Source organism: Pongo pygmaeus, chromosome 11 (assembly GCF_028885625.2).
Source record: "Pongo pygmaeus isolate AG05252 chromosome 11, NHGRI_mPonPyg2-v2.0_pri, whole genome shotgun sequence".
Taxonomy (NCBI): Eukaryota; Metazoa; Chordata; class Mammalia; order Primates; family Hominidae; genus Pongo; species Pongo pygmaeus.
In genome coordinates, this window is record NC_072384.2 from 97,579,709 (window position 1) to 97,723,887 (window position 144,179).

At 41.0% G+C, this 144,179-nt stretch overlaps 2 protein-coding genes across 3 annotated transcripts; one reads left to right on the forward strand and one right to left on the reverse strand.

Moving 5' to 3' along the window:
- Positions 1–16,996: 16,996 nt before the first annotated feature.
- On the reverse strand, positions 16,997–114,565 carry RFTN2 (raftlin family member 2). 2 transcript variants are annotated; one of them, XM_054478379.2, is made up of 10 exons: positions 113,717–114,535; positions 84,785–84,968; positions 82,884–83,024; positions 82,467–82,581; positions 78,109–78,388; positions 75,395–75,604; positions 63,935–64,056; positions 62,060–62,163; positions 43,178–43,256; positions 16,997–21,065 (listed from the first exon to the last, which is right to left on the reverse strand). In XM_054478379.2, the coding sequence occupies exons 1-10, from the start codon at positions 113,853–113,855 to the stop codon at positions 20,793–20,795; spliced, it is 1,647 nt and encodes a 548-aa protein (XP_054334354.1). In that variant the 5' UTR covers positions 113,856–114,535; the 3' UTR covers positions 16,997–20,792. The 2 variants fall into 2 exon arrangements, with proteins under 2 accessions (XP_054334354.1, XP_054334357.1); XM_054478382.2 differs by lacking the exon at positions 82,884–83,024 and having other exon boundaries at positions 113,717–114,565.
- Positions 114,566–133,855: 19,290 nt separating this feature from the next.
- MARS2 (methionyl-tRNA synthetase 2, mitochondrial) lies at positions 133,856–141,611 on the forward strand. Its single transcript, XM_054478376.2, has one exon. It carries the CDS (start codon positions 138,561–138,563, stop codon positions 140,400–140,402), a length of 1,842 nt encoding a protein of 613 aa, XP_054334351.1. The 5' UTR covers positions 133,856–138,560; the 3' UTR covers positions 140,403–141,611.
- Positions 141,612–144,179: the final 2,568 nt, after the last annotated feature.

Here is a 144,179-nt window from a genome sequence, read left to right on the forward strand (position 1 = left end):
AGGGAGGATTCCCTCTTTTTCTATTGATTGGAATAGTTTCAGAAGGAATAGTACCAGCTCCCCTTTGTACCTCTGGAAGAATTTGGCTGTGAATTGTCTGGTCCTGGACTTTTTTTGGTTGGTAGGCTATTAATTATTGCCTCAATTTCTGAGCCTGTTATTGGTCTATTCATGGATTCAACTTCTTCCTGGTTTAGTCTTGGGAGGGTGTATGTGTCCAGGAATTTATCCATTTCTTCTAGATTTTCTAGTTTATTTGCATGGAGGTGTTTATAGTATTCTCTGATGGTAGTTTGTATTTCTGTGGGATTGTTGGAGATATCTCCTTTATCATTTTTTATTGTGTCTATTTGATTCTTCTCTCTTTTCTTCTTTATTAGTCTTGCTAGCAGTCTATCTATTTTGTTGATCTTTTCAAAAAACCTGCTCCTGGATTCATTGATTTTTTGAAGGGTTTTTCGTGTCACTATCTCCTTCAGTTCTGCTCTAATCTTAGTTATTTCTTGCCTTCTGCTAGCTTTTGAATTTGTTTGATCTTGCTTCTTTAGTTCTTTTAATTATGATGTTAGGGTGTCAATTTTAGATCTTTCCTGCTTTCTCTTGTGGGCATTTAGTGCTATAAATTTCCCTCTACACAATGCTTTAAATGTGTCGCAGAGATTCTTGTATGTTGTGTCTTTGTTCTCATTGGTTTCAAAGAACATCTTTATTTCTGCCTTCATTTTGTTGTTTACCCAGTAGTGATTCAGGAGCAGGTTGTTCAGTTTCCATATAGTTGTGTGGTTTTGAGTGAGTTTCTTAATCCTGAGTTCTAATTTTATTGCACTGTGGTCTGAGAGACAGTTTGTTGTGATTTCTGTTCTTTTACATTTGCTGAGGAGTGCTTTACTTCCAACTATGTGGTCAATTTTGGAATAAGTGTGATGTGGTGCTGAGAAGAATGTATATTCTGTTGATTTGGGGTGGAGAGTTCTGTAGATGTCTATTAGGTCTGCTTGGTGCAGAGCTGAGTTTAAGTCCTGGATATTCTTGTTAACATTCTGTCGTTGATCTGTCTAATATTGACAGTGGGGTGTTAAAGTCTCCCATTATTATTGTGTGGGAGTCTAAGTCTCTTTGTAGGTCTCTAAGGATTTGCTTTACGAATCTGGGTGCTCCTGTTTTGGGTGCCTGTGTATTTAGGATAGTTAGCTCTTCTTGTTGCATTGATCCCTTTACCATTATGTAATTTCCTTCTTCGTCTTTTTTGATCTTTGTTGGTTTAAAGTCTGTTTTATCAGAGACTAGGATTGCAATCCCTGCTTTTTTTTGTTTCCCATTTGCTTGGTAGATCTTCCTCCATCCCTTTATTTTGAGTCTATGTGTGTCTCTGCACGTGAGATGGGTCTCCTGAATACAGCACACTGATGGGTCTTAACTGTTTATCCAATTTGCCAGTCTGTGTCTTTTAATTGGGGCATTTAGCCCATTTACATTTAAGGTTAATATTGTTATGAGTGAATTTGACCTTTTTTTTTTTTGAGGTGGATTCTCACTGTGTTGCCAGGCTGGAGTGCAGTGGCACAATCTCGGCTCACTGCAACCTCCGCCTCCCAGGTTCAAGCAATTCTCCTGCCTCAGCCTCCAGAGTAGCTGGGACTACAGGCACATGCCACCATGCCCAGCTAATTTTTGTATTTTTTAGTAGGGATGGGGTTTCACCATGTTGGCCAGGATGGTCTTGATCTCTTGACTTTGTGATTCACCCTCGTTGGCCTCCCAAAGTGCTGGGATTACAGGCGTGAGCCACCATGCCTGGTAGAATTTGATCTTGTCATTATGATGTTAGCTGGTTATAAACTGACTGAGACCTGGCCGGGCGTGGTGGCTCACACCTGTGATCCTAGCACGGAAATAAAAAATTGTGTACCCCAAATATCTGAAACAGGTCTCAGTCAATTTATTTATTTATTTATTTATTTTTGAGATGGAGTCTCGCTCTGTAGTGCAGGCTGGAGTGCAATGGTGTGATCTCGGCTCATTGCAACATCTGCCTCCTTAGTTCAAGTGATTCTAGTACCTCAGCTTCTCTAGTAGCTGGGATTAAAGGCATGCACAACCATGCCTGGCTAATTTTTGTATTTTTAATAGAGACACGGTTTCACCATGTTGGCCAGGCTGGTCTTGAACTCCTGACCTCAAGGGATCCACCTGCCTCGGCCTCCCAAAGTGCTAGGATTACAGGTGTGAGTCACTGCGCCCAGCCAGGTCTCAGTCAATTTATAAAGTGTATTTTGCCAAGGTTAAAGACTTGCCCGTGACCCAGTCTCAGAAGGTCCTAACGACATGTGCCCAAGGTGGTGGGGGCACTGCTTGGTTTTAAACATTTTAGGGAGACATATCAATCAATATATGTAAGATGTACATTGTTTCAGTCTGGAAAGGTGGGGCAGGGGAGAGGGCTTCCAGGTCATAGGTGGATAAGAGGCAAACAGTTGCATTGTTTTTTGTTTGTTTGTTTTTTGTTTGCTTTTTTGTTTTGAGATGTAGTCTTGCACTGTTGCCTAGGCTGGAGTGCAGTGGCGTGATTTCAGCTCACTGCAACCTCTGCCTCCTGGGCTCAAGTGATTCTCCTGCCTCAGCTTCCCGAGCAGCTGGGACTACAGGCGCGTGCCACCACGCCTGGCTAATTTTTTGTATTTTTAGTAGAGATGGGGTTCCACCGTGTTGGTCAGGATGGTCTCGATCTCCTGACCTCGTGATCCACCTGCCTTGGCCTCCCAAAGTGCTGGGATTACAGGCGTGAGCCACCACTCCTGGCCTAATTTTTGTATTTTTAGTAGAGACGGGGTTTCACCATATTGGTCAGGCTGGTCTGGAACTCCTGACCTCAGGGGATCCACCCACCTTGGCCTCCCAAAGTGCTGGGATTACAGGTCTGAGCCACCGCGCCTGGCCTAACAGTTACATTATTTTGAGTTTTTGATTAGCCTTTCACTGAATGCATGATTTATAGGAATAGTCACTAATGCCTTAGTCTGGCTTAGTGAAATAAGGCAAAGGAAGCAATCAGATATGCATTTGTCTCACAGGAGCAGAGGGATGACTTCGAATTCAGCCTGTCCTTTGTCCACAGTGAATTTCCTTGTGGGCAAATCATGAGGGAGGTATGTAGCTTTTAAAGATCTTTGTGGCTAACTTATTTAGGAATAGAACGGGATGCAGGTTTGCCCCAGGCAGTTCCCAGCTTGACTTTTCCCTTTGGCTTAGTGATTTGGGGGAGATTTATTTTCCTTTCGCAAAATCATTACTCAGGTACAATTAGAATGGAGCGTGAAAAAAGGCAAAGATGAGTGGTTTAGAAATGTAGTAGTGGTGGTGAAAGGCAGGCCAAGTAGAGGAAAACTGTTATAGATTTCTCTTTTTTTCTCTAACATCCCCATGGACACCAGGGAAGGAATAGATTTCTTTTAATGCAAATGTTCTGTGGCCTGCAGAAGAATTTTTCATCCTTGTGAGTTCTCTATTGCTAGCCCCCTCCCAATGCCTGTGACACCTTCTATCTACCAACAAGAAGCCCTCTGTGCTCCCTGATCTCAGTCCTGACACAGCTATCTGCTGTTCTGCACACTCAGATCCTCTGCCCTGAACTTACCCACTTCTTAAAATCGGACAATTTTAAGACGATTAAGACACACAGCCAGGCAACATGGCTCACTCCTGTAATCCTAGCACTTTGGGAGGCCAAGGCGGGAGGATCACTTGAGCTCAGGAGTTCAAGACCAGCCTGGGCAACATGGCAAAACCCTGTCTCTACCAAAAATACAAAAATTAGCTGGGCGTGGTGGCGCATGCCTGTAATCCCAGGTACTCAGGAGGGTGAAGCAGGAGAATTACTTGACGGGAGGTTGCAGTGAGCTGAGATCGTGCCATTGCACTCTAGCCTGGGTGACAAGAGCAAGACTCTGTCTCAAAGCAAAACAAAACAAAACAAAGAATTGAGCTCTTGTTGGTCACTTGGTTTATAATTGGCCATGGTGTCTCATCAATACAAGCTGAGGATCCCTTATCTGAAATGCTTGGGACCAGGAGTATTTTGGATTTTAGATTTTTTTAAAATTTGGAATGTTTGCATATAGATAATGAGATCATCTTGGGGGTGGGACCCAGGTCTACATACAAAATTAATTTATGTTTCATATACACCTTATATAGATAGCCTGAAGATAATTTTATAAAATATTTAAAGAATTTTGTGCATGAAACAAAGTTTGTGTTAAGCACTTATATGCGGAATTTTCCACTTGTGACACCATGTTGCTCAAAAAGTTTTGGAGGGAGCATTGTGGATTTTGGATTAGGGATGCTCTCAACCTTTATCACATAGTCTCTGGAATTCCTTTGAATTGAGAAAAGTTAAATCTACAAATTGTTTTCTAAATTAACGGCATTATTGTGACTGTGACCAGGAATACTGTTGGTGTATGTTATTCTATATAGCCATGTAATTTAAAATTTTCGTTTTACAGTTTTCATATTTTAGAGCCAATGTATATATTTTTTACAACTCTCAATTTTTTTGGGGGCCCCTAAAAATTCATAGGTCTTCATGTGTAAAAATGATTAGTTCATAATTTTACAACACTGTTGGGGCTCAGAAAATGATACCTCAAAGTCTGGGGCCTTGGCATGCTGAGTATTTTTTTTTTTTTTTTTAGACAGAGTCTCACTCTGTTGCCCAGGCTGGTATGGAGAAGCGTGTTCTTGGCTCACTGCAGCCTCTGCCTCCTGGGTTCAAATGAAAAATATCATTTACTCAGGGAAACCTTCCCTGACTTTGAGTATAGTAGGTTCTTCTATATGTGCACTTGGCAAAATTTGCTTCCCTATACGAGTATTTCCATCAATGACATATGACATAATTATTTGTATAATCATTCACTTACTATTTTTCTCCTCTGGTAGCCTATTGATTCCATAAGGGCAAGACTGTTTCTGGCAGAGCATCTGACTGAGAGCCAATAAACATTTGTTACATAAGTGAATGGATGAGAAAGTAAACCTGAATCCTATCACAGGGATTCTATTTCAGGATGAGGCCTTTATTCAGACCCTGAACACTGAAAACTAAAAAGCATTCTTTTTTTTTTTTTCCTCACTCTGTTGCCCAGGCTGGAGTGCAGTGGTGTAATCTTGGCTCACTGCACCCACCACCTTCTGGACTCAAGCTATTCTCCTGCATCAGCCTTCCGGAGTAGCTGGGATTACAGCTGCCTGCCATTACGTCCAGCTAATTTTTGTATTTTCAGTAGAGACGGGGTTTCACCATGTTGGCCAGGCTTGTCTCAAACTCCTGACCTCAAGTGATCTGCCCACCTCAGCCTCCCAAAGTGCTGGGATTACAGGCGTGAGCCACCACATCCGGCCAAAAGCATTCTTAAGATATCTCTTCCTCCTCTGTCTTTTATTGAAGACATGTGCTGTTTGTGGCATTTGTGCCTGTAGTGATAGCAGCATGGTCTTCTGCAGATACTTTCACAGCACGGTTTGTTCTTGGCTGCTTAGCATCCAGTCTTGGCCCTTTGGAGACCCTGTGAACTACCTAATATACCTGGCAAAGTAGCGATGAGTCTTTTCACTAACCACATGGAAATAAATGTCTGTGGATATTATATTCTAATTTTAAAGATGTCTTGTATTTATTCTATTGTTTCCCCAAACATAATCTTGTTCTCTCTATGAAAAAGAACTTCTTTGCAAACTTAAAACCAGACCTTAAAAAAAAATAGTTTCAATTCATTGAGCCCCTAACCAGATGTCAGGAACTGTGTTAAACACATTCCCACATTATGTCATTTTATCCCCAAACAGTAACATTTGTTATCATCCCCAATTCATATACAAGTAAGTCAAGCTTCCAAGTAGCTGTGCAGTGTCCATAGGATTAAGTAGCAGGGTCAGGATGAGAACTGAGTCCTGGCTCCAAAGCTCAGCTTCCTCTTTCTGCTATGCTGCCTCTTACGGTCCTGAGCACTGCTGCTACCCATCTTTGGAAACCTCCCTTCTTTTTAATTTTATTTATTTATTTATTTATTTATTTATTTATTTATTTTTAAGAGATGAGGGTCTTACTGTGTTGCCCTGTTGCTACCCATCTCTGGAAACCTCCCTTCTTTTTAATATTTATTTATAAATAATATTTATAAATTTATAAATAATATTATTTATTTATTTATTTTTAAGAGATAAGGGTCTTACTATGCTGCCCAGGTTGGCCTTGAACTCCTGGGCTTAAGCAATCCTTCTGCCTCTGCCTCAGCCTCTTGAGTAGCTAGGACTACAGGCATGTGCCACCACACCCAGTTAATTTTTAAAAATTGTTTTGTAGAGGTGGAGTCTCACTAGGTTGCCCAAGCTGGACTCGAACTCCTGGCCCCGAGTGATCCTTCTGCCTTGGCCTCCCGAAGTGTTGGGATTACCCCACTGTTGCTAATAGGATCTTTTGCTGCAGAGAAGTTTTAAATGTTTTTGTAGTCTTAGTATTTACACAGTCTTTTCCTTTATGGCTTCTGGGTTTTGAATTATGCTCTAAATATTTACTCATATATTATTTCGGTTTAAAATCTTTTTATTTTTATTTATTTATTTATTTAGAGATGGAGTCTCGCTCTGTCACCCAGGCTGGAGTACAGTGGCTCAATCACGGCTCACTGCAACCTCCGACTCCCTTGTTCAAGCGATTCTCCTGCCTCAGCCTCCTGACTAGCTGGGATTACAGGCATGTGCCACCATGCCCACCTAATTTTTGTAATTTTAGTAGAGACGGGGTTTCACCATGTTGGCCAGGATGGTCTTGATCTCCTGACCTCGTGATTCGCCCGCCTCAGCCTCCCAAAGTGCTGGGATTACAGGCATAAGCCACTGCGCCCGGCTCAGTTTAAAAAAAAATTTTTTTTTTTGAGACAGAGTCTTGCTCTGTTGCCCTTTTTTTTTTTTTTTTTTAAAAAAAAAAAAAGCCTTTTCTATTGCTGCTGCACAAATTAAAAACATTCTTTTTAATTTAAAAATTTTTTTAGAGTTGGTGTCTCACCCTGTTGCCCAGGCTGGAGTGCAGTGATGTGATCACAGCTCACTGAAGCCTTGAACTCTTGGGCTCAAGCGATCCTTCCACCTAAGCCTCTCAAGTAGCTGAGACTCTCAAGTAGCTGAGCAGCTACATGCCACCATACATGGCTAAATTTTTTTTTTTTGAGACGGAGTTTTGCTCTTGTCACCCAGTCTGGAATGTAATGGAGTGATCTCGGCTCCCTGCAACCTCTGCCTCCTGGGTTCAGGCGATTCTCCTGTCTCAGCCTCCTGAGTAGCTGAGGCACGCGCCACCATGCCTGGCTAAGTTTTGTATTTTTAGTAGAGACGGGGTTTCACCATGTTGGCCAGGCTGGTCTCGATTTCCTGACCTCAGGTGATCTGCCTGCCTTGGCCTCCTAAAGTGCTGGGATTACAGGCGTGAGCCACTGTGCCTGGGCTTTATACTGGGCTAATTTTTAAATTTTTTGTAGAGACTGGGTCTTGCCATATTGCCTAGACTGGTCTCGAACGCCTGACCTCAAGTGATACCCCTGTCTCGGCCTCCTGAGTTGCTTGGATTACAGGTGTGAACCGTCATGTCCAGCTATTTCGTATTTTTATAGCTTTTTTTTTTCACTTAAATCTTTAATTCATTTGGAGGATATTTTGGAACAAGGAGTGACCCTCATTCATTTTAACTTGGGTTCATGGAAGTAGCTCTTCACGTGAAGACGTGACGAGAAAGAGGGAAACATACATAAGAGTGTCAGGCTGCAGCTCTATGGTAAAGCTGGAAATTTTGAAAAATGGAATCCTAACTAATTAGGATTTAAAGGGCCTTAAAAAAGGAAGAAAAATCTTGAGACATATGGTTTCCTAGAAGAACAAATTCAAAAGGATGGCATGTGGTTAAGGAACTAATGGTTACAGAAAAAATATGAAATGTTAAAACCCACTTTTTGTATGTGTGGATGAAATTACAGTTCTGACCTGGGAAAGAAACAGGAAATGTAAATAAAAAGCCCAGATCTGGTGTGTTTCAATTTTATGTTAATTACTGAAATTAAAAAACATACTCTGCTTTGAGACATAAAAATCATTTTACCATATCTCTTACAATGATGTGAGTGGTTCTCTTTTTGAAACTTTAACATGTTGAAAATAACTTTTCCTGTGGATTTAGTATGTCTGTTAAGGCATAAAGAAAATTATAAGTCTGGTGTTTTGTAGGTTTTTGCATATCCAACAAAATAAATTCTTCCATTAGAAAGCCAGGAGGCCAGGCGCAGTGGCTCACGCCTGTAATCCTAACAATTTAGGAGCCCAAGGCGGAAGGATTGCTTGAGCCCAGGAGCTGGAGACCAACCTGGGCAACATAGCAGGACCCCATCTCTACAAAAAATAAGAAAATTGGCCAAGCACTGTGGCGTGCACCTGTGGTCCCAGGTACTTGGGAGGCTGATGTGGGAGGATCACTTGAATCCAGGGTGTTAAGGCTGCAGTGAACCATGACTGTGCAATTGCACTCCAACTTGGGTGCTGGGTGACAGAGGAAGACCTTGTCTAAAAAAAAAAATAGCAAGCCAGGACCCGACCCAGATGCCCATTTAGGTGGTTCTTGGCCAGCCCAAGCCAGGGACCAGGCCTCCTCATGACTCACGGACAACAATTATTAGAGGGAGGACATGACGAACCCTTGACTGAAACTTGTATAATTGATTGAAACTTTCTTCCATGCAGGCAAGTCTTCTTATTCCCCTAGCTGTTTTATTTAGTGATTCCATTTTTGATGAGAAAATAAGAATAACTCGATTTCCATTTTGTATTGGTTTTTTTCATTGATATTTTTCGCCTTAGTGCACCCTTTGGAACTTCTTTTGCAGCAATTGAGATAATGTTTTGCAGGGAAATGACTCAATAGGTAAAAGAAGTGTCAACCTAAAAATAATCAGAAGGGTCAGAAGCTAGTTGAAAGAGAGTTTATGCAAGTGCAAAGTTTGAGGATGGCTGCCCAGGAAGCACAGGTTCCAAAGAATGGAAGTCAGTGTTCCGAAGTGTAGAAGTTTGGGATTGTTTATACAGGCAAAGTTTCGGGAAGCTTAACAGAATTTCAGCATCTTTTTATATAAGGCTTGATGCATAGTTACAAGTTACAATGATCTGATTAGTTGAGGTAGTCTTTTTCTTTCAGGAGACACTGAGGATGTAATATTCCCACTGAAGCTGTAAAAGTCACAGGGTCTTTTGTGCATTCTGGTCTGAGACAGATACAGGACAATGTAGGAGGCAGTTAATGTATAACAAATATCAGTGATTGGAAGCGAAGGATGTCTGGTCTCTGCTCTCTCTTAGTCACTCACTTAATAGAACAAGAACTATTTAAGAGAGTAAATCTACAATCTAAGCAGCAGAAGTTGCAAACATGCTATGTGACTCAGTCTCCAAGGCTTACTTGGAGACTTTATTTATTTATTATCCCCTTGGCATAATAAATTTAGGGGTCTTGAAAATTTATTTTTTTTTTCAGAAGTGAAAAAAAAAGCATTCTTGACCTTGCATGGTGGCTCATACCTGCAATCTCAGTACTTTGGGACGCGAGATGGGTGGATCACTTGAGCCCAGGAGTTTGAGGCCAGCCTTGGCAACATGGTGAAACCCTGTCTCTACTAAAAATACAAAAATTAGCCGGGCGCGGTGGCACATGCCTGTAGTCCCATAGTCCCAGCTACTTGAGGGGCTGAGGTGGGAGGATCACTTCAGGCTGGGAGGTCGAGGCTGTGAGCCATGTTCACACCACTGCACTCTGGCCTTTAAAAAAAAAAAAGGCATTCTTATATTACTAGAACTGATTTTCCTTTGAAGTGGCTGTCTAGATATAGCAACAATAACAACTAAAGTGACAGATGCTGCATTTGTGCAATTATGAAATAGATACGCTACCATCCCTATTTTACAGATAAAGTAAATCTCAAAGAAAGAGGTTAAGCAACTTGTCCAAGATCTCACATCAAAGACAAGGACAGCTGGTCTACCATCACTTCGGAAGGATGTTCTTAGATGATGATCTCCTTTTTCATTTGTTCCTATGTCTCTTTTTCCTATTTCCCAAATGTGAGCTTTCCTTCACTCTTTTTCTTTTACTGTTACAGAATGACCAATCACATTATCCTTGAATTTCTCCCTAATCAATCAACCGTATTGGCAGTCTCACTCTGTGGCCTGATGATTTGTGAGGGAACTGGAAGTAGACATGAAAAGGGTGTTGATATATAGACAGTTTTAGCATTGATATATAGAGTTTGGTAGCAGTCAGGTAGCTTAATCAGTACTTTGCATTATCTATTGGATTCTCTCTCTAGCTTGAATGATTCCTAATTAAATGCTTGGAACAGAGAAGAACAAAGGAGAGATACTCTGTTGAGTTGGAGCATCTAAGTACTTCTCAATAATCAGGGGACTTGGAATCAAGCCACATTCTGAGTTCTAGTTTCCCCACTTCAAATCTATGCATCATTAGTGATGTACTTAAACTTTCTGGGTCTGTTTCCTCATCTGTGAACTGGGATAAAGTCAACCTTAGCTGACTGTTTCGAGGATGTAACAGCATGTGCAAAAGCTCATGACCTCGTGTCTGGTAAATAGTAGACACTCAATAGTTTGTCTCCTTCCTTCCTTTAGGACTTGACTTTTTTTTTTTGAGGTGGAGTCTTGCTCTGTTGCCAGGCTGGAGTGCAGTGGCATGATCTTGGCTCACTGCAACCTCCGCCTCCTGGGTTCAAACGATTCTCCTGCCTCAGCCTCCTGACTAGCTGGGACTACAGGCGTGTGCCACCACGTCCAGCTAATTTTTGTATTTTTAGTAGAGATGGGGTTTCACCATGTTGGCCAGGATGGTCTTGATTTCTTGACCTCATGATCTGCCTGCCTCGTCCTCCCAAAGTGCTGGGATTACAGGCGTGAGCCACTGCGCTGGGCCTTGACATCTTTTTATTCTGCAAATTTTACAGGATTTAGTACAAATATTTTATAACATATTTATTTATTTATTATTTTTTTGAGATGGAGTCTGTCTCTGTGGCCCAGGCTGGAGTGCGGTGGTGTGATCTCGGCTCACTGCAACCTCCACCTCCCAGTTTCAAGCGATTCCCCTGCCTCAGCCTCCTGAGTAGCTAGGACTGCAGGCGCATGCCACCACACCCGGCTAATTTTTTGTATTTTTAGTAGAGACGGAGTTTCACCTTGCTAGCCAGGATGGTCTCGATCTCTTGATTTCGTGATCCTCCCACCTCGGCCTCCCAAAGTGCTGGGATTATAGGCATGAGCCACCACACCTGGCCTATTTATTTTTTATTTTACTTTACGTTACATGTGCAGAACGTGCAGGTTTGTTACATAGGCATACATGTGCCATGGTGGGTTTGCTGCACTTATCAATCAACCCATCATCTAGGTTTTAAGTCCCACATGTATTAGGTATTTGTCCTAATGCTTTCCCTCCTCCTGCCCCCACCCCCTGACAGGATCTAGTGTGTGATGTTCCCCTCCCTGTGTCCATGTGTTCTCATTGTTCAACTCCCACTTATGAGTGAGAATATGGCGGTGTTTGGTTTTCTGTTCCTGTGTTAGTTTGTTGAGGATGATGATTTCCAGCTTCATCCTTTTTCCTGCAAAGGACATGAACTCATTCTTTTTTTATGGCTGCAAGCATTTTTAACATCCTTAACGGTCCTTCTAACATGGTGTAATAAACAGCATCCTTAACCAAATTGGTGAAGATAAGCCTTATCTAGCTATGATACCATGTGTCTGTCCCTAAATGAGACCCAGGACCAAGACCTTCTAGGTCATGAGTTTGCTTTTTCTTGAAAACAAATCTGATTGAAGGTCATTATTTGTAGTAAATATGTTGATATGGTTTGCATCTGTGTCTCTGCCCAAATCTCATGTTGAATTGTAATTCCCAATGTTGGAGGTGGGGCCGGGTGGGAGGTAATTGATCACGGGGGAGGTTTCTAACGGTTTGGCATCATCCCTTGGTGCTGTTTTCATGACAGTGAGTGAGTGAATTAGCATGAGATGTGGTTGGTTTTTTTTTTTTTTTTTGAGACAGAGTCTCACTCTGTCGCCTGGGCTGGAGCACAGTGGTGCGATCTTGGCTCACTGCAACCTCCGGCTCCTGGGTTCAAGCGATTCTCCTGCCTCAGCCTTCCGAGTAGCTGGGACTACAGGCGCCCACCATGCCTAGCTAATTTTTGTATTTTTAGTAGGGATAGGGTTTCACCATATTGGCCAGGCTGGTCTCGAACTCCTGACCTTGTGATCCGCCTGCCTCAGCCTCCCAAAGTGTTGGGATTACAGGTGTGAGCCAGCGCACCTGGCCGAGGTGTGGTTGTTTTGAAAGTGTGTAGCACCACCCCACCTGCTCCTGCTCCAGCCATGTAAGAGGTGCCTACTTCCCCTTTGCCATCTGCCATAATTGAAAGTTTCCTGACACTTCTCCAGAAGCTAAGCAGATGCCAGCCCATACTTCTTGTATAGCCTGCAGAACCATGAGCTAATTAAGCCCCCTTTCTTTATGAATTACCTAGTCTCAGGTATTTCTTTATACCAATGCAAAAACAGACGAATACACATGTGTCACGTTTTCTGGCTGACTGGTGACTTTTAAATATGTGTGCCATGTTTGGGGAATCTTGAGCCTGATGAGTTCTGCTTACCCAGAACTCAAAATACTCATTCTGCATATTCTGCATTCTGCAGGACGAGAATACTCCCAAGCTAGAGCTCGGGCTCCCTCATGCAATACTCAGGTCCACAAGTGAGGCATGAGAGGAAGAAAGCTGCACGAAGGACAGCCATTTTGCTGGCCAGGATGGCAGCAGAAACATTTGAGTTTTGAGTGTTGGGAGTGTGTGGTCCTGCAAAGGAGCTGCAGTTTTAGACTGAACAGCTGGATTCCTGGTAGCTGTGCTTGGTGCAACCAACAAGCTTGTTCTCTTGCGTAGGTGTGCACATTGTTCCTGGAAGCTTAGCACTGAGCTTGGTTATCTAGCTCTTCCAACAATTCTGTGAATTCCTCAATAAATATTTTTTAAATTAAGGTATAATTTACGTATAGCAAAATATACCTATCTTAAGTGTACAGAGTTCAATGAGTTTTGGCAATTGTATATACCAGTGTTCACTTTCAACCAAATAGATAGGACATTTCTATCACCCCAGAAAGTTCCCCTGAGTGCCTTTGCAGTCAACCAGCTCCCACCCCCAACCCCCACACCCACAAGCAGTCACTATTCTGATTTCCATCACTATTGTTTTACTTTCCCAAATCTGTAAATTTATGTCCCTTATCAAATTTGGGAAGTTTTTAGCCATTAGTTCTTCAAGTGCTTTCTCCAGTCCTTCCACCATAACTCTGACGGTATGAATATTAGATCTTCTTTTGTTAACTTCTAATAGTGCAAGGTCCTGAGGGTCTGTTGGGTTTTATTTATTTATTTATTTATTTATTTTTTGAGACAGAGTTTCGCTCTTGTTGCCCAGGCTGGAGTGCAGTGGCACAATCTTGGCTAACTGCAACGTCCGCCTCCTGGGTTCAAGCGATTCTCCTGCCTCAGCCTCCCAAGTAGCTGGGATTACAGGCATGCGCCACTACGCCTGGCTAATTTTGTATTTTTAGTAGAGAAGGGGTTTCTCCATGTTGGTCAGGCTGGTCTCAAACTCCTGACCTCAGGTGATCCGCCCACCTTGACCTCCCAAAGTGCCGGGATAACAAGCATGAGCCACCACGCCTGGCCCAGTTGGTTGGTTTTTTGGAAGCAGCCTATTTGTTCTTTGTTGTACAGATTGGGTGATTTCTATATTGTTCTATCTTCTAGTTCATAGATTTCTTTTGTCCCTTCCATTCTGCTGTTGAACTCATCCACTGAGATTTTTATTTTGGTTACTGTATTTTTCAGTTCTAAAATTTCCACTTGGTTCTTCTATTTATCTGCTGAGGTTTTCTATCTTTTAATTTGTTTCATAATTATTTATTGAAGCATTTTTATCATAGGTGCTTTAAAATTTTTTAAAGATAATTCTAACATCTCTGCCATCTCAGTCGGTGTTGGCATCTCTTTATTGTCTTTATTCATTTAGTTTGGCATCTTCCTGGTTCTTGGCATGAGTAATTTTCTATTGAAACCTGGGCATTTTCATATTACTTATGAGACTCTGGGTCTTATTTATGCCTTCTGTGTTACTTGGCTTTTTCTGACTCCACTACAGCAGGGGAATGGGGCCTACTGCCTAGTTACTACCAAGTGGGGGTGGAAGACCCATCTTCTCACTCAACGTCTGCTGACAGTCTTCCCACTCAACATCTCCCTTAGGGAAAAGGAGGAAGATTCCTCCCTACTATAGGCAGAAGTGGGCATGCTAGCTCTCTATCGTCTCCATTGACACCTCAGTGGTAGTGGCAATAGTGAAAGTCCTGACTCTCCATTAAGCCTCCTCTGACATCACCCCTGTGGAGAGAAGAGGGGTACTTCATTACTCGGGTGGGGGTGAAAGTTCAACCTCCCTGCATGATCTCCACTGACATTGTGGCATGAGGGTTAGGGGCTTGCTACTGTCTAGCAAGAATGAAAGTCCCAGCTCCTTACTCATCCCTCTCTGTTACCATCTTGGTGGGGTGTTAGGGCCCCTTGTTATAGTCTCCTGAGGGTGGAACACTAGGCTCCCCACTTGGCTTTTGCTGGTATAGGTGGGGATCGGCCACAGGTTCTTCTGTGGTATTTGGCTGGAGTAGAGTGTTTATTGTCTAAATATTTGCTCTTACTAGGCTTTTGCTGGAGATTTTTGGTCTGGAACATTGGTATTTCCAAGTTGCTGGCTTCTTCATCTCCAAGTCTGAGATAAATGAGGCAAAAATAACACCAAGGAACTGACCACTGGTCTTCTTATGTTTGTTTTACATACAATGTTCAGGGTTTTTAGTTATAGATCACGGGAGGAATCTATTCCATCTTTCTAGAAGCAGAGGTCTGTATATTTTCTTATGTGAAGTGTCTATTTAAGCCTTTTGCCAATTTATAATTAGGCGCCATGTCTCTTTATGATTTTATAGGAGTCGTTTCTATATTTGTGATATGAATCCTCTGTCATATATGCTTTGCAAATATAGTCTCCCAGTCTGTGGCCTGCTGTTTCTTAAATTAGGAGTGTTGATTAACAGAAATTTAATTTTTTTTTTTTTGAGACAGAGTCTCGCTCTGTCGCCCAGGCTGGAGTGCAGTGGGGGCAATCTCAGCTCACTGCAACCTCTGTCTCCCGGATTCAAGCAATTCTCTCACCTCAGCCTCCTGAGTAGCTGAGACTACAGGCTCATGCCACCATGTCCGGCTAATTTTTGCATTTTTAATAGAGATGGGGCTGGGCGCAGTGGCTCACGCCTGTAATCCCAGCATTTTGGGAGGCCGAGGCGGGCGGATCATGAAGTCAGGAGATTGAGAACATCCTGGCTGACACGGTGAAACCCCGTCTCTACCGAAAATACAAAAAAAATTAGCCAGGCGTGGTGGCGCATGCCTGTAGTCTCAGCTACTTGGGAGGCTGAGGCAGGAGAATGGCCTGAACCCGGGAGGCAGAGGTTGCAGTGAGCCGAGATTGCACCACTGCACTCCAGCCTGGGAGACAGAGTGCAACTCCATCTCAAAAAAAAAAAAAAAAAAAAAAAAATGCAGATGGGGTTTTGCAATATTGGCCACACTGGTCTCGAACTCCTGGCCTCAAGTGATCCACCCGCCTTGGCCTCCCAAAGTGCTGGGATTACAGGCATGAGCCACTGTGCCTGGCCAGAAATTTAAAATTTTGATGAAGTCCGGTTCCGGATATTTTTTTGGAGGTGGGTGTGTGGTAGGACAGGGTCTCACTGTGTTGCCCAGGCTGGAGTGCAGTGGTGCAGTCTTGGCTCCCTGCAACTTCCACCTCCTGGGCTCAAGTGATTCTCCCACCTCAGCCTCCTGAGTAGCTGGGATCATAGGCACCAGCCACCATGCCCAGCTAATTTTTGTATTCTTTGTAGAACAAAAGTCTGGAACTCCTGGCCTCAAGTGATCCGTCCTCCTCAGCCTTCCTTCAGCTGAGATTACAGGTGTGAGTGACTGTGCCTGGCCGCCAGATATCTTTTGAAATAAACTCCTTTATTGGGCTGGGTTCCGTGGTTCATACCTGTAATCCCAGCACTTTGGGAGGCCAAGGCGGGAGGGAATGCTTGAGCCCAGGAGTTCAAGACCAGCCTGGGCAACATGGTGAAACCCTGTCTCTATAAAAAACGCAAAAATTACCCGGGTGTGGTGGCACCTGTAGTCCCAGCTACTTGGGAGGCTGAGGTAGGAGGACTGCTTGAGCTCAGGATGATTGAGGCTGCAATGAGCTATGATAACACCACTGCACTCCAACCTGGATGACAGAGTGAGACTGTTTCAAAAAACAAAAAATAACAAAAACCAAAAACCCACAAAAAACCAAAACAACAAAAAACTCCTTTATTGCTAAATAAGCCAAGTTAAGTTCTGTTGCTTACAGGTAACAATGTGGCTTACATAAGCCTTCAAAAACTCACCTTGGCTGGGCGTGGTGGCCCACGCTTGTAATCCCAGCACTTTGGGAGGTCGAGGTGGGTGGATCACTTGAGGCCAGGAGTTCAAGACCAGCCTGGCCAACATGGTGAAACCTTACTTGACTAAAAATAGAAAAATTAGCTGGGTGTGGTGGTGTGCACCTGTAGTCCCAGCTACTCGGGAGGCTGAGGTGGGAGAATTTCGCTTGAACCCAGGAGGCAGAGGCTGCAGTGAGCCGAGATCACGCCACTGCACTCCAGCCTGGGCAACAGAGTGTGACTCTGTCTCAAACAAACAAACAAAAACAAACAAACAAACAAAAAACTCACCTTGATACTTATACATTTATCTTACACATAAATGTTCCATTTATTCCCTCTATTGATTTAATTACTTGGTACTTTTACATACAATAATTTGAACGCTCAAAACATGTTTAGAACCCATTTCTTTTGCAGTCGTCTTCACCAAAACTTTATGAACCTCACCAAAACTGAGGCTCATCATTTTACAGTTTTGCCTAATTTTCTGCCTCAAACACCATCTCAGAACTTAAACATCTGACAGACCTGGTTCTGCAAACTTTGCACTATTGCACAAATAAAATTCATTCTCAAGGGATGATAGATTACCAGCAAATGTTATTTAAATTGATGTGTTACAAGTTCTGATGAGTAACATTTAGCTAGTTTTTCTATGTATCCACTAGTACATTTTTATATAATGTGTGCTTAGTTATATACTATCCCCACTGTTGGCAATTTCCCTTCATTTGATTCTCTATCTGAATTTACACTTTCCATACAGTACTACTCTGGGGCTCTGAAGAGTTAAGAGAAAGAAATCCTCTTTAGCCATATGGGGACGGAAAGGGCCACAGTCCTTCCGGCAAAGAAGGAATGGTGGTGAGGAATCAATAACAGGCAAGGGTGGGAAAACGGGCCAGCTCCTCCCGCACTCCAGAATGAAAGAAATGAAAATGCATCTGTTACATTTATATTCAAATATATAAACACCTGCACCTGATAACACCAATGATTTGGAGATAGTTGTGATTTGAATAGACTGTAGCTCTGTCTCCTGCTTCTCCTCATCCTAAAAGCCCTAGAATCTCTCAAAGAGGGTGACCTTTCCTTTTCTCTTTTACTGAAATGAATTGTAGTGACACTGATAGAGCTGATTTCCCTGGTGATTAGGTAGGTGTTAAATGTGTCCATGAAAGATAACAAGGTGATATACAATCCAAAGGGGATGGAATTAACACTTGGTTATTGAAAACAAAGATGAAAATGCCATAGATACTACACCAAGGGGAATGGCAGATCTTCACCCGACATCTGGGATCTTGATACCTTTCATTATAACTTACAGGTTTTAAAAATTCACATGCCAGAGCCCCTAAGGAAATCCGTAGTGTTATAAAAAGAACTGAATATACAACTGGCAGATAATAAAATTAGACATATTTAACTCCTTAGGCATAGAGAGCTCAGGTTTTGTTCCTTTTTTTAAAAAGAATAGGCTCAGAGCTATTTACACATATTTAAAATGCTCTAGAACAACTTGGCCATAAATTATTCACTATCATACAAATTCATCACATAACTTAAGGGTAATTGTTGGAGCAAATGCTTCTAAAACAAGTTTTGAGGATATGACAGACTAGTAAGTTTATTTTAATAAAAGTTATTTTAATAAGAAGAAATAACTCAGATTAAAAATAAAGTGAGAGGGGAGGGGAAAAAAATAAACTGAGAAAGTATGCTTACACAAATTTTTTAAAAAAGCGATTGCTTGGCTGGGTACAGTGGCTCACACCTGTAATCCCAGCACATTGGAAGGCCAAGCTGGGTAGATTGCTTGAGGCCAGGAGTTCGAGACCAGCCTGGCCAACATGGTGAAACCCCATATCTACTAAAATTACAAAAATTAGCCAGGCATGGTGGTGCAGGCCTGTAATCCCTGCTACTCAGGAGGCTGAGGCAGGAGAGTCACTTGAACCTGGGAGGCGGAGGTTGCAGTGAGCTGAGATTGCAGCCTGGGCAATAGAGTGAGACTCTGTCTCAAAAAAAAAAAAAAAAAGTTATTGCTATATTTCTGAGCTTTTTCTTAGTCAAATATAAATTTCTATTTCTGTTTTTAATTTACTACTTCCAATCCCCTATATATATGGACTGAATGATAAAGAAGTCTCTACCTCTTGTAGACCCTGGCATTGGGAAAAATGGATCTTTCTGATTTGTTCTTTGTGCTTCCTAACTTCATTACATTTTGTGGACTCCGGAAGGAGTGATTGTTTCTACCAAAAATCCACTAACTCTTGATTATGGAACTCAAGTCCAACTAAAAGTCAAAACAAAAACCATTTCTGCAAATATTGTTGACAGCTATTGCTATAGAATAAGACTGAGCAGAACATTCTTAAATTCCTTTATACTGTACTTCTGGATGATAAAAGTGGAATAATTCCTGTTAATTTTATCAGCAATTAATGGAGATTGACTTAGTTTAGATACACTATATAACTGATAACATGTAATACATACCTGTTATATGTATAAAACACACTATATGAGGGCCAGGCATGGTGGCTCACGCCTGTAATCCCAGCACTTTGGGAGGATGAGGCAGGCAGATCACGAGGTCAAGAGATTCAGACCATCCTGGCCAACGTGGTGAAACCCCATCTCTACTAAAAATACAAAAATTAGCTGGGCGTGGTGGCTTACACTGCCTGTAGTTCCAGCTAATCTGGAGGCTGAGGCAGGAGAATCACTTGAACCCAGGAGGTGGAGGTTGCAGTGAGCTGAGACTGTGTCACTGCATTCCAGCCTGGGTGACAGAGTGAGACTCCGTCTCAAAAAAAGCCACAAAAAACCCCAAAACCAAACATATTATATGAATATTTGTGTTCAATAAAATAATAACCCAATAAAAATGATGTTTTATTATTAAAATGATCTTACAATGTCAACATCAATGTTAATAAAAATATATAATAGGCTGAATTCATCAATGATAGAGTAAGTTGTAATTCACTTGAAGGTTCCATCTTTCAAAGTAAGCCTTTCATAGATAAACGAAAATCCTCTATTTTGTAGAATTTTAAAGATTGTTAAAGACTGGGTCAAGGCAAAGCCACCTCTATTAGAAGGGGAAAGAAAAGCAAGATGAAACAAAATAGGTTATCATACATATCGCCTGTGCTATGAGCATCTTTCTACTCCTGCTGGATTGAAAATTCTAGATTTCAACACTCTTCAGGATTTAACAAGTCAAAATAAAAGCAGAATTCAAATCTAGACAGATGTAAAAGACTTCAGTTTCAACTTGAAGTTGATGTTTTTCCTCTTCATAGTATTTGGACTTTAAAATAAAAAAAATTAAATCTTACTCTCTACTAAGGTATTTATGTATTGAGATTATGGGTTCTTTTCATATTGAATTTTAAGAGATGCTGCTTTGCTGTCTGCATTTTTAGGCTTTTAGGAGCAACAACATATATGGGCAATTAATCAGTACAGGGTTGGTGACATGACCCTTTAAAAGCAAAGACATATAAAAAAGATTTTTTCAAAAAATATTTTAACACATAGAGGCTTGCTTTGTATATACATGCTATAGTTAAAGACAAAATGTGGATTAATTGTTATATTTGGGAAATAGATATTTATTTTCACTAATTAGCTGTGTGTGTGTATGAGAGAGAGAGAAAAAAAAGAAAGAGAGAGAGAGAGGTTATTTTTCAGCTTAAATAAGACCGTAACTTCCTGAGAACTCTCTCTAATTAGGTAAAATACTGATTGAGATATTCAGTCTCCTTACCAGGAATTGTAAGAAAGTCTACTTTGTACATTCATGAGAAGCTGAAATAGATTATTGTGTAATAACCGAATGGAACATCTGTTTAACCAGATGTTTTAGTTGAGAGAAGTGTAAACATGATTCTAAATGTATAAATATGTTGGTTATTCTTCCTTGTCTGGGAGGTTGTGCCAAAGTTTACATAGATTAGAGGAAAGGCTGAGTCTGGAAAAATTCAAAAATATTACATAAATGCAGCGAAAGTAATACAATAAAGTCAGTTGGCAATGATTTTAACAATTATTTACAGGGCCTTCCTTTGCTTCACCTCATGGCTCACATACAAGTGACCTGAGTCACGCCATCTTCCTGATCAAACTGTCCGTCGTCTAATTCCCGGAGGACGCTGTCACTGCTGCTGAACCCAGAGAAGCTGTTGTGCTGTGCCAGCCTTCCCTCTTTTGTCCAGCATTCCCGGGAGGGAGAAAGGCGGCACTCCTCAGGCGGGTGTCTGCTCTCTGCAGGTTGTGGCGCGGTTGTGTCTAATCCGATGCTCCTACTAGTGGCTTTGTTCTTGTCTTCACCTTTTATGCGGCGGCTGGCTTTCTTCTGAAACACAAGACATTGGCGACCAGGAGAGTTAAAAAGATGGGTGTTTCCTGTCCCTCTGGTCTAGCACATGCTGCCTTTCTGCCTCCAGGAATGTCTTTTTCCCCAGCTCTTCAAAATCCTGCTCATCTTCAACCACCAGCTCAGAGCCACCTCCACATTCCCCTCTCCACCCAAATACAAATGAACTCCCTTCTCCCTGTTTTGTAACTTTTTGTAGGTTCCTGGCACATCATTCTTATTGGTGGGTATGTTATGTACACATCTCGGCCCTCAATGACATCTCTAAGGAAGGAAATTTGTTGAAATCATACTTTGGGAGAACAAAGCAAGGTATAAATACTAATATATTTTTCTTCTTAGTGTTAGTTGGGATCTATAGAGCAGAAAAGGTGCTTTGATGGCCACCTTACACCCATGTCATGTAGGCACAGGCTGCACAGAAGAGTCACAGTGATATGGTTTGGCTGTGTCCCCGCCTAAATCTCATCTTGAATTGTAACTCCCATATTTCCCATGTGTTGTGGGAGGGGCCCGGTGGGAGGTAGTCAAATCATGGGGGTGGGTCTTATCCTATGAATAAGTATCATGAGATCTGATGGTTTTATAAAGGGGAGTTCCCTTGCACATGGTCTCTCTTGCCTGCCAGCATGTGAGACATGACTTTGCTCCTCATTTGCCTTCTGCCATGATTGTGAGGCCTCTTCACGTGGAACTGTGAGTCAATTAAACCTCTTTCCTTTGTAAACTACACAGTCTTGGGTATGTCTTTATTAGCAGGATGAGAACAGACTAATACAGTAAATTGGTACTAGTAGAGTGGTGGGGGGTGCTATAAAAATACCCAAAAATGTAGAAGCGACTTTGTAACTGGGTAACATGCAGAGGTTGGAACAGTTTGAAGCACTCAGAAGAGGACAGGAAAATGTGGGAAAGTTTGGGACTTCCTAGAGACTTGTTGAATGGCTTTGACCAAAATGCTTATAGTGATATGGACAATGAAGTCCAGGTTGAGATGATTTCAGATGGAGATGAGGAAATTGTTGGGAACTGGAGCAAAGGTGTCTCTTGCTATGTTTTAGCAAAGAGACTGGTGGCATTTTGCCCTTGCCCTCAAGATTTGTGGAACTTTGAACTTGAGAGAGATGATTTAGGGCACCTGGCAGAAAACATTTCTAAGCAGCAAAGCATTAAATAGGTGATTTGCATACTGTTAAAAACATTCAGTTTTATGTATTCACAAAGATATGGTTCGGAATTGGAACTTATGTTTAAATTTGCAGACTGATGATACCATAGAAAAGAAAAACCAATTTTCTGAGAAGAAATTTAAGGGGGCTGCAGAAATTTGCATAAATAACAAGGAGCCAAATGTTAATTGCCAAGACAATGGAGAAAATGTCTCCAGGGCATTTCACGGCAGCCCCTCCCATCACAAGCCTGGAGGCCTAGGAGGAAAAAATGTTTTTGTGGGCCAGACCTAGGGCCTTGCTGCTTTGTGCAATCTCGGGACTTGGTGCCCTGTGTCCCAGCCATGGCTATATGGGGCCAATGTAGAGCTCAGGCTGTTTATTCAGAGGGTGCAAGCCCCAAGCCTTGGTGGCTCACATGTTATTTTGGGCCTGTGGGTACACAGAAGTCAGGAAATGGGGTTTGGGAACCTCTGCTTAGATTTCAGAGGATGTATGGAAACACCTGGATGTCCAGGTAGAGGTGTGCTGCAGGGATGGAGCCCTAATGGAGAACCTTGCTAGGGCAGTGTGGAAGGGAATTGTGGGGTGGAAACTCCCACATGGAGTCCCCACTGGGACACTGCCTAGAGGAGCTGTGAGAAGAGGGCCACCGTCTTCCAGACCCCAGAATGGTAGAGCCACTGACAGCTTGCACTGTGCACCTGGAAAAGCTGCAGACACTCAATGCCAGCCTATGAAAGCAGCCAGGAGGGGGGCTGTACCCTGCAAAGCCACAGGGGCAGAGCTACCCAAGGCCATGGGAACCCATCTCTTGCATCAGTGTGACCTGGATGTTAGACAGGGAGTCAAAGGAGATAATTTTAGAGCTTTAAGATTTGATTGCCCCGCTTGATTTTGGACTTGCATGGGGCAAGTCCAAAACCCATCATTTTGGCCAATTTCTCCCATTTGGAATGGATGTATTTACCCAATGCCTGTACCCTCATTGTATCTAGGAAGTAACTAACCTGCTTTTGATTTTACAGGGTCATAGGCAGAAGGGTCTTGCCTTGTCTCAGATGAGATGTTGGACTGCGGACTTTTGAATTAATGCTGAAATTAGTTAAGACTTTTGGCCAGGTGCAGTGGGTTACACCTGTAATCCCAGCACTTTGGGAGGCTGAGATGGGAGGAACACTTGAGGTCAGGAGTTTGAGACCAGCCTGACCAACATGGTGAAACCTCGTCTCTACTAAAAATATGAAAATTAGCTGAGTGTGGTGGCACACGCCTGTAATCCCAGCTACTTGGGAGGCTGAAGCAGGAGAATCACTTGAATCTGGGAGGTGGAGGTTGAAGTGAGCCAGGATCACACCATTGCACTCTAGCCTGGGCAACAAGAGAAAGACTCCATCTCAAAAACAAACAAGCAAACAAACAAACAAAAAACAACTTTGGGGAACTGTTGGGTAAGCATGATTGGTTTTGAAATGTGAGGACATGAGATTTGGGAGGAGCTGGGGCGGAATGATATGGTTTGGCTGTGTCCTCACCCAAATCTCATCTTGAATTGTAGCTCCCATAATTCCCAAGTGTTGTTGGAGGGACTCAGTGGGAGGTAATTGAATCATGGGGGTGGGTCTTTCCCATGCTGTTCTTGTAATAGTGAATAAGTCTTATTAGATCTGATGGTTTTATAAAGGGGTGTTCCCCTGCACATGCTGTCTTGCCTGCTGCCATGTAAAACGTGACTTTACTCCTCATTCACCTTCCACCATGGTTATGAGGCCTCCCTAACCATGTGGAACTGTGAGTCAATTAAACATCTTTCCTTTAAAAATTACCCAGTCTTGGGTATCTCTTTATTAGCAGTGTGAGAACAGACTAATATACACGGATAATTCAGACTGAGTTTATTTTGAGCAAGTGTCTAGAATGTCTTCAAGGGTGAAGTGGACCCTTTCCTTGTCCTGCTGCAAACTGCTTCTGCCTGACACAGTATAAATGCTCAACAATTCAATCCAGCTCATTCAGACTCTCCAATCAACTGTGGATGTTTTTGCTAATGAATATTTACTGAGGGCAGAGAATATTCTTGGTTCAGTCCAGAATAAAGGGGACGTGGTCTCTGCCCAGGCAACTTAAGTCAAAATAAGGTATCTAGCTGGGCAAAGTGGCATGAGCCTGTAGTCCCAGCTACTCAGAAGGCTGAAATGGGAGGATTACTTGGGCCTGGGAGTTCGAGGCCAGCTTAGGCAACATGGCGAGACCTCAGGTCATATATATACATATATTTTTTATATATATATGTATACACACATATATTTTTATATATATACACACATATATGTATACACATATATTTTATATAAACGCATATATTATATATATATGCATATATTATATATACATATATTATATATATTTTATATATACACATATATTTTATATATACATATATTTACATATACATATATTTTATATATACATATATTTTATAAATATATTTTATATATAATATAAAAAATAAGATAGCTAAGTCAAAAAAGGGAAAACACAACAAGGAGAATTAGCTGCTTAACTTGTGATGTTCAGACTCCTGATGAGATTTCATTATAAGAGCCTTTTGTTGTTGTTGTTGAGACAGAGTCTTGCTCTGTTGCCCAGGCTGGAGTGCAGTGGTGCAATCTCAGCACACTGTAGCTTCTGCCTCCTGGGTTCCAGCAATTCTCCCACCTCAGCCTCCTGAGTAGCTGGGACTCCAGGCATGCACCACCTTGCCAGCTAATTTTGTATTATTAGGAGAGATGGGGTTTCAACATGTTGGCCAGGCTGGTCTTGAACTCATGACCTCAGCATTTTGCCCACCTCTGCCTCCCAAAGTGCTGGGATTACTGGTGTGAGCCACTGTGTCTGGACCTTAGGAGCTTATTTAATACTGATAACATGGCAGATATTAGAGAATATGATCATATCCTCCTAGGCACATAAAACTGAATATAGATTTAAAGATACATTTAAAAATCACAGTAATTTCCCAGTTTACAAAGAGCTCATTTACTGAAAATTCACTTATATGTTATTTGGGAACTAGGGTTGCATTTTTCCTAAATGTAAGAGGTAAAATTATAAAATTCTTAGAAAAACTGTAGAAATCAGATACCCAGGCTGATCTTACAGAAGTTTGTTAATGATTCATCTGTTGAAATGCAGTGCATAAAATACCCAGGTATTTTCTACTGGTTTTTACAGCAAATATACAAAGCAAACAAACAGCTTTATTAAAGGGGATTTTGTGAGCTACTCTGGAATGTAATACCGTTTAGGACACTGTTTGTACAGGAAGATACAGCCCCAGTGGGTTGCATAGAAAGGAGTTTATTGGCAGCTCAGAGGCAGCTCTTCTTTTTCTTGGCCAAGTTACCGGAGTTGGGGAAGTTTAAGGGAAAAAGTTGTGAAAGGAAAATAACCCCTGGGGCCCCAAAATCACCAAGCTAAAAGCAAAAGTCATGCTGAGAATGGCTTCGGGCAAACCTGCCTTCCATTCTATTCAAATTCACCCCTCTGCTCACTGAGATAAATGGATATCTGATTGCCTCTTTCGGAGAAGCTAATGGAAACTCAAAATAATGCAGCCACTTTTCTCTTATCTACCCCTCCCCGTTTGGAGTTTCCCGCCTTTCTGGATGGAACCAAAGTTCATCTTACATATGTTGATTGATGTCTCATGTCTCCCTAAAATGTATAAAACCAAACTGTGCTCTGACAACCTTGGGCACATGTCATCAGGACCTCCTGAGGCTGTGTCATGGGAGTGTGTCCTTAACATTGGCAAAATAAACTTTCTAAATTAACTGAGACCTATCTCATATATTCGGGGTTCACAAAGTCTACAGTAGGTCCTTCCTCAACAAAGGCCCACCTTCGTGGCCCCAAGTTAGACACAGTTTGGTGGTTGTCACATTTTCCACTGGCACCCTTGCATTCATCAAATGCAAATATCAGCTCTTCAGTTCTTTTCCTGTTTATTCCTATTCACCAAATTTATTGAAATTAATATATGAGGTGGAACCTGACAGATTTACTCTCAGAAAAGGTACAAAATTTGAGAACGGCACCTTCTTCCCTGCACTGGGGCATTGGTCAGCAAGGATACAGTCTTTTGGCTTCAGATACGGCTGCTGAACACTGCCAGACTGCGCTCCTTTCTCAAGCCTGGCCAGTGGCTCTCTTTCCCACATGCATAACGAATGCATTCACTCTTTTTTTTTGAGACAGAGTTTCTCTCTGTCACCCAGGCTGGAGTGCAGTAGCACAATCTCCACTCACTGCACTGACCACCTCTCGACTTTTCAGAGTCATTACTATTTACAATTGCTTGACTACCACCTGAGCTCAAGCAATTCTCCTGCCTCAGCCTCCAGAGTAGCTGGGATTACAAGCGTGCACCACCACGCCTGGGTAATTTTTCTATTTTTTGTAGAGATGGGATTTTGCCATGTTGGCCAGGCTGGTGTTGAACTCCTGGACTTAAGTGATCTGCCTGCCTCAGCCTCCCAAAGTGCTGGGGTTACAGGCGTGAGCCACCGTGCCCAGCCGGAATGCATTCACTCTTGAATGATGCTCTCAATGCTCTCAACACTGACAGAATCAAAATGGGAAGGTGGGGGTCCCTGGGGGCTTCCTGGGTCTTGCCTTCCTCACCAGCGCTAGAGCCAAAGGTAAATTTGGCAATAAATTCCTCATTATATATCAGCTAATAGAGGCCAATTCTCACATACTTAACAAGAAATTTCTTAATAAAAATGGGATGCTATTCAGAATAATAAGATATTCATAGTAATTCACTTTAAAATAAGCATTAATAGGTAAACAGCCACGAAATGTAAATTTCAAATGTTAAAAGATGGCAAAATACTTAGCACTGCACCTCTAAAAAGACTTCTGTACCAACACACACTTTTTTTCTTTTTTTTACCACATGACTGTTATGTCAGGTCTCTGAGCCCAAGCCAGCACGTATACATCCAGATGGCCTGAAGTAACTGAAGAATCACAAAAGAAGTGAAAATGGCCATTTCCTGCCTTAACTGATGACATTACCTTGTGAAACTCCTTCTGCTGGCTCAGAAATTCCCCTACCTTGTGACCCCCACCCCTGCCCGCCAGAGAACTACCCCCTTTGACTGTAATTTTCCACTACCTACCCAAATCCTATAAAACAGCCCCACCCATATCTCCCTTCGCTGACTCTCTTTTCGGACTCAGCCCGCCTGCACCCAGGTGATTAAAAAGCTTTATTGCTCACACAAAGCCTGTTTGGTGGTCTCTTCACATGGATGCGCATGACATTTGGTGCCGTGACTCGGATTGGGGGACCTCCCTTGGCAGATCAATCCCCTGTCCTCCTGCTCTTTGCTCCGTGAGAAAGATCCACCTACAACCTTGGGTCCTCAGACCAACCAGCCCAAGGAACATCTCACCAGTTTTAAATCAGGTAAGCTGCCTCTTTTACTCTCTTCTCCAACCTCTCTCACTATCCCTCAACCTCTTTCTCCTTTCAATCTTGGTGCCACCCTTCAATCTCTCCCTTCTCTTAATGTCAGTCCCTTTCCTTTTCTGGTAGAGATAGAGGAGACACATTTTATCCGTGAACCCAAAACTCTGGCGCCATCACAGACTCGGGAAGACACGCTTCCCTTGGTGTTTAATCACTGCAGGGATGCCTGTCTGATTATTCACCCATTTTTCAGAGGTGTCTGATCACTGCAGGGATGCCTGCCTTGATCCTTCACCTTAGTGGCAAGTACCAATTTCCCTGGGTGGTAAGCACCACCTTGCCTGGGGGGCAATTGCCCCCCACCCCTTCTCTCCATGTCTCTACCCTTTCTTTTCTCTGGGCTTGCCTCCTTCACTATGGGCAAACTTCCATCCTCCATTCCTCTTTCTTCTCCCTTAGCCTGTGTTCTCAAGAACTTAAAACCTCTTCAACTCACACCTGACCTAAAACCTAAATGCGTTATTTTCTTCTCCAATGCCACTTGACCGCAATGCAAACTCGACAATTGTTCCAAATAGCCAGAAAATGGCACTTTCAATTTTTCCATCCTACAAGATCTAGATAATTCTTGTCGTGAAATAGGCAAACGGTCTGAGGTGCCTGACGTCCAGGCATTCTTTTACACATCGGTCCCTCCCTAGCCTCTGTTCCCAATGTGACTTGTCCCAAATCCTCCTTCTTTCCCTCCTACCTGTCCCCTCAGTCCCAACCCCAAGCATCACTGAGTCTTTTCAATCTTCCTCTTCTAGCGACCCATCTGACCTCTCCCCTCCTCCCCAGACTGCTCCTCCTCAGGTTGCTCCCTGCCAGGCTGAATCAGGCTCCAATTCTTCCTCAGCCTCCACTCCCCAACCCTATAATCCTTCTATCACTGCCCCTCCTCACACCTGGTCTGGCTTACAGTTTTGTTCCACGACTAGCCCTCCCCCACCTGCCCAACAATTTCCTCTTAAAGAGGTGGCTGGAGCTAAAGGCATAGTCAAGGTTAATGCTCCTTTTTCTTTATCCAACCTCTCCCAAATCAGTTAGCATTTAGGCTCTCTTTCATCAAATATAAAAAACCCAGCCCAGTTCATGGCCCATTTGGAAGCAGCCCTTAGCTGATTTACTGCCCTAGGCACAGAGGGGGCAAAAAGCCATATTATTCTCAATATGCATTTTATTACCCAATCTGCTCCCGACATTTAAAAAAAGCCCCCAAAATAAAATTCTAGTCCTCAAACCCCACAACAGGACTTAATTAACCTCGCCTTCAAGGTGCACAATAATAGAGAAGAGTTGCAATTACTTGCCTCTGCTGTGAGAGAAACCCCAGCCACATCTCCAGCACATAAGAACTTCCAAATGCCTAAGCCACAGTGGTCAGGCATTCCTTCAAGACCTCTTCCCCCAGGATCTTGCTTCAAGTGCCGGCTAATCTGGCCACTGGGCCAAGGAATGCCTGCAACCTGGGATTCCTCCTAAGCCATGTCCCATCTGTGTAGGACCCCACTGGAAATCGGACTGTCCAATTCACCCGGCAGCCACTCCAAGAGCCCCTGGAACTCTGGCCCAAGGCTCTCTGACTGACTCCTCTCCAGATCTTCTCAGCTTAAAGGCTGAAGACTGATGCTGCCCGATCACCTCAGAAGCCTCCTGGACCATCACAGATGCTTTGGGTAACAGATGCTTTCCCAGGACTGGAAAATTGACTTTACTCACATGCCCTGAGTCAGGAAACTAAAATACCTCTTGGTCTGGGTAGACACTTGAACTGGATGGATAGAGGCCTTTCCCACAGGGTCTGAGAAGGCCACTGCAGTCATTTCTTCCCTTCTGTCAGACGTAATTCCTCAGTTTGGCCTTTCCACCTTTATACATTCCGATAATGGACTGGCCTTTACTAGTCAAATCACCCCAGCAGTTTCTCAGGCTCTTGGTATTCAGTGGAACCTTCATACCCTTTACCATCCTCAGTCTTCAGGAAAGGTAGAATGGACTAAAGACCTCACCAAGCTCAGCCTCCAACTGAAAAAGGACTGGACAGTACTTCTTCTTCTTTTTTTTTTAAATTATACTTTAAGTTCTAGGGTACATGTGCACAATGTGCAGGTTTGTTACATATGTATACATGTGCCATGTTAGTGTGCTGTACCTGTTAACTCATCATTTACATTAGGTATATCTCCTAATGCTATCCCTCCCCACTCCCCCCACCCCACGACAGGCCCCGGTGTGTGATGTTCCCCTTCCTGTGTCCAAGTGTTCTCATTGTTCAATTCCCACCTATGAGTGAGAACATGCGCTGTTTGGTTTTCTGTCCTTGCAATAGTTTACTGAGAATGATGGTTTCCAGCTTCATCCATGTCCCTACAAAGGACATGAAATCATCCTTTTTTATGGCTGCATAGTATTCCATGGTGTATATGTGCCACATTTTCTTAATCCAGTCTATCATAGTTGGACATTTGGGTTGGTTCCAAGTCTTTGCTATTGTGAATAGTGCCTCAATAAACATACGTCTGCATGTGTCTTTATGGCAGCATGATTTATAATCCTTTGGGTATATACCCAGTAATGGGATGGCTGGGTCAAATGGTATTTCTAGTTCTAGATCACCACACTGTCTTCCACAATGGTTGAACCAGTTTACAGTCCCACCAACAGTGTAAAAGTGTTCCTATTTCTCCACATCCTCTCCAGCATCTGTTGTTTCCTGACTTTTTAATGATCGCCATTCTAACTGTTGTGAGATGATATCTCATTGTGGTTTTGATTTGCATTTCTCTGATGGCCAGTGATAATGAGCATTTTTTCATGTGTTTTTTGGCTGCATAAATGTCTTCTTTTGAGAAGTGTCTGTTCATATCCTTTGCCCACTTTTTGATGGTGTTGTTTGTTTTTTCTTGTAAATTTGTTTGAGTTCTTTGTAGATTCTGGATATTAGCCCTTTGTCAGATGAGTAGATTGCAAAAATTTTCTCTCATTCTGTAGGTTGCCTGTTCACTCTGATGGTAGTTTCTTTTGCTGTGCAGAAGCTCTTTAGTTTAATTAGATCCCATTTGTCAATTTTGGCTTTTGTTGCCATTGCTTCTTGTGTTTTAGACATGAGGACTGGACAGTACTTCCACCTCTTGCCCTTCTCAGGATTAGAACCTGTCCTCGAGATGCTACAGGGTACAGCCCATTGAACTTTTACATGGACGCACTTTCTTGCTCGGCCCCAACCTCATCCCAGACACCAGCCCTCTAGGTGGATATCTTCCAGTCCTCTAGCAGGCTAGATAGGAAATTCACCAGGCTGCTTATCTTCTCTTGCCTACTCCAGATTACAAGCCATATGAAGACACCCTAGCTGGACGATCAGTTCTTGTTAAGAATCTGACCCCCCTACAACCTTGATGGACTGGACCCTACTTAGTCACCTATAGTAACCCAACTGCCGTCCACGTGCAGGATCCTCCCCACTGGGTTCACCATTCCAGAATAAAGCTGTGTCCATTGGACAGCCAGCCTAATCCCTCCTCTTCCTCCTGGAAGTCGCAAGTACTCTCTCCTACTTCGCTTAAACTCACTCACATTTCTGAAGAACAGTAATAACCCTCATGAGCCTAATACATCCCTTCATTCTATTAAGTCTATTCATCCTTACCCTACTTTTTGCAACAGGGCTTTACGCAGTCACCCTCACTACTTGGACTGTGCCCCAAAAACTTGTCATCCCTACTATCTTCTGTCTAGTCATACTCCTATTCACCATTCTCAACTACTTGTAAATGCCCTGCCCTTGTTTACACTGCTGGTTTACAGTTTTCCTTCAAATCATCATGACTGATATCTCCTGGTTTTACCTCAAACTGCCACTTATAAGTCTCTCTTAAAGTGAATAGATGATCTTTGCTGACAGGGCACACTCCAATACTTTCACCCTGATGAAGTTCTATTCTTTACTTTTATACTCACTCTTATTCTCATTCCCATTCTTATGCCACCTCTACCTCTCCCCAGCTATCTCCACCACACTATCAATCTCACTCACTCTCTCCTAGCCATTTCTAATCCCTCCTTAGCGAACAATTGCTGGCTTTGCATTTCCCTTTCTTCCTGTGCCTACACAGCTGTCCCCGCCTTACATACAGACTGGGCAACATCTTCTGTCTCCCTACACCTCCGAACTTCCTTTAACAGCCCTCACCTTTACCCGCCTGAAGAACTTCTTTACTTTCTAGACAGGTCCAGCAAGACCTCCCCAGACATTTGACATTAGCAAGCTGCCGCCCTCCTCCGCACTTACTTAAAAAAACCTTTCTCCTTATATCAACTCTACTCCCCACATATTCGGACCCCTCACAACACAAACTACTATTCCTGTGGCTGCTTCTTTTTGTATCTCTTGGCAAAGACTCACTGGAATTCCCCTGGGTAACCTTTCACCTTCCTGATGTTCCTTCACTCTTCATCTCCAAAGCCCAACTACACACACCACTGAAACAATTAGAGCCTCCCAGCTCCGTATTACAGATAAGCCCTCTATCAATACTGGCAAACTTAAAAACATTAGCAGTAATTATTGCTTAAGAAGGCACTCACCCTGTATTTCACTCCATCCTTGGCTACCTTCCCCTTGCTCGTCAGACTCTCCTCCCAGGCCCTCTTCTTGTTTACTTATACCCAGCCCCGTAAATAACAGTGAAAAGTTGCTCGTAGATACTCAACATTTTCTCACACACCATGAAAATCGAACCTCCCCCTCTACGCAGTTACCCCATCAGTCCCCATTACAAGCTCTGACAGCTGCCGCCCTAGCTGGATCCCTAGGAGTCTGGGTACAAGACACTTCTTTTAGTATTCCTTCTCATCTTTTTACTTTGCATTTCTAGTTTTGCTTTGCACAAGGTCTCTTCTTCCTCTGTGGATCCTCTACCTACATGTGTCTACCTGCTAATTGGACAGGCACATGCACATTAGTTTTCCTTACTCCCAAAATTCAATTTGCAAATGGCACCAAAGGGCTTCCTGTTCCCCCCATGACACAGACATGACAAAAAAGAGTTATTCCACTAATTCCCTTGGTTGTCAGTTTAGGACTTTCTGCCTCCACTAATGCTCTCGGTACTGGAATAGCAGGCATTTCAACCTCTGTCATGACCTTTCGTAGCCTCTCTAATGACTTCTCTGCTAGCATCACAGACGTATCACAAACTTTATCAGTCCTTCAGGCCCAAGTTGACTCTCTAGCTGCAGTTGTCCTCCAAAACTGCCGAGGCCTTGACTTACTCACTGCTGAAAAATGAGGACTCTGTATATTTTTAAATGAAGAGTGTTGTTTTTACCTAAATCAATCTGGCCTGGTGTATGACAACATAAAAAAACTCAAGGATAGAGCACCAAAACTCTCCATCCAAGCAAGTAATTATGCTGAACTCCCTTGGGCACTCTCTAATTGGATGTCCTGAGTCCTCCCAATTCTTAGTTCTTTAATACCTGTTTTTCTCCTCTTATTCGGACCTTGTGTCTTCCGTTTAGTTTCTCAATTCATACAAAACTGCATCCAGGCCATCATCAATCATTCTATATGACAAATACTCCTTCTAACAACCCCACAATATCACCCCTTACCACAAAATCCTACTTCAACTTGATCTCTCCCACTCTAGGTTCCCACGCCACCCCTAATCCTGCTTGAAGCAGCCCTGAGAAACATCGCCCATTCTCTCTCCATACCACCCCCAAAAATTTTCGCCACCCCAACACTTTACCACTATTTCATTTTATTTTTCTTATTAATATAAGAAGACAGGAATGTCAGGCCTCTGAGCCCAAGCCTGCACGTATACATCCAGATGGCCTGAAGTAACTCAAGAATCACAAAAGAAGTGAAAATGGCCGGTTCCTGCCTTAACTGATGACATTACCTTGTGAAATTCCTTCTCCTGGCTCAGAAGTTCCCCCACTGAGCACCTTGTGACCCCCCACCCCTGCCCGCCACAGAACTACCCCCTTTGACTGTAATTTTCCACTACCTACCCCAATCCTATAGAACCGCCCTACCCCTGTCTCCCTTCACTGACTCTCTTTTCGGACTCAGCCCACCTGCACCCGGGTGATTAAAAAGCTTTATTGCTCACACAAAGCCTGTTTCGTGGTCTCTTCATACAGACACGCGTGACGTGTTAAGTTTCATAAATACATCTTCAGCAATCGTATCACCTCTCCTACCCCCCCCATTTCACATTAAATAATAACATTTCCAACAAACCAAACTGTGATGTTCTCATAACTTAGACTGTAGACGTCTGAAGCCCAACTAGTTCTTGGAAATTATCTGCTTCAGTCCCCTTATTCTACAGAGGTGGGACCCAGACCCAGAGAGAAAACAGGATTTGTCCAAGGTCATGGAATAGCTGGCCCAGAACTGTAGCCCGAGTCTCTTACTTTATTCTTTTCACACTGTCTTACCCACATGTGCAAAAATATGAGTAGATTTGCTGTAAAAGATTTGTGTGTTTCTTAAATAAAAATTTCCTTCAATCATAAAAATAACACACATTTAATATAGAAAACGTGACAAAAACAAAGAAAAAAACAAAACCCACCTATAATTCCATCTCCTAGAAATACAACTGTTAAAACCTCAGCATATTTTCCTATTTTTTCTCTAAATATATATATATGTTTGCATGCACACAAACGATGTATAGAAACAGTACATAAAACGTTTTTTTTGAGATGCAGTTTCACTCTGTCACCCAGGCTGGAGTGCACCGGCACGATCTCGGCTCACTGCAACCTCCGCCTCCTGGGTTCAAGCGATTCTCCTGCCTCAGCCTCCCGAGTAGCTGGGACTACAGGCACTTGCCACCAAGACCGGCTAATTTTGCATTTTTAGTAGAGACGGGGTTTCATCATATTGGCCAGGCTGGTCTTGAACTCCTGACCTTGTGATCTGCCTGCCTTGGCCTCCCAAAGTACTGGGATTATAGGCGTGAGCCATCGCGCCCAGCTGTTCTTTTTTTTTTTTAAATGTTGTGAGCTATGCCAGTATAGCCTTCCCACCTAGAAACCAATAAATTCCCTTATATACATAGGCTAGTCTGAACTGAGTTTATGTCCCTTACAACCCAAAGAACACCAATAAGGAATATAGAAACAAGCTTGGGTGGCCAGAAGAGTGCTGCTCTCCCACCCTAAATCTGCCCTTATGGCAGCAGGGATCACTCTTCCTACTCAGCATAGCTATCATTTCCTCGAATCCATTTAGAGGCCTCTCCCCAAAATAAAGAAAAATAAAAATAGATAAAAGGAACAGCAAGATAAAAAGACCCTGGCCTTTTGGCATCACACAGAGAAAAGAGAAGTTAGCAACTTCACTAAGCTTCATAAACATTCCATGACCCAAGGACAGTCTTTACTGAAGGACAAAGGCATAGAAAATGTAGTCTATGTAATTTGTAGAGCAAATGATCTTTGACATTTTATTTTTTAAATGAACATACAGTAAAAGTGACTTTGGGGTGTACAATTCTATGAATTTTAATACGTGTATAGATTTAACCACATCTGGGACACAGAACAGTTCCACCACCCTAAAACACTCCTCTATATATCCCTCTATCACACCCTTCCACCACCCCAATCCTTGGAAACCACTGATCTGTTCTCCACACTATAGTTTTGTCTTTTTGAGAATGTCATTTAAATAGAATTACACAGTCTGTAATCTTTTGAGGCTGGCTCTTTTATTCATTAAAATGCCTTTGAGATTAATCCAAGTTATGTGTATCAGTAAGTTCTTTCCTATTTATTTTTATTTTTTATTTGTAGAGACAGAATTTATCTTATTTTACTTTTTTATGAGATGGGGTCCCAGGTTGCCCCAGTTGGTCTCAAACTCCTGGCCTCAAGGCCAGCCACCTGCCTTGGCCTCCCAGAGTGCTGGGATTACAGATGTGAGCCACCATGCCCAGACCTTTTTATTTCTGAGTATTTAATTGTATGGATGCACCACTGTTGTTTATTCATTCAATTGTTGAAGACATTTGGGTTATTTCCAGTTTGAGGTGATTACGAATAGAGCTGCTACAAATATTTGTGTGTAGGTTTCTGTGTGAACATAAGTTTTTATTTCTCTAGGTTAAACACCCAAGACAGGGACTGCTGGGTCATATGGTAAATGTCTGTTTAACTTCCTAAGAAGCTGCGAAACTGTTTTCCAGGGTGGATGATATGGTTTGGTTCTGTGTCCTCAACCAAATGTTATCTTGTAGCTCCCATAACTTCCATGTGTTGTGGGAGGGACCTGATGGGAGGTAATTGAATCACAGAGATGGGTCTCTTCCATGCTGTTCTCATCATAGTGAATAAATCTCATGAGATCTGATGGTTTTAAAAATGGGGCCAGGCACAGTGGCTCACGCCTGTAATCCCAGCATTTTGGGAGGCCAAGGCAGGCGGATCACGAGGTCAGGAGTTCGAACCAGCCTGGCCAACATAGTGAAACCCCATCTCTACTAAAAATACAAAAATTAGCCAGGTGTGGTGCTACGCGCTTGTAATCCCAGCTACTCAGGAGGCTGAGGCAGGCAGAAGAATTGCTTGAACCAGAGAGGCGGTGGTTGCAGTGAGCTGAGACCATGCTATTGCACCCCAGCCTGGGTGACACAGTGAGACTCTGTCTCAAAAAAAAAAAAAAAAAAAAAAAAGGAGTTCCCCTGCACAAGCCCTTTCTTTGCCTGCTGCCATCCACCATCCACGTAAGATGTGACTTGCTCTTCCTTGCCTTCTGCCATGATTGTGAGGCCTCCTCAGCCACGAGCAACTGTGAGTCCAGTTAAATCTCTATCTTTTGTAAATTACCCAGTCTCAGGTACGTCTTTATCAGCTGCGTGAAAACGGACTAATACAGTGGATATACCTCTTCGCATCCCCAGCAGCTGTGTATGAGGGTTCTGATTGCTCCTCATTCTCCCCAGTTCTTGGTATCGTCAGTATTTTTTATTTTAACAGGTGTATGATACCTCATTATGAGTTTTCATTTGCACTTCCCTAATGGCTAGTGATTTAAGCATCTTTTCATGTATTTACTTCTCATTTACATATCCTCATTGGTGAGGTGTTCCAGTCTTTTAACTATTTTTTAACTGGGTTCTTTTCTTACTCTTGAATTGTGAGAGTCCTTGATACCCTTTGGGTAAAATCGTTTGTCATGTATATGATTTCTGAGTTTTTCTCTCCCAGTTTGTGGCTTATCTTTTCCTTCTGTTAACAGTATCATTCACAAAAGTTTTACATTTTGATGAAGTATATTTTTTCAATTTTTAAATAGATTGTGCTTTTGGTCTTATGTCTAAAAACTCTTTTTTTTTTTTTGAGACAAGGTCTCACTATGTTGCTCAGGCTGGAGTACAGTGGCGGCCCAGGTTCCAGCGATCCCCTCTCCTCACTCCCTGAAGTAGCTGGGATTACCCGTGTGCACCACCATGCCCAGCTGATTTTTGTATTTTTTGTAGACAGGGTTTTGCTGTGCTGACCAGCTGGTCTCAAACTCCTGGACTCAAGTGATCCTCCTGCCTCAGGCTCCCAGAATGCTGAAATTACAGGTGTGAGCCACCGCACCTGGCCCCTAAAAACTCTTTGCCTAACTCCACTTTATGAAGATTTTCTCCTATGCTTTTTCCTAATAGTTTTCTAGTTTCACTAAAATGAATTATCTTTTAATAGCTTAGAGAAAACTGAGGCAGTAAATGAGAGTTCTAAATATTTTGAAATGACATTTTTCATGTTTAAAAACAGTCACAAGTATCTAGAATATTGCAGAAGATGTATCTGTGAAATATAAAACAAATTCCAAAAGTAAAGGTCTCCATAACTTCTGAAGAAAAAAATCCAATGATATGCTGTCTTCATTGTGCAATCCTCAATTTCCTCCCCCACAACAGGGGCATGAAATGGATTTGTTGAACATAATGTGTCTAGAATTGGTGGATTCTTGAGCTCACTGACTTCCAGAATGAAGCCACAGACCCTTGCGGTGAGTGTTACAGTTCTTCAAAGCGGTGTGTCCGGAGTTTGTTCCTTCTGATGTTGGGATGTGTTCGGAGTTTCTTCCTTCTGGTGGGTTCGTGGTCTGGCTGGCTCAGGAGTGAAGCTGCAGACCTTCGCGGTGAGTGTTACAGCTCTTAACGTGGCGTGTCTGGAGTTGTTCGTTCCTCCTGGTGGGTTTGTGGTCTCATTGGCTTCAGGAGTGAAGCTGCGGAACTTTGCCATAAGTGTTACAGCTCATAAAGGCAGTGTGGACCCAAAGAGTGAGCAGCAGCAAAAGTTACTGCAAAGAGTGAAAGAACAAAGCTTCCATAGTGTGGAAGAGGACCCCAGCAGGTTGCCACACTGGCTAGGCAGCCTGCTTTTATTCCCTTATCTGGCCCCACCCACATCCTGCTGATTGGTCCATTTTATGGAGAGCCAGTTGGTCTGTTTTACAGAGAGCTGATTGGTCCGTTTTGACAGGGTGCTGACTGGTGAGTTTACAATCCCTGACCTAGACACAAAAGTTCTCCACCTTCCCCACTACATTAGCTAGATACAGAGTGCTGATTGGTGCATTTACAAACCCTGAGCTAGACACAGAGTGCTGATTGGTGCATTTACACACCTTGAGTTAGACACAGAGTGCTGATTGGTGTATTCACAATCCCTTAGCTAGACATAAAGATTCTCCAAGTCTCCACCAGATTAGCTAGATACAGAGTGCCCATTGGTGCATCCACAAACCCTGAGCTAGACACAGGGTGCTGATTGGTGTGTTTACAAACCTTGAGCTAGATACAGAGTGCTGATAGGTGTATTTACAACCCCTTAGCCAGACATAAAGGTTCTCCAAGTCCCCACTACACTCAGGAACCCAGCTGGCTTCACCCAGTGGATGGATCCCAGGCCAGGCCACAGGTGGAGCTGCCTGCCAGTCCTGCGCAGTGCACCCACACTCCTCAGCCCTTGGGTGGTTGATGGGACTGGGCACCGTGGAGCAGGGGGCGGCGCTTGTCAGGGAGGCTGGGGCTGCACAGGAGCCCAGGGAGGTGGAGGAGGGGAGGCTCAGGCATGGCGGGCTGCAGGTCTGGAGCCCTGCTCCATGGGGAGGCAGCTAAGGCCCAGTGAGAAATTGAGTGCAGTGCCAGAGGGCTGGCACCTCTGGGGGACCTGGTGCACCCTCCGCAGCTGCTGGCCCGGGGACTAAGCCCCTCAATACCTGGGGCCGGCTGGCCACTCCGAGTGTGGGGCCCTCCGAGCCCACGCCCACTCGGAACTCGCGCTGGCTCGCAAGCGCTGCACGCAGCCCGGGTTCCTGCCTGTGTCTCTCCCTCCACACCTCCCCACAAGCCCAGGGAGCCGGCTCTGGCCTCGGCCAGCCCAGAGAAGGGTTCCCACGGTGCAGCGGCGGGCTGAAGGGCTCCTCAAGTGTGGCCAGAGTGGGCGCCGAGGCCGAGGAGGCGCGGAGAATGAGTGAGGGCTGCGAGGGCTGCCAGCACTCTGTCACCTCTCGGTAACAGTACTGTTCTGTGCTCAGTGAAATTGGATAGGAAAAGTCTTGACATTAGTCTTAGTAAAACAAACGAGAAATTTTTTTTTTTTTGAGATGGCGTTTCGCTCTTGTTGTGCAGGCTGGAGTGCAATGGCACGATCTCAGCTGAGCGCAACCTCTGCTTCCTGGGTTCAAGTAAATCTCCTGCCTCACCCTCCCGAGTAGCTGGGCTTACAGGCATGTGCCACCACGCCCAGCTAATTTTGTATTTTTAGTAGAGAAGGGGTTTTTCCATGTTGGTCAGGCCGGTCTTGAACTCCCAACCTCAGATGATCGCCCGCCTCGGCCTTCCAAAGTGCTGGGATTATAGGCGTGAGCCACTGCGCCCGGCTGAGAAATTTTTTTCAAAGGTCAGACTCTAGGTTAATTTTTATCAGCCCATGAAATTTATTGTCTAATGAAAACGCATTGACAATCCTAGGACAACATTTGTAATATCTGAAATATCTACCAACTGTTTTTAAAACTAAACATCTTTGAAAAAATTCTTTGAAAGACTTTATAAACAAAGCAATCTCCCCATCAACCCCTTCCAAACAATAACTGATTTCATGGTATTAACAAAGAATAGTGCTATTATGGATCTGTGACTGCATAAATTTTTTCAAGGCATATTGTAAATACAGCTTTCACAAAATATATATGAGATAGCTAAATTAACATTTTGGTAATAAATTAACTCTATATTGATATTAATAGTTTACTTTCCCGAAAGTATTACTACCATTTTGAGATAAAGTAAGAAATTGTTTCCTTAAGTAAAAACTGAAAGAATTTGCAAATCAGCTTTCGGTTATAGCTGTTAGACACTTTGACTCCTACCTACAAGTTCTGCCCTGAAATAATCTCAAGATCCTGCGGTTTCTTGCTAGAAAAATTAAACATTTGGCAAATGAAGAAATGGTAAATCCGTTTAGAAGAATTGTAAGTTATAAAATATATTATTATTAGATTTGTCATTGATACAAGCCAACTATATATACTTCCCATTATATAAATGAACCAGTAATTTTACATTACAGTGAAATATAAAGATTACCCAAAGAAAAGCTATGACTAGAGACTACTGGATAGTATCTAAAGCTAAACAAAAAAGGGCTGGGTACAGTGGTGAGCACCTGTAACCCTAACTACTTCGGAGGCTAAGGTGGGAGGATTGTTTGAATTCAGGAGTTTGAGACTAGACTGGGCAACACAGGGAGATCCTGTCTCATAAAAAAGTAAAACATGATAAACAAAAAGGGCCTAAATATTTTCAGGGAATTAAAAACCTTATATCTAATATTAAGTAAAAGAGACTCTGAGGTAGCTGGATTTGGGTCTTACATCTTCACAAACACAACTTCATGGCCCTCAGTAAATCAAAACCCCATGAGGCTGCGAATTCTGATGATTTTTTCCTAAAAATAATGGGCATTTGTAGAATGTTAAAAAGAAAGAAAGAGGCCGGGTGTGGTGGCTGACACCTGCAATCCCAGCACTGTGGGAGGCTGAAGTGGGTGGATCTCGAGGTCAGGAGATCAAGACCATCCTGGCCAACAAGGTGAAACACCGTCTCTACCAAAAATACAATTAGCTGGGCATGGTGGCGTGTGCCTGTAGTCCCAGCTACTCGGGAGGCTGAGGCAGGAGAATCACTTAACCAGGGAGTAGGAGGCTGCAGTGAGCCAAGATTGCGCCACTGCACTCCAGCCTGGCGACAGAGTGAGACTCCATCTCAAAAAAAAAAAAAGAATAAGAAGGTTGTGACAGGATGAGAAGTTTGCTTTGGGGGAAGAAGAAAGGACAACTTTTTCTGGCCATTCTCTACATATACTTACCTTTGCTTCTTTTAGGCAGAATATTTCTTTCTTTTTTTTTTTTTTTTGAGACAGAGTCTCACCCTGTCGCCAGGCTGCAGTGCAGTGGTGTGATCTCAGCTCACTGCAACCTCCACCTCCTGGGTTCAAGCGATTCTCCTGCCTCAGGCTCCCAAGTAGCTGGTACGACAGGCACATGCCATCACGCCTGGCTAATTTTTGTACTTTTAGTAGAGACAGGGATTCACCATGTTGGCCAGGATGGTCTTGATCTCTTGACCTCATGATCCACCCACCTCCGCCTCCCAAAGTGCTAGGATTACAGGCCTGAGCCACCACGCCAGGCCAGAATATTTCTTTTATTTAATTAATTTTTTTTGAGACAGGGTCTCACTCTGTCACCCAGGCTGGAATACAGTGACATGATCACAGCTCACTGCAGCATTGAACTCCTGGGCTCAAGTGATCCTCCCACTTCAACATCCCAAGTAGCTGGGACAACAGGCATGTGCCACCATGCCTGCCTAATTTATTTTTTAATTTTTTGTAGAGACAAGGTCTGTCAATGTTTCCCAGGCTGGTCTCAAACTCCTGGGTTCAAGCAGTTCTCGCACTTCAGCCTCCCAAAGTGTTGGGATTACAGGTATGAGCCCCTGTGCATGGCCTAGACAGAATATTTTTTAATAAACTCATGAACTTGAGTCATCCTCATTGTTGTGGAGGGTTGCAGTGCTCACTTGTGGGCTTTAATGTGGTTTCTAATTCTGTGTACTTGGTCGTTCTATTCTCCTGCCTCTCGGTCTTCCCAACAACCTCTCTAACTCTCTACCGATTTACCTACTGACCCAGCCAGCCTCTTTCCAAAATTAATGTGAGACGATTTAGCATGGCTGTATTATACACACAGTCGATCTAGCTCTTTGATAGTTCAGATAACTTTAAAATTTACTAAACAATGTTTTCTTTTTTCAAATCTCTGCAGCTTTGCCCGAAAACATAAAACAATGTTTTCTTGATTTAGATACAGAAAAAGAATCACTTTAAATAGCTTTCTGGTCCATTTTCAAATTTCTTGTTTTGCAAGTTATGCTTTATTAATGCACAGATTGCCTCATTCAATCATTGTATTCTAGCTGTGCATCCAGTAAGATCAAGGTGACTTGAGGCTCAGAATAGCCCTTCAGCAAAGTGCTGAAAAAATATAAACCTGAGTAGATAATATAAAAGAAAAGTGTTGCCAAAGGTCAACATAGCCAAGGTTGCATGGATGCGTTGCAAGATCAGGCACACTCATTCACAAGATTTAGAACTGTAAGGGCAGAAAAAACTGTTCCTCTATCCTTTTAGGTTCAGTAACTGAGAACTACAAGTTAAACTGACAAAAGACAGATTAATAGGAGAAAAGGTTTATTTTCAATGCACACAGTCTCTTCAGAGAAAAGTAGCAAAAACCCAAAGAGGCAGTTTGGTGTAGAAGACCTGGGAGTTTATATACCATTTTAACAAAGGGTGATAAGTTGTGGACAGGTGACTAGATGACGGAAAAGGAGTTTGGGCGTCTGGGGAAGTAAATTGTGAGAAGGCAAATACATGGGGTAAACGAATGGAAGATCAAGCTTATTTTAGTAAGGTTTGTTTTTGCAGACTCTTTAGTGTGAATTGTCTCTGGTGATTAGACACCTTTACAAATGGAAATTTATGTCACCTTTATAAAGTGAAATGTATGCCCCTGTTTTTCAGCAGAAAGGTGGAGGACAGAGAGTTCTTCCTGTGTCTGGTGTTTTTTAATTGCTTTCAGCTCAAAGTAATCCTCATGCCAAAGTGGCATATTTTGTGATGGCATATTATAATCCCCTTTGGAACTATTTCATGTTGCCTGATTCCTAGCACATTTCCCTCATAGGTTGGTTCAGAGGACTGTTTCCATACCATGTCCATGCTTTCTTATTTAGAATTACAATGAGAGTTTAAGGATTAAATGCTTCAATATAACATTCAGTTAATAAAGCATCAGTTTTACTCACATCTGGTGTTTGAGCAGCTGAATTCCACATAACTGGCCTCTGAAGGAATATGATCTGCTTTGTAGCCAAATTCCCTTCACTGCAAATTAAAACAATAGTATTAGTATTTGTGAATTAGTAATTCTCTATATTTCATAATTGGCTAGAACATTCCATATGTAGTTTTTTAAAATAATCTTCTGACCAAAAATAATGATAAAACATAAATCTTTTTTTTCTTCCAGTGATGGAAAAAATGTAAAATATAATTCTATAAAAACCACATCTGGAAAAACAAGAAAAACCCCTAAAAACTGAATATGGTCACTATAAAAGGAAATAATTTTAATGTTTAAAGACACTTGTAATCTCACCAAGCTAACATCAATATTTTCATTTCTTTGTTTCCCCCTTAGTCTTTATTAGCTTGTGTAATTTGCATGTCTGTGATCACTGCACATTTATATTTTGTTTCTGTGCCCTTCACTGAACGCTCTTTTCCTTGTTTGTACACTGTAATCATATTTTTAATGGTTGCATAATAACTCAAAGAATTAAGATACCAAAATGTACTAAGCCTTTCTTTTATTATTGGAAAATAAGGTTGCTTCCAGTTTCTTGCCAGTTATACATAAATGATGCTATTATAAAAAATATGTATCGTATTCCTCTTATGAATTATTTTCTTGAAATGAATACTTAGGAGTGGGATTATTAGGTCAAACCTTATGATTTAAGCTTCTTGGTATGCATTGTCAAACTTGCCTTATAAACAGAAGAGACCAATTTAGGCTGCCACATGTGAGAAAATTTACATCCATTTTCAATTGAGGGACCTCAACTATAGCTAGATTTATTTTCAGATGCTTCTTTGTAGTCAGCTACTCAGTATTCTCCTTATTTAACTATCATCATGGCAAATTACCCCTTGCCAAAGACTACTTGGGGTTTGTATTCCTCTGAAATGCTTTTCACAGAGTCTCCATGGATTTATGGGGAGGAGTGTCTGTAGCTAATGTTGCTCAGTTACGACTTTTATCATGCAAAAAACCCCAACAAAACCTTACTATTAGCTGCATTTTATGCTGAGCCCTTTTTCTGGAAAATGAATGCAACACTGAAACTCTGGCTTTAGAGTTATATGTCAACTGCATACCATTTGAAAATCCCAGCCTTACTGATACCACTGAATTTTGAGAAATATCAAATCTTCCTCAAAGTGATAACAGGAGACTGCTTCTTTTTTATTTTTGAAAGGCTCTTTCTAGTCTAATCTCATTCCATTTTGACCTTATCTTTGATTGGAACAAAAAACTTTTATAAAATATGTAGTAACTTTGGGAACAAATCATCATGAGGCTTTGGTACACGGGCGGGATTAGCATGTGTACAGAAAAGGCTGGTCACATGTTTTGGGAGCGTGAAATATACTGGAAAAAGCCATGGCTTTGGAACCAGACAGTTCCTGGATTCAAATCCAAACTCTGTCATAGTACCTAATAGCTGACCCTTGTAATCATTTAATCTGTAAATTCTCTGTTTTCTTTTCTTTTTTTTTTTTTTTGAGATGGAGTTTTGCTTTTGTTGCCCAGTCTGGAGTGCAATGGCATGATCTCGGCTCACCGCAACATCACCTCCCGGGTTCAAGTGATTCTCCTGCCTCAGCCTCCCGAGTAGCTGGGATCACAGGCATGTGCCACCACACTTGTCTAATTTTGTATTTTTAGTAAAGATGGGGTTTCTCCATGTTGGTCAGGCTGGTCTCGAACTCCCGACCTCAGGTGATCCGCCTGCCTTGGCCTCCCAAAATGCTGGGATGACAGGTGTGAGCCACTGCGCCCAGCCTCTCTGATTTTTTTCTATCAGGGACCTCAATAAATGATAAGTGAAGAATCAGCGTGCATGAAGAGGCTCCCATTGTGCTTGCCACGAGAAGGAGCACAACTGTGATTTCCTTCCACTTTTCCATTCATGTAGTGAAATATAGGGTGCAGTTAAGGGAAGGGGAGAAAAGTTTCGGAATCAAGAATATCTTCCAGAGAGCAAATTCAAGGGACAGCAGGACATGGTGGTTCATGCCTGTAATCCTAGCACTTTGTGAAGCTGATGGAGGAGGAACCCTTGAGCCCAGGAGTTTGAGACTAGTCTGGGAAACATACTGAGACTCTTGTATCTACAAAATCATTAAAAAAAGATTATCCAAGTGTGGTGGCACATGCCTGTGGTCCCAGCTACTTGGGAGGCTGAGGTAGGAGGATCACTTGAGCCTGGAGGTTGAGGGTGCAGTGAACTATTGATCACGCCGCTGAACTCTAGCATGGGTGACAGAAAGTGAACCTATCTTAAAAGAAAGAAAAGTAAAGAAAAAAGAAAAACAAATTCAAGGGACAAGGTATGTGAGAATGCAGAAGAGACCTTCTGGGTAACGTTCCAGGTGTGTGATCCAGGTGGAGAATGACGTGAAAGAACGAGGTCTGGAACGATCCAAAGATGGGAAGCAAAGATCAGGCTAGAATTCTTCTTCTTGAAGAGAAAGCAGGAACGCATCGGGGTAGGGATTGTTGGAGACCTTATAGGGAGTTTTTTCACACTAACTGTGGATGGGGCAATTCTGAACGCACTAGGATCTAATGTTTGGCCTAAGGCAGGCTTTACAAACTTTACCGTGCCTTCCAAACATTGAGGTGCCTGTTGATTCCAGGGTCCACTCCAGTCTTTTGGAATCTCCATTTCACCAGGCTGCCCAGATGGCCCTGATGCACAGTAAATTTGGGAACCATCACCAGAAGAGACAGACTTGGAAGTGTGGATTTCTCAGGCCCTGGGGATTACTTGGTGATACTTGCTACTATCAAAGGCATTCACTGTTTTCCTTGAATAATAAAACCCACCAACAGTTCCTCTTGGTATGGAGTGTGGAAACAAAAAGGGCTTATTTTCTGGAAGCATCCTTGATGTCTATTTTACCATATTCTTCTTCTTTTTTTTTTTTTTTGACGGAGTCTTGCTGTGTCGCCCAGGCTGGAGTGCAGTGGCCTGACCTCGGCTCACTGCAAGCTCCGCCTCCTGGGTTCACGCCATTTTCCTGCCTCTGCCTCCCGAGTAGCTGGGACTACAGGCGCCCGCCACCACACCCGGCTAATTTTTTGTATTTTTAGTAGAGACAGGGTTTCACCGTGGACTCGATCTCCTGACCTTGTGATCCGCTCGCCTCAGCCTCCCAAAGTGCTGGGATTACAAGTGTGAGCCACCGCGCCCGGCCTTACCATATTCTTCTAATGTGACTTGTGTCCTTAAATGTTTTGGACAATTTTAGCCGGATAGGCTGTCTAGAGCCATGCTGAGGACACATATTTTTCACCATCTTTAGTTTACCAATTTATTCCTGACCTGACTTGTCTAAAATATAAACGAATTTGGAATGTGGGTGAGGAGTTACTCCCTCTGCAGTCTGACACAATTTCTGGCAGCAACCCCAAATTATGAAAGAGTATCTCTACCAGCGGATCCCGAGGCAGTGTGAGAAGGAGAAAGAGGAAGGAGGTGGCTTATCAAAGGCTCGGTGGGTTGGAGGTGGAGGTAGGTGGGTTAGGGGTGTATGTCAAGGGAAAAAGTCCTCAGATGGTGTGAAGTACACTGCTCGATCCTGGGTTGAGAATCATTGCCTGTATGTTTGAAATAGGATTCTCTCTGCCAGCGTTCTGCTTGATATTTAACACAGTATGCAGAGAGGTGAGACACGTGGCACAGGGTAGGGCTAACCCTCCACAGCTACTTCAGTGAGGCAAGAGCACTGTCAAACCTATCCCTCCTGTGGTGTGAAGGGGAATTGCCTCTGAAAGGGCGAAGCTTTTTAAGCACGAGCTTTATTTTATTTTATATTTTATTTTTTTTGAGGCGGAGTCTCCACTCTATTGCCTAGGCTGGAGTGCAGTGGTATGATCTGGGCTCACTGCAACCTCTGCCTTTCGGGTTCAAGGGATTCTCCTGCCTCAGCGTCCCAAGTAGCTGGGATTACAAGCACACACCACCACATCTGGCTAATTTTTTGTATTTTTAGTAGAGACGGGGTTTCATCGTGTTGGCCAGGCTGGTCTTGAACTCCTGACGTCAGGTGATCCACCCGCCTCGGCCTCCCAAAGTGCCAGGATTACAGGCGTGAGCCACCTCGCCTGGCCTAAGCACGAGCTTTAAAACTGTTCGGTTGAAACTGACGAGTAATGCCTTCCAGTGGCCCTATAAGGAGTGCTGTTTGGGGAGTCTAATGAGATAAAACAGCAAACATGGAGATGGTTTGTCAAAGGCTGACAACTTTAGACAGCATCCGAATGCTCAAATAAGACTTTGGAAGGTCAGCATCTGCCTACCTCTTGGGGACGTCCTCATAGTCAGATCCTTAATTTGAGATATGTCGGAAACTTCCATGTCCCTGGTTTTCTGAGGGCCATTTTGATTTAAAAGAGGTCCTGCTGTTTTCAGACCAGCTGTGAGACCATGTGGAACTTGTTTTGGTTTTGAGACTCTAATCACGGTAGACCTAAGGGAAAGAGGTCTGAAGCCTTATAGAGAGACACCTATTTGGTGAAGCAAGTAAGTCCCTTATGGTTCTCAGTGGTTCCTGAGATAATTCTATTTACAGAGTTGGGATAGAATATTTTTCCCTTAGCAAACTGGTGGTCATTATGGGACCTGAGAGGATGTTTCAAATGCCCTGGATGGTTTCAGAGGACAGAGCCCACATCTCTTATTCCCTACAAAAATGTTCATCTAAAAGGTGCTGTTAGTTAACTGAGTGACTTAGTATCTTCCTGAGAGGGATTTAAGAATCTTCTGGTTCTGTTTTAGACTTTAATGGACAGTCATGCTTTGATGTATTAGAAAACAAAGACAACTTTGGAAAATATGCTTGATTTAGAGATAGTAATTTAAATTCTGAAAAAGTTCTAGTACAAACTGTTTTGGTGACAAGTATAGAGAACAGTCTACAGGGAAGTGATGAGAACATTGACTAGTCCCTTCATCTCTGAGGGCAGCAGATGATCCCTGGTGCTGTGGTCAGCACGAGGGCACAGGCTGCATGAAGGACAGGTCAGCCAGGGCAGGCTGAGTTCTCTGCAGGCAGAGGTGGTTGAACATTGTCAATGAGATAGTGGATGTAAAGTTCCTATACCCTGGATATGGACCCTGGAGCATAGGAGATGCTCAGAAATGTTTCCTTTTCTCTTCCCTGCCTTCTTCTATGCATTTCATGAGAAAGCACAAAGAAGATTCTATGTGAATGTCATTTGAGGGAGAGGGATTTGCTGTGACAACAGCATGACTATCAAGAAGACTGGGTCTTCCCACTAACAGAAGATCTCTTGGACTAAACTAATAAAAACAACTTTGACTCCTGTAGTGCTCTCTGCGTTCCAAGTCCTTTCTGTGTACATTAACATGCTTGTTTCTTATGATAATCCTTTAAGGTGTGCAGAGCAGACATTTTCTCTATTTTATGGATAGGGAAATTGAGACTCAGCTTTTAAGATCTTTGTCTTGGGTCTCCTCTAGTTCCCACTCTTTCTACAACACTGCATTAGCTCTATAAGCAAATGTAGAGTGACTACACTTGCTTGTAGAGCTCACTGAAGCCCTGACTACAGGAAGATGTGGCTTAGTTTAATTCTATTCTGACTAGAAAACTTTATAATTAGTGGATAAGTCTAAGGTTATTTTGCCAAATTCCAGATTTTTATTTAGCATCCTAAATTAAGTATTCCAGCTTATAATGTTCAGAAGTTATAGTGGAGAATAATGAAGAAAATAAACACAAATGTTCATTTTTCTTGGGCCAATTAGACTGCTTAAGCAAACCACACAGGTCCTGATGTTAGTGTGGCAAATGGAAGAAGAGACAGGAGCAAGTTCATGATCCGTGGTATTAAAGTGTGACATAAAAGATTAATCATTGAAAGCTTTGCCTTAAAATTCCCCCAGATGAATTCAGTTTTGTGCAACAGTGACTAGTACTAGTTGTAAAAACAAACAAGCAACAAAAATGAAACTAAAAAAAAGTTCTATTTATAGTTTGGCACTATCTTTTTTTTATTATTATTATTTTTTTGAGACAGAGTCTTGCTCTGTCGCCCAGGCTGGAGTGCAGTGGCATGATCTTGGCTCACTGCAACCTCCACCTTGTGGGTTCACGCGATTCTCCTGCCTCAGCCTCCTGAGTAGCTGGGACTACAGGTGTGCGCCATTATGCCTGGCTAATTTTTTTTTTTCTTTTTTGTGTATTTTTAGTAGAGACGGGGTTTCACCGTGTTGGCCAGGCTGGTCTTAAACTCCTTACCTCAGGTGATCTGTCTGCCTTGGCCTCCCAAAGTGCTGGGATTACTGGTGTGAGCCACTGCCCCGCCAATAATTAAATTAAAACATTTTTTTTGTGGGAAGTTACAAGGACAACTTGAACTTCTTCTTGGTTCAATATGTGCCCATAATTTCAAGCATCTTTGAGAGCTATAGTACTTAGAATTTATGGATGGGTGGGAGAAAGTTGTTCTACATTCTTTAAGATATAAAAGCCAAGATTTTTTTTTTTTTTTTTTTGAAATGGAGTCTTGCTCTGTTGCCAGGCTAGAGTGCAGTGACGCGATCTTGGCTCACTGCAACCTCTGTCTCCCAGGTTCAAGTGATCCTCCTGCCTTAGCCTCCTGAGTAGCTGGGACTACAGGTGCATGCCACCACCATTTGACCCAGCCATCCTATTACTGGTTATATATCCAAAGGATTATAAATCATGGTGCTATAAAGACACATGCACATGTATGTTTATCATGGCACTATTCACAATAGCAAAGACTTGGAACCAACCCAAATGTCCAACAATGATAGACTGGATTAAGAAAATGTGGCACATATACACCATGGAATACTATGCAGCCATAAAAAAGGATGAGTTCATGTCCTTTGTAGGGACATGGATGAAGCTGGAAACTGTCATTCTGAGCAAACTATCACAAGGACAAAAAACCAAACACCGCATGTTCTCACTCATAGGTGGGAACTGAACAACAAGAACACATGGACATAGGAAGGGGAACATCACACAGTGGGGACTCTTGTGGGGTGGGGGGAAGGGGGGAGGGATAGTATTAGGAGATATACCTAATGCTAAATGATGAGTTAGTGGGTGCAGCACACCAACATGGCACATGTATACATGCACGTTGTGCACATGTACCCTAAAACTTAAAGTATAATAATAAAAAAAGTCTCATATTTTAAAATAATTCACTCTTTCCTTTCTACACTAACTTCAATGAAGGGAGAGATTTCTTAAACAATATACTAAAAAGGGTAAAGATTGTACATTTGTTGATTTTAAAATTAAAAACTTTTGTTAATTAAAGACATCATAGAGTGAAAAGACAAGCCACAGTATTAGTGAAGATAATTGCAGCATGCATAATAAATAAAGGACTCTTTATCTGTTATATTTAAGTGAGTTATAGGTAGAGATTTTTTAAATTTAAATTTAAATTTTTTATAGAGATGGGGGTCTCGCTATGTTGCCCAGGCTGGTCTTGAATTCCTGGGCCCAAGCTATTCTCCCAGCTTAGTCTCCCAAAGGGCTGAGATTACAGGTGTGAGCCACTGTGCCTGGCCTTATGAATAGAACTTTAGGCCGGGCGTGGTGGCTCATGCCTGTAATCCCAGCACTTTGGGAGGTGAGGCAGGCAGATCTCCTGAGGTCAGGAGTTCGAGACCAGCCTGGCTAACATGGTGAAACTCCATCTCTACTAAAAAAACTACAGAGAAAAACAAAATTAGCCAGGCATGGTGGTGGGTGCCTGTAATCCCAGCTACTTGGGAGACTGAGGCAGAAGAATCGCTTGAACCCGGGAGGTAGAGGTTGCAGTGAGCCAAGATCACGCCCCTGCACTCCAGTCTGGGCTACAGAGTGAGACTCTGTCTCGAAAAAGCAAAAACAAAAAACAAAAAAACATAGAATTTTAAATGTGGGCAAAAATACTTAAACAGGTACTTTATGAAAGAAAAATCCAAGTGGCCAATAAACATATGTAAATGTGCTCAATCTCAGCAAGTAATTAGGAAACTACAAATGAAAGTCATACTGAGATCACACTATATACTCTCGATCAAAATGGCGAAATTTAAAAGTATGATAATATTTTGTGTTGAGACAATGGTGACTCTGACACTCTGCTAGTAGGAGTGTACGTGGAAACAATCTATTTGAAAAGAATCTGGTATTTATCTAACAAAGCTAAAGACGTGCCCTATGACCCAGCAATTCTGCTTCTAGAAACTCACACATGTGTGCACCAAGATCTCTGCTCATACTCAGAACAGCATTGTTTGTCATAGCCAACAACTGGAGACAGCAAACCACCCGCAGCTGAATGGACACATACATGGTAGAATGAATAAATAAACTGCTACACACGACATGGGTAAAACTTACAATGTTAAGTGAGAGCAGCAACACATAAAAGAATATATATGATATGATTCCATTCATATAAAGTTAAAAAACAGGCAAAACTAAACTGTATTGTTTAGGGATTCATACATAAGTGGTAAAACTATTAGGCAAAGCAAGGATATGACCATCCTAAAAGGGGGGATAATGTTATCTCTGTGTGGAGGAAGTGAATGTGATGGGGAGACACATGCGGTGCTTCTAGGGTGTGGGTGATATTCTATTCTTTTGGCCAGCTGTGATGACACAGGTCTTTGTGCATAATTATGCACATTTGTGTTTTATGCACGTTCTATTTATTTATTTATTTATTTATTTGTTTATTTATTTGTTTTGAGACAGAGCCTCACTCTGTTGCCCAGGCTGGAGTGCAGTGGTGCAATCCTGGCTTACTGCAACCTCTGCCTCCTGGGCTCAAGCGATTCTCATGCCTCAGCCTCCCAAGTAGGTGTGACCACAGGCATGTGACACCATGCCCGGCTAATTTTTGTATTTTTAGTACAGACAGGGTTTGGCCATGTTGGCCAGGCTGGTCTTGAACTCCTGACCTCAGGTGATTCACCCACCTGGGCCTCCCAAACTGCTGGGATTATAGATGTGAGCCACCACACCCAGCGTGTGTTTTATGCACTTTCTATATGAGTGTTTTATATCACAAAACTTGTTTTAAAATAGTATATTTAAGGGTGAAATGTAGAAGAATAGTTGTAGATTTATACATGATAAAAAGCTCCCTCCCCTTTGCATTTATTCTTTTGGAAACGTCAGTCTTGAATTTGTTGGGTTTTTTTTTTTTTTTTTTTTTTTTTTGAGATGGAGTCTGGCTCTTTCGCCCAGGCTAGAGTGCACGCAATCTCGGCTCATTGCCAGCTCCGCCTCCCGGATTCACGCCATCCTCTTGCCTCAGCTTCCCAAGTAGCTGGGACTACAGGCACCTGCCACCACGCCCGGCTAATTTTTTGTATTTTTAGTAGAAACGGGGTTTCACCGTGTTAGCCAGGATGATCTCGATCTCCTGACCTCGTGATCCACCCGCCTTGGCCTCCCAAAGTGCTGGGATTACAGGCGTGAGCCACCGCGCCCGGCCGAATTTGTTGGGTTTTAAATGAGAAGTTTTTAGGAATTCATTCACCCGAATTCACTCTTCTTTAAATATATCCTGCACTTTTCTGACATTGCTTTGCTTAAGGTTGCCAGAGAAAGCAAATAATCTGTGGTATTCATACTGCAACATCCGCTCCCATGCACATAGTAGACATCACTAATTGAATGCCACATTCTTTTTTGCTGAGCTGGTTCTAGTCTCAGAATCCTTATTGCAGCGTTCCAGGCAGCCACTACCAACAGATTAGTGCTGGTATGTTAGAGGAAAACCATTTACTATTCCAAGTTAGCCCTATCTGCCCCAAGGAATACTTTTCCTCTCTAAAACTGCTTTTGGAAGCAGTATTTTTTCATCACGGTGCCCCCTCAGACATCATGAGCTTCACAGACCTGCCCTCCTTCTTTATCGATTCCTCTACCATATTCACCTGCCTTATAGTCAACTCTTTTTTCATTATTGCTTCCCTGAGGAGCAATATTCAGATATTTTCCGCCAATATCTCCCCATTAAATTTTAATACCAAAGATATGCTGTGTATCTGTGTATGTACTGTGTGGCCTTTTGGAGGTTCACAAACCATTGTAATAGCTGAGATTTTTTTCACCCCCTCGCACTCTCAATAACCAATTTTCATCATCTTGGGGACATATCACTCCCGTTGAGAATACATGCTCTAGACCTTCATGGCAGGACCTGTCATGAACTGGGTTGTTTCTCAAAGCAGAGTATGAGTTTCTGTATATCTGCCCCTAGAGTGGGTAAAATATTGTCTTGCACATATTAGGCACTCAAGAAATATTTGAGTTGAACAGAAAGAACATTCTTATTAAAATAAATGCATGAATCTGTATCAGTTTCAATACAACTAAGCCAGTTTCAAAAGAGTGGGTTTATCCGTAACTGCTCAGTCACTTGTGAAATATACTCTTATAAAAAGCTTTCATTTATAGTTCCAAAATTCACTGGACTAGAAGAAATAGAACTGTTAATTTGTATTTTATGTTAACTTTTGCTTCATCTTACACATTAATTAATTGTCGTGGCTTAACATTTGCAACTCAAAAGTAAATGAGTTAATTCTTGCTTTTGAAAACTGAAATAAAATTTTGCTTTTTAAAAGGAAAATTATAAAATTAAATTTTGGCTTCCAACTTTGCAGCTATGTGCTTAGTCACAAAGTTCCTTTTCCTAGGATCCTAAATTTGTTTCTCAGGTATCAGTATGTGTTAAAAACAAATAAAAGGGCACTGCTACAGTTTAGTTGTCCCAACTCCTCCCCACCCCACAAAATGTTTAACATTTATGTTCAGATGAGAAAGAGTGATGGTAACTGGAAGTATATATAATAGACAAAATTGATTATTTTAAGAATGTGGCCTTATCAAAATGCTGCTCACAGCAAGATTACTATGAGTTTAACTCATGATGGAATTACATGACACTGTTTCTGCAGAATTTAAATTAGTAAGAGCAGAGAACTGCATTAGAATGGACCAAATCCTAACCTCTCCCTCAACTGCATGTATATAAATGTGCAACATCTGCTTTGGCTGCCACATGAAGACTGAGATTGAGATTGGGACTCCACAGACTTCCAGTGCTTCTGAGCTGTGATGCCCACGAGGCTGTTGGGCCTGTTCTACAGGGGCTGCAGAAAATGGAAGAGGGGAGCAGAGCTCAGCATCACAGTGAGACCAATTTGTCTTGTTATTCACATCTTGTCGTTAGGGACCAGACTTTTTTTTTTTTTTGAGACAGAGTCTCACTCTGTTATCCAGGCTGGTGTGCAGTGGCATGATGTTGGCTCACTGCAACCCCTGCCTCCCTGGTTCAAGTGATTCTCGTGCCTCAGCCTCCTGGGTAGCTGGAACTACAGGTGCACACCACCACGCCCAGATGATTTTTTTTGTATTTTTAGTAGAGACGGGGTTTCACCATGTTGGCTAGGCTGGTCTCAAACTCTTGACCTCAAGTGATCTGCCTTCTTTGGCCTCCCAAAGTGATGGGATTACAGGCATGAGCCACTGTGCCTGGCCGGGACCAGACTTTTTTTTTTTTTTTTTTTTTTATACTTTAAGTTCTGGGGTACATGTGCACAACGTGCAGGTTTGTTACATAGGTATATGTGTGCCATGTTGGTTTGCTGCACCCATCAAATCATCATTTACATTAGGCATTTCTCCTAATGCTATCCCTCCCCCAGCTCCCCACCCCACAACAGACCCCAGTGTGTGATGTTCCCCTCCCTGTGTCCATGTGTTCTCATTGTTCAACTCCCACTTATGAGTGAGAACATGCGGTGTTTGGTTTTCTCTTCTTGTGTTACTTTACTGAGAATGATGGTTTCCAGTTTCATCCATGTCCCTGCAAAGGACATGAACTCATCCTTTTTTTAATGGCTGCATAGCATTCCATGGTGTTTATGTGTCACATCTTCTTTATCCAGTCTATCATTGATGGGCATTTGGGTTGGTACCAAGACTTTGCTATTGTGAACAGTGCTGCAATAAACATATGTGTGCATGTGTCTTTATGGTAGTATGATTTAGAATCCTTTGGGTATATACCCAGTAACGGGATCACTGGGTCAAATGGTATTTCTAATTCTAGATCCCTGAGGAATCGCCACACTGTCTTCCACATAATTGAACTAATTTACACTCCCACCAACAGTGTAAAAGCGTCCCTATTTCTCCACATCTTCTCCAGCATCTGTTGTTTCCTGACTTTTTAATGATCGCCATTCTAACTGGCATGAGATGGTATCTCATTGTGCTTTTGATTTGCATTTCTATAATGACCAGTGACGATGAGTATTTTTTCGTAAGTTTGTTGGCTGCGTAAATGTCTTCTTTTGAGAAGTGTCTGTTCATATCCTTCACCCATTTTTTGATGGGGTTGTTTGTTTTTTCCTTGTAAATTTGTTTAAGTTCTTTGTAGATTCTGGATATTAGCCCTTTGTCAGATGGATAGATTGCAAAAATTTTCTCCTAATCTGTAGGTTGCCTGTTCACTCTGCTGATAGTTTCTTTTGCTGTGCAGAAGCTCTTTAGTTTAATTAGATCCTATTTGTCTATTTTGGCTTTTGGTGTTTTAGTCATGAAGTCTTTGCCCATGCCTATGTCCTGAATGGTATTGCCTAGGTTTTCTTCTAGGGTTTTTATGGTTTTAGGTCTTACATTTAAGTGTTTAATCCATCTTGAGTTAATTTTTGTATAAGATGTAGGGAAGGGATCCAGTTTCAGCTTTCTGCATATGGCTAGCCAGTTTTCCCAGCATCATTTATTAAATAGGGAATCCTTTCCCCATTGCTTGTTTTTGTCAGGTTTGTCAAATATCAGATGGTTGTAGATGTGTGGTGTTATTTCTAAGGCCTCTGTTCTGTTCCATTGGTCTATATATCTGTTTTGGTACCAGTACCATGCTGTTTTGGTTACTGTAGCCTTGTAGTATAGTTTGAAGTCAGGTAGCGTGATGCCTCAGCTTTGTTCTTTTGGCTTAGGATTGTCTTGGCAATGCGGGCTCTTTTTTGGTTCCATGTGAACTTTAAAGTAGTTTTTTCCAATTCTGTGAAGAAAGTCATTGGTAGCTTGATGGGGATGGCATTGAATCTATAAATTACTTGGGCAGTATGGCCGTTTTCACGATATTGATTCTTCCTATCCATGAGCATGGAATATTCTTCCATTTGTTTGTGTCCTCTTTTATTTCCTTGAGCAGTGATTTGTAGATCTCCTTGAAGAGGTCCTTCACATCCCTTGCAAGTTGGATTCCTAGGTATTTGATTCTCTTTGTAGCAATTGTGAATGGGAGTTCACTCACGATTTGGCTCTCTGTCTGTTATTGGTGTATAGGAATGCTTGTGATTTTTGCACATTGATTTTTTTATCCTGAGACTTTGCTGAAGTTGCTTATCAGCTTAAGGAGATTTTGGGCTGAGACGATGGGGTTTTCTAAAAATGCAATCATGTCTTCTGCAAACAGAGACAATTTGACCTCCTCATTTCCTAACTGAATACCCTTTATTTCTTTCTCTTGCCTGATTGCCCTGGCCAGAACTTCCAATACTATGTTGAATAGGAGTGGTGAGAGAGGGCATCCTTGTCTTGTGCTAGTTTTCAAAGGGAATGCTTCCAGTTTTTGCCCATTCAGTGTGATATTGGCTGTGGGTTTGTCACAAATAGCTCTTATTATTTTGAGATATGTTCCATCAATACCTAGTTTATTGAGAGGTTTTAGCATGAAGGGCTGTTGAATGTTGTCAAAGGCCTTTTCTACATCTATTGAGATAATCATGTGGTTTTTGTCATTGGTTCTGTTTATGTGATGGATTATATTTATTGATTTGTGTATGTTGAACCAGACTTGCATCCCAGGGATGAAGCTGACTTGATTGTGGTGGATAAGCTTTTTGATGTGCTGCTGGATTCGGTTTGCCACTATTTTATTGATGATCTTCATTGTTCATCAGGGATATTGGCCTAAAATATTCTTTTTTTGTTGTGTCTCTGCCAGGTTTTGGTATCAGGATGATGCTGGCCTCAAAAATGAGTTATGGGGGAATCCCTCTTTTTCTATTGATTGAGATAATTTCAGAAGGAATTGTACCAGCTCTTCTTTGTACCTCTGGTAGAATTTGGCTGTGAATCCGTCTGGTCCTGGACTTTTTTTGGTTGGTACGCTAGTAATTATTGCCTCAATTTCAGAACCTGTTATTGGTCTATTCAGAGATTCAACTTCTTCCTGGTTTAGTCTTGGGAGGGTATATGTGTTGAGGAATTTATCCATTTCTTCTAGATTTTCTAGTTTATTTGCATAGAGGCGTTTATAGTATTCTCTGATGGTAGTTTGTATTTCTGTGGGATCGGTAGTGATATCCCCTTTATCATTTTTATTGAGTCTATTTGATTCTTCTCTCTTTTCTTCTTTATTAGTCTGGCTAGCGGTCTATGTATTTTGTCGGTCTTTTCAAAAAACCAGCTTCTGGATTCATTGATTTTTTGAAGGGTTTTTTGTGTCTCTATCTCCTTCATTTCTGCTCTGATCTTAGTTATTTCCTGTCTTCTGCTAGCTTTTGAGAATGTGTTTGCTCTTGCTTCTTTATAGTTCTTTTAATTGTGATGTTAGAGTGCCGATTTTAGATCATTCCTGCTTTCTCTTGTGGGCATTTAGTGCTATAAATTTCCCTCTACACATTGCTTTAAATGTGTCCCATATATTCTGGTATGTTGTGTCTTTGTTCTCATTGGTTTCAAAGAACATCTTTATTTCTGCCTTCATTTTGTTATTTACCCAACAGTCAATAAGGAGCAGGGTGTTCAGTTTCCATGCAGTTGTGTGGTTTTGAGTGAGTTTCTTAATCTTGAGTTCTAATTTGATTGCACTGTGGTCTGAGAGACAGTTTGTTGTGATTTCTGTTCTTTTACATTTGCTGAGAAGTGTTTTACTTCCAATTATGTGGTCAATTTTAGAATAAGTGTGATGTGGTGCTGAGAAGAATATATATTCTGTAGATTTGGGGTGGAGAGTTCTGTAGATGTCTATTAGGTTCACTTGAGGATCAGGTTTTTTAATGTTGTTGGTATAGTACAACTTGATTCAGCTGGACCAAAAGTCCCCTGCCTTTAAATTCTGCCTTCTAGATATAAATGAGTGCATGTCTTTCTTCTATCCTGTGTTCTAAAGTTCTCTCTCTCTCTCTTGCCCCCTCCCTTATCCTTCTCGCTTTCTCTCTCTCAATGTAAGGTTAGAATTCAGTGTTTCTGAAAGTGCATAAAAATTGCTTTGAGATTCCTGTAGAATGCACATTCCTGCCCACACTCGAGAATTGGAGAGGGGAGCCATGCTGCTGTTTTGAGGTAGCCAAACAGAGGGAATTTTGGCTCCTACTTCTCCTTTATTTTGGTTGTTTAACAATATTAACTGCTAGCTCAGCTAGTTTGGTCCTCCACCAAATTTGCTCTGAAGAGTTTAATGTCAACTTTCACCTTGAACTCTTGAAAGAAAAAGGATTGAGCCCATTGGTATTATTAATAGTGATAACAATTAAGAAGGGATTCTGGCATGTTTTCAGGACCAACAACAATAACTCTGGAATAATGTGGTGATATAAGATTACAGCATCATGACGTTTCCGTAGTAATGCAGCTTTAAACCCTAGTGATGTGATATTGCCTAGGGTAATTGAAGCAACAACTTTAACCTAGGGACATACTGTATCTATGTAATCCAATAATAGGATATATTTGAGTGAGGGAAAAACAGCTTATATATAGGCCATTCAAGTATGGCTTAGGTGATAGAAGAGTAGGGAAAATGTTGAAATTACTTAAGACTCTGTTATTGCATATAAGACAAACACATGTAAGGAAGAATGTTTTCACTGACAGTAGTTTTAAGTTATGTTTTCGACATGTGGGCCGCAAAAAGAAGATGATGATAGGCATTTGTTTTTCTGGGTGTGAGAATATGTGTAAGCAGATATCTTAATAATGTCATTATGTATTTCTGTTGCTTTTATTATCTTGTCATCTTCAGTGCTGATTTTGTATATAGTGAACTACAGTATTTACATTTTCTGAAACATCCTGATTCAGGACAGGCCAAGCTATCATCCCTGAACATTGGTTTCAGCTTGTCAGAAATTTTGGCTCTGCTAAGGATTAAGTCCCAAAACATTAGCCCTAATTCATTACCTTAATATGCCCAGGCCCTGTACAGGTACTTTGCATGTATTATCTTAGTCATAGTGATAATCCACTAAAGTTGATATTATTGTCCCATTTTTCAGATAAGGAAATTTATCTTAAAAAGTTTAGATGACTTGCCCAAATCATACAGCTAAACAATGATGAAGCTATAATTAAAACAAGATCTGCTTAGCTCCAAAGCCTGGGCGGCTCGTAACCATTCCTCTAGTTTCAGAGACTAAAAACTTCGGGCTCTATCCTCTACTTTGACCAAGGTCAACTGTATATAACACTTTTCTTTATTTGTAAAGATGACATCATTGACCATGATTACTATCATTGTGTGTACTGAAGCAGCTAAGAACAGCACGTGACTTGTCACAGGGACAGTATATTTGCATAAGAATAAAAAGGCAGAGGATAAACAAGTTTTACCAACAATCCTTGTTACCAAATGACCTTCATCCTATGTTTCATGTGTTGCAGGCACTTGGCAGGACTCAGATTACAAAATGGAAAGGAACAAAATAAACACCAATATTGCACAATGCTCTTTGGCATACAAAAGAAGAGTAGACATTGTGTTTTGTAGTGAGCCTTGTTGCATAATGGCAATTACTGTTAAAATTATGTTTTTCTGCTATCTTCTATACAGAGTTAGTAGCATCTTCCTAAATGGAAATCTGCTAAACAGTGATGATGCTGCCCTCTAATCTCTTTAGTATTTGATGATCCCATCCAACTTTGACAGTTTAAAATGTCTCTTCTTTTTAATATTCCTATGAACCTATAGACTAAGACACCTCATCTAGCCCTTGATTAGTTACTGTATTATATTACACAATACATAAGCTTGATCTGCCCTGACCAGAATCCCTTGTTTTGTATGTATGAAACGTAAGCTTAACCAGCTCACAAGATCCTTCAGGGCCAGAAACCATGTACAGCTTCCACATATTTTTATTTTCCACATATTTATTGATTGATTGACTTTTCGCCTTTTAAATTTGATTTTTCAAATTTAAAATTCAGAATGGTTTGGCAAAGATAAGAGAAGAAGCATCTGAATGCTGAGAAGAGTTTGGCTGGAGATGGTTGGAGAGGAGATCGGCTGCTGGACGGTCAAACTCTGGAAGATGATCATCTTCCCACTGCATCCCACCTCCACCCTCAATAAAACCTGCACAATCACCATCCTCAATTCCCTGTGCAACTTGGTTCTTCCTGGACGCTGGACAAGGACCTAGGTACTGAGAGGACACTGAGCTGGTTAACACTTAAGCCTTCTGCAGATGGCAAAACTAAAAGAGCACTGTAACACATGCCTACTTGGGCTTTGGGAGTCGCAGGCACCCACCCCTAGACGCTACCATGGGGCCGGAGCCCCAGAGCACTCACCCCAGCTCCTGCACCTGCCCATCTGTTTGCTTCCCCTCCTGTAAGTGGTTTGAGCATGCACAGGGTGAACAGACAAGCCACACCACTGTCACACGTCCTGCAAGGTTGAGGGCGGGGGTGTCATGGTATTCTCCCGTTTCATGAAGACTGAATCTTGAGAATTACTACTGTTCTGCTATTTGACAGGTATGTCACAGAGTACAAAAGGCTGGGAAATCATGCTTCAAGGAGTCATCACTCAATTTGAGAACAGTTACTACAGAGCTCTGGGAAGAAAAGTAGATTAATTGCTTTGCTTACTTCAAACATTCCTTTTTTGTTCTTTAAACTTGAGTATGTTTACTTTATATCCACCTTAATTCCTTTCCCTACCTGAAGAAGGTGTGGCTTTTCAGATAAAGCCATGCCAATCAAAAGTTTTTAAATGTTGTGGGATACTGGGATACTGGACAGGGCTAAGTTGCTAAACCGGGAAGGCCAGAAAAGGTGAGTGAAGGGGGTTAGACTAAGGAAGGGGAAGTTGCCTTCCTTAGTCACACCTGCCAATCACTCAGAATGTTGAACCGTAATTGACTCTGCTGAAAGGGAAGGCCTAGTTGGTATTGTGCTGTCCTCTGCAGGTAGTCACCTGCCCAGGCAGGACAGCCTTGGCAGTCAGTCATTTCCTGGATGCCAAAGCGGGCAGAGGACACATCTCTGGGTCCAAGGAATAGCAAAGCATTTTACGTAATGACTTACTTGGTCTCTGTTTCCCTCTCTCAAAAAGTAAGATTCAATTTTTCCTTTCCAAGAACGTTAGTAAAAGGAGAAAAGGAAAAGGAAAGTTAGTACTTACAAAATATTGGCATTTGGTTCTAATGTAGGTATTTATTTTAATGGAAACAGCTACCAAGTCCATGTGCCAAGGGGAACTAACTCACCACACTGGAGGGAAGGTGGCAGAAGCGCTCCTCCATCCTGCTCACTCCGGAACCCTACTGTGTCCTGAACCTGGCTGTGGGCTGGGGTGAGAACAGTTTTCGATATGTGCTGCAGAGCCTAACAGCTTATACATCTGTAATGCCAAGGACTAGATTTACTAAACTCTAAGTTCCATAAAATCAAATTAGAAGCTCAGTGTAATGTTTTTTGTAGGCATTAAACAAATATTTGTTGAACTGAACTATCTAACAAATGAAGTTATATATTAGAATTAAATGATAGTATGTAAGGATGCTTTGCCTTACCTGTCATGTCTTAATACAGGTGTGGGCAACACGCTTGTCAGAAGCCATCCGAATTCAGCCAGAGTGTGCAGCAGAGGGCCATAATCTGTTTTGATTTCACATCCCTGCATGAATAAGTATAAGAGCTCATAGTCTAATGGCAAAGACAACCAACTACACATTTACAACAAAGGGTGATGCATGTTAGGATGAGGGGAGTTCACTTTCATCCGCTGCAGCCTTCCTGAGCTTCATGTTCTGCTCTGCTTCCTTCTGAGAATTGAACCAAGTTAGAAACACTGGTAATGGAGAGAGGTTTCCACCCCGTTGTCCGAAGTTTGGGCCTTCCTTTGGTCTTGTTAGGGCAGTGGTTCTCGAAATTTAATATATGGGGTTGGGGAGCTGGGAATCTGCATTTTATTTCATTTTATTTTAAGAGAGGGTCTCATTCCTACATCCAGGCTAGGGTGCAGTGGCACAATCATAACTCACTTTAGCCTCAATCTCCTGGGCTCAAACTATCCTCCTGCCTCTGCCGCCTGAGTAACTGGGACTACAGGTGCATGACACTATGCCTGGTTAATTTTAAAATTTTTTGTAGAGATGGGGTCTCACTATGTTGCCCAGGCTGGTCTTAAACTCCCGGGCTCAAGTTATCCTCCCATTTCACCTTCCTAAAGTGCTGGGGTTACAGACGTGAGCCACTGTGCCAGGCAGAGTCTGCATTTTAACACGAGTTCCTTAGCGGATTTGGATCCAAGAAGTTTCTAGAACACATTTTCAGAAACACTGGTCTAGGGACCAGGAAGTGAGGACAAGAGTGGAGAGTGAAGATAGTGGTATTGAAGATGAGAGGCGCTTGGGTGTGGGGAGTCTTTTCATTGCTTTTTTCTTAATTTGGAATTGAGTTTTGCTAGGAGCTTTACCTCTTCCCCCAAATCCTTTTTCCCCACTCAATGGGTTTTCTAGTTTCTTTGAAAATGGGCTATGTCTCTTTAACGTGTGTAAGGTCAGAAAGGTAAAAGTATCCCTGAAACAGCCTGTCAGGGAGGGCCTCATACACAAAACAGAATATACCTGAATTCAGTGTGTACACCTCAAAGACAGTCCATTCAGTGACATCTGAATTCAGGGTGCACAACATCAGCAGCAATGCCATCTCTGTTTGTGAAGGACAATGCTGTGTGTGCATATTTGGCCTGGCGAGAGAAGAACATCTTTTGGATATTTTTGCCTTTAAAAGTCATTCATAAGGTTAAAAAAACCTCAGTCACATTGGTTGACTGGAGATAAAACACTAGTTGAGTGACCGAATTTTTTTCTTTCAATCGATTGTCACAGAATGCTGTAAAGAGAAGCTCAGTGCCAGGAGATGTTTTTTTGGCTTAAAATTTTTGGGAACTTACGGCTACTTATGCATAGTTAATTATTTCTCTATCTTGCAAAAACATTTAACATTGGATAAAGCAGATTACCTTTTCACAAATCTGAGAGAAGTTTGTTCATGCATTTGTGATGAGATTCTAAATGCTAAACAAATATGTGTTTAAGGATACTGCATGTGCCAGGCACTGAAGATTTTTAACATGTAAAATAAAATATATATAGCCTGGGCAACATGGCAAGACCCTGTCTCTACAAAAAATACAAAAAAATTAGCTGAGTATGGTGGTGCATGCCTGTAGTCCCAGCTACCTGGGAGGCTGAGGTTGGAGAATCACCTGAGCCAGGGGAAGTCAAGGCTGCAGTGAGCTGTGATGGTGCCACTGCACTCCAGCCTGGGTAAGAGAGTAAGGCCCTGACTCAAAAAAAAAAAAAAAAAAAACCCAAATCAAATATATTATATATATTATATTTATATATGTAAAGCTAAATTGTCAGAAAACTGCAGCTCACCTCAATAACAGTCCATTGTTCTACTACGATGGCATCATTTCCTTTCCTACTAGAACCTGGAACTCCAGAACCTTCTTCTTCATAGATAAAAAATCCTTCCAAAGATTTAGGCAAATGTTCCCCTGTGAGGAAGAGGATACAATTAAGAAGGGTTGTAAATACTAAGTAGCTTGTAAAACCATCTAAATCCTTAAATAACTCATATAGGAAACTGAAGGAAAAACATTTCAATTAAAAAACATTTGTTTTGGCTGAATCAATAATATCCTCCTCCTCTTGGAAAGTTTTTCTTTCTCCGCAAAGATTAACACTTTTTTTTTTTTTTTTTTTTACTTCACTGAATTAAAATCCAACTATACACATAAAAACTACAATAGCAAAAACAAGATAAAATAGTGTGGCATAGTGAGAAGTGAGTGGAAAATCAATCTAAAAGGCATCTGGATGTGATCTTCATTTTGAAATCAAAATTTGGTTTTGGATGTATACGTTGTATGCATGTTAATTATAACCATTAAGAGAAATAGCATAAAAATGTTAATATTTGAAATTAAAGGCATAATATCAAAATTAATGCTAGGTAAGATTACTTCAAAAGAGCTAAACACAGAACAATTCTTTACCTCAATGATGGGTTAAAAAAAAAAAAAGAAAAACAGGGACAGGAAGACCCTAAACAGAAATCATTGTCAAAAGAATTCCTGCTGGGAAGGAAGTTTTAAGGGAGGGCCTCTCTGACTTTTTCTTGAATAGTTGACAATAACCAGCTGGCCTACACAAACTGATTTTATGGAAGTTCTTTTGTCTCCTATTTTGCTATAGGAGACATTTTTCCCATGGTCATGTGCTGGTTAAACATTTCGGTTTTTGTGCAGCACAATGTCACATTAAAGTTTCCGTGGTTGACAGCTCTCTAAATTCTAAAGGCCTGCAAAATTTTCAAAGGATCTTTTAAGCTTAACGATAAAAAAGACAAAAGTAATTTTAATGTAATTTTCTGTTTTAATTTTCATTATCAGGCTATAAATTTTAAGAGATAAATCATTATTATTTTTTTTTTGACATCATTCGTGGTTAGGGCAGAACACCATGAAGAATTTGCATTGTTCAGAGTGGTTCCCAAGAACCCAGTAGGCTGGGCACAGTGGCTCACGCCTGTAATCCCAACACTTTGGGAGGCCGAGGCAGGCAGATCACCTGAGGTCGGGAGTTCGAGACCAGCCTGACCAACATGGAAAAAACCCATATGTACTAAAAATACAAAATTAGCTGGGCATGGTGGTGCATGCCTGTAATCCTGGCTACTCGGGAGGCAGAGCCAGGAGAATCGCTTGAACCCGGGAGGGGGAGATTGCGGTGAGCTGAGATCATGCCATTGCACTTCAGCCTGGGTGACAGAGCAAGACTCCATCTCAAAAGCGAAACAAAACAAAACCAAACAGAAAAATGAAAAACAAACAAAAACCCAGTAAAGTTTAGTTTCCTAGTTCAAATTGGTTTTCTAATTACAGTATCTATTTCATTTCCTTTAAATGTACTTATTTACTGTCACATCGAAGTGACCAGTGGAATCAAATTTGTTTCTGATTGAAAGTTTAGGGCATCACTAGATCATTTTTACAATTGTACGTGCCCCAATTTCCCTTTCAGAGGTATGTGTTTTAAAATTAGTTGTATCCTGTGATAATTACATAGTTAATTATAATCTCCTTCTTTCTTACTTTGGAATTATATAATGTGAAAACTCCGGGCTTTGTGGCTCCAGGTGTGTTTTCTTGCTCTCAATATTGGGAGGCGCTAGCACAGTCCCATCTTGCTTTATTGTGCTTTGCTTTACTGTGTTTTGCAGATACCGCTTTTTTTTTTTTTTTTTTTTTTCCAAATTGAAGGTTTGTGGCAATCCTGCATTGAGCAAGTCTATTAGTACCATTTTTCCAAAGGTGTGTACTCACTTCATGTGTTGGTGTCACATTTTAGTAATTGTTGCAATATTTCAACCTTTTTCATTATTATTCTATCTGTTATTGTGGTCTGTGATCAATGATCTTTGATGTTACTATTGTAATTGTTTTGGGCCACCGGGAACCATGCCCATATAAAATGGTGAATTTAACTGATAAACGTTGTGGGGGTTCTGACTGCTCCACTGACTGGCCCTTCCCTCATCTCTCTCCTTCTCCTCGAGCCCCCCATTCCCTGAAATTAGGCCAATTAATAACCCTGAAATAGCCTCTAAGTGTTCAAGTGAAAAGAAGAGTCACAATTTTCTCATTTTAAATTGAAAGCTGGGAATGATTATTAAGCTTAGTGAGGAAGACATGTCAAAGCTGAGACAGGCGGTAAACTAGGCCTCTTGTGTCAGTTAGCCAAGTTGTGAATGTAAGGGAAAAGTTCTTGAAGGAAAATAAAAGTGAATGAATGATAAGAAAGCAAAACAGACTTCTTGATGATGGAGACAGTTTTAGCGGTCTGGATAGAAGAACAAACCAGCCACAAGCAGTCCCTTAAGCCGAAGCCTAATCCAGAGCAAGATCCTAACTCTCTTCCATTCTATGAAGGCTGAGAGAGGTGAGGAAGTTGTGGAAGAAAAGTTGGAAGCCAACAGAGGTTGGTTCATGAAGTTTAAGGAAAGAAGCTGTCTCTATAACATAAAATTGCAAGGTGAAGGAGCAAGTGCTGATGTAGAAGCTGCAGCAAGTTATCTAGAAGATCCAGCTAAGAGAATAGATAAAGGTGGCTACACAAAAGTACAGATTTTTATTTATTATTTATTTATTTATTTTGAGACAGGGTCTCACTCTTTCACTCAGGCTGGGGTGTGGTGGCGTGATCTCGGCTAACTGCAACCTCTACCTCCCCAGGCTCAAGCAATTCTCCTGCCTCCGCCTTCCAAGTAGCTGAGATTACAGGCACACACCACCACACCCAGCTAATTTTTGTATTTTTAGTGGAGATGGGGTTTCACCATGTTAGCCAGGCTGGTCTCAAACTCCTGACCTCAAATGATCCACCCGCCTTAGCCTCCCAAAGTGTTGGGATTACAGGCATGATCCACCGCGCCTGGCCTAAAACTACAGATTTTCAATGTCAGTAAAACAACCTTATAGTGGAAGATGTCATCCAGGACTTTCATTGCTAGAGAGGGGAAGTCAATGCCTGGCTTCAAAGCTTCATAGGACAGGCTGACTCTCTTATTAGGGACTAATGCAGCTGGTGACTTTAAGTTGAAGCCAATGCTCATTTACTATTCTAAAAATCCTAGGACCCTTAAGAATTATGCTAAATCTACTCTGCCTGTGATCTAGACATGGAAAACAAAGGCTGGATGACAGCACATCTGTTTATAGCATGGTTTACTGAATATTTTAAGCCCACTATTCAGACCTACTGCTCAGAAAAAAAGATGCCTTTCAAAATATTATGCTTATTGACAATGTACTTGGTCACCTAAGAGCTCTGATGAAGATATACGAGAAGATTAATGTTTTCATGCCTGCTAATACAACATCCATTCTGTAGCCCATGGATCAAGGAGCCATTTTGACTTTCAAGTCATATATTTAAGAAATACATTTTGTAAGGCTATAGCTGCCATAGATAGTGATTCCTCTGATGGATCTGGGCAAAATAAATTAAAACCTTCTGGAAAGGATTCACTATTCTAGATGCCATTAAGAACATTTATGATTCATGGGAGGAGACCAAAATATCAACATGAACAGGAGTTTGAAAGAGGTTGACTCCAATTTTCATGGATGACTTTGAGGGACTCAAGACTCCAGTGGAGAAAGTAATGGCAGATGTGGTGAAAATAGTGAGAGAGCCAGAATTAGAAATGGAGCCTAAAGATGAGACTAAATTGCTGCAATCTCGTAGTAAAACCTGAATGGATGAGTTGCTTCTTATGGATGAGCAAAGAAAGTGGTTTCTTTCTTTTTTTGTTGTTGTTTTTTTGAGATGGAGTCTCACTCTGTTTCCCAGGCTGGAGTGCAGTGGCAGGATCTCAGCTCACTGCAACCTCCACTTCCCAGGTTCAAGTGATTCTTTTGCTTCAGCCTCTTGAGTAGCTGAGACCGCAGGCATGCACCACCATGCCAGGCTAATTTTTGCATTTTTATTTATTATTTATTTATTTATTTTTGAGACAGAGTTTTGCTTTTGTTGCTCAGGCTGGAATGCAATGGCATGATCTTGGCTCACTGCAACCTCTGCCTCCCGGGTTCAAGCAATTCTCCTGCCTCAGCCTCCTGAGTAGCTGAAATTACAGGCGTGTCACTACGTCTGGCTAATTTTGTATTTTTAGTAGAGACATGGTTTCACCATGTTGGTCAGGCTGGTCTCGAACTACTGACCTCAAGTGATCCACCTCCCTTGGTCTCCCAAAGTGCTGGGATTACAGGTCTGAGCCACCATGGCTGGCAAATTTTTGTGTTTTTAGTAGAGATAGGGTTTCACCATGTTGGCCAGGGTGGTCTCGAACTCCTGACCTCAAGTGATCCTCCTGCCTCAGCCTCCCAAAGTGCTGGGATTACAGGTGTGAGCTACAGTGCCCAGTCTAGAAAGTAGTTTCTTAAAATGGAATCTACTCCTGGTGAAGATGCTGTGAACATTGTTGAAATGACAATGAAGGATTTAGAATATTACATAAACTTAGGTGATAAAGCAGTTGGAGGGTTTGAGAGGATTGACTCCCATTTTGAAAGAAGTTCTACTGTGGTTAAAATGCCGTCAAACAGCATCATATGCTAGAGAGAAATCTTTCGTGAAAGAAAGAGCTGGCCGGGCACGGTGACTCACGCCTGTAATCCCAGCACTTTGGGAGGCCGAGGTGGGCAGATCACAAGGTCAGGAGATCGAGACTATCCTGGCTAACACGGTGAAACCCGTCTCTACTAAAAATACAAAAAATTAGCCGGACGTGGTGGTGTGCGCCTGTAGTCCCAGCTACTCGGGAGACTGAGGCAGGAGAATGGCGTGAACCCGGGAGGTGGAGCTTGCAATGAGCCAAGATCTCGCCACCATACTCCAGCCTGGGCGACAGAGCGAGACTCTGTCTCAAAAAAAAAAAAAAAGAAAAAAAGAAAAAAAAGAAAGAGCCAATTGATGCAGCAAATTTCATTGTATTATTTTAAGAAATTGCCACAGCTGGCCAGGCGCAGTAGCTCATGCTGTAATCCCAGCACTTTGGGAGGCTGAGGCAGGTGGATCACTTGAGCTCAGGAGTTCAAGACCAGCCTGGGCAACATAGTGAGACCCTGTCTCTAAAAAAATAGCCAGTGTGGTGGTGCACACCTTGGTCCCAGCTACCCAAGAGGCCAAGATGGGAAGATTGCTTGAACCTGGGAGGCGGAGGTTGCAGTGAGCTGAGATCACATCACTGTTCTCCAGCCTGGGCGACAGGGCAAGACTCTATCCCCAAAGAGAAAAAAATTAAATTAGAAATTGCTACAGCCACCCCCCAACCTTCAGCAACCACCACCCTGATCAGTCAGCCGCCATCAACACAGAGGCAAGACCCTCTACCATCAGGCTGGTCTCAAACTCCAGGCCCCCAGGGATTCTCCCACCTTGGCCTCCCAAAGTACTGGGACTACAGGCATGAGCCACTGTGCTGGCCCATTCTTTTCAAATATATTCATCTTACGTAAAAGCTACTCAATCTTAAAGTAATATTGACACTCCAGGAAGAGTTATATTCTGCACACTTGTGAACTTGTGTACTCCTTGGCACAAGGCTGCATATCCTGAGGGTACTCGAACCCTGGTTTGAAAAGCACACTTTTGAAGGGCTCCCAGGGAATGGTTTACTTTTCTGGACATGTCTTGTCTTTTAGCTGGATACGATATTGACATTCCTGTAAAGGTGCAGAGAGGTAATACTCCATTTTAGTATTTTTGGTTCCCCTGTCATTTTTGGTATTCAACTGCCCAGAGGTGGGCCCAGGAGCATCTTTGAAGTAGAGGGAAGGCACATATGGTAACTCTAAAAAGAATCTTAGCCTATCCACTTCTTTCCATCTCCACCATCATCTCTCTAGGGACCACTGCAACAGCCTCTTAACAGCCTCCCCACCACACTTCCACTCTTGCCCTCTGTGATCCATTTCTCATAATGAGGGCAAAAAAATTCCTCTCCTCTCCTTTTCTCTTCTCTCCTCTCCTCCCCTCCCCTCCCCTCTCCTCCCCTCCCCTCCCCTACTCTCCCCTCCCTTCTCTTTTCTCTCCTCTCTTTTCCTTTCCTTTCTTCTTTTTTTGAGATGGAGTCTCACTCTGTTGCCCAGGCTGGAGTGCAGTGCAGTGGTGTGATCTCGGCTCACTGCAACCTCCACCTCCCAAGTTCAAGAGATTCTCCTGCCTCAGCTTCCTGAGTAGCTGGAACTACAGGCGCCCACCATGCCTGGCTAATTTTTGCATTTCTAATAGAGACAGCATTTTGCCATGTTGGCCAGGCTGGTCTTGAACTCCTGACCTCAAGTGATCCACCTGCCTTGGCCTCCCAAAATGCTGGGATTACAAGCGTGAGCCACCGCACCTGGCTAGAAATTCTTTAAAAATTGCAAATGAGATCATGACTCCCTCTTTAAATCTAATGAATGAATTGGAATAAATATCTTGGTAAAAGCACACACTCCGTCTAGGTGGCTCCACCACTTCCTAGTTGTGTGAATACAGGCACTTTATGTAAAATCTCTGTGCTTCAGTTCCTTCATATGTAAAAGGAGAAGAAGCATGGCCTGGCACGATGGCTCACGCCTGGAATCCCAGCACTTTGGGAGGCCAAAGCTGGAGGATCACTTGAAGCCAGGAGTTTGAGACCAACCTGGGCAGCAAAGTCAGACCATCTCTCTACAAAAAATTTAAAAAATTAGCTGGGTGTGGTGGCATGCATAGAGTCCTGGTTACTCGGGAGGCTGAGGTGGGAGGATTGCCTCGGCCCAGGAATTCAAGGCTACAGTGAACTATGATTGTGCCCTTGCACTCCAGCCTGGGTGACAGTGAGACCCCATCTACAAATAAATAAATAAATAAATAAATAACGTAAAAAAAAAAAAAGGGAATAATCTTTTTTTTTTTTTTTTTTGAGACGGAGTCTTGCACTGTCGCCTGGGCTGGAGTGCAGTGGCGTGATCTTGGCTCACTGCAACCTCTGCCTCCTGGTTCAAGTGATTCTCTTGCCTCAGCCTCCTGAGTAGCTGGGACTATAGGCGCCCGCCACCACATCCAGCAAATTTTTTGTATTTTTAGTAGAGACGGGGTTTCACTACGTTGGCCAGGCTGGTCTCAAACTCCTGACCTCATGATCTGCCCACCCCAGCCTCCCAAAGTGCTGGGATTACAGGCGTGAGCCACCATGCCCAGCCATAATCATCTTTACCTCACAGGTTGCTGTGGGGACTAAATGAGTTAATGAATGCAAAATGCTTAGCACAACGCTGGTGTATAGCAAGTACAAAATAGATGTTAGCTGCTGTCGTTGCATTCTTCCTGTTTAGGACCCTGTAGGGACTGGCTGCTGCCTACCTCTTCCACTGTGTCCAGAGCCATACTGTTGCTTGCCTTGCTCCAGAAACACAGACCTTTTCCCAGTTCCTCTTTCCTGCCCTAAGGTCTTTGTACCTTTAGATGTGTTTCTCCAGCCTAGAATGGCCTACCTCTGGTTCTCACAGGTCTGCTCCTCTCTAGCTGCCCAGTCTCAGTGTGATTGCTGCCTTCTCAGAGGGGACCTCCCGACCACCTCTTTAAGCGGGTTCTTCCCTGGTGCTCTCACCATAATATACTCTATGGTCATGTCACACAATTTTCTTAGTTTTGAAATTAGATATATATGCTTTGACACTTTCACTGCCTGACTGCCTGATGCCACACGGCTAGCGCCTTGTGAGTAGGGAAGAATATTATAAACCCAGTGCTTGGCATGGGTCCTGGCATATATGAAATGAGTTTCAATGTTATAACTCCATCCTAACTCTTCACTGTGCTACCTCTCCTCCACTAGTGCCACACAAACATTTTTATAGGAGTGGAAAGATTGAAATGAATAACAAGTGAAATCTGAAAAGAATTCTTAAAAAATCAAAATGTAGCCTTAAGATGTGGTATCCTAAGGTGGGGAAAGACTGCTCTGGCGGTGGCGGGGCATTTGGAGGCTGGTGGGGCATTTGGAGGCTGGTGAAGTATAGGAACCTCGAGGGTAATTGTGTGTGTGTGTGTCCCAGGGTGTGTTTCACAGCAGAAAAGGCTGTTAGAGTGAGCATGGAGGGACACTGAGAAGGAATTTCACAGATCTTACAACTTTTACACTCTGACTGCTGAAGTAGAAAACTTTTTAAACATCTGTCCCCCGTCCCCGCCGTGTTTCTGGAGGGAGGTATTTTATTCAATGTGATTTGTGGGGTAATATATTTAAATTTCTGAGCGCTGTCTGGTTTTGTTCTTCCATTCCTCATGGTGGGCTAACTTCTGACAATATTTTGGAAGAGGATAGAAGCAAGACCAAACAAAATATGCATTGTCTGCCCCCACCACCCTCCCCATGTGCTTTAGATGTCAGGCATCAAACATACCAAAACAAAGCGACCAATTCAGCCCTGCTTCCTCTGATTGCTTCTCACAGTGACACAGATATTGGTCACAATTTCCCCTTGGCAACTTCCCTGTGTACTCCCAGGAAAGTCCCAAATGACATGCTCAGTTGCCAGACCCCACAGACCGACGTGGCTCATGAGGGGCTTGCCATAGCCTGCAATGTCAAATGTCTAATGAGACATTCCAGAGCTGCTGAGAGGGGAAGATTCTGCACCCCCCTCTCCGTGACCCCCTCCACCCCATAAGCTGCTGAGAGAGGGAGTCTCCCTGGGGCTCTGTAAATAGCTTCTGAAGCTTTAAGAACAAAAGCCACACAGAGCCTGGCTGGCAACTGCTGTGGCTAATTTTATTTTCATCAGGCAAGACCCAAGGCAGGGATGCCTGAGAGAGATTGCGAAAAGCATATGTTTTGTTTTTCTGTTCAGCAGTTAGTCACACACCAAAATTTGAAATGGCTTCAACTAAACTTTTTGGAGAGAAGAGAAACACGAGAGAAAGAGAAACAGAGAGAGAGAGAGAGAGAGAGACATTATGAAGCATAAACCAACCTCTAAATAGATGTTCCACACTAAAAGTACTGTAATTGCACATAACAAGTGGCAGGAAAGAAAACTAACACCAGAAAATGAACTCTGACTATAAGCTAGGCATTCTGGGAGTCACTTTACATTTATTATATCTTGTTACAGCATCACAACAATAAAAAGTAGGAGTATTTCTATTCCTCTTTAAGAAACTGAGACTCACTGAGCTCAACTAACTTCCCAAGATGACACAGCTAATAAGTAGAAGACATAAGATTTAAACCTTGGTCTGTCTGATTCTAAAGCCCATGTTCTTTCTATGAAACTTTGCTATTGCTATAAAAGACCAAGTGGATGGGACTGTAAACTAGTTCAACCATTGTGGAAGACAGTGTGGCAATTCCTCGAGAATCTAGAACTAGAAATACCATTTGACCCAGCCATCCCATCACTGGGTATATACCCAAAGGATTATAAATCATGCTGCTATAAAGACACATGCATACGTATGTTTATTGTGGCACTATTCATAATAGCAAAGACTTGGAACCAACCCAAATGTCCATCAATGATAGACTGGATTAAGAAAATGTGGCACATATACACCATGGAATATTATGCAGCCATGAAAAAGGATGAGTTCATGTCCTTTGAAGGGACATGGATGAAGCTGGAAACCATCATTCTGAGCAAACTATCTCAAGGACAGAAAACTAAACACCACATGTTCTCACTCATAGGTGGGAATTGAACAATGAGAACACTTGGACACAGGGTGGGAAACATCACACACTGGGGCCTGTCGTGGGGCGGGGGGAGGGGGGAGGGATAGCATTAGGAGAAATACCTAATGTAAATGACGATTTGATGGGTGCAGCACACCAGCATGGCACATGCATACATATATAACAAACCTGCACGTTGTGCACATGTACCCTAGAACTTACAGTATAATAATAAAAAAATAAATAAAAGACCAAGTGGAAGAGGCTTCCAATAACCAAAAAACATGAAGAAATATTTTTAATTTATATATATACACACACACACACACTCACACATATATATTTTTATTTTATTTTTTTGAGACAGGGTCTTACTCTGTCACCCAGGCTAGAATGTTGTGGTGCAATCATGGCTCACTGCAGCCTTGACCTCCCTGGGCTCAGGTGATCCTCCCACATCAGCCTCCTGGGTAGCTGGGAATACAGGTGGCTGCCACCATGCCTGACTAACTTTTTGCATTTTTTGTAGAGATGAGGTTTCGCCATATTGCCCAGGCTAGTCTCGAACTCCTGGACTCAAGTGATCTGCCTGCCTTGGCCTCCCAAAGTGCTGGGATTACAGGTATGAGCCACAGTGCCTGGCCTACTGAAAAATACTAAGAAATGTTTATTAAGCACCTGCTATGTGCCAAGCACTACGCAAGGTTTTGTATTTCTGGGTGCTCCAATGATTGGGTCCTTAATACTGCTAGTTAAAAGGGCCTATTGGAACATGACTCCTGATAATTTAAAATATCATCCAAAGTCTTTAGTTGGATCAGTTAAGGTAATACTAGGCTGATTTAACAATAGTAAAGTACAGGGAGATCTTATTTGCTTTTCATTCTTTTCTCTAACCTCATAGAGTTAAGAGTTCCTAATTATCCTGGATTTTATAACCTTCACCTTTCCTAATGCATTTTTCTAGTCTCATTACTACCTTTTCTTTTTCTTTTTTTAACACTCATCTCTTAAAAAAATTCCTAGAATGTAATTTTTGATAATATTTTATAGTTTGTCTTTATTTTCGTGATAGACACAAATAATTACATACTCCATTGTAACTAAATGAGGAAGGCTAGAGAGGGATGAAAGACAAGGTGAAGACAAAAGTAAGAACAGAGCCAACGTCACTTTCTAAACCAAAGATGACTTTTCTATACAAATTATAGAAAGAATCAGGTATAGACTGACTATATACATGGTAGATAGTGTTCAAAATTGGGATAATGTAATAAATATGAATAGTAATCATGAAATGCCATCATAAACCTCCCGTTTGGACTATTATAGTATCTCTTATTTGGAAAATTCTCCTAGTCAATCACGCAGTGGTTTCCCAGTTACAACCCAACAGTGAACATTTTAGGTTATAATTCTGCCCACACTCCTTAAGTGTCCATTGCGCTGAATGAGCTTTAAGATTTTAAATTAAAGCTATGTATCTGTGTAACAGCTGGAATTTATTTCCTTAGGAATGGTATCTGTACCTTCAGCCATGGAACGTGAGAGGTAAAAACATTTTCACAGATTTTGATACAAGTTCAAATTCTTCAGATATAAAATATCATTAACATAAAACTTACCTTTAGATGTTTCCCAGAATACAAAAGAATCAATTAAAGACAAGCCTTGTTTATAATAAAAGGTAGTTAACTCCAGCCAATCAGCATCAAGTGTACTAATGACTGATCCTTTTCTTGTTACTTTCATTGACAGGATGCCTTCCTGATAGGTCCAGGAGGTTGAATCATCATCAAAAGCATTGAAGACTGTATACAATTTGTTGTCTGAGGCTAGGCATTCAGAAGGAGAAAAAAGGGGAAAATTATAATTTTGTTAATCAAAGATTCTTAATTTTTTCACTAATCATGAGATATTCTAAGCATACAAACAAGCACTCAGCTTAATCAAATGTCAATAATATGCTATATTTGTTTCAGACTATTGTTTCAAAGAAATGAGAAATGGATACAGTTGAGGCTGCTATGTGGTATCCTCTAATTCTATTCTCCAGAAATAAGTACTAAAATGAAGCTGGTGTTTATCATTCTCATGCAAGCTTTTAATCTTTTAATACATACTTATATAACCATAAATGATATGTAACATTTTACAGTTTGAAAAATTTTTAAAAAATGGTATCCTACTGTAGATATGAATTGACTTTTTGTTCAACATGTCTTTAAAATGTAAATAGCCACATAGATCTTATTCATTTATTTTAACTGCTACATAGTATGCCAATGTTCTAGTCTCCTTTTGGTGGACATATGCAATATTTCCAATTTTTCTGTTATTACAAACTTTGTATCTCCTTGGACACGTGTGAGAGTGACCCTAGAACAGACATGGAAATGCTGGATAATATCTTCTGCTTTGCTAGGAATTGGCAAATTCTTAATGTGGGGTCTGTGGATCCACACCTATGTTTGTGTTTTAGGAAGTTTAACATCACCTGTGTGACAGACAAAAGTATCTGGATTCCATGGATTTCACCAGATACTCAAAGAGGTCTTTTGTGAATTCTTGCTACCCCCATTCTCCCTCTTCTAATTAAAAACCACTGCTACAGAAAAGTTATTGAGAAGTATATACTTTAAAAATACTGAGAGAGAGGAATCTAAAGATTGACATTACATTAAGTACTATATTGGATATAGAACTTAAAGGAATAGAAATAGACATCTGTCTATTTCTCAAAGTAAGGGTGGGAACTCACATGGAGTTTAAAGGCAGGAATGGGTGGAAGATAGTGAATAGCTCTCTGACCATAATTCCGATACCTCTTGTTCGCTTTTACATTCTGATATGGTTTGGCTGTGTCCCCACCCAAATCTCATCTTGAACTGTAGTTCCCATAATCCCCACATGTTGTGGGAGGGATCAGATAGTGATAGTTGAATCATGGGAGCGGTTTCCCCCATCCTGTTCTAATAACAGTGAGTTAGTTCTCACGGGATCTGATGGTTTTATAAGGGGCCTCTTCCTTTGCTGGGCTTTCATTCTTCTCTCTCTGCCACCACGTGAAGAAGGACATGTTTGCTTTCCCTTCTGCCGTGACTGTCAGTTTCCCAAGGCCTCTCCAGCCATGCTGGACTGTGAGTCAATTAAACCTCTTTCCTTTATAAATTACCCAGTCTCAGGTATTTCTTTATTTGCAGCATGAGAACAGACTAATACACATTCCTATAATTTTTACATTTGCAGAAAAATCAGGGACATTGTTAGCTAGGGAACGGGTGAGAAAAGAGGAGGGTGGTGGTGACGGTGGAGATGGGTGCGATCTAAGTTGGTAAATGCTCCCAGTTATTTCTTCAGGAGGTGGAGCTTATGTGGCTAAATGAATCTATGCCATGTATAGGATGCTGAGCACATCAAAACATAACCCAGAAAGCCTGACACCAAGGTGTGCTCCTCCAGTGCCAACACTGATGGAAGGATCAGTTAATAACAGTTAACATAGAGTTTATTCTGTACCAGTCAGTGGGTCAAACACTTTGTAGACATTTCTTATTTACTTCCCACAACAACCCAATGAGAGAGTTCTTACTATTACCCCTTTTTATAAAGAAATTGAGGTATCTGATTCCAGAGCCCATGTTGTTAATGCTAAGGTATACGTAGCCTTTGCTTTTCTCTGGTAGTGCTTTTTTAAAGCATGCCCACAAAGGTATCAGAAAACTTTGAATGGTCCCAAATGCATGAATAAAATACTCTCAGTTTCTTGGGAAGACTTGCTAGCTGGCACAGAAGAATACAACTGTTGTTCAAAGTTATTTTAGGATGCAGGGACTATTGTTATATTAATTGTTTCATCATGATGTGCCAGTTTCACATTCTAGTTGATGATCAAAGAAAGCCAATTAATTTCAAAGGTGAAAACCATCCATGAAATGGGAAAGGCCAAAACAAAAATTCTCACACGCTGTTTATTAGTACAAGCATAAATCAGAACAGCTTTTTAGACTTAATAGACTCACTTATTTGGTACACATGTACAGCCTCCAATTTATGAGGGAGTTTTGGATGACTAAATAGAAACCAATCTTCAACACAAAGTTTCATTATGTGGATGGCATTGTATGTCCTGCCAGAGACAACTGTCTAAAAAACTGCCCTGCCTTATTGCTAGCTGTAACAACTTTTAAAAATCATGACAAGTTTGTATTAATTCATTTAGTCATTATAATCTTTAGCAATTTACTTTGCCTCATATTTCTAAAAAAAAAACCTCAAAAACTTATTTTGCTTAATCTAAGCTATAGTATATTCTCTTTCTACTAATCTTGTCTATTACCTTCTCCCTTTCTTGATTTAGAGGAACTAGGGCTGCCATTTTGTTCCATTGGATACTGTCCACTTTCATGATGAAGTTCTTCCTCAATTCCACTTTCAGATGATTGCCCACTTAATGTCCCTTCATTCCAACTTCTACAGTTTTCATCTGAACTGTGTCTCACATGTAGCATCGATTCTATATCTCCATCATGGTTGGTTCCATTGCAGAATTTATATGGAGAATAAGGCTGTGATATGAATCCAACAAATTTCATTCCTCTTTTAGCAGCGAAATTAATCTGATATTTAAAAAGAAATGGCAGAACAAAATGTAAGCTCGATTTTCATTGATTACTTTATCAATTAACCTTTAGGTTTATTGAGGAAATCCACTAGAAGAGGGAGTAACGTGACCAGTAACAAAAGACTCATTCATAAACTAATGAATCACCTGTAAAATAGCACTGCCCCCAAGACCATGCCACACGATCATCATGACCTTCAAACAGAACCAAATATACTTTAGAAGTTATGAAAACAGGAATTATTTTTTCCTGAAGGGCCACTGTTTGGGAAGAACTAATAATTCTGTAGCATGATTTTTGCAGACCATTTAACAATGGTGTCCCCAGTTGGAGCAAAATTAAAACCTATTCCAAGAAATTCCTAAAAATAACATTACCAAATACATCTTCATTAATAAAGAAGAGCTTTATTAAATTAAAAGCAAAATAAATATAGTTTTGCTTGTTTGATGGTATCAAAGAAAAATGTTAAAAGACTGATTCTTGACAAATGTGTAGGTATAAAGCACAGCCCAATTCATACCACTACTCTTACAAAGCTTTCTGATCGGCTTATGTCTTTATGCTATTGTCTCCTATGTGGGCCAAATACATAGGATTAGATTCAATCCTATCAATTAGAGAATAGGATTCTGAAGCATATGATATAATATCAGTGAAATAATTTTTGAGAACTTAAGAATGCTTGTTTTTAAACTCAGCACTTTTCCCATTGACATATAGGTAAGATTTAGCTTTTGTTTAAATGTAACAGCCAAAAACCTAAGGCCTGTTCCTTTCTGTTTTTACTTCGTTTCTTTGTTCTATTTTCCTCATGTGTTCAACTGGCCGCTCCTTTGAAGGCTGACATAGGGGACTATGTCTTATCCTTCTTTGTATTGCAGTGTTTTGTACTCATAGGTGCTCTATAAGTACTTGTTAAATTAGTTAAACGAAGAAACAGCAATGTCTTTTATATGGCTACTGTTTTAAACATTTAAATTAAATGTTGTAAATGTTACTTGGGAGGAGGAGAAAGAAAAAGAATTATGATGGAGGTTGCAAATGCAAACATTTAGAGTCAGAATGAAATGGAATGAGAAAAGCCAGGAAGAACTGGGGCAGAACAGAGAGCAATGCCCAGTCAGCGGGGGCAACTTAATTCACTCAGCTCCAGCTTGTAAGGCAGGAGAATTCTGAGAGCAGGGAGAGAGTGTGGGTGTGTGGAGCTAGGACAAAGGACTAGAGCTGGTGAAATAGTGTTTGTTCCTATGAATTAACATATTGATATTGTAACCATTTAAAACAACCACAAATTTTCCTTTATATCAGTTGTCCTGGGAGAGAAGAAGACGGCAGGATAGAGATATGGCATTCTGCAGGTAGAAATGGGTGAATTTATCGTCAGTGCTTGTTAGTTGATTTGAGTGAAAAGAAGCAGAAAATCTTTTTTCTATTACTAGGAAATTTTATCTGGAAAGGACTGGTAACAAATATAGTATTAATTTTTTTCCATTTTCAAGTTGGAGGATTGATATTTTTAAAATGTTATTTTTAGTTTAAAATTCTGAGAAAAATACTTATAAACCGAATTTTAAAATTAGAGTGAACACTGATATAATGTTAGAACTTGACTTAAAAGTTAGCTGTTCAACAACCAACTCTTTACACAAGGCAGCTGCTCAAAAATAATATTTGGCAATTCATCTATGGCTCTTGTTCATACCCGGAGCAATGCTCAAATATTTCATGTGCTATGTTTCCTGAAGCTTTTCTCTTAATGAAATAACCCCATTACTCTAATTGCTGAAATAACAGTACTTTCCTGTTTAAATAGATCTTTAACTGTGTCTAGGAAGTCAAATGCAAAACAAGGGCTCTGATGGTGATCTGTTAAGACTAAATTAGTAGCTACATTTTTGTTTTCAAAAGAAATTGGCTGGAGTGGATTTATTACCAGAAAAAAAATTTCCCAGAATAGTACTAATAAACAGTATGCATAGTTTGTTTATAAAATTTAGTCTCAAAGACTAAAAACCCTTATTGAATAGTGACTTTGTACCTAAATGGGAAATAATCATTAGCAACTATAACTGGCTATCCCCAAACCACAGGTAATCTTACATACATGGTATTTAACGCTTGGAAACAACTAGAAAAACAAGCGAACACATTTCAGTTTCTTACCTGAAAGGAAATGCCTTAGATTTTAGCTGTATGTATTTAAATAAAAAGTAAAACCTTATAAATATGTCAATGCAATGGAAAAGAAACACCTTTCACCATAAAATCCCATCAATTTAGAATATTTATGAATGTACAAGTTTTTTGTTTCAATCAATATACATATAGCATTTAACTTTTCATTTAAGTTTCAATTAAGTTATATTGTATAGACTTTTCTCTCTTGACAGTCAATATAGTTGTCATGTTTAATGCCTATAAAATGTTCTATTATATTAATCCATCATTGTCTCTTTCAAAGTCTTCCAGTTATTGAGAATTTGGACCCTTATTCACTGTTGGTTAAATATCTTTGTATAAAAATGATTTTTTCCCCTTTTCAATTATTTTCATAAAATCAGTTCCTAAGGAGGAGATTAAAAAATAAAATGGGATTTATGGCCAGGCATGTTGGCTCACACCTGTAATCCCAGCACTTTGGGAGGCCACGGCAGTAGAATCGATTGAGCCCAGGAGTTTAAGACTAGCCTGGGCAATACAGACTCCTGTCTTTACAAAATAAAAAAATTGGCTGGGTGTGATGTCACATGCCTACAATCCCAGCTACCAGGGTGGCTAAGGCAGGAGAATTGCTTGAGTTCAAGAGTTCAAGACTGCAGTGAGCTATGATTGTGCCACTATACTCCAGCCTATTTTCTTTAACAACAACAACAAAAAAAGACAAAACGGGATTTATGATTCTTCTTACTAAGTAGATATTCAGGAATACTGCATTAATTTGTTACAATGCCAGTTGTATTATGAATGTTAGCTTTTCTTTGTTATTATTATTATTATTATTATTATTACTATTAGAGATAGAGTCTTGCTCTGTCACCCAGGCTGGAGTGTAGTGGCTTGATCACCGCTCACTGCAGGCTCACTTCTGGGATCAGGTGATCCTCCTGTCTTACCCTCCTGAGTACCTGGCACTACAGGCATGTGCCACCATGTCCAGCTGATTTTTCTTTTTCTTTCAGTTTTTGTAGCGTTGGGGGTCTCGCTATGTTGCCTATGCTGGTCTTGGAACTCCTGGCCTCAAGTGATCCTCCTGCCTTGGCCTCCCAAAATGTTGGGATTACAGGTGTGAGCCACCACACCTGGCCTTAACTTGTCTTAAAGCTTTGCTAATACCGGATTTTAATTAGATTTCCCGGTTTAATACTGGTGAGGTATTAGTTCTCAGTTTTTATTTACATTAAACATTATTAGGTTGAACCTGTTACCAACTGTCTCCTAATTATTGACGTTTCTTTCTTTTATATTTGCTGTCCATAGTCTCTGTCTGTCCACGTAAGACTGCATATTACTTTCATGGATTTGTATTCCTTTCCTGTAATGTATATTTTGAAAATGAAGCTCCCATAGGACATATCTGTTGCAGATTTCTCTTTGATTCTTCTTTTTTAAGATTAGTTTTCCTAGTACAGTTGTTATATTTATATACTCAAACTCCTTAATCTATTCATTGACTATATTTACTCTTCCATTTTCTTTTGTTTTTTTATATTAAAAAATTACCTCTTTATCTCATCTGAAATGTGGAATTTATTCTCTGCAGAACAATTGCCTACTTTCCCAATAGCATTCATTAAATAATGGTTGTTCCTCCATTTTATTTCATCAGGTTTGTCATTAAACTTCTTATATTTGTTTAAATTTAGTTCTGGTTGTCCATTTTGTTTCACCTGACCTGTATTTCTGTTTTAAACTCTTTACAATTTGGCACAAGTACTTCGATATGTTCTAAATTCTGGTAGAAAAGTTACCTGTCATTTCCTTATTCTTTTGGGGGTAAAAAAGGAAATTGATGAAGATGAAATACCAAATGTTTCTCAATATCCCATGAAAAAGTGCATAAATTTAGTACCTTTTCTATCAGTTCTTTTGCTGCGTCATTTGTTTGTGCCTCAGAAGTTAGGGGACATTCCTCAATCACAAGCCTTGGGCGTCTTTGTCCACTGGGTGCTGCCGAATTCTTTGGGCTGTAATAGAGGGAATATATATGTTTATGATTGGAGGCCAATTGCCGCTTTTCAGCTAATATACTCATGTGAAAATGAGTGAGAGACTCACAAACAGGGTCAAGGTAATCATTTTTTATTATTTCAAGCTTGATGGCTATCTTCTTATATAAAAATACCAGAAAAGCACAATAACTTCTATTAACTCAAATTTCCTTAATTTAAACTGCTATTAATTTAACTTGTAATTTAGAAAGAAAGAAAAGCTTCATGTCTGTAGTTTTAATAAAGTTATAAGAAATAATTTTAGATTGTTGTTATACCTTATCAAACAAAAGCAGAAGTAAAAATTCCATTTAAATGCAAGTAAATATTGCCCTTTTCCCTTTTTCTTCTTTTCTGATCTTTTTTCTTTGCTTATTCTTAGCCTTGCAAGGGTACTGCTAAGCCTGTCTGAAGTAATCCTAAAAGCAGAAAAGATAAGTCACACATGGTTGATAACATTTGTAATTAGGACATAAGCATTACTACTGTGCAAAAATGTCATGTTTACTTAGTAATGCTTGAACTAGTAAATATCTGATGAGGCTTCATATTCTAGTGAAAGCTGAAGCCTGTACACACCCTGCCAGACATGTTAAAGTAGGCAATTACTCCATGGGAGACAGTGATCCTTAAAATCACACCTGGAATTTTTTAAGGCCCTTTCTTGTGTTTTGAAATTTTCCTATTTTCTTAGTTTTCCTCTGCTTTCATTTTTCCTTCTCTGCTTAGCCCTCTCATAAAGTGATTGTTGTTGATCCATCACCGTAAAGAGAAAATGTAGTTTTTTCCCTGGTTTTTAGGATGGTTTTGATATACGGTCATGCACTGCATAATGTTTCTGTCAACAATGGACTGCATATACAGCGGTGGTCCCACAAGATTATAGAGTAACATATTTTTACTGTACCTTTTCCATCTTTAGGTATGTTTAGCCACACAAATACTTATTATTGTGTTACCATTGCCTACAGTATTCAGTCAGTAACAGACTGTACAGGTTTGGAGTCTCAGAGCAATAAGCTATACCATATAACCTAGGTGCATAGTAGGCTATACCATCTAGGTTTGTGTAAGTACACTCTATGATGTTCACACAATGATGAAACAGCCTAAGGACACACTTCTTAGAATGCATCCCTGTCATTAAGTAACATATTAGGTAAAGTGTTGTGTAAGTGTTGATTTAAGATATTTGTCTGGTTATTTTTATTCTTCATTGGAAAGAACAACAGTATTATTTTACCATGAAAACTATCAAATTTACACTCTAGGCTGGCAAAAATGGTTGCAGTATTGTTTGGAAAAGTAGCTATTAAAATAAAAAACACTACAATGGTTAGCTTTTAAATTAGATTTTGGAAAAAGGTTAACAAGAGGTCTATCTAATTTTGAGAACTTGTCATAGTAGGTCTTTCTGTTGTTAAAAGTTTTAGAATGGACCGGGCGCAGTGGCTCATGCCTGTAATCCCAGTACTTTGGGAGGCTGAGGTGGGTGGATCACCTGAGGTCAGGAGTTCGAGACCAGCCTGGCCAACATGGTGAAACCCCCATCTCTACTAAAAATACAAAAAATTAGCTGGTTGTGGTGGCAGGAGCCTGTAATCCCAGCTACTTGGGAGGCTGAGGCAGGAGAATTGCTTGAACCCGGGAGGCAGAGGTTACAGTGAGCTGAGATGGTGCCATTGCATTCCAGCTTGGGCAACAAGAGCAAAACTCTGTCTTGAAAAAAAAAAAGTTTTGGAATGTACAGATAGTTTCTGTTGCCACTATTAATAAAACAATGTAGGACAGTCAGAAAGCTTAGTGAAAGTGGACTTGGTAGGTCTGGTCAGCTCTTTAGCCTAGTGATAGTATCTGTAGCTCACTGCTTCTCCTGCATCTGCTGAAGTGGCTACAGGAGCTTCCAGGTGCCTCTGGAATCTATTTTGCTTCCCCTTTGTTCACTGACATCCTCACTTAGGACACATTTGTCTGCAAGAAGCAAAAATCAATCAGGAGTTTTAAGGAAGGAGGTGTAACATTTCCTTGCTTCAATCCAGGTTCCACTGCTGGAAAATGTGCTTTAAACTAAAACCCTTATGTGTCCTTTATTCTCTGTCACTTGATTCAAATTTTTTTTTTCTTTTAGACAAAGAGAACTGTCACCCTCACCTGCCTCTTTCTTGAACAGCATGCTTACCTTAATTTCAAGCGTGATAGCACCACTCTGTATAGGCAACTTGCAGGTAGGTGTTTTCGCTGCCCCACAGGTTGTATAACAGGATGAATAGCCCCGACAATATATCCTTTAAGATAATAGTCTTCCACTTTTGTTACTATATCCAGAATTGAATTTATCTTGATGACTTCTGGGTTTGATGAAGCTGAAATATCAAAAGCAAATAGAAATTTGCGTATTCTTAAGATTGAATTATACATTATTTCTACCTATGTGTGATAATACTAATGAATAGGAAAAGATCTTGGCCAGGTGCAGAGGCACATGCCTGTAATCCCAGCACTTTGGAAGGCTGAGGCAGGAGGACTGTTTGAGCCCAGGAGTTTGAGACCAGCCTGGGCAACATAACAGGAACATAGTAGGACATTGTCTCTACAAAAAAACAAAACAAAACAAATAAAAAAAAACTCCAATGGCTTAATCTCAGATAAAGTTACATTAACATGTATTTATACATTTTTAAAGTCATTTCAGAAAAAAGGAAAAGTGTGACCTTACAAATTAGTAGATACCTAATATCACCAATATGTCTAAAGCAGAAATACAATGTCTTATGAATTTTTTCAATTGTCAGTTTCACTTTTTAAGATTTCATTTGAGTGACTATATTTCCATTAATAGATATTGAAGACATACATAGGAGATACAATAATTTGAAGAGCCAGTCATTTTTATGACTGAAGAAGATGAGATGCATAATTTCTTTTCTTTTCTTTTTTTCTTTTTTGAGAGAGGGTCTCACTCTGTCCCCCAGGCTGGAGTGTAGTGGCACAATCATGGCTCACCGTAGCCTCCACCTCCTGGCCTCGCACAATCCTTCCACGTAGCTGGGACTATAGGTGCATGCCACCACCCCCGGCTAAGTTTTGTATTTTTTGTAGAGGCGAGGTTTTGCCGTGTTGCCCAGGCTGATCTCAAACTCCTGAGCTCAAGCAAGCCTCCTGCCTTGCCTTCCCAAAGTGTTGGGATTATAGGTGTGAGCCACCGCTCCCAGCCGGGATGCATAATTTCCTAAAAATAAAATTCATACCAATCTAATAATTAAAAATGGGAGAAATGGCATTTATTAGGCAGCACTTGTCAAGTGCTTTCTTATTTCTAATTACTCTTTCAAAGCACTGTGTTTTAAGTTTATCTGGGAAGCTAAACGTATAATTTCTCATGGCGCTTATGTAAATGCTTGAGTAAAGGTGAATGAAAAAGTACAGATATCCAGTAGTCTCTTTAATAAATAAAAATTCTAAACATAGTGGAAATTTAAATGCAAAATTGATTTGCAATTAAACCATTCCTTGAAGGATAGCAAATCTGTAGAAACTATAGAATAGCACTATCTGTACAGACTTTAGAATAGTAAAAGGAAAAGAGTGTGTTATTTGAGAAAATGTTCTTAATGATCCAGCAATATTAATTTAAATAACAACTTTATTTGCTACAACAATATTTCTCATGGTATGAAAAACAATCAAGAATACCTAGAAATAGACCTGCATTTTGACTATCTCTTAAGTAACAAGACATATGAAATTAATTCCAGATATGAGCCTAGTTGGCTGTTGACCTCTGTCAGTGTGGTGAGTGGTGTCTGGCAAAGAACTGCTGCTGATTGCCTGAGCACAGGAAGGAGGTTAAGAAGCAGATGAGGAGGAAGGGCCAGAGGAAATCCCCTCCTACCCTTACATTAGTATCCACATGATGAAACAAATCCACCATCAGTGGGTATTCATGCCAACTTCAAAAACTAAAATAAGCGCTCAACAGAAAAGTTATATAAACCAGGAAGTGTTCACTTCCTCCAATTTTCACCCTCTTTTGGATTTAAATTAATAGTTTACTTACAATATATTTTCTTCATCATTATGAATAGGAATGAAAACAAAGAGAATGATCTTGGACTTTGAAGAAACAGCTGGGCTTCCTTGTAAACAGCCCAGCTCTGCTTGTTGGTGTGGCAATTCTGTGATTCATTTGGTTTTGCTCTTTAGTATTTTGACTACCAACTCTGATTTCTAAACAAAGGAACTGAAAAACTATAACAAAATGGAAGCAACTCTTAACACTAAGGAATGAAACATAACCTAAACTTATTTTTAGAACTATATACTAATTCTAAAAAAATTTAAAGAAAATCGTTTACTGCAGGAAGTGGAAATGTCTTAGTGTAATCCAAAAGAATCTTCATAGTCTGGCCTCTGCCTCTTGATTCAGCCTCCATGCGTGTTAGTCTTTCTCTTACGTGTCTTGCTTTGGGATGCTGGAAGGACTTGGTGTTTCTGAACCTGCCACTCTGTTTCATGCCACCAGGACTTCATTTCCTTCCCTGTTCTCCCAGCCTGAGTTAATTATTCCTTCCTCTGGGCTGCATGTCCTTCTACTAGTGCGCTTATCAGATTGTATCGTAGTTATTTGTTTATATGTCTTGGCTGTTAGACTGAGAATTCCTTAAGGGAAAGGAACCTACTGTATTCATGTCTTTCTATGTCTAGCATGTTCCTTAGGTCACTATGTTAAATTGGAAATACTGCTCATAAGGGGAATTAAGAAATGAAGTTATTGCATAAAAAAGGCAAGCAATCAAGATTAGCTAGTGGAAATAAAAAAAGTTAGGTTAGCAATGTCAGGAACAATTGTTCACATTATCTAGGCCTTGGAAAAGAGAGACAAAACAGAGAAAAACAGGCAGTGACATGGAATTTGTAAAAATTCTTTTGATCATGGAAGTGGGGATGGTTAAGAACATACCGAGAATCCAAATAAATAGAGTTAAAGGTCATATTCACTTCAGGAGTCTCTAGCATAAGGCTCCACCACATGTTCCTCATTTTAATGATATTACAATGAGAAAAAACCATGTTGCAAATGAAGAAAAAATGCTGAGAGGTGGAGCTAATGGGATTTAATTAGCTCCATCTTTGAATGAAATCCAGAAAGAAATTTGGGAGAAGATTGTACCACAAATAATGATTTAATGAAGGGGAAGAATGTGGCTTTTATTCAGAAAAGTTCACATGAGCTTGTGGGCTTGAGAGAACTTCTGGATACTGCTGGCCTTGCTGCTCTTGCTGACTTGGTTGGAGTCACTGTCAGGGCATATGTTGCCTCATGTTGCCTACCTCGTCTACTTTAGCATCACTGATTGGAAGGAAACCCCAGAAATCAAGAACTCAGGGTTGGGAAAAGTACAGCCTCCCAGAGCTTTGGGTTAGACTTCAGGGAAATTTAGGCAGCTCAACACTCTGTTCTTTGCAATCTTGCCATCATCCCAGATAGTGAAGAACTGCAGAAGCCCACACAAAAAAGGCACTTACGAAGTTCAAAGAGGCACTTAAGTTGCTACTACATATAGATTATTTGAAAGTATTTCAATGGTTCTGTATTTTTACCAGATACTCAGCAGTTAGTAATTAATTTTATTTCATTATTTTAGTTCCATAATACCCCCTTCACCACCCAATTAAATGTCATTTGGAGTCGGATTGTAGTAATGGCTGCACAACAATATGAATGTACTTAATGTAACTGAACTGTACACTTACTGATAGTTAAAATGGTAAATTTCATGTCATGTATGTTTTACTACAATAAAAAGATATGTAATATATATTAAAATGTATAAAAATTGTAGTAAAAACAAAAATTTGCCATTTTAACCATTTTTTAGTGTACAGTTCAGTAGTGTTAAGCCTACACACATTATTGTGAAACAAATCTCCAGAACTTTTTCAGCTTGAAAAAATAAAACCCTATACTCATTAAACAACTCCCCATTACTTCCTGTCCTCAGACCCTGGTAACCATCATTACACTTTCTTTGGCTATGAATTTGACTACATTAGATACCTCATATAAGAGGAATCATATTGACACAAAATCATATGGACACAAAGTCCATAGATTGTGGTTGATAACTTTAAAAATATGAGTAGAGGTGAGCACTTCATTTTTGTGAAAGTGTGTCTTCGTAAATTGTAAAATTCAATCTAAGAATAAGGGATGTGCCTTGGCTTGGGAATCCTCCTCGTATCTTTACAACACTGTAGGCCTTTTTGTGATTGGCTTATTTCACTTAGTGTAATGTCCTCAAGGTTCATCCACGCATGCTGTAGCATGTTAAAAGATTTCCTTCCTTTTTAAGATTGAATAATATTCCATTGAATATATATACCACATTTTGTTTACCCATCTGTCTACGAACATGTGGGTTGTTTCCACCTCTTGACTATTGTGAATAATGTTGCTATTAATATGGGTGTGTAAATATATCTTTGAGATCCTGCTTTTGATTATTTTAAATATATGCCCAGAAGTGGGATTGCTGGATCATATGGTAATTCTATTTATAAGTTTTTGAGGAAACTCCATATTGTTTTCTATGATGGCTGAACTATTTTACATTCCCACCAACAGTGCACAAGGGTTCTAATTGTCCGCATCCTCACTAACAGTTGTTTTTTTGATAGTAGCTATTCTAACAGGTATAAAGTGATAACTTATTGCGGTTTTGATTTGTATTCCCCTAATTATCAGTGATATTGAGAATCTTTTCACATCTTATTGGCCATTTGGAGAATCGTCTGTTCAAACCCTTTGCTCATTTAAAAATTGGGTTATTTCTTTGTTGTTGAGTTGTAGGAGTTATTTTTATATTCTGGATATTAACCCTTTATCAGATATATGATTTGAAATTATTTTCTCCCATTCCACATATTGACTTTTCACTCTGTTGACTGTGTCCTTTGATGCACCGAAGCTTTTAAGTTTGATATAGTCCCATTTATCTATTTTTACTTTTGTTGCCTGTGCTTTGGTGTCATATCCAAGAAATAATTGTCAGGCCAGGTGCAGTGGCTCACGCCTGTAATCCCAGCACTTTCAATGGCCGAAGCGGGTGGATCACCTGAGGTCAGGAGTTTGAGACCAGCCTGGCCAACATGGTGAAACTCTTTCTCTACTAAAAACACAAAAATTAGCCAGGCATGGTGGCAGATGCCTGTAATCCCAGCTACTTGGGAGGCTGAGGCAGGAAAATCACTTGAACCCGGGAGGCGGAGGTTGAAGTGAGCTATCGTGTCACTGCATTCCAGCCTGGGTGATAAGAGTGAAACTCCATCTCAAAAAAACAAAAACAAAAACAAAAACAAAAAAAAAAAAAAGAAAGAAATCATTGCCAAGTACAGTGTTATGAAGCTTTTCTTCTGTTTTCTTCTAGGAGTTTTTGTAGGTTTATTTCTTATGTTTAAGTCAACAATTTTTAAAAAGTACAATGGCATCTATTTTATTGGTTAAAAAGGCATATGCTTTCTTCCTCAAAAATGATGCAAGAAAAATAAAGAACTTTGATACTTTCCCGGCAGTTTTACTTGATTATCCAGCAACGTAGGTTGCAAAATGAAAACCTAAAAATTAATGATGGTGTAAGGAATTTGAAGGCTTATTTAAAAAATAATATTTACATGACTAAAGTGAAACACAAAAGTCCATAGATTGTGGTTGATTACAAATATGAGTAGAGGTGAGCATTTCATTTTTGTGAAGGTGTGTCTTTATAAATTATAAAATTGAACACAATAATAGGTCTTGGAAATCCTCCTGGTATCTTTCAATACTGTAGGCCAGATGGTAATTATGATGTGCTTATCATTACCTGTGTGAAGTTGATTGTTTTTCTATGTGGCATGGCTGGACAACCCAGAGTGCTTGAGGTTTCAGTCAACAAACTGTTCAAGGATCACTTAAGAAAAGAATATGAGTCCTGGTGGCTGCTTGAAAACTCTCCATTGGTAACCTCTGGCAATATGAGGAAAGCCCCAGTCTCAAACTTAGCAGAATGGGTGTCAGCTACTTAAGCAACCCTAGCACTTGCTTAAGAAATGCAGCATTACCAATACCCTTGGCCGCTCATAGGAAGATTATGTGGAAAAATGGGGAAATGAGGGCTCTAAGTTTTAAAAGTGATTCAGAAGAGTCAGGTCTTAAGTGTGAGGAACTTTTAGAAATATCTTCATTTCACTTAATTTCCTTTTCTTACGTATGTAAGAGAGATATATAATGAAATACTTATGTTTAAAATGTCTAAAAGCTTTTGCCATGGGTAAAAACTAAAATTACTGATAAGAAAATAGTTATAGTTTAATTGGTGCATTTTTCTTTCTTAATGGTACATAAAATAATGGTGTGTTATAAAAGCAATGGTGTCTTAGAGTTAATTATATAGCAAAGAAGTGATGGCGTATATATTAGCTAAGAGAATGAAGATTTGAAGGGCTCTTGGTTTGGTGGTACAAAGCTCCCCCAAGCAAAAAAATCTAACAGGGATAAAGTCTAAGTTCAAAACACAGAGTGACAAAATTCTGATTTAATATATTTTCACTGAAGGGGGAAGGGGAAATCCTGTGGTCTGTAGCTGACTGCAAACTAATTATAAGCCAAGAGTTAATCTAATGTGATCTTTGGCTATCTGGAAAAAAACTACCTCCAAAGGCAGGAGGCTCACTAAATTCTTTATTGAGCAGATCATCTCATTAGTATATTCCTTGCTTTAGCATTAATAACTATCCAAATAATAATAACCAGAATATACTATTTACCTAATTATATTATTAATATCTGCCTCCCCCACAAGGGCAGGATGAAAGCTCTGTGAGGGCAGGGATATTCATGCTTTGTTCAATGCCATATCTCTATACTTAGAGTATTGCCTAGCAGACAGATGTTCAATTAATATCTGTTGAATGGATAAGTAAACTGTTTTCAATTTAGGGGTGAAATTAGAGACATTCAGTAACAAGCTGCAGTACATTCAAAAGAAAGTGCTCAGGATAATGAGGGGTCTGGAGACCCTGACGGGTGTCTTTCAACTCTGTGCAAAATAACATGTGAGGAACAGGGCACCATCTGGATATATCTGAAGGGCTGTCACACAGAAGAGGCTGGTAGGTAGAACACTAAGCAATGGAAGACTCAGTTACACATGGGAATACTCCCCCAAACTGCATGTGGCAGGGCAGAGTGAGACTCTGACATGCTCATTAAAAAATATCCATCTGGTTAGTAAAAAAAAAAAAGGCTAAAACAATAGAGGTGAAAGAGATTTTTGTCCAGCTTTACTAGAAAGCAGACTGCCAACAACTTCAAAAATCTATTAGGTTGGTGCAAAAATAATTATTGTGTTTGCCATTGCTTTCAATGGCAAAGCAATAACTTTTGCAATAACAGAACAGTAGAAATAACCTCAATTTACCAAAAAAAGTTCTCAAAAAGTCCACCCACTTTTTCCATAAGAAAGGCATGTTGCCGCCTTCCCTTAACAACTCTCTCAACCAACTGCTCATTGAACTGGGATGGTGTTTGCCAAGCTTTAGTTGTCTGAGTACACTTTCACAATTTTGGTCATATCCTTAAAATTTTCTTCTAATTTTAATTTTTAAGCAAAATAAATTTATTTCAAAAAGAATTTATATCACTCATATAACCATAAAACCAGAATCATTTATCTTAAGTAGAAAGCTGTCATACAAATAAATACAATGAAAAGAAAACTTATTACATTCTAGCTAGATAATGTTATTTGCCAAAGACTGAGCCACAGGCCTGGCCAAGGAAAATTAGGCTGGGCATGGTGGCTCATGTCTGCAATTCCATCACTTTGGGAGGCTGAGGTGGGCGGATCACTTGAGGCCAGGAGTTTGAGACAAACCTGGGCTATAATGAGACTCTGTCTCTATAGAAAATTTAAAAATTAGCTGAGCGTGGTGGCATGTGCCTGTGAGTCCCAGCTACTTGGGGGCTGAGGTGGGAGGATCGCTTAAGCCCAGGAGTTTGAGGCTGCAACTTCTTGAGTAAGCCATGATCACACCACTGCACTCCAGCCTGGGCAATAAAGTGAGCCTCTGTCTTAAAACAAACACAAAAACAAAATCAAAAAAGGAGAAAAATTAGCCATTAGAGGGGTGTTAAAGACGTATTAACTCCAAACTGATGGGAAGGCTTAAATGAGATGGAAAAGGGCACGCTTTTCTGTTTAAGTGATCCAGTGTTTAATTCTGTGTCTGTGTATACAGCCTAAGAGTATCTCATGTCCAGTGCCGAGTCTTTTGGTGGAGGCTTGGAGACCCACTGGGTTAGAAGTAGCAAGGACACAATGATAATAGCAAAAGAGACAGATGACACCAGGGGGAATAAAATGAATTACAAAACTGGATAAAATAACTATACAAATATAGGCTGGGCATGGTGGCTCACGCCTGTAATCCCAGCACTTTGGGAGGCCGTGGTGGGAGGATCACTTGAGGTCAGGAGTTCGAGACCAGCCTGGCCAGCACGGCGAAACACCATCTATACTAAAAATATAAAATTAGCCTGGAGTGGTGGTGCATGCCTGCAATCCCACTTACTCTGGAGGCTGAGAAATGAGAATTGCTTGAACTCAGGAGACGGAGGTTGCAGTGAGCCAAGATGGGGCAACTGCACTCCAGCCTGGCCCACAGAGCAAGACTCTGTCTCAAAAAAAAAACAAAAAACGAAAAACAAAAAGCTATACAAACATTAGTCTGGGGCCACTTAAAGGGCTTTACATACGTCATTAGTTTAAACCAATAACAATAATGAAGTCATCCCCCTTTCATTCTGTTGTTTCAGAACACAGTTTTTAAAAGCAGAATTATGTAACATGTTAAAATAATCACCAAGAAGATAGCTATAATAGAATAAAATTAATGCTTGAAGAGGTTCCTCTTTAGGTTCAGAATGTGTCCCCAAGAAATACCTCATCTCTGGTGATGTCAGAAAAATTTTGCATCATTGGAATAAGTTCTGCTTTTCTGGTCTAATCCACATCTTCTTGCACTCTCAATGAAGTAAGGATATTGTCTTGAGTCTCACCATAGTAGAAATGTTAATGCAAGAAACACACACACACACACACATAAACGTTTCAGGAGGAATTACAAACTGAGAAATCCAGAAAAGTTAGAAAGGGAGAACAAATATTGTACATCGGTGCTAATAAACATCTTTGAACATAAGCTTATGTAAAGATCATGGGGCCGGGCTCAGTGGCTCACGCCTGTAATCTCAGCACTTTGGGAGGCCGAGGTAGGCAGATCATGAGGTCAAGAGATCGAGACCATCCTGGCCAACATGGTGAAACCCCATCTCTACTAAAAATACGAAAATTAGCCAAGCATGGTGGTGTGTGCCTGTGGTCCCGGCTACTGGGAAGGCTGAGGCAGGAGAATCGCTTGAACCTAGGAGGTGGAGGTTGAAGTGAGCCGATACCACACCACTGCCCTCCAGCCTGGCAACAGAGTGAGACTCGGTCTCAAACAAACAAAAAAAATCATATTTGTTTTGGGCCCACTGCTTTACATTAATATTCAACTGTTTAAAGTGTGCATGTTCTCCTCTCTGGAGGTCAATGTCTTTTGATAAAACTGTAGCACCCAGCACAGAGATGACTTTACGGTGAGTACCTAAAAATACTTATTAAAAGATGCACTGAATGAAAACTTGGGCGTACTATTAATATATTTCACAAACAGAGCTCCAGGGTACTCATGGAGCAGTGGTTTAGGCCATAGACTCTAGCACCAGACTTCCGGGATCCAAATCCTAGCTCTGCCACACCTAGTAAGGTATTTCCCTTCCTTGTGCCTTAGTTTCCTCATCTGCAAAATGAGAATAATCAGAATCCTCCTTATATGGTTGTTAGGAGGACTAATAAATTAATCTTTGTTCCTAGAGAGTGTCTGGTACATAGTAAGTGCTCTACAACCATTGGTTGCTTTGTAATGAGGTCCTCTTCTGTAGAAAGAGAGGCAGTACACTATTCTCTTTAAGAGCATTAGGTTCTGGAAGCAATTCACCTGGGTTCGAATCCTGATTATGCCATTTACTAAGCATGTGATCTAGAACAAGTTACCTTTCCTTTCTGGAACAAGAATAATGAATAGTATTAACTTCATAGAGTTATTGTGAAAATAACTGTAAAACATGAGCCAGGGCCTGGTGCAAAGTAAACACTCAAATAGACATCGGTGATTTGCCCATTTGTTGATGGTCCAGCTCTGAGAAAATAGTTTCAAATGGAGTTGCCCTTAGAGATAAGTCATTGTTGGTAAAAAATCTCCGGGAAGGTCATGGTAGGGATTTGAATATATTCCAAAAATATGGCCTGGTTCCCAAACTACAGAACTCTGGATTAGAGGTCTCTAACTCACTCTCTAGAGCAGAAATCTTGAACTCATGCTCTAGATCTTGGGTCTCTAACTGAGACTTAGATCAGGAGTCCCTAGGTCTAAGATCAGTGGTCTCTAGCTCAAACTGATCTACTACATAGAGTCCTTGACTCAAATGCCTCACAGGTACTAGGCTAATAAAACAAAGAAAGGAGCTACACAGGAGGAGGCTGCAGGACCTGGAGAACACTCAAAGCCTCATCCAAAGAGTGCACCATCCCTGGGCCCAGTGCTGCCATGTGGAATTATGGGCCCAGGTCACTGGATCTTCTCAGTTAAAAAAATAAAAAATATACATATTTTTTGGTAGAGACGGGGTCTTGCTATTTGGCCAGGCTGGTACTGAACTCCTGGCCTAAAGTGATCTTCCTGCCTCGGCCTCCCAAAGGGCTGGGGTTACAGGCATGAGCTACTATTCCTGGCCAAGGATCTTCTAATTTTTAAGAAAACCCCTAAATCCAATTCTTATATAATATTTCCCAGTTTAAAAAAAGTGACAATTAATTAAAATATTTAATACTGTCCACCCCAAAGGAGACCTGTCTGAAGGCTAAATACAGCCTGAGTCTCATTAGTTTGTAACTTCTGCCCTGGGTTACCCCAGGGATTCTGTAGACCAGAGCTTGCCCAGATCCAGGTCAGGCCACCTAGACCATTTGAGACAGTGTTCAGCCTTCTAGGATACAGAAAAAGTCATCTAGTTTTCCTAGACTTGGCCTCAAACACTGAACCTGTCATGGAAACATAATTATTCACTCTGGTGAGTGCTGATGAAAATTCCTCACTCTACAGGCACAGCTCTCCCCTTCTTCACATCTCTAAACTGAAGCAGGTTTGAATACCTAGCAAGTTCCTAACAGCCCTCCAATCTCATTTACGCATGGTTTTAAACATTATGTTATTTAAACATTTTTCTAATTTTCCTCATTTGTAGGGATGGGAGAGTGATGGTAATTGGGGACTGAGGTTCACTCTATAAGAAAGTTGTCCTCATTATTGGGACCTGATGTAAACAAAAGGAGTGTAAACATTGGGAGTTCTAATGTAAACACTGGGAGTTGCTGTAAACATGCCATCATCATTCAAGGAAGGTAAACCCAGGAGCAAGAAGAGGAGCAATAAATGTGGGAATTTTGATGAGAACTTTCTTTCATGTAATTCCTCTGGTTCTTTAATGTTTAAAACCGTGCAGAAATGAGATCGGAGGGCTGTTAGGAACTTGCTAGGTATTCAAACCTGCTTCAGTTTAGAGATGTGAAGAAGGTGAGAGCTGTGCCTATAGAGTGAGGAATTTTCATCAGTGCTCACCAGAGTGAATAATTATGTTTCCACGATAGGCTCAGTGTTTGAGGCCAAGTCTTTGATTTGATGTCCTCATGCAGGGGCAGTAATATCAGAGCCTCTATTATGTTTTTTTTCCCCTCATGCTACCTTGTCTAAGGCTATTTTTAAAAAATATCTGTTTTTTAGAAAAAAAATGAGTATCCCTTAAGGACTTGGATTTGACTTCCTTCCAATGCCTGGTCTTCATAAACCTTACTTATGAGGGATGTGTGCCCCCTAAGCATGCACATAGTAGGTTTTTTTTTTTTTTTCGAGACAGTGTCTCTCTCTGCTGCCCAGGCTGGACTGCAATGGCGCCATCTTGACTCACTGCAGTCTCGACCTCCTGGGCTCAGGTGATTCTCCCACCTCAGCCTCCTGAGTAGCTGGGACCACAGGTGCATGCCATGACACCATGCTAATATTTTGTATTATTATTATTATTTTTGGCAGAGGTGGGGTTCCTCCATGTTGCCCAGGCTGGTCTTGAACTCCTGGACTCAGGCTATCCTCCTTCCTAGACTTTCCAAAATTCTGGGATTACAGGCATGAACCACTGTGCCTGGCCCCTATTGCTTTTTAAACAGAGGAAATTAAGGGAGAGGTAATGGTAGTTTGGCTAGAATTTGAACAGCACAGGTGGTTAGCAGTAGCTGCAAGCCTTCTTCTCTTCTTAGCTCCCCAACCACCAGCAGTTCTTTCTCAGTTCCTTGGGGGGAAGAAACAAATGGGGTTGTTTACAGCTTTAATGAGTGTGGTTGGTTACTGTTAAATTGATGTTACATTATTTGTAAGAGCTTTATGTATCTTGCAAGGCTATCATGAGGGACTCATGAAAGAAAGCATTTTGCAATTACTTTGAAAACTGTGCAAAGTGAATGTTATTATTAAAATTAAAACATGCTGAAGGTTAAGTAACATTTTTCATTTATTCTTATAGTTTCTAAAATAAAACATCAAAGACTTTTTATGCTCTTTTGCTTAAAAGCTTCACAAAGATCAAATTTTAAAAATAGAAAAAGTCATATACTATGACTTTAATGTAAAGTCATATATTAAAGCTAAGACTTTGTTCAATGCTAAAAGTTTTGCTCTGATGATGTAACTCTATGAAAATAGTCCAAGACATACATATGTTCTTTCCACCAATTTACCTCTGATGATGGGTGTGTATTTTTGAAATACTTATGAAATATTAGGGCCGGGCATGATGGCTCACACCTGTAATCCCAGCACTTTGGGAGGCTGAGGCAGGTGGATCAGGTGGTCAGGAGATCGAGACCATCCTGGCCAACATGGTGAAACCCCGTCTCTACTAAAAATACAAAAATTAGCCCGGCATGGTGGTGCACTCCTGTAGGCCCAGCTACTTGGGAGGCACCAGGAGGCAAAGGTTGCAGTGAGCCGAGACCATGCTGCTGCACTCCAGCCTGGCAACAGAGCAAGACTCCATCTCATAAAAAAAAAAAAAGAAATATTATTTCCTCAGATAAAAATACAATGTACAGGCTGGGTGTGGTGGCTCATGCCTGTAATCCCAGCACTTTGAGAGGCTGAGGCAGGTGGATTACTGCAGGTCAGGAGATCAAGACTATCCTGGCCAACATGGTAAAACCCTGTCTCTGCTAAAAATACAAAATAAACCTGGCGTGGTGGCGTGTGCCTGTAATCCCAGCTACTTTGGAGGCGGAGGCAGGAGAATTGCTTGAACCAGGGAGGTGGAGGCTGCAGTGAGCTGAGATCACGCCATTGCACTCCAGCCTGGGCAAAAAGAGCAGAACTCTGTCTCAAAAAAAAAAAAAAAAAAAATGCTATGTATAAACACTGGCAAGTCCACATTTTCAAAAGGGAATAGACTGTCAATCTCCATATTTTATCTAGCAATTATGGTAAAAAATAATAAGTAACATAACAAGTGCATATTTTGTGCCAGCCAATATGTGAAGTGTTTCATGTGCCGATTCTTAATCAATCTTTACAAAAATCCTATAAGGTAAGTATTATCATTATTTTCAGATGAGGAAACTCAGGAAGAAAGAAAGAGACTAGGTAACTGGCCCAAACTGTTAGTAAGTGGTGAGGCTGTGATTGAACCCAGACAGAGTGAGTCCAGAGCCAGTGTGCTCTAGTGCCTACAGAGAAGCAAAACTTCATTGATCTGGATCATATTAATTCAGAATTTGTGAAAATAAAATTCAGACATGAGCTGGGTTAAAGCTTTTAAACAACAATAAATTGTTAAGCAATTTAATGTATGGATATTAGAAGGAGTATCTAATTTATGTTACTTATCAAAATGTTTTCAATAACTTAGAAATATAAGCTACTATATAAATAACATCTGATTTATTATTGTTTATGTTTTCCATGAAAGCTTCCATCCTTGTAGTCACTCATTTATGTATTAATTGAAGTGATATAACTGCAGTTTTAAAAATTGATTCATAGTATTTTACATATTTATGAAGTACATGTAATATTTTGTTACAATCATAGAATGTGTAATAATGAAGTCAGGGTATTTGAGGTGTTCATTACTTTGAGTATTTATCATTTCTTTTTTCTTTTTTTTTTTTTTTTGAGGCAGTCTTACTGTGTCGCCCAGGCAACAAGATGCAGTGGTGCCTCCAAGGTTCAAGTGATTCTCGTGTCTCAGCCACCCAAGTAGCTGGGATTACAGGTGTGAGCCACCACCATGCCTGGCTAATTTTTGTATTTTTAGTAGAGACGGGGTTTCCCCATGTTGACCAGGCTGGTCTCGAACTCCTGGCCTGAAGTGATCTGCCTGCCTTGGCCTCCCAAAATGCTGGGATTACAGGTGTGAGCCACTGCGCCTGGCCAAGTATTTATTATTTCTATGTGTTAGGAACAATTTCAAGTCCTCTCTTATTGCTATTTTAAAATATACAATATATTGTTGTTAATTAGAGTCACTTTACTCCACTGTTGAACAATATAACTTATATTTGTTATCTAACTGTATGTTTGTACCTGATAATCTACATTTCTTTATCCCCTGCTCACACCCACTCATCCTTCCCAGCCTTTGGTTACCATCATTTAACTCTCTACCTGTATGAGATCAACTTTTTAAGCTCGCATATATGAGTGAGAACATGCCATATTTGTATTTCTGTGCCTGGATTATTTCACTTAACATAATGTCCTCCAGCTCCATCCATGTTGCTGCAAATGACGTGATTTCATTTCATTTCATTTTTTTTTTTTTTTTTGAGACAAGACTCTGGCTCTGTGGCCCAGGCTGGAGTGCAGTGGCACAATCAAGTCTCACAGCAACCTCCACCTTCTAGGCTCAAGTGATCCTTCCACCTCAGCTTCCAGAGTAGTCGGAACTACAGGTGCATGCTACCATGTTTTGGTAGTTTTTAAATATATATATGTGTATATATATATTTGTAGAGATGAAGTCTCACAATGGTGCCCAGGCTGGGATTTCATTCTTTTTTATGGCTGAATAGTATTCCACCATGTACATATGTATCATCTTCTTTATCCATTCTTCTGTTGGTGTACACTTAGGTTGACTCTATGCCTTTGCTTTTGTGAATAGTGCTATGATAAACAGGTGAGTGCAAGTATCCCTTTGATATACTCATTTCTTTTCCTTTGGATAGATACCTAGTAGTGGAATTGCTGGATCATATAGTAGTTCTATTTTTAGTTTTTTGAGAAATCTCTACACTGTTTTCCATAGTGGTTGTACTAATTTACATTCCCACTAGTGGTGTATAAGAGTTCCCTTTTCTCTACATCCTCATCTCCACAGGATCTCTTTTTGTCTTTGTAGTAACAGCCATTCTAACTGGGGTAAGATAACATCTCATTGTGGTTTTTCATTTGCATTTCCCTGGTGATTAGTGATATTCAGCATTCTTTCATATACCTGTGGGCCATTTGTATGTCTTTTCTTGAGAATTGTCTATTCATGTCATTTGCCCACTTTTTAATGTAATTTTTAAAAATTGTTGACATGTTTGAGTTCCTTGTGTATATTCTGGATATTAGTCCCTTGTTGGATGAATAATTTGCAAATATTTTCTCTTATTCTGTTAGTTTTCTCTTCATTCTGTTGATTGCTTCCTTTGCTGTGAAGCTTTTCAGTTTAGTATAATCCTATTTGTCTATTTTTATTTTAGGTGCCTGTGCTTTTGAGGTCTTAGCCATAAAATCTTTCCTAGGCCAATGTCCTGAAGTGTTTTTCCTACGTTTTTATCTAGTAGTTTTATAGTTTTGGGTCTTATGTTTACATCTTTAGTCCATTTTGAGTTGATTTTTGTAATGGTGACAGATAGATAGTGGTCTGGTTTCATTCTTCTGCATATGGATATCCATTTATTGAAGACGGTGTCCTTTCCCCAGTGTATGCTCTTGACGCTTTTGTTGAAAATCAGTTGGCAGTAAATATGCAAATTTGTTTCTGGGATCTGTATTCTGTTCCATTGGTCTATACCAATACCATGCTGTTTGGCTACTATAGCCTTGTAATATATTTTAAAGTCAGGTAGTGTGATGCTTCCAGCTTTGTTCTTTTTTTCCTAAATTTTTTTTGGCTATTCTGACTCTTTTGTGGTTCCATAAAAATTTTGGTATTTTTTTTTCTACTTCTGTGAAAATGACATTGGTATTTTGATAGGGATTGAATTGAATCTGTAGATTGCCTTGGGCAGTATTTTAACAGTATTAATTCTTCCAATCCATGAGCATGAGATGTCTTTTCATTTGTTTGGTGTCCTCTTCCATTTCTTTCTTTAAAATTTTTTTATAAAAATTTAAAATTTTTCTAGAGATGGGTTCTCACTATGTTGCCCAGGCTGGTCTCAAACTCCTTGAGTCAAGCGATCCTCCCATGGCCTCCCAAACTGCTGGGATTACAGACATCAGCCACTGCACTTGGCCCCCTTCAATTTATTTCCTCAGTGTTTTGTAGTTTTCTTGTAGTTGTGGGTTTGTCATATATGGCCTTGATTATTTTGTAGTATGTTCCTTCCATGCCTAGTTTGTTGAGAGTTTTTGTCAAGAAGGGATGTTGAATTTTATTAAATGTTTTTTCTGCATCTATTGAGATAATCATATGTTTTTTGTCCTTCATTCTGTTGATGTGATGTGTCATGTTTATTGATTTGCATAAATTAAACCATGTTTGCATCACTGGTATAAATTCCATTTGATCATGGCGTATTATCTTTTTGATGTGCTATTGAGTTTGGTTTGCTAGTATTTTGTTGAGCATTTTTGCATCTATATTCATCAGGGATATTTGCGTGTAGTTTTTTTGTTGTGTTGGCCTTACGGAATGAATTAGGGAGAATTCTCTCCTCTTCAATTTTTTGAAATGGCTTGAGGAGGATTGGTATTAGGTCATCTTTGTATGTTTGGTAGAATGTGGTGGTGAATCTGTCCAGTTCTGTGGTAGTGAATCTGTCCAGTTTCTTTGTTGGGAGACTTTTCATTACTTATTTAATCTTGCTATTCATTACTGATCTGTTAAGATTTTCTGGTTCTTCCTGATGCAACTTTGGTAGGTTGTATGTGTGCAGGAATTTATCTATTTCCTCTAGGTTTTACAGTTTGTTAGTGTATAGTTGTTCGTAATAGTCTGTAATGATCTTTTGTATTTCTGTGCTATCAGTTGTAATGTCTCCTTTTTAATTTCTGATTTGGGTCTTTTCTTGGTTAGTCTAGCTAGCAGTTTATTAATTTTGTTTATCTTTTTGAAGAAGCTGCTTTTTGTTTTATTGATCCTTTGTATTGTTTTTGTCTGTATTTTGTTTAGTTCTACTCTTTATTACTTTTTTCCTTTTACTAATTTTGGGTTTGGTTTGTTCTGCTTTTCTAGTTCTTTCAGGTACATTATTAGACTGTTTATTTGAAATCTTTCTACTTTTTGATGTAGGCATTTATTGCTATATACTACTCTCTTAGTATCACTTTTGTTGTATCCCACAGTTTTTGATATGTTATATTTTCATCTTCATTAATATCAAGACATTCTTAAATTTCCTTCTTAATTTCTTCATTAGCCCAATAGTCATTCAGGAGTATGCTGTTTAATTTTTATTTATTTGTATAGCTTACAAAGTTCTTCTTGGTATTGATTTCTAGTTTTATTCCATTGTGGTCTGAGAAGATATTTGATATGATTCCATTTTTTAAAAAAATTGTGGCTGGGTATGGTGGCTCATGACTGTAATACCACCACTTTGGGAGGCTGAGGTGGGCAGATTGCTTGAGGTCAGGAGTTCAAGACCAGCCTGGGCAACATGGCAAAACCCAGTCTCTACAAAAAATACAAAAATCAGCCAGATATGGTGGTGTGTGCCTGTAGTCCCAGTTACTCAGGAGGCTCAGGTGGGAGGATTGTTTGAGCCCAGGAAGTTGATGCTGCAGTGATTCATGATTGTGCTACTGTACTCCAGCCTGGAAGACAAAGGGAGACCCCATCTCAAAAAAAAAAAAAAAAAAAAGTTGGCTAGGTGCAGTGGCTTATGCCTGTACTCTCAGCAATTTAGAGGCTGAGGCAGGAGGATTGCTTGTCCCAGGAGTTTGAGACCAGCCTGGGCAACAGAGTGAGACCCCTAGCTCTACAAAAGTTACAAAAATTACAAAAAAAAAAAAAAATTAGCTGGGTGCGGTGGTACATGGTTGTGGTCCCGGCTACTTGGGAGGCTGAGGTGGGAGCCTGGGAGGTCAAGGTTGCAGTGATCCATGATTGTGCCACTGCACTCCAGCCTGGGCAACAGAGTGAGAACTTATCTCAAAAAAAAATTTTGTTGAGACTCATTTTCTGGCCTACTATATGATTTATTCTAGAGAATGTTCCATGTGCTAATAAGAATGTGTAATCTGAAGTTGTTGGATAAATGTTCTGTAAATGTCTGTTAGGTCCATGTGGTCTAACGTCCAGTTTAAATCCAGTGTTTCATTGGGTACTCATGGACAAAAAGATGGCAACAATAGACACTGGGACTACTAGAGAGAGGGAGTGGGGCAAAGATTGAAAAATTAACTATTGGGCACTATGCTCCCTACTTGGGTGACAGGATCAGTTGAACTCCAAACCTCAGCATCATGCAATATCCCATGTAACAAACCTGCACATGTACCTCCTGAATCTATAATAAAAATTGACATTATTTTAAAAAGTTACTAATCAGGGAAATGGTGGTGGGGGGAGCAGTGAAGAGGTATGAGGAAAACTTCTATACTTTCTGTTCAATTTTTATGTAAAACTAAAACTGCTCAAAATTAAAATCTATTGGTTTATAATAAATAAATCCAATGTTTCTTTGTTATTTACTGTCTGGATGATCTGTCTAATGCTGAAAGTGGGTTGAAGTATTCTACTAATCTCACATTGAAGTCTATCTCTCTCTTTAGATCTAGCAATATTTGCTTTATGAATCTTGGTGCTCCAGTGTTGGGTGCATATATGTTTAGAATTGTTATATCCTCTTGCTGGATTGATTCCTTTATCATTATATACCTTGTCTTTTTTTTTTTTTTTTTTTTTTTTTTTTTACTGTTTTTGACTTACTGTTTTGACTGTTTTAGCTGATATAGGTATAGCTATACCTGTTTACTTCTGGTTTCCATTTACATGGAATATCATTTTCTATCCCTTTACTTTCAGTCTGTATGTGTCTGTATAGGTAAAGTGCATTTCTTATAGGCAGCATGTAATTGGATCATATTTTTAAGTCCATTCGGCCAGTATATGTTTTAAGTGGATAATTTAATCTACTTACATTCAAGGTTATTATTGATATGTGAGTTTTTGTTCCTATCATATTGTTAATTGTCTTCTGTATGTTCTTTGTTCCTTTGTTTTGCTCTTCCTGTTTATCATTGTAGCTTGGTGGTTTCCTGTAGTGGTGCCATTTGAGTCCTTTCTCTTCCTCATTTATGTGTTTACTTTACCAATGTGTTTTATACTTTTGTGTATTTTCATGATGGTAAATGTTGTGCTTTCATTTTCCAGGTTTAGAACTCCCTTGAACATTTCTTGTAGGGCTGGACTAGTGGTTGTGAATTCCCTCAGCTGTTGCTTGTCTGGGAAAGACTTTGTTTCTTCTTCTTCTTTTTTTTTGAGACGGAGTCTCACTTTGTCACCCAAGCTGGAGTGCAGTGGTGTGATCTCGTCTCACTGCAACCTCTGCCTCCCAGCTTCAAGCGTTTCTCTTGCCTCAGCCTCCTGAGTAGTGGGGACTACAGGTGTTTGCCACCATGCCCAGCTAATTTTTGTATTTTTAGTAGAAACAGAGCTTCACCATTTTGGCCAGGCTGGTCTTGAACTCCTGACCTTAAGTGCCTCGGCCTCCCAAAGTGTTGGGATTACAGGCATGAGCCACTGCGCCCAGCCCTATTTCTCCATTTATGAGGCTAATTTTGCTGGATGTAGTATCCTTGGCTGGCAGTATTTTTCTTTGAGCACTTTGAACATGTCATTCCATTCTCTCCTGGCCTGTAAAGTTTCTGCTGAGAAATCTGCTGTTAGTCTGATGGGGGTTCTTTTATAGGTGACTAGATACTTTTCTCTTGCTGTTTTTAGAATTTTCTCTTTGTCTTTAACATTAGACAGTTTGAGTATAATGTGCTGTGGAGAAGATCTTTTTGCATTGTATGGGTTTGGGGATCTCAGCGTCTCCCGTACCTGAATGTCTAAATCTTGGGAAGTTTTCACCTATTATTTCATTAAATAGGTCTTCTAACCCTTTCATTCTTTTTTTGCCTTCTGGGATTCCAATAATTTGAGTATTTGGTAACTTCATGGGGTTCCATATGTCATGAAGACTTTGTTCATCCTTTTAAATTCTTTTTTTTCTTTACTTTTGTCTGACTGGGTTATTTCAGAAGACTTGTCTTCAAGTTCTAAGATTCTTTCTACTGCTTGATCTAGTCTATTGTTGAAGCTCTTGAATGTGTTTTGTATTTAATTCAATGAATTCTTCAGTTCCAAAATTTCTGTTTGGTTAATTTTAATTTTTATTTTTTGAGACAAGGTCTCACTTGTCCAGGCTACCAGGCTGGAGTGCAGTGGCACTCGGCTCACTGCTTCCTGGGTTCAAGTGACTCTCCTTTCTCAGCCTCCTGAGTAGCTGGGATTACAGGCATGTGCCACCATGTCCAGCTAATTTTATTTTATTTTTTCCAGTAGAGATGAGGTTTCACCATGTTGGCCAGGCTGGTCTCAAACTCCTGACCTCAAGTGATCTGCCTGCCTCACCCTCTCAAAGTGTTGGGATTACAGACATAAGCCACGGCACCTGGCTGAGTTTATTTTCATATCTATCTCTCTGGTAAATTTGTCATTCATATCCTGAATTGTTTTTCTGATTTATTTGTATTATTTTTCAGAATTCTATTGCATTTCACTGAGCTTCTTTAGAGTTAATAATTTGAATTCTCTTTCTGGAATTTCATGAATTTCTTTTTGTTTGTGATCTGTTGCCTGAGGATTATTGCAGTTGGAGGTGTCACATTTCCTTGTACTTTCATGTGTCCTGCATTCATATGTTGATATCTATGCATCTGGTGTAACAGCCACTTCTTCCAATTTTTTGAATCTGCTTTTGTGGAAAAGGTTTTTCCTGAGGATGTATCTATGGTGTCGGTTGGGTAGGATGCTTTGGCTTTGATTCTGGGTGCATGGAGTAGTGTAGTCTCTGTATGACTTATTTGGCTGTAAACAACATCAGTTGTAGCTGTGATTTCCATGGAGGCTTAGGGTGTGGTTATTAGTGGATGCTGTGGTGAGGTTTTCTTGGGAACTGGGATGCCAGGTAGGCCAGTCTTTGGGCCCCAGTGGTGGCAGCAGTGGGTTGAGCATGCCTGTCTTTGGGACCCAGTGAGGCATATGTTGGCACTGGTGTTAGCAGGTCCAGGTGGGCCAATTCTTGGACTTCTAGGTAATTTAGTTTTGCCAGTAGTGGTGGCAGTGGGCTGGGTGGGTAGGAGGGTCCTTGGCCGCCTGGAGAGCCAGTGTGGCATGGGTGATTGCAGTGACAGTGATGGGACAACCTTGGGGTTGCAAGCAGTGCACCCTGGTGTTGGCAGTGTCTGTGGTGGGCTGAGTAGGCCAGTCTCTAGGCCTGCAGGTGGGTGCATGCAGATAGGTGCCAGCTATGGTGGTAGCAGCCAGGTGGGTAGGTCTCTGGAAGGAGTGTTCAGGTAGCAATGGTGGTGAACTTAGCTGAACAATCCCTTGACCTCTGGGCTGTGTGCTCTGGCATGTTGAGGGGAGTAAAGCTAGGCTAGAGGGGCTGTCCTCAGTCCTCTGATAGCATGTGCAGGCACCAGTCATGGTAGGCAGGAGTGGGATGTTCCCCAGGCCACCAGTGGAATGCTCAGGTTGGGGGCAGCAGTGGCCATGCTGCTGCCCTGCCACTGGGGAGGGAGGTGCTGCCTTCAGTGGTGGCAGCCTAGACAGGTGGGGAACATATGTGATGCTTGTGCCTCGGCCTCTGCTGTGATAGCCTATGCCTTGGTAGCACTTCAGCCCTGGGCGTGGTAGCCTGTGGTCACTGATGCCTCAGCCCAGAGGCATGTACCTGCACCTGGCAGTAGCCTGCACCTGGGTTGTACCTCAGGCCTGGCTGCAGTAGCCTGCATGCAGTCGCTTGTGCCTCAGTCATAGGGCAACAGTCCGCATTTCTCTTGTGGCTCAGCCCTAGCAACACTAGATCTAGGACAGTATTCAGTCTATTAGGGATGGGGCTCTAAAATGGTGCCTTGCTGTAGCTGCCTAAGTCTTGGGGAGTGTTTGGGACCCAGTATGCCCTTCCTCCCTGGGACAGTCCTGTGGCACAATCTTTTGGCAGCTCCCTATGTTAGTTTCAGGGCCCTCAAGGATTGAGGAACTGTCCCATGGTTAGAATTGCGGGGGTCCACAGCGGGAAGGTGAAGTACTGAGGGTCTCTCACTTAACCTTTCCCCATACTGGGGAGTCTCTTTCAGGCCTCAGCTGATCCCAACCGAACAGGCTGCCTCACTTCCTTCTCCTTCCTTGTTTTAGGTATTTCTTGTCACTTTTCTGTGGAATTCCAGTGTTCTCTCTTGGATGATCTACTCAATGTGTGATTATCTACTCACTGTTTTGGTTCTTCCTAACTGCAGTTTTAAAATACAATAAAACTCTATTGAACTATGTATTTCATGATTATAGGCAGATATATGAAGGACCAAATTATGACCAAACTCCTGAAGTCTTATGTTTCACTGCTATCTCCTTAATATGCTACATTCCTACCATTCTGTTTTATTTTCAGTTTCCAGGCAGACCACAGAGTTTTCTCTCCCTTCTGAGTATTTGTATATCTTGTCTTTCAGCCATGTTTGCCTTACTCACTTCCTATTCAGCCTTTTTTTTTTCAACTTTTTTTGGAGTTGGGGTGAGTGGAAATGTAACATACAAAAGAAAAAGACACAAAACATGCTTAAAACTACCAACACTAGGGCAGCGGTCCCCAAACTTTTTGGCACCAGGGACTGGTTTCATTGAAGGAAGGTTTTCTACAGATGTGGTTGGGGAGTGGATGGTTTCAGATGAAACTGTTCCACTTCAGATCATCAGGCATTAGTTAGATACCCATAAGAAGTTTGCAACCTAGATCCCTTGCACGCGCAGTTCACAATATATGCTCCTATGAGAACCTATGAGAATCTAATGCCGTTGCTAATTAGGCTGTAATGCTCACTGGCATGCTGCTCACCGGCCTGCTGCTCACCTCTGGCTGTGTGGCCCTGTTCGTGACAGGCCACAGACCAGTACCAGTCTGCAGCCTGGGGGTTGGGGACCCCTGCACTAGGGTAACCACTATCCATTCAAAAATTAGAAAACAGCCAGCACTTCAGAAGCCGTTACCCTTTCCAATCACAATGCTCCTGTCCCCTCTGTAATATCTTGATTTTTATGATAATGACTTTTTTTGCCTTCCATCTTAGTTTACTTCCCAGAATGCAGCCCTAAACACTATACTTCCATTTGAGCATATAAAGGGAAGCATATAGCATGGACTTGTGTGTCTGTCTTCACTCAATATTATGCTTGTGGAACTCATCTTGTGTAATTGTAGTTCTTCTGTTTCCACTGCAGTGTGGTAAGAATTGGCGAACTGTGGCCTGTGGTCTGTTTTGTTATATATTGTCTATGGCTGCTTTAGCGCTACAACAGGAGAGTTGAATAGTTGTGACAGAGACCTCATATTTACCATCCAACCCTTTAAGGGTATTTGCTGATTTCTGCAGTATTGTTCACAATTTATTTTTCCATTCTTTTGTTTTTTGGAGTTCTGGGTTGTCTACACCTTTGGGCTATTACAAACAACACTTCTACGAACATTCTTGTAGTGCCTCATGGTGCACATGTACACTCATTTCTGTTGGGTATATATTTAGCTAAGTAGACAATGCCAAACAATTTTTTTCCTCAATGATTCTAACAATTTACCCACACTGGTGTTTGAGACCAGTCTGGGCAACATAGCAAGACCTCCATCTCTACAAAAAATTAAAAAATAAGCCAGGCATCATGGCACATGTGTAGTCCCAGCTACTCCAGCAGCTGAGGCAGGAGGATTGCTTGAGCTTGGGAAGTCATGTCTACAGTGAGCTGTGACTGAGTCACTGCACTTCAGCCTGGGTGACAGAGTGAGACCCTGTCTCAAAAAAAACATTTCAATTCCTTCTTGAAATTTTCACAGTCAGCTGTGCATCTATAACTGCCTCTACTAAGATCTTCCACTGCCACCTCAAATGCAACATGACTGCGATGAAATTGCTCTTTGACCACAGACAGACTCCCTTTGGGGTGCCCCTCCTTCTATAAGAGGACTTATTATTTCCATAGCCACTCAGGCTCAAAACTGGGAAGTCATCCTGGATTCCTCATTCTTTCTGTCCCTTCAAATCCAGCCAGTCACAGGCGAAGTTCCTCCTTCATAACATCTGTCATATCTACCCCTTGTAACCTATCCCTGTTACTGCCCTTCACCCACAGGTCCTCATCATCACTAGCCTTGACTTCTTGCCTCCATCCCTTCTCACTGCAATTCCACATGAATCTTCTCAAAACACTCTTCTGCACCTATCAACTACTTGTTCAAAAAGCCTTTACTGCCATTTATCTTCCATAGAATTAGGTCTTAACCCCCTAGCTAAGCCAGAACCTTCCCATATCCCATCAGTTTAGAATCTTACTTTCTGCTTCCTCCCTAGAAAACTTCCTTTAGCTCACTGCTCTGTTCACTAGCCCTTGAACTTACTCCAATCTCTTAATCTTTTTCTGTTTAAGCCACTTTCTTCAAGGGTCAGTTAAAGTCCTAACTCTAGTTCCAACTGATCCTACTCAAAATTGATTTCTCCTTTTTCTGATACTTGTTGTAGCACACTATTTCCTCCACATGTACCTTGTATTGTAATTTTTCGTTCATTCACTCATTCAACAAAGAATATTGACCATCACTCATATTCCAAACATCATGCTGGACACAGGGTGTACAAAGATGGAGATGATATAATTCCTAACCTTGATGAGTTCATGACCTTGTCCAGTTTGACCAAGTTGAATACAAAATATCTGAGGGCAGAAACTGTCTTATTCTTTTTTATATTTCCAATGCTAATCAGCATTTTTTACAGAGTACATATATAATATATATCTATTCCTGTTAATGGTGATGATGAAAGACAAATAGAATTTCTTGTTCTAATAATAATGAAGCAAGCTAGAGGCTAGCAAAATTTCACTCATATTTTATGTAATTCTACCAGAAATTCAGATAAGGAAGCTACCATCCAGTTTTCTGTTGGGTTTTAGTATTGTAGAACCTCTTTTTACTCATAAAGCTATAAATGCTGTAAAAATTCTTAAGGCTACTATTATTCAGATTGTTTCCTGGAATTATACAAGGAGGTAAATTAATCCTTTTGGATCACTTGTAGAGTTATTTTAACTTTTTGTTAAGAAACCCTATAACATACTCACATACATACATCATATGCTCTCATAAACACATATAAATGGATATACTATAAGAAATCTCTAGACTATTTTGAATTTTCACTAATAAGCAGGAATAATGAATTGTTACTTTATCATAACACAGTGAAAGAAATCATTAATATACAATAATCCAGAAAAATATCATAAACATTTTACTGAAACCTCATTAGTGCAGTTGGTAGACTTGGCATAAAGTTCCAGAAAAATTCGGCCTACCTAGATGAAACTTTAAATTTCTTAAAAGAAGGGGCTATGTGTTTTATTTCTTTTATAGTACCTAAGACACCCAGGATAGCAGAGCAATCAGGAACTACTCCAAACAGATTTGTCGAGTTGTAGTTGCACAAACTAATAATTTTATGGTCAGAATAAGAAAAATGTGTATGAACCTTTGAAGAGAACATATAAGTAACCAATACTTGATGATTATGTATCAGAGGGGAAATGCAGGAATTATTTTAATGACCTCAATAGGTTGGTCAAAAAGCATCCTGCAGGAACTGGGTTTAAAGGAGGAATGTGGAGACAGAGGGTATTCTCAGAGGAAGGATCATAACAGTTAACTTTTATCAAGTGCTTACCAACTGCCAGATACCTTTCCAAGCAGATCATCTTATATTAGCTCCTTTGATCCTTAAAACAACTTTGTGATGTCTGCACCATGAGAATACCCATTTTATAGATGAGGAAACTGAGATAGAACAACATTTACAAATTTGCCACAGTTTTCAGCCTAGATTCAGGACCCCAAAACTATGACTCCAGAGTTTTGTATGCTTCAAGTCTATGCTATGATTTTTTCTATAGAGATGTAAATAATGATTCAAAGGCCAAAAAGAAAAAGAAAAGTGTGGGGAAGGGAGAGGGAGTGAGACAGAGACAGAGCGATAAGGAGAGAATGGGAGGTGTAAGTTGTTTTGTTTTCTGGGTGGAGCTTTGAAAGTGATATATAATTGAATGGAAAATAAATAAGTTGTTCAAGAAAGTTATAACCACCATAATGCAGGACAGGGCACTGTGGATTTTCAGAGGGTTTCCTCCTCCTGTCCCCATTGGATCTACTTTCTGTGCCATGGCCTCTATTTGGAAAAAACAGAAGAAAATAATGTAAGAGAGCAGGCTCATCATGAGCACACACAGCTGTCACCAGGCCATTTTATTTCCTGAGATGTTGCTCATTCCATGGTGGCCTCTGACAGGCAGGAGGTGCCACTATTCAAGACTCCCCCCAGCAACCCAGGACAGAATTACCAGTGCCAAACAGAAGGCTGGCATGTTTTAACCCACCCATGACCCACTCCTATATACACTGGAGTGGCAGCCGGAGGTCAGAGACAACAGAAGAGCAGCAGGGAAACTATGACCTGGAAGGTAATTTGTGGAGCTGGGCTGATGCTGAGTCCTGGCTTCTGAAGCAAAGGCAATGGGGAAGACAGAAACAAAGAAAAAACTAAAACAAAAACATGTGGAAAAATTGGAGAGCAACGGGGCACCAGGATACTAGGCGCCTGTACCAAATAGGATCCAGGTGCAGCTTTAAAGTATGTGCCTGCTTTATGTGTTAACATTTGCACACTCTGCCCATACTTAAACTTTTACAGTGTAATACACTGTTATCTCTTCTAAGCACCTAGAGTGGAAGGTAGAAATTATACTCCTTTCACAGAGAGAAGGGCTTCTGAGAATAACAAAACCCGAATGACTTTTGAATAAAGCTGCAGATCTTTCTGATTCAAGGATGACTGCATTTATACAAATTTGTTTGAGATGTTAACATTGTTGGAAGGAAATGAATCAGAAAAACTTTTCAAGTTACTTTAAACCCTATGATCCTACGATGGATTGTGCAGAGAATCCTAAAGTACAGATCAAAATAGTTCTGACCTAAATTCATGAATAGACAGTGTTTCAAGGTTAAGGAGAGTATGTGTCTGTCTCCTATGGATTTACAGAAACGAGTCTTAAAGAAAATTGACAAGGAAAATCAGTGGTGTGAACATAGCACCGCATTACAAATATTTTCTCAAATGAAGGTTTTTGAAAAAGTATAGAAAAAATTCAAACGGTTGTTTGGTTACTTCTCTGATAATCGCCATTATCTTAATCCATTTTTAACATTCATAATTTAAAAGAAAATTAAGAAATTAAGAATATTAATTTTTTCTTTTGGTAGCCTTAGCTTTAAACAAAAATAGGATATGAACATGTTAAAAGTCTATGTACAGATTTTGTGTATGTCCCTGGAAGGGAGTTTGTTTGCTGGCCAGCTTAATTTTTGACAAAGAAAAATGGGCTGCTCTTGCTTCTTGCACAAAGATGCACTGTTTCTAGAGCAAAGCAAAAAAAAAAAAAAAAAAAAAAAAAAAAAGAAAAGAAAAAATGTGTGTAAACAAAAAATTTGGAAAAAAATTAATATTCAACATGATAATTTAGTATAAACTTTTTGTGAATTGATAAAATGTGTGGCTCATTAGAATTAAAAATATAACTATAATAAGAACTTTACTAATATCTGATAACGTTAACAGCAAGTAAAGCACTCTAAATTTCATTTTTAGTACCTCATAAATAAGATATAGCTTTTTTTAAAAGCTGCTTTGTCTATGCAGTTGTACAGTACTCTAAAGTTTCCAAAAGAAATGAGACAAAGTATTTGTGAAATCGAGCCACCTCAATTCCTTCCACAGAGCTGCCATCTGGGCTTGTTTATTTGTGTTTCCAACTTTCTGGAACAGAGAGTTTCTCTGTTAGGGACAGGGCACTGAGCAAAGGAAGTGTCTTACAGAAGGCTATCTTTTTTTTTTTTAACTACATTTTCAAAACTTATAGTTTAGTTTGGTCAAAAATATCAAATGACTACCATAATCACAGAGTCTAACACAATTGGAAGCCTCAGAATTGTCTTAGCAAACACTCTTCCACAATATGATGCAAGTAATATTTCGTACATAATACCTTCTTGTGATTTTCAAATCTTTTTCAAAATACAAACTGTCACTAAGGCTATATAGCTATTTTTCCTGGAAATCAAGCATTTTTCATAAATCTTTCTATAAGTATTTGATTTAAAAATGAAAGAAGTATTTCTAAGCAATTTCCCTAATTTTAGAAGGTACATACGAGCCATGTTACCAAAACACGAAGCAATCAACAAAACAAAAATCTTACAAAGTATAGTTAAGAAGTGAAGCATTATTGTTTGAATATGCAATCTCATTATGAAGAACAGTTTAAAAATTTATAAGTCAACAATTAAAAATGACTAGTAGTCTCATCTCTGAAACATTTAACAAACAAAATAGAAGCAAAAAGTACCTTGTAGAGTAAAATCCAGCAATACATATTCGTAAGCAAATTCTGTCTTTGTTTCCACTTGCGGTCTCTTCAGGGTAGAAAATATTTTTCCAGGGCTGCTATCATCAGGGTCTTCTAGCTTTCTAAGTCCACACCCCATGGCAAAATCTGTAAGGAATTAAATTGCAGGAAAGGGGAGGGAGAGCAGCAAATTCTGTTGTTTAAGCTGCAAAAAGAAAGTTACAGACTTAACTGCTTTGATTTTGTTTTCAGCTAAACCATAGATAACCAAAAAAAAAAAAAAAAAAAAAAAACCATCCGGATCCAAAGAAAGGAGTTGAAGAATTTTTCTATCCATTTTTCTGTAAAGTCATTGAACCCATGATTAAGCTACAGCTCCAGGAGGCTGGGCTTGATCTTAGAGAAACATGCAAGCTGCTACAACTTAGCGGAGAATTTCCATGCCACGTCAATTTACAGCCAGCCCCCTACCAGAGTTCTGTCGCTCAGGGCACCAGCGGTGCTTTGTCTATCCCAGTTGGCTGGATGATAAAAAGAGGTGTCCAAAAACGGAAATAAAAAGGCAAAAAGGCAACTTGGATGTAATTATCTACAAGTAGAAGATATATTCAGACATAGTGGCACACAATTCTTTTTCTGTTTTCCCTCTTCTCTCTGTCCTGCGCCGACCCTCCTTCCTCTCAACTACTACCAAGAAAGCAAAAGGAGAGAGAGAGAGAGAGAGAGAGAGAGAGAGGCAGTAGGGGGGTGGAGAGAGAGAGGGAGGGAAAAAGAGAGAGAGAAAGAGAGAGAGAGAAAGAAAGAGAAAATGAAAAGAATGGATTCTCAACATATTTAGAAACAAAAATCATTTCCAGAAAGGAAGTCAGCTTTATAAGGAAACTATTTCTGGAGTCTAAAAGGAGGAAAGTAAAGTTTTAAAAAACAGCCCTTTAGTAAGTTAATACTTTTGAGGATTTCTTTCCACATGAAGTTTCTTTCTGTTGGAAAAAATCATATGCTAATTAAAACAGCAAAGTATAAAAAATTTATATTAAAATATTTTCATAAAAAAGACTTTACTTAATTGCAAAGGAGAGACAGTTACGTGTGTAATTAGTTTCCCCAACATCCTTAAATAGTTTAAAACACTCTACTATTAGAAGGCTTATGATAGGAACTAATACTTCTATAGGTCTCAAAGTATCCTTAATTAAAAAATAAAACAAAACTGACAACTTGATTCATTTAATTTTTTTTTTTTTTTTGAGATGTGGTCTTGCCTGTCACCTAGGCTGGTGTGCAGTGGCACAATCATGGTTCACTTCAGCCTCGACCTCCCGGGCTCAAGCCATCTTCCCACCTCAGCTTCCCAAGTAGCTGAGACCACAGGCTTCAATGTGATTGAAAAAATTTTTCAGGCTTGTATTCTCTAGAATCTCAACTGTGTTAAGGGTTTATTTTGTAAATAATGGAAGCAGTGGCAGAATTACACGCCACCACATCTGGCTCATTTTTGTATTTTTTTGTGGAGATAGGGTCTCACTATGTCACCCAGGCTGGTTTTGAAATCCTCAGCTAAAGTAATCCTTCTGGATCGGCTTCCCAAAGTGCTGGGATTACAGGTGTGAGCCACTGCAACAGGCCCATTCAGTCTTATAAACTGCCATTTACCGGAGGTCAAGAATAATTTATAATGGACCAATTGTAATGAATGTTTATTGTATTTTACCCTTTATAGGTCAGGAGGTATGGTGTGCTCATCAAAACTGTGAGCCCTGGAATCAGGCTGCCTGGGTTCAAATCCTGCTTCTTAGGCCTACTAGAGATGTAATCTTGGGCAAGTTACTTGACCTCTTCAAGTTTCAATTTCCTCCCCTGTAAATGGTACTTACTTCATAGGCTTGTTATGAAGGCTGAATGAGATAATCCTATCTCATATCTTAACACTAGGCCTGGCTAATAGCACAAAATACATTTGTTGATGTGTGTACATTATAAAACAGGTTGGGAGTAGGAATAGGAAGGAAGTGATTCTGCCACTGCTTCCATTATTTACAAAATAAACCCTTATCACAGTTGAGATTCTAGAGAATACAAGCCTGAAAAATTTTTTCAATCATGAAAACTCTCAAAAGGGGGATGGATTCTTTATTTTATAGATCACTATTACCTTTTTTCTTTTCCTACTGCCTACTTGCCTTTAAATGTTTTATTTCTCAGAAAAGTCTTAGAGAAAAATTCCACAGTCTTTCATGCTCCAGGATGAGCACTGTCGGTGGTAAGCAATTTCTGGATGAATTCGACTAAAAAGACAGCCAACTCTGACCCAGTGTGACTCATTTGACTGTTCACAGTACTTTCATGCCTGTCATTTTCCATAACCTTTTTGGTATGGTGGGCTGTGTGGTCTTGTATGGCAGAAATGGAATCTTTGAAGATCACTAGCATCTACTGAAGTGCCTGGAAGATTATTTAAGTACCCATTATATTTATTAAATGCATACTATATTCCAGCCACTGAACTAGGTGCTGGTACACAAGATAATTAAACATGCCCTCTGCCCTAAATAAACTTATAGTGTAATGGGGAAAACAAACTTATATGCAGATACTTTCAATGTAATTTGGTAGATGCTGAAATGAAAGTATGCAAAACATGCTATAGAAACTCAAGATGGGGCCTCTAACTCAGCCTGGAGGACGATGTCTGAGTTGTCCTCAAGGATAAATATTTTTAAGATGATAAAGAAAGGTGGGTAGCATGTGCTGGGAGAGGAGAAAAGCATGAGCAAAATCATGGAATCATGAAAGAGTATGGCATGTCGAAGGAACACGAAACAGTTGACAATTACTAGAACATAAGAAGTGAGAAAAGACTAAGCTGTAAGGGAGGCAAGGGGTAAGCTGTAATGAACTTTGTCTACCATACAAAGGGAATTTGGACTTTATTTTGTAGGCAACAAAGGTGAGTCAAATAATCAAATGGAATAATCAAGTGAGGAGTCTGAAGCAGGCAAGTGATATCAGTTTGCCTGTTAGATTGGTTACTGTGGCTGATTTCAGGAAGATGGTTTTACTTAGAGCAAGAATGGAGACCAGTCAAGAGGGTAAATGCAATAGTCCAGTAGAGAGCTGATGACTGAACGAATGTGGTACATCAGTAGGTCCTTAAGGAATTATTTTTACCTTTAGTAAAAGGAACTATAGTTCCTTAAGTTCATAATTGAATACTTAAGTAATTTTCTCCTCCAAATTCTAACAAAATAAAATTTAATTAGACTCTTACGATATTTTAAAAACATTTTCATTTATCAATATGGCACACATTCCTGCTATTTTAACAATTACATGGGATTTCACTGCATTAATACAATGCTTACCAAGTAACATTTTGGTCATTTTCAAACTTTTACTGTGAAGATTTTTGTAAGGGTTACTTTTTTCTTCACTTTGGATTATTTCCTAAATACTTAGATTCTAGTTCATAAATGGTCAAGTAGTTTACATACAAGAAACCAGTTAGAGGATGGACACAGTGGTTCATGCCTGTAATCCCAGCACTTTGGGAGGCCAAGGCAGGAGGATCACTTGAGGCCAGGAGTTCAAGACAAAGAAATCAGTTAGGAAGCAATAAGCAGAGAAAATGCATTCTAATGACTAAATAACTCACGTGTATTACTTATCTAAATATGTGGTTGGCGATAAAACTGTTTAAGTTATCAATCATATATTTTAAGTTTTATCAGTTGTTACCACATATTTTGCCTGTATCTTTTATGCCTATATATTTATATAAAAACACTTGCATGCAAAAATTTTTCTCTGATGGGTGCAGTGACTCATGCCTGTAATCCCAGCACTTTGGGAGGCCGAGGTGGGCAGATCACTTGAGGTCAGGAGTTCCAGACCATCCTGGCCAACATGATGAAACCTCATCTCTGCTAAAAAAAATACAAAAATTAGTCAGGTGTGGTGGTGCATGTTTATAGTCCCAGCTACTCGGGAGGTTGAGGCATGAGAATTGCTTGAACCTGCGAGGTGGAGGTTGCAGTGAGCCGAGATGGGGCCACTGCACTCCAGACTGGGCAACAGAGTGAGGCTCTGTTTAAAAAAAAAAAAATTTTTTTTCTGCCTCTCCTTTATGTCCTGAAGAATAATCTGCATCTCTTCAGTAGTATATTTCTCTTTTTGGAACAAATATTGTTTTCTGTTAGTTTTTAAAAAATTAATAAACTTTTTTTTTTAGAGCAGTTTTAGGTTCACAGCAAAACTGAACAGAAAGCAGAGAATTCCCATATGCGCCATTTTCATACATGCACAGCTTCCCCTACTATCACCATCCCACCAGAGGGGCATATTTGTTACAATCGATGAACTTACATCGGCACATCATTATCTCCCAAAGTCCGTAGCTGACATTAGGGTTCACTTCAGATGTACATTCTATGAGTTTTGACAAATGTATAATGACATGTATTCATCATTGTAGTGCTACACAGAGTAGTTTCACTGCTCTAAAAATTCTATGGTCCACTTATTCATTCCTCCTTATTGCTTTCACTCTGATTCACCTGGCAATGGTAATATATAGGGTAAGCTATAGATCCAAGTCATTTCTCTTCCAGCCTGATATCCAACTGTCACTACCACATTTGTTTCCATAATCTTTTATCAATGATGTTTCCTCAGGCTTATCATATATTAAATACTAACAGTAATTAGGATAAAATTTTGGAATAAATGTCTTCTAATTCTGGTCACTTTTTCTGTAATGAATTATATTTGTTTGCTGCCAATGGCAGATTTCAGGGACAGCTTTCGGTTCTGTATTGTAAATAGGATTTCCCCAAGTGCAGGTTTGTATGTGGCTAGGTATGATGGAGATGTATTATCAATTCTTGCCTGTGCTCTAGTATGGGCTCCCTTAGTCCTTGAATGAATGAAGGAAACTTATGAAAATATAGCATAGGCCGGGCGCGGTGGCTCACACCTGTAACCCCAGCACTTTGGGAGGCCAAGGCGGGCGGATCATCTGAGGTCAGGAGTTTGAGACCAGCCTGACCAACATGGAGAAATCCTGTCTCTACTAAAACTACAAAATTAGACGGGCATGGTGGCACATGCCTGTAATCCCAGCTACTCAGGAGGCTGAGGCAGGAAAATCACTTGAACCTGGGAGGCGGAGGTTGTGGTGAGCCAAGAGCGCACTATTGCACTCCAGCCTGGGCAAAAAGACTGAAACACCATTTCAAAAAAAAAAAAAAAAAAAAAGAGAAAAGAAAATGTAGCATAATATTCTGATAGCTACTAGGCAACTTTGGATCACCTGAGTTTACCAAAGACACAAAGCTTCTAAGAGTTAATTATGTATCATCCAATCCATTCTCTACAGAGAAAACTTTTGCATAATAGCAACTTTTAAATCTAGTCTATCTTGGTAAATAGATAGTCTATCTATTACCATTCTCAAAGAAGTAAATTCAACAACTCAATTATTTATGGAGTGTCTACTGTATATGTAAGGCACTACCTGGACACAAAGATGAAAAAGCCACATGTTATGCTCTGCAGAATTCACAAGCTAGCAGACTAATGCTGAGTTTTAACTACCTACTGTACCATTGGTTTCGTTACGTAGTCAAGTTTCCCAAGATGTTAATGACTTATTGAAAAAACATCACTTATTGAAAAAGCCATTCTTTGTTTAATATTTAGAAATGCTACATTTATCACATTATGGTTTAGATAAACTATAGTTTAGATACTTTATCTAAACCACTTTATGGTTTAGATAAACTATGATTTGTATTTTGACTTTTAATTTTGTTCTATAGTCTGGTTTCTCAGCATTACCCACTTCGAAATTTTTATGGGTTTATAATTTTTCAATGTCCAGAAATTACAAAAATATATTTCTTTTTTTAAAAAAGTTACTGACTATTCTTAACTATTTAGTCTTCTGGAGCAGTGTTTTCAAACTGTACGGCAGAACTCTTTTGTTCCAAAGAGGTGCCAGCTTTGGTGAAGAAAGAGGGTTTGATCATGAGGGGAGGCCAAGCAGGCAGCCTCTTGGTTTCCCTCCATCCTTTCTTCAAACAGAACAGCCTAGCTTTGATCAATGTCATGCACCAGTAACAAACAATTTAAAAGCCCTAACTATCAGACCATGACACCATTTACATTAGAAATAAACTAGGAATAAATCCATCAAAATATTAAGCCACACTTATATGTAGAAAATCATAAAACTTTACTGAACAGCATTAAAGGAGATTTAAGTAAATGGGTATATATTCATAGTCATTTTTAGGAACCCTTAATATAGTAAATATGTCAACTTCCCCCAGCCCTTGACACCTATCATTGAGCTATAGATTTAATGCAATGGTGACCTAAACCCAACAGGTCTTTGGCAGGGAACTCGTCAAGTTGATTTTAATAGTTATGTGGAAGATAAAAGGGCAAAAAATGGCTAAGATTCTTCTGAAGAAGAATATGGAGGACAGGTAAATTCTTCGTATATTAAAATTTAGTATAAAGCTACAGTAATTAAAATAGTGTTTTTAGCAAGGCATAGATAAATTAGCCAATACAACAGCTAAAGAGCCTAGAAACAGACCTGGCACATGAAAATGTAATATATGATGAAGATGGCATGGTAGGTCAGTGGAGAAATGGAACTGAGAAAACTGGTTATCCATATGGGGAAAAATTGGATCCCTACCTCCTGCTATACACAAAATTTCAGTTCTATATAAAGAACTTAAACATTGAAAGCAATTTTTTAAAAATTTCTTTTTCTTTTTTTCTTTAGTTTTTAAAATTTTACTTTAAGTTCTGGGATGCATGTGGAGAATGTGCAGGTTTGTTACACAGGTATACATGTGCCATGGTGGTTTGCTGCACCTACCAACCTGTCTTCTAGGTTTTAAGCTCCACATGCCTTAGGTATTTCTCCTAATGCTTTCCCTCTTCTTGCCCCCCACCCCCCGACAGGCCCTGGTGTGTGATGTTCCCCTGCTTGTGTCCATGTGTTCTTATTGTTCAACTCACACTTATGAGTGAGAAAATGCAGTACTTGGTTTTCTGTTCCCGTGTTAGTTTGCTGAGAATGATGGTTTCCAGCTGCATCCATGTTCCTGCAAAGGACATGAACTCATTCTTTTTTATGGCTGCATAATAATCCATGGTGTATATGTGCCACATTTTCTTTATCCAGTCTATCATTGATGGGCTTTTGGGTTGGTTTCAAGTCTTTGCTATTGTGAGCAGTACTGCAATAAACATACATGTGCATGTGTCTTTATAGTAGAATGATTTATAATCCTTTGGGTATATACCCAGTAATGGGATTGCTGAGTCAAATGGTATTTCTGGTTCTAGATCCTGCAGGAATCACCACACTTGTCTTCCACAATGCTTGAACTAATTTACACTTCTACCAACAATGTAAAAGCATTCCTATTTCTCCATATCCTCTCCAGCATCTGTTGTTTCCTGACTTTTTAATAATTGCCATTCTAACCGGTGTGAGATAGTATCTCATTGTGGTTTTGACTTGCATTTCTCTAATGAGCAGTGATAATGAGCTTTTCTTCGTATGTTTGTTGGCTGCATAAATGTCTTCTTTTGAGAAGTGTCTGTTCATATCCTTCACCCACTTCTTGATGGGGATGTTTGTTTTTTCTTATAAATTTGTTAAATTCCCTGTAGATTTTGGATATTAGACCTTTGCCAGATGGATAGATTGCAAAAATTTTCTCCCATTCTGTAGGTTGCCTGTTCACACTGATGATAGTTTCTTTTGCTGTGCAGAAGCTCTCTAGTTTAATTAGTCCCCATTTGTCAATTTTGGCTTTTGTTGCAATTGCTTTTGGTGTTTTAGTTATGAAGTCTTTGCCCATGCCTATGTTCTGAATGGTATTGCCTAGGTTTTCTGCTAGGGTTTTTATGGTTTTGAGTTTTACATTTAAGTCTTTAATCCATCTTGAGTTAATTTTTGTGTAAGGTGTAAGGAAGGGGTCCAGTTTCTGTTTTCTGCATAAGGCTAGCCGGTTTTCCCAGCACAATTTATTAAACAGGGAGTGCTTTCCCCATTGCTTGTTTTTGTCAGGTTTGTTGAAGATCAGATGGTTGTAGATGTGTGGTGTTATTTCTGAGGTCTCTGTTCTGTTCCATTGGTCTATATATCTGTTTTGGTACCAGTACCATGCTGTGTTTGTTACTGTAGCCTTGTAGTATAGTTTGAAGTCAGGTAGCGTGATGCCTCCAGCTTTGTTCTTTTTGCTTAGGATAAAAAGCAAAAATTTTACACTTTTATGTGAAAATATGGATATTTATTCTGACTTAGAGTACAAGAGTGTTTTTAAGGTAAAAACGATAATCATAAAATAAAATTTAATAAATATAATTAAGGCTTCTATTCATGAAGACTCCTTAATGTGAAAAGGCAAGATACAAATTGGTGGGTGATACTTGCAAATTATCATCTAATAAAGGAATAGTATCCAGCAATCCCATTACTAGGTATTTATCCAGAGGAAAGGATGTCAGTGTGTCAAAGAAATATTGGCATCTCCATGTTTATTGTAGCAGTAATCACAATAGCCAAGACATGGAAGCAACCTAAGTGTCTTTCAACGGATGAATGGATAAAGAAAATGTGTGTGCTTGCACACACACACACACACACACACATGCGAATACTATTCAGTCATAAAAAAGAATGAAATCCTGTTATTTGTGGCAATACAGAAGAACCTGGAGGACATTATGTTAATAAGCCAGACACAGAAAGACAAATACTCTATGAGCTCGCTCATATGTGGAATCCAGCATAGTTGATCTTATAGAAGAGTGGAACAGAGGTTACTAGAGGCTGAGAAGGGTAGAGGGAAGTGGGCTTGATAAGGAGAGATTTGTTAAAAGATACAAAATTTCAGCTAGATAGGGGGAATAAGTTCTAGTATTCTATAGCATTGTAGTGTTACTTTAGTTAACAATGACATATTATATATATTTTCCAAGTAACTAGAAGACACGATACTGAATGTTCCCAACACAAATAAATGATAAATGTTTGGGATGATGTATGCTAAATACTCTGATCTGATCACTATACATTATATGTATTGAAACATGACTATGTACTTCATAATTATGTACAGTTGTGCCAATTTAAAAAATAAATCTAAAAAATGCATAGAGAAAAAGTATATAAAGAACTCCTGCAAATAAGTAAAGAAAAAGACAAGCCAATAGAAAAACAGGCACAAAATATAAATACGCATGTCACAGGCAAAGTAACACATATGGTTCAAGTATATATGAGGAGATGCTCAACTTCAATTGTATTTGGATAAATGTAAATCCAAACCACAGCAAGGTAACATTTAAAAAAGTTGTGGCAAAGTATAAATAATACTGTATAAAACTTACCACCTTGTGCATTTTAAAGTGTACAATTCAATGGCATTAAGTACATTCATAGTGTTGTACAATGAACACCACTATCTAGCTCCAGAACTTTTCATCATCCCAAGAGGAAACCCCATTACCAATTAAGCATTCACTCTCCATTCCAATTTTCCCCCAGCCCCTGGTAACCACTTACCTACTTCCTGTCTCTATACATTTGCCTGTTCTGGATATTTCATATAATGGAATCATACAGCATGTGGCCTTTTGTGTCTGGGTTCTTTTTTATTTTATTTTATTTTATTTTGGCTGAGTCTCACTCTGTGGCCCAGGTTGGAGTGCAGTGGTATGATCTCAACACGCTGAACCTCTGCCTCCCAGGTTCAAGCAATTCTTGTGCCTCTGCCTCCTGAGTAGCTGGGACTACAGGCAGGGGCCACCATGCCCAAATAATTTTTTTGTATTTTTAGTAGAGATGGGGTTTCACTATGTTGGCCAGGCTGGTCTTGAACTCCTGGCCTCAAGTGTTCCACCTGCCTTGGCCTCCCAAGGTGCTGGGATTACAGGCGTGAGTCACCGTGCCCAGCCATTTTTTTTCTAACAAGAGAAAAGCACACAAATTTATTTAATATAAATTTTAGATTACACAGGAACCTGCAGAAATAAAGACTTAAAGAAATAGGGAAAGTTGTGTATTTTTCAGGACAGTTTGGCTGCAGAAGTATGATTGGATGACGGATGGCTGTCATCTAATGGTAGTAAACTGGGGGAACTCAGCAAAACCTATTGAGATTCTTCTTGGTGCCTCTGTGTCTTGAGAACATTTCTTTCCTTTGGGTATAAGGAGAAGCCCTTTATCTGGAATGAGGATCTCGTGACCTACTTTCAGGGGAAGGTCAGCTAGGTTTTGAAAGAAAGAGAGAGAGAAAGAGAGAGAAAGGGGTATCATCACTCTCTCACTCTTTTTTTTCTTTTAAAAATTTTTTTTAAAAATTTTATTTCAATACTTTTAGGGTCAGGCGGTGTTTGGTTACATGAAAAACTTATTTAGTGGTGATTTCTGAGATTTTGGTGCACCCATCACTGAGCTGTACCCAGTATGTAGTATTTTTTTTTTTCATGGAGTCTTGCCCTGGTGCCCAGGCTTGAGGGCAGTGGCGTGATCTCGGCTCACTGCAACCTCTGCCCTCTCCCCGGGTTCAAGTGATTCTTGCTCCTCAGCCTCCCGAGTAGCTGGGATTACAGCCACGCACCACCACGCCTGGGTAATTTTTGTATTTTTAGTAGAGACGGGGTTTCACCATGTTGGCCAGGCTGGTCTCTAACTCCTGGCCTCAAGTGATCCACCTGCCTTGGCCACCCAAAGTGTTAAGATTACAGGCGTGAGCCGCTGCATCCAGTGTCAATGTGTAGTCTTTCATCCCTCACCCACCTCCCACATTTCCCCCACAGTCCCTAAAGTCCATTATATCATTCTTATGCCTTTGCGACCTCATGGCTTAGCTCCCGCTTGTGAGAATATATGATACATGGTTTTCCATTCCCGAGTTACTTCACTTAGAATAATGGTCTCCAGCTCCATCCAGGTTGCTGTGAATGCCATTATTTCATTTGTATGAAATAATGAGTAGTATTCCATGGTGTACATATACCCCATTTTCTGGTATACAACCAACCCACTTGTTGGCTGATGGGCATTTAGGCTGGTTCTATATTTTTTAGGCTGGTTATATTTTTTCAATTGTGAATTGTGTTGCTATAAACAAGTTTGTGCAAGTGTCTTTTTCATACAATGACTTATTTTCCTCTTGGTAGACACCGACTAGAGGGATTGTTGGATCAAATGGTAGCTCTACTTTTAGTTCTTTAAGGAATCTCCGTACTGTTTTCCATAGTGGTTGTACTAGTTTATGTTCCCACCAGCAGTGTAAAGATGTTCCCTTTTCACCACACCCATGCCAGCATCTGTTATTTTTTGAGTTTTTAATTATGGCCATTCTTGCAGGAGTAAAGTGGTATCTCATCCCAGTTTTAATTTGCATTTTCCTGATAATTAGTGATGTTGAACATTTTTTCATATGTTTGTTGGTCATTTGTATGTCTTCCTTTGAGAACTGTGTATTTGTGTCCTTTGCCCACATTTTAATGGGATTATTTGTTTCCTTTCTTGCTGATTTGAGTTTCTTGTAGATTCTGGATATTAGTCCTTTGTCGGATGCACAGTTTGTGAATATTTTCTCCCACTCTGTGGGGTGTCTGTTTACTCTGCTGATTACTTCTTTTGCTGTGCAGAAGCTTTTTAGTTGACTTAGGTCCCATCTATTTCTCTTTATGTTGCATTTGCTTTTCGGTTCTTGGTCATGACCTTTTTGCCTAAGCCAATGTCTAGAAGAGTTTTTCCGAAGTTATCTTCTAGAATTTTTATGGTTGCAGGTCTTAGGTTTGTCTTTGTTCCACCTTGAGTTGATTTTTGTATAAGGTGAGAAATGAGGATCCAGCTTCATTCTTCTACATGTGGCTTGCCAGTTATCCCAGCACCATTTGTTGAATAGGATGAACTTTCCCCACTTTATATTTTTGTTGGCTTTGTCAAAGATCAGTTGCCTGTAAATATCTGGCTTTATTTCTGGGTTCTCTATTTTATTCCATTGGTCTACGTGCCTATTTTTTTTTTTTTTTTTTTTTGAGATAGGGTTTCACTCTTGTTGCCCAGGCTAGAGTGCAATGGTGCGATCTCGGCTCACCACAATCTCTGCCTCCCAGGTTCAAGCAATTCTCCTGCCTCAGCCTCCCGAGTAGCTGTGATTACAGGCATGCACCACCATGCCCGGCTAATTTTGTGTTTTTAGTAGAGATGGGGTTTCACCACGTTGGTCAGGCTGGTCTCGAACTCCCTATCTGAGGTAGGTGATCTGCCTGCCTCAGCCTCCCAAAGTGCTGGGATTACAGATGTGAGCCACTGTGCCCAGCCAACGTGCTTATTTTTAATACTAGTACCATGCTGTTTTGGTAACTATAAACTTGTAGCATAGTTTGATGTGGGGGTAATGTGATACCACTAGATTTGTTATTTTTGCTTAGTCTTTCTTTAGTTATGTGGGCTCCTTTTTGGTTCCATATGAATTTTAGGATTGTTCTTTCTAGTTCTGTGAAGAATGATGATGCTATTTTGATGGGAACTGCACTGAATTTGTAGATTGCTTTTGGCAGTATATTTATTTTTATAATATTGATTCTAGTCATCTATAAGCATGGGACATGTTTCCATTTGTTTGTGTCATCTATGATTTCTTTTAGCAGTGTTTCTTTTTTTATCTCAATATAATACAAACATTTTATTCAAAAGAGAACATCAAATTTTACCTTTGTATGGTGTATATATATATATATATTTTTTTTTTTTTAAAGTATTTATTGATCATTCTTGGGTGTTTCTCGGAGAGGGGGATGTGGCAGGGTCATAGGATAATAGTGGAGAGAAGGTCAGGAGATAAACACATGAACAAAGGTCTCTGGTTTTCCTAGGCAGAGGTCCCTGCGGCCTTCTGCAGTGTTTGTGCCCCTTGGTACTTGAGATTAGGGAGTGGTGATGACTCTTAAAGAGCATGCTGCCTTCAAGCATCTGTTTAACAAAGCACAACTTGCACCGCCCTTAATCCATTTAACCCTGAGTTGACACAGCACATGTTTCAGAGAGCACGGGGCTGGGGGAAAGGCCACAGATCAACAGCATCCCAAGGCAGAAGAATTTCTCCTAGTCAGAACAAAATGGAGTCTCCTATGCCCACCTCTTTCTACACAGACACAGCAACAATCTGATCTCTCCTTCCTTTCCCCACACTTCCCCCCCTTCTTTTCAACAAAACCGCCATCTTCCTCATGGCCCGCTCCCTCTTCGATGGTCGCTGTCTCTTCGGAGCTGTTGGGTACACCTCCCATATAGGGCTGCCGGGCAGAGGCGCTCCTCACCTCCCAGACAGGGTGGCCGGGCAGAGGCGCTCCTCACCTCCCAGACCGGGCGGCCTGGCAGAGGCACTCCTCACTTCCCAGATGGGGCGGCTAGGCAGAGGTGCTCCTCACCTCCCAGACGGGGAGGCCGGGCAGAGGCGCTCCTCACTTCCCAGATGGGGAAGCCGGGCAGAGACGCTCCTCACCTCCCAGACGATGGGCGGCCGGGCAGAGGCGCTCCTCACTTCCTCCCAGACGGGGTGGCAGCCAGGCAGAGGTGCTCCTCACCTCCCAGACGGGGCGGCTGGGCAGAGGTGCTCCTCACTTCCCAGACGGGGAGGCCGGGCAGAGACGCTCCTCACCTCCCAGACGGGGCGGCCTGGCAGAGGCGCTCCTCACTTCCTCCCAGATGGGGTGGCAGCCAGGCAGAGGCGCTCCTCACCTCCCAGACGGGGCGGCCGGGCAGAGACGCTCCTCACCTCCCAGACGGGGCGGCCTGGCAGAGGTGCTCCTCACTTCCTCCCAGACGGGGTGGCAGCCAGGGAGAGGTGCTCCTCACTTCCCAGACGGAGCGGCCGGGCAGAGGCGCTCCTCACTTACCAGACCGGGCGGCCGGGCAGAGGCGCTCCTCACATCCCAGACTATGGGCGGCTGGGCAGAGGCGCTCCTCACTTCCCAGACGGGGCGGCCAGGCAGAGGCGCTCCTCACTTCCCAGACGGGGCGGCCGGGCAGAGGCGCTCCTCACCTCCCAGACAGGGCGGCCTGGCAGAGGCACTGCTCACTTCCCAGATGGGGCGGCTGGGCAGAGGTGCTCCTCACCTCCCAGACGGGGAGGCCGGGCAGAGGCGCTCCTCACTTCCCAGATGGGGAAGCCGGGCAGAGACGCTCCTCACCTCCCAGACGATGGGCGGCCGGGCAGAGGCGCTCCTCACTTCCTCCCAGACGGGGTGGCAGCCAGGCAGAGGTGCTCCTCACCTCCCAGACGGGGCGGCCGGGCAGAGGCGCTCCTCACTTCCCAGACGATGGGCGGCCGGGCAGAGGTGCTCCTCACTTCCCAGACGGGGAGGCCGGGCAGAGACGCTCCTCACCTCCCAGACGGGGCGGCCTGGCAGAGGCGCTCCTCACTTCCTCCCAGATGGGGTGGCAGCCAGGCAGAGGCACTCCTCACCTCCCAGACGGGGCGGCCGGGCAGAGACGCTCCTCACCTCCCAGACGGGGCGGCCTGGCAGAGGTGCTCCTCACTTCCTCCCAGACGGGGTGGCAGCCAGGGAGAGGTGCTCCTCACTTCCCAGACGGAGTGGCCGGGCAGAGGCGCTCCTCACTTACCAGACCGGGAGGCTGGGCAGAGGCGCTCCTCACATCCCAGACGATGGGCGGCCGGGCAGAGGCGCTCCTCACATCCCAGACTATGGGCGGCTGGGCAGAGGCGCTCCTCACTCCCCAGACGGGGCGGCCAGGCAGAGGCGCTCCTCACTTCCCAGACGGGGCGGCCGGGCAGAGGCGCTCCTCACTTCCCAGACGGGGCGGCCGGGCAGAGGCGCTCCTCACTTCCCAGATGATGGGCAGCCAGGCAGAGATGCTCCTCACCTCCCAGACGGGGTGGCCAGGCAGAGGCGCTCCTCACTTCCCAGATGGGGTGGCGGCCAGGCAGAGGCGCTCCTCACCTCCCAGACGGGGTGGCCAGGCAGAGGCGCTCCTCACTTCCCAGATGGTGTGGCGGCCGGGCAAAGGCGCTCCTCTCCTCCCAGACGGGGTGGCCAGGCAAAGGTGCTCCTCACTTCCCAGATGGGGTGGCCGGGCAGCGGCGCTCCTCATTTCCTCCCAGACGGGGTGGCGGCCAGGCAGAGGCGCTCCTCACTTCCCAGATGGGGCGGCCGGGCAGAGGCGCTCCTCATCTCCCAGATGGGGCGGCCGGGCAGAGGCGCTCCTCACTTCCCAGACGGGGCGGCCGGGCAGAGGCGCTCCTCACATCCCAGAGGATGGGCGGCTGGGCAGAGATGCTCCTCACTTCCTATACGGGATGGCGGCCGGGCAGAGGGGCTCCTCACATCCCAGACGATGGGCAGCCAGGCAGAGACGCTCCTCACTTCCTAGACGGGGTGGCGGCGGGGCAGAGGCTGTAATCTTAGCACTTTAGGAGGCCAAGGCAGGCGGCTGGGAGGTGGAGGTTGTAGTGAGCCGAGATCACGCCACTGCACTCCAGCCTGAGCAACATTGAGCATTGAGTGAGCAAGACTCCATCCGCAATCCCAGCACCTCGGGAGGCCGAGGCGGGCAGATCACTCGAGGCCAGGAGCTGGAGACCAGCCCGGTCAACACAGCGAGACCCCGTCTCCACCAAAAATACAAAAACCATTGAGGCGTGGCGGCGCGCGCCTGCAATCCCAGGCACTCGGCTTAGGCAAGCCGAGGCAGGAGAATCACAGGAGCCCGAGGCAGGGAGGTTGCAGCGAGCCGAGATCACGGCAGTACAGTCCAGCTTCCACAACAGAGGGAGATTGAAAAAAGAAGGAGAAGGAGACGGAAGAAAGGGGAGAGGGGGAGGAGGAGGGGGAGGAGGAGGGGGAGGGAGAGGGGCAGTGTTTCATAGTCTTTCTTTCACCTCCTTGGTTAGGTATATTCCTAAGTATTTTATTTTATTTTTTTGCAACTGTTGTAAAATGGGTTGAGTTCTTGATTTCTCAGCTTGGTCACTGTTGGTGTACAGCAGTGCTACTGATTTGCATACATTAATTTTGTATCCGGAATCTTTACTGAATTCATTTATCAGATTTAGGAGCTTTTTGGATGAGCCTTTAGGGTTTTCTAGGTATATGATCATTTTTATTTTTACTTTATTTTTATTTTTTGAGGTGGAGTCTCACTCTATCACCTAGCCTGGGGTGCAGTGGCGCAATCTCGGCTCACTGCAATCTCCGCCTCTTGAATTCAAGCAGATTCTTCTGCTTCAGCCTCCCAAGTAGCTGGGATTACAGGTGCCCACCATCATGCCTGGGTAATTTTTGTACTTTTAGTAGAGATGGGGTTTCACCATGTTGGCCAGGCTGGTCTCAAACCCCTGACCTCAAGTGATTCACGTGCCTCGACCTCCCAAGGTGTTAGGATTACAGACATGAGCCACTGTTCTCAGTCAGGTATATGATCATATCATTAGCAAACAGTGACAGTTTGGCTTTCACTACCGATTTGGATGCCTTTATTTCTTTCCTTTGTCTAATTGCTCTGTCTAAGACTTCCAGTACTATGTTGAATAGAAGTGGTGCAAGTGGATATCCTTGCCTTGTTCCAGTTCTCAGGGGGAATGCTTTCAACGTTTCTCCATTCAGTATAATGTTGGCTGTGGGTTTGTCATAGATGGCTTTTATTACCTTGCAGTATGCTGATTTTGCTGAGTGTTTTAATCATAAAGCAATGCTGGATTTTGTCAAATGCTTTTCATGTATCTATTGAGATGATCATATGATGTTTGTTTTTAATTCTGTTTATGTGATGTATCACATTTATTGACTTGCATATGTTAAACCATTCCTGCATCCCTGGTATGAAATCCACTTGATTATGGTGGATTATCATTTTGGTATTCGGCTAGCTAATATTGGATTTGGTTAGTTAGTATTTGTTGGATTCGGTTAGCTCGTATTTTGTTAAGGATTTTTGCGTCTATGTCCTTCAAGGATATTGGTCTGTAATGTTCTATTTTTTTGTTGTGTCTTTTCCTGGTTTTGGTGTTCGGGTGATACTGGCTTCACAGAAAGATTTAGGGAGGATTCCCTCTTTATCTTTTGGATCAGTTTAAGTAAGATTGGTATATTCTTTTTGAATGCCTGAGAGAATTCAGCTGTGAATCCATCTGCTCTTGGACATTTTTTTTGTTGGCAATTTAAAAAATTACTATTTCAATCTTGCTGCTTGTTATTGGTCTGTTCAGTTTCTATTTCTTCCTAGTTTAATCGAGGAGGGTTGTATATTTCCAGGAGATTATCTGTCTCCTCTAGATTTTCTAGTGTGTGTGTGTGTAACGGTGTTCATAGTAGCCTTGAATGATCTTTTGTATTTCTGTGGTATCAGTTGTAATATCTCCTGTTTCATTTCTAATTGAGCTTATTTGGATCTTTCTTTTCTTGGTTAACTTTGCTAATGGTCTATTAATTTTGTTTATCTTTTCAAAGAACCAGATTTTTGTTTCATTTATCTTTTGTATTGTTTTTTGGTTTCAATTTCATTTAGTTCTGCTCTGATCTTTGTTATTTATTTTCTTCTGCTTGGTTTGGGTTTGGTTTGTTCTTGTTTTTCTAGTTTCTTGAAGTGTGACCTTAGATGATTTGTGCTCTTCAGTTTTTTTGATGTAGGCATTTAATGCTGTGAACTTTCCTCCTACTACCACTTTTACTGTATCCCAGAGGCTTTGGTAAGTTGTGTCCCTATTACCATTCAGTGAATTTCCAGTTTTATTCCACTGTGGTCTGAGAGGGTACTTGATATAATTTCAATTTTAAAAAATTTATTGATATTTGTTTTGTGGCCTATCATATGGTCTATCTTGGAGAATGTTCTACGTGCTGATGAAAAGAGTGTATATTCTGCAGTTTTTGGGTAGAATGTTCTATAAATATCTGATAAGTCCATTTCTTCTAGGGTATAGCTTAAGTCCATTGTTTCTTTGTTGATTTTCTGTCTTGATGACCTGTCTAGTGCTGTTAGTGGAGTAATGAAGTCCCCACTATTATTGTGTTGCCATCTATCTCATTTCTTATGTCTAGTAATAATTGTTTCATAAATTTGGGACCTCCCATGTTAGGTGCATATATATTTAGGATTGTGATATTGTCCTGTTGGACTGATTTTTTAAATCATTATATGATGTCCCTCTTTATCTTTTTAAACTGTTGTTGCTTTAAAATTTGTTTTGTCTGATACAAGAATAACTACTCCTGCTCACTTTTGGTTTCCATTTGCATGGAATATCTTTTTCCACCACTTTCTCTTAGATTTATGTGAGTCCTCATGTATTAGGTGACTATCTTGAAGACAGCAGATAATTGTTTGGTGGATTTTTATCCATTCTGCCATTCTGTAAAAATTTTTTTAACTTGAAATGTTATTATTTATGTATTGGCATATAATAGACTATTTAAAGCTGTTAAAATTATTTAAAATAGTTTTTAAAATTATTATAATTTAAGTTCTAGGGTACATGTGCACAATGTGCAGGTTTGTTACATAGGTATACATGTACCATGTTGGTGTGCTGCACCCATTAACTCGTCATTTACATCAGGTATATCTCCTAATGCTATCCCTCCCCCCTCCGCCTACCCCACTACAGGCCCCGGTGTGTGATGTTCCCCACCCCGTGTCCAATTTCCTTGTTCAATTTCCACCTATGAGTGAGACCATGCGGTGTTTGGTTTTCTGTCCTTGCGATAGTTTGCTCAGAATGATGGTTTCCAGCTTCATCCATGTCCCTACAAAGGACATGAAATCATCCTTTTTTACGGCTGCATAGTATTCCATGGTATATATGTACCACATTTTCTTAATCCAGTCTATCATTGATGGGCATTTGGGTTGGTTCCAAGTCTTTGCTATTGTGAATAGTGCCGCAATAAACATACGTGTGCACGTGTCTTTATAGCAGCATGATTTATAATCCTATGGGTATATACCCAGTAATGGGATGGCTGGGTCAAATGGTATTTCTAGTTCTAGATCCTTGAGCCATTCTGTAAATTTTAAGTGGAGCATTTAGGCCATTTACATTCAACATTAGTACTGAGATGTGAGGTGCTGTTTTATTCATAGTGCTAGTTGTTGACTAAATACCTTGTTTTTTTTTTCCATTGTGTTATTGGTTTATAGGCCCTGTGAGATTTATGCTTAAGGAGTTTCTATTTTGGTGTATTTCAAGGTTTTGTTTCAAGATTTAGAACTCCTTTTAGCAATTCTTGTAGTGCTGGCTTGGTAGTGGTGAATTCTCTCAGCATTTTTTTTGTCTAAAAAATACTTTATTTTTCCTTCATTTATGAAGCTTTGTTTTGCTAGATACAAAATGCTTGGCTGGCAATTATTTTATTTGAGGAGGCTAAAGATAAACCCAGTCCCTTCTGGCTTGTAAGGTTTCTGCTGAAAAATCTGTTGTTAACCTGATAGGTTTTCCTTTATAGGTTACCTGATGCTTTTGCCTCACAGTTCTTAAGATTCTTTCCTTTGTCTTGACTTTAGATAACCTGATGACTATGTGCCTGGGTGATGATCTTTTTGTGATGAATTTCCCAGATGTTCTTAGAGTTTCTTGTATTTGGATGTCTAGATCTCTAGTGATGCCAGGGAAGTTTTCCTTGATTATTCCCTCAAACATGTTTTCCAAACTCTTAGATTTCTCTTCTTCCTCAGGAACACCAATTATTCTTAGGTTTGGCTGTTTAACACAGTCCCAACTTTCTTGGAGGTCTTGTTCTTTTTTTTTTTTTTTTCTTAAGACGGAGTCTCTCTCTCTCTTGCCCAGGCTGGAGTGCAGTGGCCCGATCTCGGCTAACCGCAACCTCCACCTCCCTGGTTCAAGCAATTCCCCTGCCTCACCTTCCCGAGTAGCTGGGATTACAGGCGCATACCACCACACCCGGCTAATTTTTTTGTGTTTTTCGTAGAGACGGGGTTTCACCATGTTGGCCAGACTGGCCTCGAACTCCTGACCTCAGGCAATCTGCCTGCCTCGGCCTCCCAAAGTGCTGGGTAATCCCAGCCGTGCCCGGCCTGTTTATTTTTTAAAATATTCTTTTTTCTTTGTCCTTGTCTGATTGGGTTAATTTAAAAGAGTTGTCTTTGAGCTCTGAAGTTCTTCTACTTGTTTGATTCTGCTGTTGAAACTTTTAAGTGCATTTTGTATTTCTCTAAATGTGTCTTTCATTTTCAGACGTTGTGATAGTTTTTTCTTTATGATATCTATTTCTCTGGAGCATTTTTCATCCATACTCTGTATTGTTTTTTAAAATTTCTTTCTCTGGTATCTTTTCGAGAAGCTGAATAATCACCCTTCTGAATTTTTAATCTGGCAATTCAGAGATTTCTTCTTGGTTTGGATCCATTGCTGGGAGCTAGTGTGGTCTTTTGGGGGTGTTATAGAAACTTGTTTTGTCACAATACCAGAATTACTTTTCTGATTCTTGCTCATTTGGGTAGACTATTTCAGTGGAACAATCTGAAACTCAAGGGCTGCTGCTCAGAATCTTTTGTCTCATGGGGTGATCCCTTGATGTGGTGCACTCCTCCTTTCCCTAAAGATGGGGCTCTGGCAAGCCAGACTGCAGACTGATTGTTATTGCTCTTCTGGGTCTAGCCACCCAGCAGTGCTACCAGACTCTAGGCTGGTGCTGGAGAATGTCTGTGAAGAGTCCTGTGATGCAATTTGTCTTTAGGTCTCCCAGTTGTGGATACCAGCACCTGTTCTGGTAGAGATGGTAGGGGAGTGACGTAGACTCTGTGAGAGTCCTTGGTTGTAGATATGTTTAGAGTGCCTGCTTTCTCAAATGCCGGTTATGCCAGCAGTGAAGCTGTCATGTGGACAGATTCAGAACCACTGGTTAGCCAGGATGTTGCAGGCAGTGGAATTAGCTGTTATTTTCTCCTTCCTTGGAAAAGGGTTGTTCTGTCATGAGTTGCTGTAATGTCCTGAGTTGGTTGGCCTCTAGCTGGGAGGTGGTGTTTTTGAGATAGCACCAGAGTTTTTCACCTGTCTTGTGGAATTTGCAGGGGCCTGTCACTTATTTTAAAGGATCTGTGATTTGTTTTGGTTTTCCTGATATGCTCCTGCAGTGGTTGCTGGAGCAAAAGTTCATGGTGTGAATCTCCCCACACTGTTCTCTCCATCCAAGTGGGAGCTGCACATCAGCCCTATCTCCTAACCACCATCTTCCCTCTCTCACTTTTTTCTTTTTTATTGCTGAGTAATAGTCCATTATATAGATATATCACATTTGTTTATCCATTCATCAGATGATGGACATTTGGGCTGTTTCCACCTTTTGTCTATTGTGAATACTGCTGTTATAAATAAACACTAGTGAGATAATACTTTACGTCTATTTGACTGACAAAAATTAAGACAGACAATACCAAGTACTGGAGAGATCTATTCAAGGGTATATTGCTGAGTAGAGTGTAAATTTGTTTAGCCATTGGAAAATAACTTGGTATTGTTTTGAAAAATGGAAAACTCATACTCTCTATGATCCAGCAATTTCATTCCCATGTATATATCCAAGAGAAACTTTAGCATATAGGCACCAGAAGACATATACAACAGTGTTAATGGTAGTATTGTTTCTAAGAGTGAAAACTTGAATCACTGAAGTGTGTATCAACGGCCATTTCTTTAAGGAGTTCTGCTCTAAAGGGAAGGAAAGAAATGGTGCAGTAATGGAGGTTGAGAATTTTTTTTTTAAATGGGAGAAAAAATAGCACACTTGTATGCTGAGGCAGTACTTCAATGGAAAAGGAAAAAAAATAGTAAGAATTTCTGGATACCCTGGTTTCTCAGACACTTAGCTTCAATTTATCTGCCAGTTCTGGAGGGTGCTGTATATACCTTCCAGTTTTAAGTTTTACCTATGCTCACTTGCCATTTTAAAAAAAACTTGTATTAGGTTCAGGGTACATGTGCCTGTTTGTTATACAGGTAAATTGTGTGTCACTGCAGTTTGGTGTACAGATTATTTCTCCACCTAGGTAAAAAGCATAGTATCCGATAGGTGGTTTTTCAGTCCTCACTCTCCTCCCTTCCTCCACCCTCAAGTAGGCCCCAGAGTCTGCTGTTTCCTTTTTTGTGTCCATATGTCCTCAATGTTTTGCTCCCACTTGTGAGAACATATGATAGTTGGCTTTCTGTTCCTGTGTTGGTTAACTTAGGATAATGGCATCCACCTCCACCCATGTTGCTGTAAAGAACATGATCTTGTTCTTTTTTATGGTTGCATAGTATTCCATGGTGTATATGTACCACATTTTCTTTATTCAGTCTACTGTTGATGGGCATTTAGGGAAGATTCCATGTCTTTGCTATTGTGAACAGTGCTGCAATAAACATGGGAGTGCGTTTTTTTTACAGTAGAATGATTTATATTCCTTTGGATATATACTCAATAATGAGATTGCTGAGTCAAATCATAATTATGCTTTGTGTTCTTTGAGAAATCACCAAACTGCTTTCTATAATGACTGAAGTAATTTACATTCCCACCAGCAGTGTATGTGTTCCTTTTCTCTGCAACCTTGCCAGCATCTGTTGTTTTTTGACTTTTTAATAATATTCATTCTGACTGGTGTGAGATGGTATCTAAATGTGGTTTTGATTTGCATTTCTGTAATGATGAGTGATGTTAAGCATTTTTTATATGCTTGTTGCATGTCTGTCTTCTTTTGAGAAGTGTCTGTTTATGTCCTTTGCCTTTTTAATGAGGTTTTTTGCTCATTGATTTGTTTAAATTCCTTATAGATTCTGGATATTAGACCTTTCTTGGATTCATAATTTGAAAATATTTTCTCCCATTCTGTAGATTGTCTGCTTACTCTGTTGATAGTTTATTCTGCAGTGCAGAAACTCTTTAGTTTAATTAGGTCCCATTTGTCAATTTTTGTTTTTGTTGCAATTGCTTTTGGCATCCTCATGATGAAATCTTTGTTAGGTCCTATGTCCAGAATGGTATTTCCTAGGTTACCGTCTAAGGTTTTTAGTTTTAGGTTTTACATTTAAGTCTTTAATCCATTTCGAGTTGATTTTTGTATATGGTATAGGAAGGGGGTCCTGTTTCATCTGTATATGGCTAGCTAGTTATCCAAGCACCATTTATTGAATGGGGAGTCTTTTGCCCATTGCTTGTTTTTATCAACTTTGTTGAAGACCAGATGGTTGTAGGTCATTCTTAAACTGCTGGATTAAATAAGAGCACATTAACTGAGTATCCAAAGTTATTTTTTATATCTCTTATACAGAATTCGATTGGTCCATCCATCATATCACTATAGAAATCAGATCCAAGTTACCATATGTGTTCAGTCACAGGTTATTATACAGCAGTCAAAATGAATGAATTACATGCAACATGTATTAAGAACATATGAATGCAGTTACATGCAACAACATGGATTAATATAGCAACAAAATGTTGAATAAAAAGGCAAGTTGAAGACTACATGTAGTATTATATCCTTTTTAGAATATTTAAATACAAGCAAAATTAAACAATGTTACTTAGACATACTATGTATGTGATAACACAAATGTGCAAGAACAAAATTCAGGACAATGACTACCTCAGGGAGGACAGTATGAGAAGAAAAGGAGCACACAGATCTAAATCACTGGTAATTTTCTAGTTCAGTGTTTCTCAAACTTTAATGTGCATCAGAATCACCTTAAAATCTAAATTACTGGGCCCTACCCTCAAGAGTTTCCTGATTCAGTACGTGGGGGATGGGGCCTAAGAATATACATATCGAACGAAGTTCCAGGTCCTGCTAGTTCTGCTGCTCTGGGGACCACACTCTGAAACCACTTGTAGTTCTTAGATTGGGTTGTAGGTTCATAGCTGCTCCATTTTATTATAAAATGTATATGCTACTTAAATTAAACGAAAAAAAAAAAAAAGATCAAAGATGAGAGTGTGTTATGAACCAGGGATTAACATTAATTCAATTCTGGGCTCCTAAGGTTTCCTCCCCTAAAAAAAATTCTAAGGTTCCATTACTAAAAGCAAACTTGAAAAACACTATTTTAAAAGAACTTCAAGACCATTAAAAAATTAACTATTTTTGAGAAATAAATTTGAAAATTATTCTTTATATGCACAGTGACAGCATATTGCACTCTACTTTCCTGGATCTCAATAAACTTTGGCAAGAACTTGGCAGATCACAAATCTACTTTTGTTGATTCAACAAAAACTGTTTAAAGACTTCTCTTCCATTCTCAGTTCTTATCCTTCTCTCAAAATGCTGTAGGTAATGATTTTTCATCTTTTTTCTCTCTCCCTCCCTTACAGATTTAGGCTCTGAGATAAAATTTAGGTGACATTTTAGATATTGACTGGGCATGTGCAGGGCCATACTCTGTCTTGCAGTATGCCAGCCACGGACGGGGTTTAGACAAACTGCTGAATATAAAACTCTTGCCTACAAGCAGCTCAACCTAGGGGGGAAACAGATTCATAAATATAAAATTACAATCCAAAGAGGTAACACAGTATGTTATACGAAGGCAAACAGGTTCGTCTTCTTTCATAGCCTCTCCTAAACCCGGCAACTCCGAGCTACTCTTCTGGCAAGCCGCCGTCCGTTGGCGGCCTCTGGCGCCGCGGCTTTCGGCCTGCGGAGGGCGCAGGCGCGGGCGGGGCGGGGCCGGGCGGGGAGGGCGGTGAGGGCGGCGAGGGCGGTGAGGGCTGGCGCTCGGGGCCGCGTTTCATTGGCTTTCCGGCCGGAAGCTGCAGCGCGACCCGGCTGCGCATGCGCCTCTCACACGTGCTGTCAGAACACCGCCTCCTCCGCTGGCGGCCGGTCTGCGCCATGCTGCGAACGTCCGTCCTCCGGCTGCTAGGACGCACGGGGGCTAGTAGGCTCTCTCTCCTGGAGGACTTCGGCCCACGCTACTACAGTTCGGGCTTCCTCAGTGTCGGCGATGATGCTTGTGATGCGCGCGCCTACTTCACTACACCCATTTTCTACGTGAACGCGGCGCCGCACATCGGGCACCTGTACTCGGCACTACTGGCGGACGCCTTATGCCGCCACCGTCGCCTCCGAGGTCCCAGCACGGCGGCCACGCGATTCTCCACTGGTACCGACGAGCACGGGTTGAAGATTCAGCAGGCAGCAGCTACTGCGGGCCTGGCCCCGACCGAGCTGTGCGACCAAGTCTCTGAGCAGTTCCAGCAGCTTTTCCAGGAGGCCGGTATCTCCTGCACTGATTTCATCCGCACCACGGAGGCCCGGCACCGGGTGGCTGTGCAGCACTTCTGGGGGGTGCTTAAGTCCCGCGGTCTGCTCTACAAGGGCGTCTATGAAGGTTGGTATTGCGCCTCCGACGAGTGCTTCCTGCCTGAGGCCAAGGTCACCCAGCAGCCGGGCCCATCGGGGGATTCGTTTCCTGTATCTCTCGAGAGCGGGCATCCAGTCTCCTGGACCAAGGAAGAAAACTACATTTTCAGGCTTTCCCAGTTCCGGGAGCCACTCCAGCGGTGGCTGCGGGGCAACCCTCAGGCGATCACCCCCGAACCATTTCATCACGTAGTTCTTCAGTGGCTGGACGAGGAGCTGCCCGACCTGTCCGTGTCTCGCAGAAGTAGCCACTTGCACTGGGGCATTCCGGTGCCCGGGGATGATTCGCAGACCATCTATGTATGGCTGGATGCCCTGGTCAACTACCTCACTGTAATTGGCTACCCAAATGCTGAGTTCAAATCTTGGTGGCCGGCCACCTCTCATATCATAGGTAAGGACATTCTCAAATTCCATGCCATCTATTGGCCTGCCTTCCTCTTAGGGGCCGGCATGAGCCCGCCACAGCGCATCTATGTCCATTCCCACTGGACAGTCTGTGGCCAAAAGATGTCCAAGAGCTTGGGCAACGTGGTGGATCCTAGGACTTGCCTTAACCGCTATACTGTGGATGGCTTCCGCTACTTTCTCCTTCGGCAGGGCGTCCCCAACTGGGACTGTGACTACTATGATGAAAAGGTGGTTAAGTTGCTGAACTCCGAGCTGGCAGATGCCTTGGGAGGTCTCTTGAACCGATGCACTGCCAAAAGAATAAATCCTTCTGAGACCTACCCAGCCTTCTGCACTACCTGCTTCCCTAGTGAGCCAGGGTTGGTGGGGCCATCAGTTCGGGCTCAGGCAGAGGATTATGCTCTGGTGAGCGCAGTGGCCACTTTGCCAAAGCAGGTAGCAGACCACTATGATAACTTTCAGATATATAAGGCTCTGGAGGCCGTGTCCAGCTGTGTCCGGCAAACTAATGGTTTTGTCCAAAGGCATGCACCATGGAAGCTGAACTGGGAGAGCCCAGTGGATGCTCCCTGGCTGGGTACTGTGCTTCATGTGGCCTTGGAATGTTTGCGAGTCTTTGGGACTTTGCTGCAGCCTGTCACCCCAAGCCTAGCAGACAAGCTGCTGTCCAGGCTGGGGGTCTCTGCCTCAGAGAGGAGTCTTGGAGAGCTCTATTTCTTGCCTCGATTCTATGGACATCCATGCCCTTTTGAAGGGAGGAGGCTGGGACCTGAAACTGGGCTTTTGTTTCCAAGACTAGACCGGTCCAGGACTTGGCTGGTGAAAGCCCACCGGACCTAGAAACTCAGTTCTTACCGGCTTGTGGTAAAAAAGCAAATGTGTTATTTTTTTATTTCTTATTTTCAGGAAAGTTATACTAGTATTTTCTTAAGTGTGGAATCAAATGAGCACATAAGCTGTGTCCCTGTGAAAAGAGGTTTGTAGCCTTTCAGGTGCCTACTTCTATTCTTCATTTCTCTGTGACCATTGATCACTGTCCTTTGTGCATTGTGTGTCTTAAGATGTCTTCAGGGGAAAGATGGTTAAGAGACAGTGTTGCTAATGCTGTTCCTTCTTTGTGCCTCCTTCCAAACCACAGTTATTTGCCCAAACTACCTCTCGTGGCTGGTTTTTCATTGGCCTGGCCTCTGCTTCTCAGGCTAATTAGTGACTCCTTTGAGAGTCAGGGTTGGAGGCCCCTTACTGGGGCTTTTACAGGGGGATCCTACTTTGTTACACATGTTGGGTTTCCTGATGAAAAGAGAGTATTTTATTAAACCTTTTAACCAGTGTCCTAGACCAGATGATTTTTGCCCATGTGCATCCCCATTTAAATTCCTCCAACTAAGGCTCCCTGCTTTGTTAATAGTCTTAACAGTTGGGTTGTGTAACATCACACTTCAACCGGTAGATGGCTCTAATCTCACACATTTAATTACTAAAGATTGAGGATTCAGAATATTTAGAATAAATTAGTTTTCTGCTTTCTAATTTTGCAGATCTTTACATTTTTATTGCTTTTCTTAAAATAAGGGATAGCTTTGCAACCACTATTGTTTTAATGGAAAGCAAAAAAACCCCCCAAACTTATCAGAATCCTCGTTCTTTTTCAGACTACTGAAAAATGACATTTACTCTGTTAAATGTTTAATAAGTGAATAAGTAAATGTATCAAGTTGTTTATATAATAAATTATAAAACTCTTGAGGCACTTGGTATGTTAAAAATTTTAAACCTTAGTAACATTAGGTTACAGGTATGATTTAAAAATTTGTAAATAGTTCAAAAGGGCAATGTTTTCTTTATATTTCTTATAGTCTTAATTTTGTTATCCATGTACATAATTTACCTCATGATTTATTTTGGTCAATCAGGATCTATAATACAATATAGAAATTGTGTAATAGTTACTACAAATGTTAATACACAACTTTCAGGTAATTTTAACTGATTATTTCTTTTGCTCTTTTAACTTAAGTTATTAAAGTTTAAAAGTTTGTAAGTACCTTATTCAGATCTGTTCTGTTGCATTCGTTGAAGGTGATGGTGAAAGGAGGAACTGACCAATGCTTCAGGAATCTCAAACTGGATTTAGGAATCTCTCTAAGGTTCCATAAGAGAACATCACAGAGAAGATGTTAGCGATTTATACAGTGACTACAACATAGTAAGCCAGTTATGTCTCATAGGTGATTAGACAGCTGGGCCAGAGTTCAAAATGAGAACTTGCCTTGGAATATACATTCTAAGTATGGTAGCAAGTAGAGCGGGCCCACAATTAATTAAACTATAGTACTGGTAGTTCCCTTGGATTTATTCTAGGTGCCACCATTCAGTTCCAGTTTCTGTTTATTAATCAGCGAAATGAGGAATTTTTGGTTGCTGGAATATTGCTTAGAAGAGAATGCTTGAAGGCATTCTAAAGGTGGAAGGACTGTTTCCACAAATGTTCCTTCAGACCCTTCTTATTCATAAGTCTGGGCTTTCCACATGACATGTTCCAAGTTAACTGCTGGGGTTATTAGCACAGACTACTGGGGCATAGGATGTAGGAGTGTAATATCTCCTACAGGTGGATAGAGCAGAGAGTGGAAAAAGATAACATGTATTTACATGGATGAAGGAAAACATATTTGAAAACCAGTGAGATGATAACCTCTGCCTTTGAAGTGCTCTTATAGCAGTGTTACAGTTCCTACCATGGATGGAGACAGTATCTTCTACTTGAATGATCTTTCCTACAGCCTAGTGCTGGTCAATACAATCGACCTTTGCTTGCTGGAGGGTGTCAATGGAGTTCTTTTAGTGCAGTCTGTCATTTGTGCAGGCACTTAGCTGGCTACCTGGATATTTGTGATACTGGAGGACACAAGAACATAGGGGAACCAGATAGGACAGGGTGTAATTATTAGAAAGACAGGATATTTTATTTTGTTTATTTATTTATTTATTTATTTTTGTGTGAGCAATAAAGCTTTTTAATCACCTGGGTGCAGGCGGGCTGAGTCGGAAAAGAGAGTCAGCGAAGGGAGATAGGGATGGGGCCGTTTTATAGGATTTGGGTAGGTAAAGGAAAATTACAGTCAAAGGGGGTTGTTCTCTGGCGGGCAGGGGTGGGGGTCACAAGGTGCTCAGTGGGGGAGCTTTTGAACCAGGATGAGCCAGGAAAAGGAATTTCACAAGGTAATATATCATCAGTTAAGGCAGGAACAGGCCATTTTCACTTCTTTTGTGGTGGAATGTCATCAGTTAAGGCAGGAACCGGCCATCTGGATGTGTACGTGCAGGTCACAGGGGATATGATGGCTTAGCTTTGGCTCAGAGGCCTGACTTTCCAAAGACAGGATATTTTAAATGGAGGAATGTGTGGTAAGTTGGATCTGACTTCTGCGGTGATACTGAAGATGAACCAGTTGGATTCTCTATAGGAGGCACAATAGATACAGCAAATATTTTTTGAGTAATTAGTGATGTGTTTGAGTTGGTCCAGCAGTTTAAGAATAGCAAATGGAGAATACGTGAAAACTGGAGGGGATGTACTTCCAGGAGGGGGCATCCTAACCACTTCTGGTAGAAGATGATACACTTGTAGAATTCCCTACTCTAGCACTGTTAATATTTCTATCTGGCATTTTCTGGATTCCTTCGCCAGAAAGTAACTGTCTTCCAAATACTATCCTTGAAGTCCTCAAATATTCATTTTGGTGTGTTCCTTGATGCAGTATTGCAGGAGGTGACAGACCACTGCCTAGATCAGGTATTCATGGATGTCACATTAGGAGAGTAATGAAAAGACGTCAGCTCACTCAGCAGACTAATCCTCTCTGTGAAGTCATGTGAGAAGTGGGCAATGCACATTTTAAGTGGCACCATTATATACTGGAGGGCTGTTTCACAAGTGAACTCATAGATTAGACATCTCAGAAGTTGGAAGACCTATGGCTATAGGAAGGAGCATAAGAAATAGATATAATCTCTGATTTTATTGAAACCTCAGTTTATTCTGCATGTAGTCCTCATTATTTCTCTTAAGAATCTGTGGACTTTGTAGGGGCTATGAAGAGCCCAATAAATTGAATATGAAGTTGATGTCAGTACTTAAGAAGGGCTTAGGCTGGAACATGGGCCCTGGGACACTGGTCTTCCCCCTTCCCCCCACCCCCCAAGGTGGTTGTACCTGTGATTGGGACTTAGCTCTTTAGCTCTGGGAAATGTCAAAACTGAAGTGAAACCAGTAGTTGTTCAGGTTGTGAGCCCTCAATGAGGATGACATCATCATGAAGTGAGACCTGGAGTGCTGGTGGGTCCTTGCCTTGTCTTTTGTCAGAAAGTGAATATCAATGGACCTAAAAGGGTGTAGACATATTGACAGCCATTTGTCTATTTTTGCAGCAATGGTTTACTAGTTCAGAGAGCTTGGGAGGAGCTAGGACACAGGGGTAACCAAGAGCACAGATTCTAGAAGAAAGCCCTTGAGTCTCTTGCAAAACTAAGATAATATAATATATGTTATTTCAGCACAACAAAACTCACACTGCCCCTTCCTCTTGCAGGAAGTTTGGAGAGGATTGGTTAACT

What these genes read in the sequence shown, in the direction of transcription:
- RFTN2 (XM_054478379.2), bottom strand. Translation starts at nt 113,855, where the DNA reads ATGGGGTGTGGACTTAGAAAGCTAGAAGACCCTGATGATAGCAGCCCT. An exon ending in CAAAAGAACTGATAGAAAAG is followed by an intron (nt 78,389 to 82,466) that starts GTACTAAATTTA and finishes TTTAAATATCAG; the next exon opens with ATTAATTTCGCTGCTAAAAG. An exon ending in TAAATCAAGAAAGGGAGAAG is followed by an intron (nt 75,605 to 78,108) that starts GTAATAGACAAG and finishes CTGAATGCCTAG; the next exon opens with CCTCAGACAACAAATTGTAT.
- MARS2 (XM_054478376.2), top strand. Translation starts at nt 138,561, where the DNA reads ATGCGCCTCTCACACGTGCTGTCAGAACACCGCCTCCTCCGCTGGCGG.